This window comes from Lagenorhynchus albirostris, chromosome 15 (assembly GCF_949774975.1).
Source record: "Lagenorhynchus albirostris chromosome 15, mLagAlb1.1, whole genome shotgun sequence".
Taxonomy (NCBI): domain Eukaryota; kingdom Metazoa; phylum Chordata; class Mammalia; order Artiodactyla; family Delphinidae; genus Lagenorhynchus; species Lagenorhynchus albirostris.
This window is the reverse complement of record NC_083109.1, coordinates 72302811-72439434: the sequence shown is the minus strand read 5'-3', so window position 1 is coordinate 72439434 and position 136624 is coordinate 72302811. Positions and strand designations below refer to the sequence as shown.

The following is a 136624-nucleotide window of genomic DNA, read 5'->3' as shown; positions in this document are numbered from 1 at the left end:
CCCCAGAAGGACCGTCTGCCCCTCTGCACAAGGCCAGTCTGAGGAAGGGGTCTGGCTGGAGGCTCTGTCCTGCCCACCCCCAGCTGCTGGGAGAGAAGGTAGACCCGGGGTCCCTGGTGCTCTTAGTGCCTGCAAGGGAAGGAGTGCAGAAGAGGGTCTGAGGGGAGGAGGAAAGGCTGGGGTCAGGGATGGGGCAGGCCAGGGGGAAGGCCCACAGTATCTCACCGAGAATATGCAGCGCTATCAAACCAATGTGGAGACGCTAATGATGACCACCAGAACGAGGACAGTGACGGACAAACAGATGGCAATAAAGACTTTCTTCTGTGGGAGAGGAGTGGGGTCAGGGAAACTCAGGAGGGGAAGGAGGGCCACCCGGGGGGTGGGGTGGGGGGAGGCTGACCTTCCGCGCCTTCTTCTGGCTCTCCAGGGCCATCTTGACATGTTCCTGCCCACGTTCCACATAGTCTGCTGAGCTCAGAATGTTCTTCTCAATTCTGTTGATCGTCTCCCCCTGTTCGGAAGAGGGGGCGGTTCAGGCAGGTAGGAATGACTGGGGGTGGAGGGCCCAGCAGCTCCTCAGTCTGCCCAGCCCAACCACAAATGACTGAAGGACATTCCTGGCAGAGAACACTGCACTAACAAAGATGTGGAGGCAGGACCACATCTGACCAAAGTCCGCTCTCCTGCAGGTGGCTTCGAGGCTCCCTTCCACCATGTGGTCCCTTCTGTCCTGCTCCCTCTCCCCATACAACCTCTACTCGCAGTGCTGGCTGGGAGCTGAGTGCCTTACATGGCTCCTATATTTTCACACAGGGTGAACTTTTGTCGCCTCACAAGTCTGTCTGAAGTCGTGTTCTTTAGGCCTGTCTCCCTGCTGCTGTGAAGCTCTCCCTATCCTGGTACTCCTACCGAGTGAAAGCTCTTCCCCATGACTCCCAGCTGCGAAAGAGCATTGGGTCAGCTCCTCCAGGACAGGGCTGGAAGCTCCCCTTATCCTGAGATAAGGGCCAGGGGAAGAATACCACCTTGCACTCCATCCTTGTACAGATTTTAGGAGGCAGGCCCTCTAGGGGGCAGCTGTGGAGCTCTCAGAAGTATGAGGGTAGATTCCGTTGGTGAAGGAGAAGCCAGGGTTGGGGCCATACCTGGGGTGGGCTCAAGTTTGAGGGATGGGGTACAATGTATAGAGGAGTGGCCATCCAGGTAGCTGTTCAGGAGGACGCAATTTGGGGGCACAGCTAAGGATGGAAATAAAGGCCAGCCTGGGGGCTTGGCCCAGTCTGGAGGGGAACAAAAGCCCCGGGGAGAGAGGCTAAGGGTGGAGGTGGGCTGACAGGCACAACACAGTCTCACGTCTGGGGGCTGAATCAAGCCTGGCCAGCTGCCTGGGGTGCCCACCTGCATCTCCACTTCAGTAGCCAGAAAAGTGAAAATCTCATGAAGTTCACGGATACTGCGCTCAAGCTGCTGGATCTCACTGTGCCGGGCCGAGATCTCATTTAGGGCCTGTCGAGTCACCTGTGTGTCCTTCAGTATCTGGAGAGTGGACAGGAGTGAAGGGACAAGTCACAGGGAAACCAGCAGCAGGTTCAGAATTTTCTGTTCAGCTTTGGAGCGGCCCTCAGGCCTAGAACTGGGGCCAGGCCCCTGATGAGTGGTTCCAGGCAGGCTAATTCGTGCCCTTCCGGGCCTCAGGATTCCCTCCATGAAAAACGGCCAGGACTCAGAGAGGACGGGGGGCCCGGAAGAGGGAGGCTGGCTGTGGCCACTCACATTGGACACAAACACCTCGCTCTGCCCGCTGTCCAGCATCTGCTCCAGCTCCTCGTCAGACACCATTCCAGCATTTGCTGTGAAGGAAAAGGCCAGGCTCAGAGCTGGTCAGGTCACCTGACCCTGTGGGCCGGACGCCGCAACTCACTGATCTTCAGCTGCCTCCGAATCCGCTCCACGTTCTTCTCCCGGTATTCGGACTGCATTGAGTTGCACTTGTTGATGAGCTCCACAAATTGTTGGGACAGGACCCCGTGCTAAGGATGGAGAATAGAAGCTGGGTACTCCTGGGAGGATCCCTGCCCGGTCTGGGCTTCAGCATCCCCGTGGGTACAGTGAGCAAAGAGCGTGAGCTCATAGGTGCCTGCTGCCTTGACCACCTTGAAAGGCTCCCCCAGTCTCTCAGAGTAAAAGCCGAAGCCCTTACCAGGACCTGCAAGGCCCTATATGACCCGCCCCTTCCCCCGTTGCCCCTCTGACCTTACCTCCCAACACTGCGCCCTCACCCCTTCCCTCCAACCACAATGGGCTCTTTACTCCTCCCTGAGCAGAGCACAGCCCCACCTCAGGCCTTTACACTTGAGCGCCTTCGGCCTGGAATGCTCAGGCCCCACAAAGGCCTTTAGTCTTTGTTACAATGTCACCTTCTAAGTGAAGTTTTCTCCACCTTATTGCAACCTGCCTTCTCCCGATGTTCTCATTCCCTCTCCTCCTGCTCTTTTCCCTTAATACTTCCTACATTCTAAAATAATTTACTGATTTATTATGGTGATTGTCTCTCCGCACTGGAATGTAAGCTCTGTGAGGATAGGGATCTTTGGTTCACGGCTGTATCCCAAACAGCTGAAAAAGGGTCCGGCACACAGTAGACCCTCAACAACTATTTTTGGAATGCTTGTTGAACACCAGCCTCACTGCTTAGACTAGAGGTGTGCTGGGATGCCCGGGGGTCATAGCGATTGCCCAGATTTTTACAGGCCCACCTGGGCCGTCAGCCTCTCACACCAGTGACTACCACAAGCCCCCCCTCTCCCCCGAAACGCTCTCTCTCCTTGTCGATTTTGCTGATGTCTAAAATCTGCTCATTCCTTGGAGTTCCTTCCTCAAAGACACATCTGCTCTCTTGGCTTCAGCTGTACCCTTTCAAGATGCCCAAACTGTTCCATCTTCAATCTGGGGTCTTTGCTGAGCTCTGGGCCCACCTACTTCAACTCTGATCTCCAAGAACTCCAAACCATGCCTCACTGCGCACCCAGAGGAGGCTGCTCAGACCACCTCAAATCTCCTTACAAAGCTGTTGATTCAGGGACCTTCCCCCCCAGGGAAGTTCCTCTTCCTGACTTCTCGAATTCTGTCCCTGGGGCAGAGGATGTCCCTGTCACATAGGCAGGGAACCTCCCAGCCATTTGACTACACCCTCTTCTTCCCTGGGCAGAGCCATTAGCTACCAAGTCCTACCTGAGTAATGTCTTTGTCATCTATTCAAGCTTAACTCCCCATCTTGGCTTCTAGAAAGTATCTCCTACAGCCGAGCCCAGATCATGTCTAGGGACTCAGCAACTTCTCACTGAATGGAGGAGAAGAGGGCAGTGATATAATGGACTGGAAGTCATGAGACCTGGGTTCTTGACCTTGGGTGAATCCTATTCCTCTCTGAGCCTCAGTTTCCCCATTTGGAAAATCATCTGGTTGGACTTGATGATCTCTAAGGGCCCTTCCTTCTCACATCTGCCATCTAATGATTTATAAAACACTAGCTGAAATTTCCTAGTTCTGGGAATAATGAACCCACCTGGGTTTTTCTCATTCTTGTGTTGACCGAGTTATAGTTCTCATCAGCTTCCTCCTTCTGGGGCTCTATGGCTGTGGAAAGACACAAGAGTATTGGTAGAGCAGGGGAGTTTGACCTGTGGCTTCTGAAATTCGGTTTGGGGACTAGGACCCCAGCCACCCAGCCATACAATAGAGAGGTGCTTATGACCATAGGATGTTTTTTTGGAAATAAAATTTATCATAAAATGACTAATTCTGAGTCTCTGACAGGCAAAAGTATATTTTTCTTTGCAATAAATACGTCAGAGAATTCCCACAGGCATGCAGAGGCCTCCTAACAAAACCCCCATCGGCCTGCCCAAAGAACGCACACTGGTCAGCAAGAATTGTAGAAGTACAGCTGATCCTTGCACAACTGCATGGGTCCACTTATACTTGGATATTTAGAAAACAAATGCATGCTACAGAACTACATGATCCACGGTTAGTTGAATCCACCCATGCAGGACCTGGGATATGGAGGGTGGACCATACAGTTATATGCATATTATGACTTGGGGGGTGGGGTGGCAACACTAACCTCTGCCTCGGTCAAGGGTCAAATGTAAATGGTTTCATTATAAATAAGTGAACCTAAGAGGCAGGCATATGCTGTGGAAAGAACTTTGGACTGGAAGCCAGGAGACGGAGATTCTAGACGTAGGCCTGCTGTGTGACCTGGATATATGTCACTGGCCTCTCTGGGCCACACACTCCCCAGATATACCAGGAGCTGGGCAGGATCAGAGGAAAGTATCTGTCTGAGGTCCTAGAAGCTCACCCTTCAGCTGCGCGCGGATGTCCCTCCCCAGCTGTTTGATCTCGTCGCGCAGGTTCTGCAGGTCCTGCTTCATGCCTGAACAAGAGAAAGCCATGATGCCCAAACAGCAGCCCCTACCTCAACAAATCTCCCTGCCCACCACCTGCGTGGAACTACAATCCCCACAATCCCTCGGGCTCAGCATGCGTTCTACACCCAGGGTTTGACTCACTCTCCTCGGGAAGGGGCGTGGCCAGAATGGTAACCTGCTGCTTCTCCAACTCTCGGACTTTATTCTCCAGCTTGACAATAGTTTGCCGAATTGTCCGAACCTGGGGAGGATGACCGAGAGGGCTGAAGGAGATATGGGGGTACTCCAGGCCGCTATGCTCCTCGGGTCCTCCAGCCCCCTCGTGAATCCAGGCCGAGACCCCAGCCTCTTACCTTCTGGAAGAATTCATCGTCCGGGCTCCCCAGCCGTGCAGTGCCCGGGTGTACCACCAGCGCGACTCTCTCCTTGTCTTCATCGTCCGAGCTGTCATCCCCCTGCCAGGGCCGGGGTCACTGGCATCACTTCCTTAATATTGCTCTCACCCAGCAGGACTCACAGACTTCCGGGTCTTTCCTTCCTAGCCCACAGCCACCCCTCCCTGCCCCGAAGACCAGGAGTCCTGCATTCCAGCCAGACCCCACCCCGTCCGCCTGTCCCCAACCCTGCTGTTCCGACTTCTCACCTGCCTCAGCTCGTGGGTCCTGTCCCGCATGGCGGCCCGAGCTCCCTCTCCCCGGCGCCGGGGACCGGCGGGCCTCAAGATTCTAAGTTTGGAACTCCCGTATCCCACTCACACTCTGACACTCCCCTCCGCCCTCACCCTGCGGACCCCAAAACTGCCCCCTCCACGAGTCGCCAGAGGCTCTTTCCCTGGCACCATCCACAGTCAAGGGGAAGGAGCCGATCTCGGGGACCCCCACGTTTCCACAGGTTGGAATTCCCTTTTCTTCCCCCCCTCCCGCTCCAGTAGCCTCGGCCCCGCCCCCTCTGGGATGACTGGAGCATGCGCACGGGAGCTCGTCCCTTCCCCACCCGAGGGAAAGGCGGAGGTCGGAAGCAGCAGGGCTCCGAACGGAAGCAAAATTGCCAGGACGTGAGAACCCGCCCACTTCGCCGGAACTATCGCATCTTCAAACGGAAATCTACTTGCCAAAAGGGGTGAGAATGCGTCATTGGTATGTAATCTGAGAGGCCCCTCATCTCACATCACCCCACGGTGCACCCCTCCTCGCGTCACGTGACCGGCCCGGTCCCAGCCTCTCGGACCACAGAACGTGACGCTTGGACTGTCACATGTCTCGGCTCTGTCAACTCCGTCTCTGGAACACCTATCTCCCCACGACGTCCTCGGCACCCCGGTGCCCGAGTTACCTCCCTTCAGCCCCCACGCGGCGGGGAGGGGGCGCTGACTATCCCCAGAGGCAGTGGGTGGTAGGACCCTGGCTGAATTCGGCTTTATTTCTTTTGGGTCCGGGCGTGTTGGGCAGACGACTTAGAATTTGGAGCTGTCAACATGATGAGACCTTGAAATTCAGAAAAGAAAAAGATCCAGCATCAGAGAGTTGCAGGGTTTTGTAGGCAGAGCATCTGGGGGTGGGAAGTGACCTCACCCGAGGCAGAAATCTCTTCTCCCGCATACTCCTGGCACAGCTTCTGACAGGTGGGCGGCTGGCGCCCGGCTTGAACGCTGCAGTCCCGCTGCACTCACCACCTTCTGAGCAGCGACACCATTTCAGGGCAGCTCAGGCTGAGAAAAGAGTCTATTATATTGAGCAGCATGTCACTTAGACCGCCGACCCCCCAGACCCCCACCTTGCACCGGAGTCTACCCTCTGGAGCCCACAAAACAATTCCACATTATAGTGGCCTGTGAGCTCTTGAGGTGAGGGCATGACTGTAGGGTTCTCACCAGAATTCCAGCACCTAGTTCAATACCCAGCACATAGTGGACCCTCAGTAGATATTTGGGGTTTTGTTTTGGGTTTTTTTTGAGGTACACGGGCCTCTCACTGTTGTGGCCTCTCCCATTGCGGAGCACAGGCTCCAGACACGCAGGCCCAGCGGCCATGGCTCATGGGACAAGCCGCTCCGCGGCATGTGGGATCTTCCCGGACCGGGGCACGAACCCGTGTCCCCTGCATCGGCAGGCGGACTCTCAACCACTGTGCCACCAGGGAAGCCCAGTAGATATTTGTGGACAGAATCTTAGCCTTTCATATAACTGAAGATGAAGCTTATGGTTCCCTAGTCTTCTCTTTTAGGCTTCAGGCTGTCACGGTGACACTTCCCTAACCCTAGCCCTGTAGACATTCATTCATTCAGTGGATAGTTATTGGGAATTTACTATGGGCCAGACACTGTTCTAGGGCTGGAGATACATGAGGGCGTAACAGACAAGAATGCCTTGCACTTTTGGAACCTACATTCTATAGGAGGAGGCCCCAAGGCCACTGAGTGAGTCTCAGCATAGCCAGGATGAATATTAGTTCTCCTGGATCCCAGGGTTCTTTCCAGGGAGCTTATATGAAGGCCAAGCAAGGGAAGGAAGGGCCCCTTTCTATTATGCCCTACTAAGGAAATCTAGATTTTTTTTTTTTTTTGGCCACGCCGTGCAGCATGCAGGATCTTAGTTCCCAGGGATCGAACCCATGCCTTCTGCAATGGAAGCCAGGGAAGTCCCAAGGAAACCTAGATTTCTGTGACTGAGTTGCTGTGGACTTCTGGAAAGTCACTTCTTATCTCAGGGCCTTGATCTCCCATCTCTACAATGGGTGGCAATAGGGGGATGGGGGGATACTCTTTATGGGTATACCCTGCTCTAAAGCTCAATGATAGTGAAACTGTCAAGTGCTGTATCACTCTATGTGAGGGGCTTTGATCCTTCTCCTCTTCCCTTTAGAATTTGGCTCGTCTGGGTTTGGGAATGAAGGAGTGAAGATGGTGCTGCTCTGATCAACCCACAGGGCGAATGAAGGGTTAGAGGCTTAAATGAAGGGTTCAGGAGGCCAAGCCCTGCCCACGGAGTTCCCTGGAAATCAGGAGGAAGAATTGCTCTGCTCTTGGGTCTTTCCTATTGGCCTCTGCCTCCCTGCCCCCCTCCTTTCTTTCCCTCTGTCTCTGTCCCTAGTCTCTCTCTGTCTCTCTGAGTGGTACGGTGGAAGGGCTTTTGGACATCTGACCTTTAGTCCTGTCTTAAATAATTCATTGCTCCTCCGTGGGCCCTAATTTCTTCATTTGACAACTTGGTCTGGTCATTTCTGTTTTGCCTAAGGTAAGAATTGAGCAGTATCAGGTGAGGTAAGGAAGGATATGAAAGGGTCTTGCAAAAGCCCCCCTCTGTGGGCTTTTACTACTGTGGATTCCAGGTCTCTCTGGGCCCACCAGTCCCACCTGTCTCTCTCTGTTTCTCAGCCTTTGGATGACTTGCCTTCTTGGTTCCAGCTATGATCTGGATTTGTTGGTGCCTTTGTTAAACAATTTCCCAGGATTATGATAGTCATCATTTTATTTGTGGTCTCTGGATGGGATCACAGGGCTATGGGATGGTGACTTAAGGGCATACATAGGAGGCTGGGCTCAAAGCCCCATGGAGTGGTGTGTGGAGGAGCTGGGGAGCAGAGGCCATCTAGAGGGAATAGCTCTGGGGATGGAGCTTTCCAGAGCTGAGCCCATATCTCTGTTTCATGGTCCTTTTTGACTCCTCTCAGGCCCTCTGAGCAGCCTTGAAGGGTGCATTACCTATATTGGGCCTCAAATGTGTGGGTGTTTGGGGGTATTTTCCTTTCAGTCTGTGGGAAGGTCAAACCCTACTTGATTTTCTTTCAATTTTGTTTTGGCTGTGCGGGCTCTTCGTTGTGGTGCACAGGCTTCTCTAGTTGTGGCGCTTGGGCTCTAGAGCGCGTGGGGTCAGTAGTTGCAGCGTGCAGGCTTCTCTCTACTTGCAGCACACAGGCTTAGTTGCCCCACAGCATGTGGGATCTTAGTTCCCCCACCAGGGATTGAACCTGCGTCCCCTGCATCGGAAGGCGGATCCTTAACTGCTGGACCACCAGGGAAGTCCCAAACCCTACTTGATCTTGATGCTTGGCAGCTTGTCCTGTTCCCTCCATCTGCAGGTCCATCTACCAACAGTGGAACCAGATGACCTGGGTTGGAATCCCAGCTCATTCACTTGCTGTATAACTCTGTAAGGCAAGTTACTTAACCTCTCTATGTTAACTCAGTTTCCTCATTTGAAAAAGGGAACCATAACAGTACCAATCTCATAGGGTTGCCGTAAGGATTCAATGAAATGATATATGTGTAAGGAGAAAGAACAGTATCTGGTATTAGGTGCTAAGTGTTTGCTGCTATTATATGAGGGTGATGATCACCATTGTCACTCTGATGATGTCAGCAGCCCCAGTGTCTCTGCCAGGGTTTCCACGCTGCTGCTCGTCTTCTTTCCCCTTTCCATCTCCTGAGCCCCACTGTGCGCCAGATCATAGGCTAGCTGTCTTGCCAACTCCTGCCCATCTCTCCTGTCTCCACTTGGATCTGACACACCATATATTTTGCTAATTTATTTTATATATTGTCTGCCTCCACCCCTCCTCTCCACTACTAAAATGTAAGCTCCATGAGGACAGGGATTTTCACCTGCATTATTCACTGCCATGTCCCCAGTGCCTACAACAGTGCCTGGCACATAGTAGCTAGTCAATAAGTATTCACAAAGGAATGAAATTATTTCTTTTTAATTTAATAGTTACCTAGCATTCACTATGTGCCAGGTACCAGTACTAGTACTTTATAAATATTTACTCATTTCATTCTCATATCAATTATATGAGAAAGTACTATTATTGTCCTCATTTTACAGAGGAGGAAACTGAGGCACAGGGATGTTAAGTAATTTGCCCAAAGTTACACACTAGTAAATGCAAGGGCCAGGATTTGGAACCAGAAAGGAAGCTCCAGACTCTATGCTCTTTTTTTTTTAAATTATTTTATTACTTTATTTATTTATTTTTGGCTGCTTTGGGTCTTCATTGCTGCGCGGGCTTCTCAGTGCAGTGGCTTCTCTTGTTGCGGAGCATGGGCTCTAGGCATGGGGGCTTCAGTAGTTGCGACACACAGGCCCAGTAGTTGTGGTGCATGGGCTTAGTTGCTCCGCGGCATGTGGGATCTTCCCAGACCAGGGCTCAAACCCGTGTCCCCTGCATTGGCAGGCAGATTCTTAACCACTGTGCCACCAGGGAAGCCCCAGACTCTATGCTCTTAGCCAGTTCACTAGGATCCAAGGAAAATGCCAGCCAGGGATGGCTCCCTGTGTTCCACCCACCTTTGGGGAGTTGTTGCTACCTATTGATGCACTGCTTTGGATCATCTGTGGGGGGAGGAGGGGGCCGACTGCAAGACTGAGCCTTTTTCCTTCCCCCATCACAGGGTCTCTCTTCCACACCTGTTGGGTTGGGGCGGACTGCCGGGGAGGTTGTTGGTCCTCCTCCCATTCCGTTTGCCGTCTCCCCAGGAACTAAAGATGTCCATGCGTGTATTACATAAAGGGCTTCTCTTCACCCTACAGATGTCTCTGAGGCTGGTTTTGTGCCCAAGCCCCAGGTGTTACAGAGATGACGCCCACACAGCTCTCTCCTCATGATATGTCTTGAGCCTGACCTTGGTCACTCCCTAGAGCGCCATCTGAGAACCTCCCTTCTTTAAACTCTACACACATTCTCGTGGCTTTAACTGACATCGTATTTGGCTCCCAAGCCCACGTCTTCAGCCCCCAATTTTCTCATAAGCTCTAGACCCCTGAATCCACTTGCCTCCTGGACATCCCCATCTCCCCTCTTGGAGGTCCCATGAATGTCTTAAACTCACCATGTCCCAAACACCATGCATCATCTCCCCCTGAGAATGTCCTAAACCAGCTTCTGTTCCTCCTGTTTCCTCTCCATGTGGATGACAGGGGGTCACCCATGCCATAACCTTGGCCTTGAACTTCATTCTAAAGGTGATGCTTCACACAACTTGTCAGGATAACCTCCATAAAAATACTAGAAGAGGGCTTCTCTGGTGGTGCAGTGGTTAAAGAATCCACCTGCCAATGCAGGGGACACAGGTTCGAGCCCTGGTCCGGGAAGATCCCACATGCTGCGGAGCAACTAAGCCCGTGCGCCACAGCACTGAGCCTGCACTCTAGAGCCCGCGAGCCGCAACTACTGAGCCCACGTGCCACAACTACTGAAGCCCGTGCACCTAGGAACCGTGCTCCGCAGCAAGAGAAGCCACCACAATGAGAAGCCCGCGCACCGCAGTGAAGAGTATCCCCCGCTCGCCGCAACTAGAGAAAACCCGTACACAGCAACAAAGACCCAACACAGCCAAAATTTTAAAAATTAAAAAAATAAAATAAAATACTAGAAGAAAATTTGGGCAAAATTCTTTATAATTCTTAGAGTGAGGAAGGCCTTTCCAGCTACAACTCAAAATTCAGAAACTAAATATTTTGTAATAACCTATAAGGGAAAAAAATCTGAAAAAAAAGATATATATATATGTATAACTGAATCGCTTTGCTGTTCATCTGAAACTAACACAACTTTGTAAATCAACCAAACTTCAGTAAAAAAAATAAAAACACATTACCAATGGATATGAAAAATTCAGAAACTATAAAATAAAAGATTAATATATTGTCTACGTGAAAAAATTCTGCATGGCAAAAAAAGTCAAAGCAAAATCAAAGGACAATAAACTGGGAAAAATATTTGCAGTCCTTATCATATACAAAGGGCTAATCGCCCTACTATTTAAAGAGCTCCCATATATCGATAAGAAAGACCAACAGTTCAATAAAAAAAATGGGCAAAGAACATGACAGATCACAAAAAGACAATAAAGACAAACAAATATGCAGATGTTCATCTTTGTGCATAATAAAAGGTGAAAATTAAGATAATACTGAGATATTATTTTTTAATTTATTGCACTAGCAAAATTCATATGGTTTTTTTTCTTCTTTTTTTTTTTGGGGGGGGCCACACTGCGCAGCTTGTGGGATCCCAGTTCCCCGACCAGTGATAGAACCCGTGCCCCCTGCAGTGGAAGTGCGGAGTCTTAACCACTGGACCGCCAGGGAAGTCCAGCAAAATCCATATGTTTGACAACATAGTCTTTTGGCAAAACTGTGGGGAAACACGGACTTTCACTCATTGGTGGGGCTGCAAAATGATACAACCCAGACCACAGTTATCAAGATTCTGAATGTATATATTGTTTCTGAATTCTGAATGCATGTATTGTGTCTCCAGATTCTAAGAATGGCTGGGTGGTTTTTCTGCCCATCTTACCTTAGATTACTCAGCAGCGGTCAGCTTGCCCCTTGGCTGGAGTTGGATGGCCCACGATGACCTCTCTCACACTTACATGTCTGGGACCTAAGCTCTGATGGTCCAGTTGACCAGGATGGCTGAGCCACTCTCTCTCTATGGTATTTCATCCTGGGTTTCTTCATAGCATAGTGGCCTCAGAGTTCCAAGAGGGTGAGAGTAGAAGCTGCAAGGTCTCTTGAGGCCCTCCGACACAACATTACTTGCACCATATTCTATTAGTTAGAGCAAGTCACAAGTCCATGCAGGCTGCTGTCCATTAGCGGGTATGCAGCCATCAAAAAGAGTGAAGATATTCATTATGTATAAATATGAAAACATTTCAAAATATATTGTTAGTTAAATGTTAGAATGAGTGTATCATGCTACCGTTGTATAAGAGAGAAAGTGTGCGTGTGAGTGTGTGTGTGTGTGCGCAGGCATATGTACGTGTTTTTCCTGGAACCTCATAAAGAAATCCTGGAAAGTTGTGCATAAACAAATAGAAGTGGTTCCTGTGGGTGGTTTGTGAGACTAAGGTAGTGAGTACAATTGTTAGAGTAAGAATTTTCACTGGAAACCTTTTGTATAATTTAGATTTTTGGACCATGTGAAAGTATTATTTTTTATTTTTTTTTTGCGGTACGCGGGCCTCTCACCGCTGTGGCCTCTCCCGTTGCGGAGCACAGGCTCTGGACGCGCAGGCTCAGCGGCCATGGCTCACGGGACCAGCCGCTCCGCGGCATGTGGGATCTTCCCGGACTGGGGCACGAACCCGTGTCCCCTGCATCGGCAGGCGGACTCTCAACCACTGCACCACGAGGGAAGCCCTTATTTATTTGTTTTATTTATTTATTTTTGGCTGCGTTGGGTCTTCGTTGCTGCACGCGGGCTTTCTCTAGTTGCGGTGAGTGGGGGCTACTCTTCGTTGCAGTGCTTCTCACTGCAGTGGCTTCTCTTGCTGCAGAGCACATGCTCTTGGCGCACGGGCTTCAGTAGTTGTGGCGGACGGGCCCAGTAGTTGTGGCTTGTGGGCTCTAGAGCGCAGGCTCAGTAGTTGTGGCGCATGGGGTTAGTTGCACCGCGGCATGTGGGATCTTCCCAGACCAGGGCTCGAACCTGTGTCCCCTGCATTGGCAGGCGGATTCTTAACCACTGAGACACCAGGGAAGCCCAGTATTATTTATTTTAAATAATTATATCAAAGAAAGAATGGTAAAGACATACCTTTGAATAATTTTAAGCAAAGACATATGTCTTAGCTTGGGCTGCTCTAGCAAAAAGCCATATACTTGGTGGCTTAAACAACAGACATTTATTTCTCACAGTTCTGGAGGCTGGAAAGTCCAAGGTCAAGGTGCCAACAGAGGGAGTTCCCTGGTGGTCCAGTGGTTAGGACTCTGCGCTCTCACTGCCCAGGGCCAGGGTTCGATCCCTGGTTGGGGAACTGAGATCCCACAAGCAGCGTGGTGCGGCCAAAAAAAAAAGTGCCAACAGATTTAGTTCTTGGTAAGGGCTCTCTTCCTAGCTTGTACTCACTGTGTCTTCACATGGCAGAAAGAGAAAGTTCTGCTGTCTCTTCCTTTTCTTATAAGGGCACTAATCCCATCAGGGGCTCCACCCTCATGACCTGATCTAAACCTGATTACCTCCCAAAGGCCTCATCTTCTGCTACCATTACATTGGGAATTAGGGCTTCAAAATATGAATTTTGGGGGGACACAGACAGCCAGCCCCTGATAGAACACCATGATCAAACTTTCATTTTACAGAGATACCCTCTGGTGGCCACGTGCAAGGCCACCACAGATGACTGTGCCAGTGTGCACTACACAAGGCACCACACAAAAGGGCCACCAAGTACATGTAGACACCATGTATTTGAACATTTATTACAACAGTTATCTGACAGATGGAGGTAGAGTGTCCTGGGAAAGGACACCTTTCTCTATTTGCACAAGGGTGCAGTAAGTATTGACTATAGTGAAGGTTGGTTGGGAGATCAGTTAGGAATCAGGCCAAAAATAATGAGGCCTGAAGTTAGGGATGCAACATTCACTAAAGAGACAGATCTATCAGACACGGTTGCAGATTGGAAGGGATGGTGAGGGAGGAGGAGGGTCCACTCCTCAGTCTCTGGCCCTTGCTGTATGTGGAGGCAAGTTTGCGGGAATAAGAGAAATACCTTAAAATAAATTGCCATTATAAATCATAGCAACAAACTATTAGGAAATGTAAAAACACCATTTACAGAAATATATGATGCCTGGGACTTCCCTGGTGGTCCAGTGGCTAAGACTCCACGCTCCCAATGTAGGGAACCCAGGTTCAATCCCTGGTCAGGGAACTAGATCCTGCGCACCACAACTAAAAAGATCCCACATGCCACGAAGAAAATCCTGCATGCGGCAATGAAAATCCCACATGCCACAATGAAGACCCAGCACAGCCAAATAAATAAATATTTTAAAAAAAGAAATATATGGTGCCTAAATAAATCTTTTAAGAATATGTCAATGGCCTTTATGAGAGAACATTTTTAAATTTTATTGAAAGACTCTAAAGAAGTCCTAAACTAATGGCTAGATATACCACGTGCATGGATAGGAAGACTCAATATTATAATGCCATCGGTTCTCCCAAAACACATCTACAAAGTCAGTGCCATGATCTAGTCTCTGCTGCATGATGTTGACTCTGGTTTTGATGGAGAGAAGGGCTAGAATGAGCCCACTGGGAGGCAGATGCCCGTCGATCAGGAGAATGTTTCAGTAGTCCAGGATTTCTGCCTGGTTTGAATCCTAGCTCCTGTCTCGAGTAAGTTACTTAAACTCTTTTACTTCAGTTTCCTTATCTGTAAATGGAGATCATAATAACAGTAATCCCAGATGGTTTTTGTGAAGATTAAATGAATTAACACTTAAACAGGGACTTAGAAGTTAGGTAAGTGGCTCCATGGGGACAGGTTGATGTTTGTTTTGCCCTCTTCTGTGTCTGTAGCCACAGGGCATAGTCCTGGCACAAAGAGCAGGGCCTCAATGAATACTGGTTAATGGATAAATAGGTCAAATGGGTATTCCTTCTTTTGTTCCGGAGCAAGCAGGTGTGATAGGTCCTGTGCCAGGTACCACGGGGAGGCAGAGATTAATCAGATGGGGTCCTTGAATATGAGGCACTCGGAGTCCAATGGGTTGTTAAGCTGCATTTAAATTTTGCCACCTGAAGCACTGAGTCTTCCTTGAAGGACAGATGCTCTGGGAAGTAACCCAAGCCCACTACAAAAATAAACCTTTGTTGTGTTAAATCACTGAGATTTGGGAGGTATTTGTTATGTAGCATAACCTAGCCTTAGCCTTGCCTATCTGATATACTGTGGTTCCCAAACTTGACTGAAAATAAGAATTGCCAGAGGTAATTGCTATAAACCCAGATCTACTGACTCAGAATTTCCAAAGAAGAGACCTGGTCATCTGTATATGTAACAGGCTTGCCCTTCAGCTTCGGGAGGGTCAAGAAAGACTCCTGCAGCTCACCTTGAAAGGAAGAGTAGGAGTTGGACTTGGCGATGGAAGAGGGAAAGGTATTCCAAGGGTCAGGAACAACGTGAAGAAAGGCATGGAGATGGGGAGACGCAGGAACTACCTTGGGACCAGAATCAGGTACATGGGGAATGGTGGTACGTGCTAAAGTGGGAAGTCAGGTGAGAAAGTCTGAGCTTTATCTCATCAGTGACGGGGAACTGGAGAGGTTTTCTGAGCAGGGGCTGGCCTGGTGATATTGATGCTCTAGAAAGGCCACTCAGTCAGGGAGACTGCATAGGAGGCTGGTGTGTGGTCCAGGCAACCCACCTCACATTGTTATTGAGTGGACTTTAAGTGAGCATGGATGTATTGAGCTCAAAATCACTGACCCGTGAGATGGATTACCATTGTCGTCACATCGTGTGTGCTTATATGTGTCCTTAGAGCCGCAGCCAGATTTGAATTGTGCATCTTTCACACATTCACTCATTTAATGAATATTTACTTTTTTGTTCTGTTTTTTTTTATTTAACTAATATTTATTGAGCACCTACTATGTGCCAGGTGCCATAGTGCCACTGGAGAACCAGCAATGGACAAAACAAGCAAAAACCCCTGCCTTGAAGACCTGAATAAACACTTCTCCAAACAGGATATACAGATTGCCAACAGGCACATAAAAAGATGTTCAACATCACTATCATCAGGGAAATGCAAATCAAAACCATCATGAGATATCACCTCACACCTGTCAGAATGGCTATCATCAAAAAGAACACCGATAGCAAATATTGGCGAGGATGTGGAGAAAAGGGAACCCTCGTACATTGTTGGTGAGAATGTAAATTGCTGCAGCCACTACAGAAAACGGTATGGAGGTTTCTCAAAAAACTAAAAATAGAACTACCATATGACCCAGCAATTCCACTCCTTGGTATATGTCCAAACAACAACAATTAAAAAAAACTAATTCAAAAAGATAATTGCACCCCAATGTTCACAGCAGCATTGCTTATAATTACCAAGATATGGAAGCAACCTAAGTGTCCATCAACAAATGAGTGGATAAAGAATATGTGGTGTACACACACACACACACACACACACACAACGGAATACTACTCAGCCATAAAAAATAATGAAATTTTGTCATTTGCAACAAATGGATGGACTTGGAGGGTATTATGCTAAGTGAAATAAGTCGGGCAGAGGAAGACAAATACTGTATATATCACTTATATGTAGAATCTGGAAAATACAACAAACTAGTGAATGTAACAAAAAAGAAGCAGACTCACAGTTATAGAGAACAAACTAGTGGTTACCAGTGGGGAGAGGGAGGGGGAGGGACAATATAGGGGTAGGGGATTAAGAGGTACAAACTATTATGTATAAAATGACTAAGCTATGAGGATATATTGTACAACATAGAGAATATGGCCAATATTATATAATGACTACAAATGGAGTATAATCTTTAAAAATTGTGAATCTCTATAGTGTACACCTGTAACTTATACTGTACATCAATTATATTTCAATTTTTAGAAAATCCCTGCTTTCATGGAACTTATTTTCTTTGTCTTTTTTTTTTGTGGTATGCGGGCCTCTCACTGTTGTGGCCTCTCCCGTTGTGGAGGGAGGCCTCTCCCAGGCTGCACAGGCCGGATGCACAGGCTCAGCCGGATGTACAGGCTCAGCGGCCATGGATCACAGGCCCAGCCACTCCGCGGCATGTAGGATCTTCCCGGACCGGGGCACGAACCCGTGTCCCTTGCATCGGCAGGCGGACTCTCAACCACTGCGCCACCAGGGAAGCCCCTTTCTTTGTCTTTATGCTGGGATAAAGGTGTGAGGGAATATGCCATTCAGTCATTCATCTCTTCATTCAGATTTTTAGTGAATGTCTACTTTGTGCCTCACCTCATGTTAGTTGCTGGGGAGAAGCAGAAATGAGTCAGCCCCTTGGGACTCCCATGGGAGTCCAGTGGTTAGGACTCCGTGCCTCCACTGTAGGGGGCACGGGTTCCATCCCTGGTGGGGGAAGTAAGATCCTACAAGTTGCGGGGTGGCCAAAAAAAAAAAAAGAAATGAGTCTAGTGTGGAAGCAGACTCAGCCCACGGCTCATGAGGCTGTCAGCCTGGACTGCCGGGAGAGGCTTTAACTGGGTCTTGAAGGATGAGAAGGCTGACTATCAATGAAGGGACGAAACAGCGTACTGGGTGGAGGAAAAGACACAGCAAAAGACTCCAGGGTGTTTGGGGTCCATGATTCCTTGGTGTCGTTAAGGCCTGGGGTCCATGGAACAGGGAGGGAAGTGGTAGGAGAGATGAGGTGGTGGGGACCAAATGCCAGAGCAGCGATTGAGTGTAATCCGGGAAGTTGTGGGGCATTGACTTTGTTGATGTAGGGGACTGATTTTATCTCATTTCTTTCGGGGGTAATCACACTAGCACCTGGGTAGAAAACTGGATGTGAAGGAAAAGGACTGCAGGCGGGAAGACCAGAAAGGAGGCTGTTCTTTCTTTCTTTCTTTCTTTCTCTCTCTCTCTCTCCTTCCTTCCTTCCTTCCTTCCTTCCTTCCTTCCTTCCTTCCTTCCTTCCTTCCTTCCTTCCTTTCTTTTCTTTCTTTCCTTTCCTTTCTTTCTTTGCCATGCCGCACGGCTTGCAGAATCTTAGTTCCCCAGTCAGGGATTGAACCCCGGGCCATGGCAGTGAAAGTGCCAAGTCCTAACCAACCACTGGATGGCCAGGGAATTCCCCAAAAGGAGGCTGTTCTGATGGCCCAGGTCAGTCACCCCTAGACTGACCAGGGGTGGTGGGGATGGAGGGGACCCAGGAGACAGCTCTGGATTTGGCAGTTGAGGGAGGGGCTAGAACCTTGTGGTCTTATGAGAATGAGCTTTGTAATCAAAAAATGCAGGCAAGAGCCCCAGCCCTGTCCTTTACTAACTGTTATTTAACCATTCCAAGCCTGTTTCCTGATCTGGGCACTTGGGATAATAGGAGTAGCTGTCCTGAGGTTGGAAGGATTATGGGGGCTACTCGGTGGAGCACCAGGGACTTGGTGGATGCTCGGAACATGGTAGCATTCTTTGGATGGGGGAGGGAGCCAAGGACAGCTTTCTGTGTGCTTTGAGTGACTGGGTGGACGGAGATGCCCTCTTTGATGGAGAGCACTTTGGGGGAAGGTGAGGCCACCACAGTCTTTGTGGTCAGCGTCAAAGCCCTGGCCTCGCTCACGATAGTTATGGATCCACATGTGTCCGAGTGCATCTTTGGTCTCTGTTCTTGGTGCTCAGCTCAGTGCTCAGGCATACAGCAGGTACTGCCCTTGAGGAGCAGGACCTGGCTTGCAGGTATAGATGTGGATATTGCAGGCATGTAGGCGTGGCTGAACCTGGGGAGGTGACAGGGTATAAAAAGAAGAGAGGGCTTCCCTGGTGGCGCAGTGGTTGAGAGTCCATCTGCCGATGCAGGGTACGCGGGTTTGTGCCCCAGTCCGGGAAGATCCCACATGCCGCGGAGCGGCTGGGCCCGTGAGCCATGGCCGCTGAGCCTACGCGTCCGGAGCCTGTGCTCCGCAACGGGAGAGGCCACAACAGTGAGAGGCCCGTGTACCGCAAAAAAAAAAAAAAGAAAAGAAACTGGGAGGGGGGCCCGGAAACCCTGCTGCTGCGGGGATGTGGAAGAAAGGGGGGTGGGCGGTCTGGAATGAGGCTGGGAAACAACATCCAGAGTTTGGAGGGGGAGGCGTGGGAGGCAGGAGGCAGGTGGGAGCTAAGATGGGAAGGATTTCAAGAAGAGAGGGGTCATCAGTGTCGTATATCCTCCGATCACGATCACTGAGGATAAGGCCTGGGAAGTGGTCCATGGATTCAGCATAGAGGAGGTCACTGGGTAACTTGGCAGAAGCACGTTCAAGGCCTGTTAGAGGCCAAAGCCCCATTGCAGGGGTAGAGGACTTGATGTGACATTAAGACGTGGAGATGGGAAGAGGTGAGGCAGGCATTAAGGAGAGGGATGCAGGGTACTTGGACCCTCGGGTGGACCAGAACTCCTCTCCCAATAAGGACAAGTTTTGTTTTGACAGTCAGAGCCATCTAAAGATAGGCCAGGAGGTCCCCGGAGGTGGTGAGCACCCTGTCCCTGGAGGTAGACAAGCAGAGCTCTGTGACCCGCACTTTCCGGGGACTCTCACACTTAGAGTGGGGAAGGCTGTGCAAAAAAACAAGCCCCATGTCCTTCTCAGCTAGGCTTGGCCGATTCCTTGCATCACAGAAGCCACCTAGAGGGTCACTCTTGCTATTTCTAGTGTCCAGAGAGCCTCCCGCAGGGACACACACACAGAGGTGGTCGTGCACAGATTCACACAGATGCTCCCAAACACAAACTATAAAATCTATCTCTATCTCCTGGTGTAAAGGGATCCACAGCTCCTCTCCCCAGGCTATTCCCTTAATTCATTCCCTTACCCCTTCTTTCTGCCATTCCACCGTCACCCCCGTCCCACAGCAGCATCCCTGTGCCTCCTGCCACATCTCCTCCGTCTCTCCGCATCTCTCCCTCCTTCTGTGGCTCTGCCCTTCCCCACCCCCCTCTAGGCCTCTCCAGTCTCCCTCCCTCCTGGGTCCCCCTCCCCGGACTACAACCCCCAGGCGCCCCCAGCCCCGGGCGCTGCGCATGCCCCCTGCTCCCCGCCCCCTCCCGGTTCCCCCCTCCCTCCCTTCCTCCTTACCTCCCTCCTCCTCCCTCCCCCGCGCTTCAGCTCCCGCATCCCTCCATCCAAGCCTGTGCCGCAGCCGCATCGCCACCGCATACCCGGCAGAGCCGAGCCAGGCCCAGGCCCCTGCCCCTGCCCGGCCCTCAGCCCGCCCCCCCTCAGCCCGCCCCCGCCCGCGGGCCCCCCTACAGCGGCCTCGGCGCCCCCCCGCCGGCGCCCCCAGACTCAGGACTCCAGCACCGAGGCAGGAGGCAGGGAGCAGAAGCAGAGGCAGGAGAACGAGGAGGAGGAGGAGGAGGAGGAGCCGTCGCAGGATGAAGGATCGGACTCAGGAGCTGCGGAGTGTGAGCTTGGGGGTGGGGAAAATGGGGGGGCGGGACCCCAGTATTTGGGGAGCGCGTGGGGGTGGAGTGGGGGAGGTGCTGGGACGTGGGGGCAGATGATGAGACTGGAGGTTGGTGGCAGGGGCACCCCAGTATGTGAAGGCACCTGATGTCTCCAATGAACCTGCATTTTAGGGACAGTGGCTAGAAGGGGTTGGAGGCCATTAAGACACAAGGGGGCAGGAGAGGTCTCAGGGGCCCTGGACACCCTACATTCCCAGGAGGACCCTGGGGTCTAATCTGGGGATGGAAAAGAGTGAGTGTGGGAGAGAATTGGAGGGTGCTGTCATCCGCTGGGCAGATTTGCTGAATTAGAAGGATGTGGGCAGTTCCTGGGCCAGGCTGAGCCCAGCGAGACCCAGATTTGGGGGCTGCTGTGGGGAAGGACACACGTTGGGACTGACTGAGATGCCAGCACCTGGCAGTGAATGAAGCGTGTGTGTGTGTGTGTGTGTGTGTGTGTGTGTGTGTGTGTTGCTCTCCGTGGGGAGGGGGCACCTCTCAGAGACAAGGAGGGAAGGAGTGGCCTCAGGAGATAGCCAGAGGACCGGGGCCTGAGATAGGGTGACCCCAGAGGTGGGAGAGGGGGTTGCAGGGGAGACCGGGAGGAGGTTCCATGCACAGGGCCATGGAATTGGGCTGTATGACGGGGATCAGGCTCCACTGGGGAGAACTGGGGCATCCTAAGCTGACAGGGGCGGGCTGGCGTGGGCCTCTGGTCTGCAGGCCTGAAGAGGCCCAGCTCCAGGAGTCGGGCCAGGCAATTAGCTGTGTTTGGGTGATGGGGGAGGAGGGTGGCACTGGTGTCTGCAGTGAAGGCTGCCATTTGGAGGGGCTGGGGAGTGGGGGCTTGTTAAGAGTGGCTTCTGGGACTGGGGGGATGCGGTGGGGTGGAGGGTTGTAGAAATGACCTGGGGCCCCGAGGAGGCAGAGCTGACAGCCTGCTGTGGGGTTATGTTAATAAAGTACTAGACCCAACTGATGTAGCCTGACACACTTCACCAGGAGCCTATTGGTTATTACCCTGGGGTTGTTATCCCATTTGACAGATGAGGAGATTGAGGTTCAGCAATGGGCAGGAACTTGCCCAAGGTCACCAGGCAAGTGGCTGGGAACATCAGACAGGAATCTGGGTTTCCCGTCTGCAAAGTTGATATGCGTCTCTGCTTTTTTAGCCTTTGAAAGAGAAGTCTCAATACTGGGGGTAAAAAGCTCTGTCTTTGGAGAGCCCCCTGGATTTGGGGGTGGGGAACCTGCTCACAGAAAGACAAGAGGAAGGGGCTTAGAGGCAAGTGACTTGTCTCTGGGAGAGGTGGGTTGGCAGGTGGGAAGGAAGGAGGAACTGGTGGTTGGGGGAGGGAATTTTGAAGGTTTATTTTTTTAAATTAAACTTTGAGTGAATATACGCTTAGGCATCAGGAAAATGACGGTGATAAAAATAACCAGCACTCATGTGCCAGACAGTTCTAAGTGTTTTATACATACTCATTTCGATCCTCACAGCAATCATAGGAGGCTGGTACTAGTATTATCCCATTTTATAGATAAGAAAACCGAGGCCCAGAGAGGTTAAGTAACTTGACCAAAGTCACACAGCTAATTAAAGGCAAGCAGGCAGGCTGACTCCAGTGCTGGTGCTCTTAATTCCCTTTCTGTCCCCGTTTTCATCCAAAGCAGGTTGCCATCCATAATCTCATTAGATCCTCACCTGGTAAGGTAGGGAGACTGGGCAACTACTTCATTTTATAGTGAAGGAAACTGAGGCCCAGTGGTTGAAACTTGCCCAAGGTCACACAGCTAGCAAGTGAGTAGTCCGGATTTGAACCCAGATCCACTGCAGCCAAGACTATGCCATGACTCCAAAATCCCAAGAAATGGAAAATGGGTCAGGGTGAGGTGGTGGTGGAATTGTGGTGTGATTAGAGAGAGGGGGAGGGAAAAGGCGAAGACAGGGGTGCAGGGAAGGCAGGGGATGGGAGTTCTCATCTGAGTGGATCAGGGACCCCCTGCCCAGAGGGGAGGAATCCTGTCTGCTGGGGCTGCTGGGGGCAGCAGATGGGGGAGGTGGGAGGTGGGGTGGAGGGGCAGAGGGGGCTGAGTGAATGCTGATGGCTCTGGTGTTAGTCATGGCTTAGGGAAACTGGAGATTTGGGAGGGCATGTGTGGGGCGGAAAAAAAGCTTCCAGATACAGGGAGTACGGGGGTCTCCCTGCCAGAGTTGAGAATGAGGAGGCTGGGAGGCAGGAGAGACTAGGCAGGGTGTGGGAGGCCTGGGAAAGGGGTCTCTGAGAAGCTGAGAGGGATGGAAAGGCAGTGATGGGCGGGGATGTCAGCCCAGGGGGCCTGATTGTCTTTTTTCAACAGTACTTTGAGTTCCCGAGGGGTTCTCACATCTGTTCATCACATAGCTGTCAAGGGCACAGATTTGGGAGTCAGACTGTCTGGGTTCAAATCCTAGCTTTGCTACTTCCTGTGTGACCTTGGGTAAGTTGCTTAACCTCTCTGGTCCTCACTTTCTTCATGTGTGAATTGGGAGTAATAACGGGACCTGCTTCAGACGGCTGTCCTGAGGATTGAAATTATGCTGGAAGCACCTAGAAGGAGGCCTCGTGCTCAGCATTGCTCCATGAGTGTTTGTTATTCCACAGCTGACTCATTTATTTCTCTTGAGTCTCACATCAGCCCCCTGAGATGGGCAAGATGGGACCCCTAATTTATTGGAGTAAATTGAGGGCCACAACGGTAACCTGACTTGCCCAAGGTCATACAGCTGTTAATGGTGGAGCCAGTGTTGAGCCAGGGTTTTCTGTTTCCAGTTCACCAGGCACCTTTGGTCAGCAACTGGGAGGCACTGGGCTGGAGTGGAGGCTGCGACGGGGAGTCAGTTGGCTGGATGGGTGTCCCAGGGTCCAAGAAATGGGTCCAGGGATGGGGCTGAAGAGGAGAGCAAGGGAGCAAGTGAAGTGGAGAGGAAGGTTGCAGGGAGAGAGAAGCCACAAGGGGACGCGTTGTGGGCCGGAGCCTGAGAGGCAGCTGTGGAGTGGGAAGGCGGGGGTGGGGGTGGATGGGAGACTGGGAAGTGGGTGGGGGGAGACCTGAGGTGAGGGAGGCTGGAATTTGAGGGTGGCTGTTCTAGGACAAGTCATGCACCCTGAGGGCAGGGACTGGGTCCCAGGTGTAGCCCTCAGGTATGGGATAGGCACAATAGGCGCTTTAGAAATGCAGACCTGAAGCAGAAGGAAAGGGTGGCCTCATGTTTGAGGAGAGCGGCAGGGACCAGGAGAACCCTGGGTGATGGGTTGGTATCCCCCAGCTGCGTGGGGCTTGTTTCTGCCATTCAGACACATCACGTTCCCCCTGCTTGAGGGCCTTTGCACTTGCTGGTGCCTCTGAATGCTGTTCTCTCTGCCTGGACACTGTTCCCTCTGCCTTGAATTCTGTGTGCTCCAGATTGTGGTGCAGTTAACTCCTCAGGCCTTAGCTCAGATGTCAAGGCCCTCCCGAAAGGCCCTCCCTGATGCCCATTTCTCTCTATCACACCTCCTGCTTTATCTCCCTCTTGCTAAGTAGCACCATCTGAAATTGTCTTGTTCATTTTCCATTGTCTGTCTCCCTCCGCTGGAATGTCAGCTCCTTGGAGGCAGGACCCCTTCCTGTCTTGTTCACCATTGTATTCTCCGCAGCACCCAGAAGAGAACTGGACACTGATCAGAGATATTTGTCAGATGACTGAAGGGCTCAGTGGGGCAGAGGGAGGGTGAGGAAGGGAGTCGGTCGGGGAAGGCAGGGAGGGCGGAGGAGAGAGGTTGGGATGGGAGGACTGGGCTGGATGCTGGGAGTGCGCAGAGGCCTGGGTCAGGGAGACAGATGGACAGAAGCAGGGGGTGCGGTGGAGAGAGGCTGCTGCCTCTAGATCAAAGGATGCTCATGCCCCTGAGAAGCAGGTGTCAGCACGTGTGTGTTGTATGCGTGGGCATGCATATGTATTTACACACACACACACACACACACACACACACACACACACACACACACACATACTCTGTGACTTTTTTTTTTTTTTGGCCACACCACGCGGCATGCTGGGATCTTAGTTCCCCTACCAGGGATCAAACCCGCAGACCCTGCATTGGAAGCATGGATTCCCAACCACTGGACTGCCAGGGAAGTCCCCACTCTGACTTTTCTATCACCCAATTCCAGTCTCTTTCCACCTCTGTTTTAGTCACCCTCTCGTTTGTCTCTGTTGACTTCCTGGCCCACGTTGTCCCACTCCCTCCATCCACGCATCTGTCTATGTTGTCTCCCCGCCACTGACACTCCTATGAAGACCTCCAGTGTCTCTGATGGGGAAGGACTGAAGCTAGAGGCTTGGATCTGATGCCCCCTGTCCTCAAGGCGGTTCCAGAAGGTGCCCAGGGCCTCCACGGTCTCCCATTTCATCCTCCTGAGCGCTTGAGGAGCTGGCAATCCGTAAAGAGCGGCGTGCCTGGGTTCCAATCCAGCGCCATTGTGTCAGCACCCCATCAGCTGTATGATCAGAGGCAAATTACTTAATCTCTTTCTGCCTCATCCATCAGATGGGAATAAGAAGAGTGTCTACTTCATGGAGTGAGTGGCTGTAAGGATTAAACGAGAAATGCAAAGCACTTGTAACAGAGCCCGACGCATGGTAATTGCTACCTACTTGTTGGGTATATATGATTCTTACTTTCTTCATTTCGCACAGGAGGAAACTGAGGCTTGAATTGTCCATATAGTGGATGGGAGCACATTTGGTCATCTTTTCTGAGGTAGTCTCATTTGCCCTCAGCCTGTTTTCTTTTAGTCTGGCCAGCTTCTTCCAGAAATGGAGGCCGTACTCATTATGAAACACACACCTCAGAGCAGGGAGGGCCCACGCATTTCACAGATAAGCCGGGGCCCAGAGAGGGTCTGAGAGTCACACAGCAAGTCAAATGGAGGCTACAACAGCTGGCTTCCTGTCTGGGCTCTTCCTTGCAGCCTGGCACGTCTTACTGGTTTTCTGTCCCAGCCACAGGAGTTCAGTGGTACTGAGGACGGAGCAGAGCAGACTCTTCAGGGGCCAGGAAGTAATAGAGAGACAGAAGGGAAAGAGCCTGAGCTTTAGCACCAGGACAATTCAGGTCCCACCTCTGGCCTTATTTCCTGTGAAGCCTTAGGCAGGGTCAGACAACCTCTCTGAGGCGGTTTCCTCATCTGTAACATGGGGGAGGCAGTGGGTAACAGCCAAGCCTCCCTGAGCACTTATTCTCTCAGGCAGCATCAGGCATTTTTACTGCCTCGTCTCACTGGCTCCTTCTGCCCACCATTTAGGGAGGACTTTCTCGCCATTCAGCAAATGCAGAGACTGAAACTCAGAGGGAAGAAGGCATGTGGCCTTCCAGCTGCTGACCTGGGCAAGTTCGTTAGCCTCTCTGTGACTCAGTTTCCCTATCTATAAAAGGCAGCTATTGTAAGAATGAAATGGATAAATAAACGCAGTATGCTTTAGAACGGTGCCCAGCATGTTATCAAATGCTGTGTAAATGTTTTCCACAATTATAGTTATGTTGACCAATGGTCCTTACAGAGTTTTAATGAAGATTAAATGAGATAACAAGAATGCAAGACCTAGGCCAAAGGTGCTATCACACGCTAGTATTTTGCTAGGTTTTCGGGGCGCAGAGCCTCGCCCAGATTGTGCCTTGTCAGGAGGGGACCTGAGAAGGGAAATCTCTGGTGGCAGAGTGGCCAGTAGGAGGCAGCCTGGTCTCAAGCCTCAGGAGGGACTATGGGAGGGACTTCCCTGGTGGTCCAGTGGTTAAGACTCCACGCTCCCAATGCAGGGGACACAGGTTTGTCCCTGGTCAGGGAACTAAGATCCCGCATGCTGCACAGTGACGCCAAAGGGGGAAAAAAAAAAAAAAAAAAGAAAGAAAGAAAGGAGGGGCTATGGGAGGAGGCATGTCTTAGATGTCTCTGGTTTCCTGGCCCCTTTCAGCCTGGGTGCCCTTGAGCAAGTCCATTTCCTCTTCCCCCTCAGACCTCCTGTTCCCCTCATCTTGAAATGGGGACAGCTTTTCTCGAGGGCTATGGTAGTGAGGATCGGAAGAGATTATAGATGTAAAAGTGTCTGTCAACTGGAGAGGACTTTAGCTGTCAGCTGTCTGTAATTATTACACCGACTAAGTCATCCTTGGGCACTCTACCTTTCCTCCTCTCTCAAGGGCAAGTAAACAGGCAACCAGGGACACCCCAGGGCAGAATCAGGGATCTGGCCCTGGGAACCAAAAGAGAGAGGGAGAGAAATGAGACTTGAGGAAGTCTAAAGTCAGCCTGGGGAGGGGAAAGGGAGAACAGGAAAGTTCCCAGATACCTGGGCCAGCGAGAGGCCTCATGACCTGTGGGCAGCCAAGCTGAGGGCCCAGTGCTTGAAGGCAGAGAAGGGACAGAGGCGGCGGTGGCGGTGTGGGTGGGTAAATCCCTTGTGTGTCTCTGAGCCCTGGGGGGTGGAGGGCTGAGCAGCTGCAGCTTGGCTCTAGGGGAAGGGGAATCTCGTGAGGCAACTGGCTTTTTGAGGCTAGAACGTCATGGGAGGCCGGTGGGTCCTCAGAGATGAGCCGAGCATCCCAGAGCCTCATGGAGCCAAGGTCTATTGGTGTGGTTCCAGGTCAGGTGGAAGCTTGAGAAGCCAGAAGTCCCATCAGGGTCGCCAAGCCCCACCTGGTACCACCCCTCCTTCTGGGGGCAGCTCAAATGGAGGCTAGAACAGCTGGCTTCCTGTCTGGGCTCTTCCTTGCAGCCTGGCATGTCTTACTGGTGGGCAGAGAAAGAAGAGCCTCCCTTTCCTGGGAGATATTTGGAGCTTAAATGGAAGTGCTGAAGGTATTCCCCAACATGGCAAGGGGAGGATCCCTGGGGACCATCTGAGCCGGACTTGGGTGGGAAGCTGGGGTACCTTCGAGAGGGTCCAGCTGGACGTCTCTGTGCTCACGCTTCCTCGGGGTGCTGTCGGGCCTCTCTGATTCCAAGTTCACTTGGCTGTCTAGATCACATCTAGGTCCCATCTGACCCAGTCTAGGTTCGATCTGAGCTGTCTGCCATCAGTCTGTGCGGAGTCTGGTTCGGTCTGAGCTGTCTGGTTTCTGTCAGGTCCTGTCTGCGATCTGCCCGGACCCTGTCGAGGCCCTGTGCAAGCTCTTCTCTTTAGATCCCAAATGGCAATACCCCGCGCTAGACGCTGTGTGGATCCCATCTTGATTTCATTCAGACTCTGGTCATGAGATTCTGTCTGAGTTTTGGCTCGGTTTTTTCTGGAAATCAGGGTGAACTGTTTTGTTTGTTTGTTTGCGGTATGCTGGCCTCTCACTGTTGTGGCCTCTCCCGTTGTGGAGCACAGGCTCCGGACGCGCAGGCTCAGCGGCCATGGCTCATGGGCACAGCCGCTCCGCGGCATGCGGGATCCTCCCGGACCAGGGCACGAACCCGTGTCCCCTGCATCGGCAGGCGGACTCTCAACCACTGCGCCACCAGGGAAGCCCAGGGTGAACTGTTTTAAGTTTCCGTGGAGGCTGATTAGGGCCCCAGATGTAATTAAGCTTGATGGGCTCAGCTTTTGCCCTCAGACTTCTGTCCCGAGCAGAGTCTCGAGACTGGAGTTTGGAGCACTGGGGAGCCCTTCCTAACCCCCTTTCCTCCTTCCCAGCTCTGAGTGAGTGTGCAGACCGGATGCTCAGAGAGGCTGGGAGAAGAGCCCCAGAGGGCCCTCCCGAATGTCCCTGGGGGCAGAGGGACCGCTGCACGTCTGTGTGTCCACATGTGTCGGCAGGCAGCTTTGCTGTGGGTCTGTGTGGGTGTCAGTGGGCCTATTTCTGTGTGCCTTGTGTGTCAGCCCTTCTGTCTATGTCACTGGCCTGTCTGGTGGCGGCAGTGGCAGTGTGGGTGGGTAAATCCCTTGTGTCTCTGAGCCCTGGGGGTGGAGGGCTGAGCAGCTGCAGGTTGCAACTGGGAAATCCAAGCAAGTGAGAGTAGGTGGGTGTGAAGTTGGAAGAGGCTGGATGAAAGCAAGTGAATACACGGAGGAGAGTGGGGGGAGGGGAAGAGAGTGGGTGGGAGGAGGGAGGTCGGGGTGCTGACTGTGTCTCTCATCCAGCCCTCCCCTGGCCGACTGCTTGCTTAACTCGGCGCCTGCCGCTGGCAGTGAAGTGACCTTGCATAGGGGACTAGGGGACGTGGCTGGTCGCGTTGGAGGCTGGAGGGGAAGAGAAGGGAGCAAATTGAAGCCTGGCAGGAGCGGCTGGGGGGATGGTGGGGGGGGGTCAGGCTCCTGGGACGCTATTCCAGACCCCTTCTCGCAGCCCAGAGCCAATTACCGCAAGGCTGACATTTAGCTGGTTGTTACAATATCGAAATACTTCCATACTGGTTGGTTAAAGCATCTGTCCAGAGCGCCACCCGCCTCCAGGGTGACTGCGCTCACAGGACCACGCATACCCTCGAAACGGTGCCTTTGGCTAATTCCCTCCAAGGTGTCCTTTGGGCTGTCAGGTACCCGGCCTCCGGGACTCTGTGCCACAAGACACCCAGGATTCGTTGTGACGGCTTGGTGCCCCGGCCCCCTGCATGTGACCCTTCCCAGGACCCCCGCTCTGAGCCCAGAGCTGGGAGCATCGGGATTGCGCACAGACTGCCTTTCTTTGCCTCCCAGGCGAAAGACAGCGATGATGAGGAGGAGGTGGTCCATGTGGACCGGGACCACTTCATGGATGAGTTCTTTGAACAGGTAACAGAACCTGGCCCCCAGCCAACAGCTTCCTTCTCCCCGGCCCCCGGCCCCCACCCTGCTCTCTACTCCTCCATCCCCTTGGCCTTTTACCAACCCCTCTGGGTCTGGCCCGTTTCCCTGAACCCTGACTGAGCCCCCTGAATCCCTTTGTCTGGCCCGACGACTTGGCTGGGTATAGCCGATTTGCTGCCCCAGGTGGAAGAGATCCGGGGCTGCATTGAGAAGCTGTCAGAGGATGTGGAACAAGTGAAAAAACAGCATAGTGCCATCCTGGCCGCCCCCAACCCGGATGAGAGTAAGTGCTGCTGCCGGGTGGCTGGGGGCTGCGGGCAGGAGTCTGGGGTCCCAGCCAGACATCTCACCCACCCCTCCCCTCCCCTCAGAGACCAAACAGGAGCTGGAGGACCTCACTGCAGACATCAAGAAGACGGCCAACAAGGTTCGATCCAAGTTGAAAGGTGAGGAATGCCATCCCCTGCCTAAGGAGGAAAAAAACTCTGCCCTCCATTGGACTAAACAGGCCTCTCTGTGAGGAGTGTCTACAGACTTCCAGGAGCCAGATTCTTAAACACTGAGAAAGCATAAACCCGAGATTTCCCAACTTGCTCCAGATGCCTTGGAGAAAGATATAGGCATGACAGGGAAATGACAGAGAGGAGGCTTTCTGTCCAAATTGCATCTGAGCTCTGCTGGTTCCATCAGCAGGAAGGTCCACCAGGAAAATACAGTCTTCCAGGTGGGTTTAATTTCATGAAGGCCTCATTTCTCCAGAACAGTTGCCGGACATAGCGCTAAGCACCCAGTAGGTGGGCTCAGCAAATGCTTCTGAATTGGTATCCTTAGCGCAGGACAGATTGGACTGTGTGGCTGACATCAGGGGCTGGCAAACTTTCAGGAGGGACTTGCCAAATGCTCATGTATTCACTCTAATTTAAGGACTTGGGTGCTGGTAATAACCACCTTCCCCCAAATCACTGTGGGTTGGGAACCTCCTTGTCTGCTGGTGCCAGGGGAATAGCAGTGTTACCATGATGCTAATTGGTATGCTCATGGTAATTCAGCATCAGAAAACATTTGCCGAGCACCTTGAGGCACATTGCTGGGCTTTGGGGGAAAGGGGTCATGTCAGATGCCTGGCCCTGAGCACAATGACCTTGGTCCAGAGAGATGAGGACAGGGACTCCGTGCCCTCCTGGACTCAACAGGAGGCCTTATGTGAGCCTCCAGTGCTGATCTGTAAGCACTTTGCACTCAGCAGAGCGTGCTAGAAAGCAAAATGATCCAAACTGGGAGCACACTGATTGCAAATCCAGACAGAGGGAGCCCACTTCCATCACCAGCTCATTCTGGACAAGTACCCTACCCTCAGTTCCTCATCAGTACAGTAAGAGCTACTAAAGCAATTTCAAAGCTAGATGTTTTTGTTGTTGTTGTTTGTTTTTGTTTTTTGGTAGCAAAATCTTTTTTTCCCAGGTGAAATCTTACCCCAAATTCCAATACATACAACACATAAAAGTCAAGCTGTTCTGGCTGACCTGGGGTTGGGAGACCCAGAGCCCTACCTGCCTAGCCTCCTCATCACTCCCAGGAACAGACCCCTCTGAGGTTCCTTCTCAGAATCAGGGTTCCGTGGGACACAAGTTTAAAAATCCCTGGGCTCAGCAATTTCTTTGAGCCCATTGAGCTCTGACATTAACACTCTTTATAAGACCATGAGGAGGGCTGTATGGTTTAGGAGTTCAGGAATAGACCAAGAAAGAAGCTAGGAAAAGTGGCAGTGGCTCAGAGGAGCTGACCCTCCAGAGCTCCAGAAAAAGAGAGATCATCTTCTCCATCTTTCTCCAGCTCTGTGGTGGCATGAGCTCCGGCATTGCGTTTGACCTTGAATGAGTTGTTTTCTCTATTTCAACCTCAGTTTCTAGTCTGAAACCTGGACTGAACTCCCAGGATTACTGTAAGAAGTCAATAAGACCCTGTAAAGGATCCCTTCCTCCTGGGCTTGGCCCCAGCCCCAAGTCTGACAACAGGGTCCCAGTCTGAGCCAGAGATTCCAACATTCCTGGGTGTGTGTTTCTGGACTTTTCCCATAACAGCTGGGCCAGAGCTGTCACTCAGTCCCTGTCCCGCCATCGCTGGTGGGGGAGCGTTGGGGTGCCACCCAGCACCGTACCTCCACCGCTGCCAGGAACGGAGAAGCAATGTTCTCGGGAGTGGCCCGGAGGCTCTTCCAGGTCTGAGAGGGCCTGGTGATTCATCCCTGCTGCATTTTCCGAGCACAGTAGATCTTACCCTCAAGCTCTTTTTTAGAAACTCTAAATAAGTGTGGGGAGTGCATGATCTAGAAGCAGTAATCCCAGTTAATCTGTGTGCTTTTCCAGAACATCCTTTAGAAGTGGGGATTCCTGGGACAGGGATCACTTTGTAAGGCGGGGGGAGCTATTTTCTCTGTTGGAACATCCATCCACTTACCCTAGAATTTTCCAAGGAAAGGGCAGCCACTGGAACCTGACCCACTTGAAAGTGCTTGCCCTCCACCAGATAAATCCCAGGGTGAGTTCCTGACCCTTTTCTGAGGCTGCAAAAAGCAGAGAGTTCTCCCGCCCCCCATACAGGGGATGTGGACTGGGGGGCTGGGCAGGAGTTACAGCTGTGGGACTTTCCAAGACGCAATCCTTCCACCAGAACAAATAGCCCCCTTCTGTCTGGTGACCGACTGACCCTCGATATCCCCTCCTACCTGGTTTCCAGGCCCCCTCAAACATTGGTCCCTTTATCCGCTGGCCGCCTGCCTCCCCACCCTAGACTCTTTACTGTCTGCCCTCGCCTGAGTATGACATCCGTTCACGGGCCTGGGGGGCCTGCCTCGGGGTGTCCACCCTTCATATGTCCCAGACCCCCGCCCCACATGCGCCGGGGTCTCTCGCCCTCCCGTCACTGCGTCCTCTCTCCCGCAGCGATCGAGCAAAGCATTGAACAGGAGGAGGGGCTGAATCGTTCCTCTGCGGACCTGCGCATCCGCAAGACCCAGGTAGGAGGCAGCGGCCAGGCACGGTCAGGGTCGGGGCCGGGACCAAACCGCACAGGACCGGACAGGGGAGGGGCCCAGGCTGGAGCCCTGCCTGTTGGGCGTGGGCGGGCCAGAGCAGGCACTAGCGTGGGGCGTGGCCAAGGGGGAGCCTGGGCAGGGGCGGGGCTTGGGGCGGGACTACAGCGGAGGTCGGAACCCGGCTACATCTCAGTGCCCTAGCCCGGCCTTGGCTGGCTTGGGCGTAGGATGGGGGTGCTGGGGTATGGGACTGCACACTTGCGAGGGCTTGGGGTCGTGGCATGAGCTGAAGAAGGGGCCGTAGGCTAACTCAGCCCCTCCCGCCCACTCCATCCCTCCACGGTCTCTGCTCCCTGCCTCCTGATGTGTCTGTACCCCCCACCACAGCACTCCACACTCTCCCGGAAGTTCGTGGAGGTAATGACTGAATATAACGCGACCCAGTCCAAGTACCGCGACCGCTGCAAGGACCGGATCCAGAGGCAGCTGGAGATCAGTGCGTGTGACATCTCCCCCCCGCAAACTCCCCAGACCTGTCCCATACTCCTTCCAGGCCCTTCCCCTCCGTGGAGGGGACTCGTGGCCTGAGGCCGGATGGGAGGGTTGGCTCCCGGGTCCCTACCACATCCCACCACCTCAGGTGTCCAGGCTGGCCCAGTCGCTGAGCAGCGAGTCGTTTCTCCCCACAGCTGGAAGGACCACGACCAACGAAGAACTGGAAGACATGCTGGAGAGTGGGAAGTTGGCCATCTTCACTGACGATGTGAGCCCCGCGTGGGGGTGGGGTCTGTTTTTGGAAAGCATTCGCCTTTCCTTTCCAAGCGTAGGCTGAACTCAAGGTCCTAAGTCCGCCGTGAAATAACAAGCATCGGGAAGTCTGAACCTGGAACTGGGGAATTCCATGGGGGCAGAGCAGGAAGTACCCTCATAAAAATGGCAATCAGTAAGGTGCCAGGCACCGTTCTAAGCACTGAATGTATTTACATTTACCTACTAAATTCATTTAATCCTCACCACAAGCCTCTGAGGGAGTCGTGTTTCACAGATGAGGTAATCTGATCCAGAAAGGTTAAATGACTTGCCGAGGTCACACAGCTACAGGCAGAGCAAGGATCTGAATCCGCAGTCAGGACTCTTCAGTGCTCAGATACACTTCTCCCTAGTGATGCGGGTCATTTCACCAAGTGACTAATTTGCCTACATTTTGAAGGTTTTCTAAAACATCAGTTTCAGTTTTGCTGAAGTTTGGCACACTGCCCTGCGCTTGTCATCTTATATGTGAAAGAGATGGGCTTTCCCCAACTGTAGTTCTTCTTTCTCTTTCTTGACTTTCGCCCTGGCTGACAGGTTTTATCTCCCTTTCAGCTTCTGGTGGCAGAATGACTCTGGTTTAGGTTTCTAGACCAGCGTTAAAGTACATTCAATGACTGTCTAGCAGTTTTCAGCAAATTGCTATTTAGAGAATTGATCTTTGTTAAATTAGCTTTGAGCAAATTGATAATGGGCCAGTTAGCCCGGAGCCCTCCCAAACAGCTCTGCCCAGGCTGTCAGTCTGTCTGAGAGTGGAGGGAAACCTGGTGAGGGGTTCTAAGGGGATAGAGCTGATCCCTGCCGGTTAACCCACCATCATTACGATGCAGGGTGGTCGGTACCTTGCCTGAGGGCTGAACAAGATGCAGACAGGCCCTAAGGTAGTAGTTAACTTCTAGGGTCGGGAAAGGCTTCCTGGGGGAGGTGGCATTGAGTTGTGTGCCTTAAGAGACAGGGAGCATTTGGACACGGGGAGATGGGCAAAGGACATTCCAGAAAAAGGGGACAGACTGAACAAAAACAGAGAGAGTGGACCACTTGCCAAAGAGCCATTGGATGATTTGGGCTCTTAGGATTTGGGGAGATGAGGACGGAAAGGGAGACGGGGCCTCGACTGCTAAGGAGATGAGGACGGAAAGGGAGATGGGGCCTCGACTGCTAAGGAGATGAGGACGGAAAGGGAGATGGGGCCTCGACTGCTAAGGAGATGAGGACGGAAAGGGAGATGGGGCCTCGACTGCTGAGGAGATGAGGACGGAAAGGGAGATGGGGCCTCGACTGCTGAGGTAAAGGTGTGGAGCCTGTGGGTGGTGGGGAGCCTCGGAGGGCTTTAGAGCAGAAGAGTGTCTGGATGTGGTCTAAACAGTGAGTGGTTTGGAAAGTGAGTGGTCTGGCTTCCGTGGGGAGGAGATATATCTGACTGTGGGTTAGAGTCTCTCCCACTGACTCTTGAGGGCTGCAGAGCATTTCCTTATTATTTCTACCCCGGCCCATATCATGGGGGCTCCAGGGCACACTGCCTTCTCATCTGGGCCTCCTTTTGCGCTTCCACTCTCTGCTGTGTCCCCTTCCATTATCCTGTCTGCCTTTGACCAGATGGTGGCCCCCAATCCTGACAGGGGTCCAGGACCCCTGTCTCCCTTCCCAGGGCCTCCCTGGTGTGTGTGATAGAGACAGCCCTGGGCTGAGATGGCGGGCTCAGGGCAGGTTTTCCTTCTTGTAATTTAACAGATGTCTCTTTAGTGCTTCCTGTGTGTCAGGTACTATTCTAATTGATACACACATAGTCATTCACTTAATCTTCGCACAACCTTGTGAGGTGTGAAGTATCTGCATTTTCTAGGTGGGGAAACTGAGGCCTGAAGAGGTTAAACAATTTGCCCATGGTTACAGCTAGTAAACGCCAGCCAGGTTCGAACCCAGATGCTCTGGCTGCAGAATCCAAGCTCTTCCGGGAGTGAAGGGTGGTCTGCAGCTCTCCTCCCTCTTCCTCCCTGCCCCTCCCCTTTCACCCTAGATCAAAATGGACTCACAGATGACAAAGCAGGCGCTGAATGAAATCGAGACAAGGCACAACGAGATCATCAAACTGGAAACCAGCATCCGTGAGCTGCACGACATGTTTGTGGACATGGCCATGCTTGTGGAGAGCCAGGTACTGCCTCTGCCACAGCCCTCGGGGAACCTCACCGGGTCCCCGGGATCCCCTCTTCCAGCCCAGCTCCCACCCCATCCTATGCATGTATCCTCTGCAGGGCGAAATGATTGACCGCATTGAGTACAACGTGGAACATTCCGTGGACTACGTGGAGCGAGCCGTGTCTGACACCAAGAAAGCTGTGAAATATCAGAGCAAGGCCCGGAGGGTGAGCCGGGGCAGGCGGGCCTGTGGAGCAGGTGGGCTGGAGCCGAGCGGGCGGGGCTGGGCTCAGGCCAGGGCTGAGGTGAGTGATGAAATCCCGCGAGAGGCCTTATCTCTGGTTCTGACCTCTTCCTTTTTCTGTTTTCTCTCCCCTCTTCTTTTTCCTCACACCCTCCTCCCCATCTGTCTGTCGGTTTGTGTGTCTCTTTACCTCTCTGTCTCTCTGTCTCCTCCCTCCCTCTCGCCCTTCCTGCCTGCAGAAGAAAATCATGATCATCATTTGCTGTGTGGTGCTGGGGGTGGTCTTGGCGTCATCCATTGGGGGGACGCTGGGCTTGTAGGCCCCCCACCCCTGTCCCTCCCAGACCCTTCCCCACCACATCGGGAGCAATACCCCCACCACTCCTTCACTCCATCCCCTGCTCCAGGCTCACCCTCAAGACAGACCCGGGCAGCACCCGCAACCTTTACCGCCTGTCAGACCCTGGAGTCCCTGGACCTCCCCCCCGCCATGGACCACCCCCCGCCCCCGCACGTAGATAGCAGCAGGCGTGATTACACGTGCACACCAACATGCATGCCGCCGGCACATGCTCGAGACGTGTGGACTCCCCAGCGTGTGTGTGTGGACGTGTGTAGACGTGTGTAGAAGCACCGAATCGCCCTCTCTGCCCCCACCTCAAGTCTGTGTGTCGTCTGAGCTTTCCCCCTTCCCCCGGGTTGTTGTGTAGACTGTGGCTGGGTGTGACACAGCAGCCATCAAGCCCCACTCTTCTGTCTTCTGTGAATAGGGGTGTGTGTGTGTGTCCGTGTGTGTGTGTGTCTGTGTGTGTGTGGCGCCACAGATCCGTGGACACACAGTTTGCCTACATGGAATTTTGTGTTTGAGTGTTTAAATCCAATGTAACAGCACCTCCTCCACTGACACCCCCCCTCCCCCATGTCTGCTACAGATGGGGCAGGTTGTGAGTGTGCAGAGGCTCACACTAACATTCCCAGAGGATCCAGGCACAATACACACACAGGCCATGGCAGACACCCCAGCGTGATGTTGAGCAAACCCTCCTGGCTTAGTCACCCCGGGACTGACATGTCCTGGGGAACATGTGTGTGTGTGTGTGGAGTTCAGTCGAGGCGAGTGGAAGAATACACCTGTCAATAACCTAGCTTGGCCTGTATATCCATGTGCATTTCCCCCAATAGGTGATGTGAGGGACGTGTGTGTGTGTGTGTGTGTGTGTGTGTGTCTAGGATGTGCCTGAAGTGTCAGTAGGTCTTCTCCTGAGACAGAGCCCTCCACATTTTGCACTGGACATCTGTTTTGGGTGGGCACAGAAATCTATATTTCTACGCTATCTAGAGTACGCCTGTGCGAGTGTGTGTGTGTGTGTGTGTGTGTGTGTGTAGAGGATTTCTACGTAGTGTGTTTCTATCCCCCTGTGTATTATACACACACGTTTACCTTCAAGGACCTGTGCCCCATCCAGGTTTGTCTATCCAGATTATTTGCCCCCTCCCTTTCTCCCCAGAGCTGCTGGCCGCTATCTGGTGTGGCCACACACTGCTACATCAACATTGTGCAACTGCAGCTTCCTGCCCTGCGTGGTTGGATCCCCTGTGCATACATGCCCACGTGCTTATCTTTCTCGGTCAGATAGGCCTGTACATGTGGAAGCTGGGACACCTCAGTGTGCTCCCACCCGCCCCGGCAGATGAGGCCACACCCAGGCACACACATGCACACAGGAGCCGGCGTATGCTGGCGCTGGCGCGGTGCCTGTGCAGGCGGGCGCTCGTTTGCACATGAATGCCTCCCTCCCTATTGATGGGAAGGGCTATTGATGGGAAACATTACTGATCACGGGAATGTCAAGGGCTATTGATGGAAGGGCTATTGATGGGAAACATTACTGATCACGGGAATGTCAAGGGCTGCCCCAGGCTCTCAGAAATAACCTTCTTGAGCACTAACCTCAGAACTGAGAGGCCAGCGATGGTCCCCACCGCCCCATCTGATGCTCTGGCCTTTGCCTCAGGAACCTTGGATTTAGGGAACTGTTTATTTCCGACGTACTGGAGTGGTCTAAGTCCTGGGGCCCATGCCCTGGACACATGTCCTGCTGAAATGTCACCAATATCTGTTCCCCTGCAGGCTGAGACTGAGGGTGGGACACGGGCCTGAGTTTCTGACGGTGAGGAAGAGGCCAGCTCCTCCCTTGCTGCGTAGACAACATATGCATCAGTGGGTTTGTGCGATGGGTGGCAGGTGGGAGGTATGTGGGCAAAGGACAGTGTTAGAAGCCTCCCACTCCACTGGCCCAGGAACACAGACCCACATATACAGGATTGAACACACAAGTACAGAAATGCGCCCTGCCTTGGGGTCCGACATCCGTGTGCACAGGGTGGACTTTGGTGTGTGTGCAGATCGTTTCCTGGAGTCCCTCTTCATGTGAAGCGTGTATGTGTGAGAGAGAGACAGTGCAGATGTGACCTTCTGGAACATAGTACCCCACTCCCACCTCAGCTCAGATAGCCAACCTCTTTCCTACCTGGCTGGGCCCTGCCTGTGTGTGGCCAATATATATATATACATATATATACATATATATATATATATATATATGTATGTAAACCCCAAGGTGGGCTGTCCGTTCCCACAGTGCCCTTTGTCAGGACGGGAAGTTTGCCCCCGTATCTGACTGCAGCCCTCCTGCTCCCACTCAGGCTTCTTTGGGGACATCAGAGCAGGCCCCAGCACCCCCCACCCCAGCCTTTTTCCTTCCTGTGGTCCAGCCAGGATACCCTTTCATACCAGGCGTTTCTGGAATTCCCACAGCCTTGGGGCCACAAGGAGAAGGGTGGAGCCATGGCTGGAGTGATGCAACCGCCTCATTGACTGGTATTAGGCCCGTAGCTGCCCATCTCTGGGCCTCAGATGGACCAGAGCATCCCTGAGGGTCTGTTCTGCCCCAGCTTCTCTAAGTCCCACACATCACATGATGTGTTTGCTTGTTGGCTGCTGTGTCTGTATGTGTCCTGGAATGTTGTCTGGGGGCTGGTGTCTTTTGCATGTTCTCAGACAAGTGTGTGCTGCCCGCCCGCCAAGCACCTACAACCATCAAGCCCCTGTGTGCCCCGTGGGTGGTCCCGGACCTGGCCAGGGCTCGCTGCTTCCCCTCCCCCTTTCTCCCTCCCCCTGCCTCTCACGAAGCACACTGCGTGTCCGTCCCATGTGCCTGTGGGTTGATGTGCGCTCTTGCCACGCCTCGAGCGTGCGTACATGATGTGTTCTATGCATTCACCCTGCCCCATTCCCAGCCTGCCCCGCAGAGGACAAGATGGGTGGCCCCCGGCTCCCTCCTCCCCCACCCCGCCTGCTGTGCAGCCGTGTGCGTTGGCGTTTCTGTGTCGCTGGCGTGTCACGTGATATAGCCGTGTTTGCTGACATGAGCCCCTGACCCTTCTGTTTCTCCGTTGGTTTCTAGAGCTCTTTCCCTCTCCTCCCCAGAGGGAACAGGACTCCTGGGACCTGGCTGGGGGCCCAGAGCCAGGCCACCCTCTCCTGTTAGCCCTCAGAGTCCCATTTCTCTCTATTGGTGACCAAGTTGCAAATGGATAAAACACAGGAAAATTCTGCCCCCCTCCCAGCCCTGCATGTCCTGTCCCCAGAGCCCCTCACCCCCACCCCGGGCCGGGTCGGGCCCCGTGGGACGGGAGAAATAGCAACCAATCCAACAGCGGGCGTGCTGTGTGCTCACTTCCTTCTGTCCCCACACGGGACGGGCGCCGTGGGGAGTGGGAGACATGGTGGGAGGCGGGTGTGGGAGCTGGACAGGTGGATGGACACAGGCTCGGAGAAGGAGCTTTAATCCAGGGCTTGGACTGGTACAGCATTGCTGGGGCATCCTCAGGCAGAGATCAAACAGTGCTGCAGGAACTGATTTGGGTAGAGGGGTGGCAAGAGGTGAAAATACACAGATTTCCTCAGCCTTCGTTGAAGAGGATAAAAAAAGATAAATGTCCAAGGGTAATAAATGTTTTAAAATAATGGGACTATGAACCCCAAGGAGGGACAAAGGTGGTGGGAGGAGCCAGAAAGCATCTTCACTCTGAACCCGGGTCTGAGGATCACACCTGGATATCCGAGGTCCAGCACGAGGCCCTGTGGAACTTCTACCCACTTCCTGCTTGAAAAGCCAGAAATGGGATGGGACCGTGGAGAACGTCAGGGGAGTCAGACCCTCGCCAACCAGCTGTCAGGCCTGGGTTGAGAGTGAAGACACACTTGCTCCAAAACCCTGCCCTAGAACTGAGGGGTATTAGGACACAGGCTCAAGGCTCATGAATTACAATGTGGAGAGCTCTAGGACAGCCAGTCTGGCACCAGACCCCTCCTCCTCCGGCTCTAGAATGTAGCCCTCCCTCCCCACCAGGGTCTGAGGGCTCTGGACCTGGATGGCTGTGCCATGCTGGCCTCCAGGCCCAGCTCCACCATCACTGGGCTGAGCCCTCCACGGCCTGCACCCAGCGGATGGTGCGGGTCCTGCTCTCCTCCCAGGAGAACAGGGGCTCATAGCCAAAATGGCGCCGAGCCTTGTCGGTGCTGACGGTGAAGGTGGTGTTGGCCATAGCCAGCGTGTAGGGGTTGAGCAGGGGCGCATAGAGCAGCAGCGGCCGCAGCAGCCACTGCAGCAGGACATTGAGGGCAGCCAGAAACAGCAGCAGCCAGTAGGGCAAGAGTGGGCGGGTGCCCACCAGCCGGAGTCCACAGGGGCCCAGGAACTCCATGTTGAAGTCCTCATAGCTCTTGTAGGGTGAGTTGTCATAGCAGAAGTACACCTGGCCACCCATGAGTGCAGCTCGGTGCTGGAGCTCCCGGGCCACCAGCACGTGCATCCAGGCCACGTTACCTGTGGGTAGCGGGGGAGAGGGGGTGCCGAGGAGAGAACCAGGGGTGGATATGTCCTTGAATGCCCTTGCAACCATGTAGATACTGCTCTATTCTGGGCCAGGGCATGGACAAGCCACCCCGTCCTTGGGCCCACGTAGATGCTGCCCACATAACTATGGCCCTGCTGAAGGCTGCTTCTTCCAGGCCCCTGTAGCAATTTACTCTCCCAGGCCAGCCTATATGGTTGCTACTCCTTCTTCTGTTAGTCCTGGGTAGATGCTCCCCCTCTCCTCTCCCGGGAAGATGCTGCTCACAAAACTGCAACCCCTTCCTCAGCCTATGACATGGTATCGATCTCAGCCTTCCCAACTGGCATGGACACTGTTTTGTCTGTGGCCCCTGCAGACGATGCCCACATATCATAGTCTGCTCTGGCCCATGTATAGACCATCCTTTTTTAGCCAGAGTATAGAACACCCCCTTGCCCCAGTACCATGTGGGTCCTGCCCTGTTTTTTTAGCCTCCCCCAACGCCTAGCCCGGGCCTCACCCACGTAGACCCGGCCATGCTCCACAGAGGCTGGAATGGCCCGGAAGAGCCGACCCCCCAGGCGCAGGCCCTGGTGGTAGAAGTCCCTCATGATCTGGTGGCCTTCGCCGTAGATACCGGTGGGACGCAGGGCACATGTCACGAGGGGCAACCCCCCGAGGACCTGGGGGCAAAAGGCAGGCACTGCTAAGACCTAGGACCCGGTGGTTTGCCCTCTGCCCTGATCTCCTCAAGCTGGAGATGGAAGGAATCCAGGGCAGGATGCAAAGGAGCCCACAGTAAGAAATGAACAAACAAAAAACCAGGGGCTGCCCTGGTGGTCCAGTGGTTAAGACTCTGCCCTTCCACCGCAGGGGGCTGGGGTTCGATTCCCTGGTGGGGGAACTAAGATCCCGCATGCCGTGCAGTGCGGCCAAAAGAGGAAAAAAAAAAGAGGAGCCCACAGGCCCTGGCTCTGCCTCTGCCTGGCAGCCCTTTCCGCCCCCGTCTCCTACATCTCATCTTCTCCAGTCTCACCTTCCTCCCATTGGCTTCCAGGACGAGCTGCTCAGCTAGGGCCTTGCTGCAAGGATAGGGGTGTCTGTGTACCGCTTCGTATGGGGTATTCTCATTGCCCCTAGTCGGGGGAGAGGGAAGATTCTTAATGCTGAGGGGAGATGGGGCCCTTGAAGTATTGGGGGAAGCTCAGCTCACCTGTAAAAGGGCTGGCCTTTGATGTTGGGACCCACAACTTCCATGCTGCTTGTGTAGACCAGGAAGCGTGTTCCAGTCTGCACACACGCCTCAATCACATTCCGCGTGCCTGGGGGAAGGCAGGAGTGTATCCAAGCTGAAGCTTCCTCCCCCTCTGCGTCTTTCCCCTCCCCATCCCAAAGCTGGATGAGGACACGTGCCTTCTTTCCCCAGGCCCAGGGAGAACCGCCGCAGGCCAGTGAGGGCCGGCCTGCCATGACAGGGGCAGAAGTGTCCACAGGACAGATTGTCACAGGAGAATCACAGAGGTCAAGGTCAAAGAGGGGGGCAGGAAACAAGCAACCAAGATCAGGCCATGTGCCAGGGGGTATTGAGGACATTGTCAGAACAGGTAGGGAGCATCTCACCCTGCACGTTGACCTCATGGATGGTCTCAGGACTGGTTTTCCCAAACACGTCCACCAGCCCAGCTGTGTGGATGACCACGTGGGCTCCGGCCACAGCTGCTGCCACCTCGTGGGCCTGGGTCACGTCCCCCTGGATGGCAGTCACCTGCACGGGCCCTGAGAGTGGGTAGGGGCAGCCAGAGGCAATGTCAGAGCTGAGGCCGTCAGCCAGATGCTGGGTTCGGCCCACACCCTTGGGCACCACACTTTCCCAGTGTGACTCATTCATCCTATCCATTCACACTGGAGAACATAACAGGCATCATCTTTTCCACAAGGAAGGGCGTCCACACCCTCCTCCGCCCCCACCCCCACCCCGTCCCCACCAGTCACCTGTCTTCAGCTCCTCCAGCCAGGGACCCAGGTGTAGGTCAAAGATGCGCAGCTCACGGAGCTGGGGTTCCTGCTGCAGCAGCATGCGGACCACATGTTCCCCCAAGAAGCCACAGCCACCTGTGACCAGGTACACCAGCTTCTGGGCTTGTGCAGAGTCTGCCATGCCTGGCTGGGGAAAGAGACACTGGCGCGCCTGGGTTGAGACACTGCCCCAGCACCAGCAGCCCCGTGACTCCTAGGAGGGGCCCCTGGCTGAGTGGCCTGGAGCAGTGACCCAGAGGCCAGAGCTGTTTCTGGAGGCTGTAGCTGTCGGTGCAGTGGCCAGGCTACCTGCCCTCTGACCCTGCCGGCTGCAGTTACTGAGATAAGGGGGAGGGCTTGGCCTGCAGGAAGGGGTCAGGGTTTGAGGTGGAGGGAGAGGTTCTGGGACAGAAAACGAAGGGTGGTTGGCAGGGAGCTGGGGAGGCAGAGTAGAGGAAGGCGAAGAGAGCTGGGATTGGGGGAAGGGACCCCCGGGCCCTGGCATCACCACTGCCTACCTGCAGCCACAGTCCCAGGCCGCCCAAACCGGCCACCGGAGGCCGTCTTCTACAGGCTCCTGGGCCAGCGACACACCGTCCCCTTCCGCTTGCTCCTCCTCCCTCCCGGCCCATTCCAGCAACAGAGACCAGCCCAGCCTCCACCTCTCCGCCCCCGACACTCTTGCCACAGGGCACCCTCTGGTGGCCGCTCCGGGCTGCACTGGCATCTGGTTCCAGCAAAACTTGGGCAAGAGGGGTGGGGGAGCCAGAGCCTGCCGGGTGGGTGCCGAGTAGGGTTTTCAGCCACAGAATGGAGCAGGCAGGGTGACCTCACTCCCGGTGCATGATATCAGCCTTTCCCTCTTGCTGGATTTCCCAGGCCAGAAGCCCAGCAGCAGCTGTGGTTCTGGGAAGGGAAGGGAGGCCTGACCTTGGCCCCACTCTGGCTGGCCTTGGCGGGGGATTTCTGGATGGCTCTTGCAGCCTGTCTGCTGGCCCAGAGTGATGGTGGCTGAGTCTGCAGGTCTGGGATCTTGCCCAAAAGCCCCTCTACCCACCCCAAACGTCAGGCCACCTATTTCCCTGTCTTCACCTGCCCCACCCTCTGTCCTCAACCCCCATCCCACCCTGCTGTTCCCCAAAGATACTGACAAAGCCCTTTTGTAACAATAAAGTTTAATCACAATTATAAAAATGTGGCGTTGGGTTCGCGCTATTAACATATGTACAGTCCAGCCCAACAGGAAGGGCCCGCCCCCCACCATCCGGGCCTGGCGAAGCCGGAGCTTCCAGACACCAGGGTGGGAGGGTGACCCACAGGGTCTGGCAGGAACAAAAGACGAGGCAGAGTTCCAGGCACAGAGTCCCCAGGACTGGGGGCGCAGGGCCCCCCTCCAGGGGGAGAACATGGCCACTGCCCCTAGAGACCCCTAAACTGGGGAGGGGTGCACGCAGGGCACAGAGGGGAAGTCCCCATTAACACAGAGCAAGGGGGCTATGCAGCCCCCCCAAGAACAGGATCTGTACAGGCCGGCACCCCAGGTTTCCACAGGAAACAGCTGCTGGCAGCTACAAAACATTTACAGCTTCTTCTCCGCAAAGAAAAAAAATCGGGGTGGGTGGGCAGGGGCAAGAAGGGAAGCGGAAGTTGCCTCAAGGGACTGAGGCTCCCTCGCTAGGCTCGGGGCCCCCCAACCCCACATCTGGAGATGGGGCATGTGGGCCCTGCTGAGCCCACTAAGGCTGGGTGGGCTGGGAGCTCAGGGCACCAAGGGGAATAAATAGGGGTGAGGGCACCAGTCCTGCCCCACCTCAGTTGAGGGAGCCGCGGCAGCTCTCGGTGCCACACAGACAAGGGATCTTGTTGTCCTCCAGCGGGAACTTGTAGTCATAGGTGATTTCCTCATCCACGCCGATGGGCTGCTTGGAGTAGATCACGATCTTCTTCTGGGACTCGATGGTGATCACCTTGGCATAGCAGTTGGGCTACAGGAAGAGGTCAGCGTGAGTCACGCCGCCCCCTCGGCCCCTGCCCCGTCCGCTCCCCCCAGTCCGGCCCCCTGCGCACCGTGCAGCAGTGGTTGATGAACCTCGCCAGGTTGCCACACTTGGTGGCGTCGATGATGGTGTCGTGGTCCACCCGGAACAGGTAGCTGCTGCCAATGCCCTCTTGCACGTAGCGCTTCTCCCGCATGTCGGCCACCATCTAATAGAGGACAGGGTGCGATGGTCAGGGGGCTTCCCCTCAGCTTCCTGCCGGGCTAGGCCTGACCCCACCAGACCCTGTGATGGGGGGTCTGGACAGTCTCCCAGCTGCCACCCTGGGAGCCTCACTGGCCTGTCCTGGATCCACAGCTCTCCCTCTGGTACCTGCTACCCCAAGGTGCTGACTCCTGACTTTGCTTCCAGGACCCCCACCTCCCAATACCTTTGTCTGCCGTTATGACAAAGTCACCCACAGGACCCCAGGGAAGTCTGCACTGGCCATTGGGCAGGAGAAGTGGTCACTGTCTCCTCCTGGAGTGTCTGCCTGGCCCACGGGACAGCCCGTGGGGACTGGGTCGGTTCCTGAGATGACAGTGGCCGTTTCACGGACTGAATCCTACTCATCCCTTCTCCCAGGACCCTCTCTCCAAAACAGGCGCCCACGGCTGCTGCTGTCCACGCCAGGGCCCACATTCTTGGGTAGAGGGAGGACCTCGTTTCCCAGAAAACAGGACGATAAACCCTCTGCACACTCTCCTTGGGTGAACTCACTCTCTTCCAGGGCTTCAACTGCCAGCTAAGTGGCGGGAACTCCTCCCAAACTTCCATCTCCAGCCAAATCCACCTCAGTGGAACTGCTGGGCGACACCCGGTAGATGTCCCCCGGTCACTGCAACTTCACATGTCCTGACAAGAGCTCATCTTGACCACACATCCGCTCCTCCTTGCTCCCTATCTCACTGGCAGCCCTACCTACTCCCAGCTGCTAAAGGCAGCACCGAGAAACCATCTCGCCTTGGCCCTCGCCCTCATTCCCCAGAACCAACTCGTTGCCTGGTCCTGCCAGCTACCTTGGACCCACAGACTCCTGCTACCTTGGACCCACTGCCTAGTCCAAGCCACCCCCGCCTTCGGCTGGGATCTCTGCAACAGCCCCACCCCGCCATCTCAGCCTCCAGTTCTCTCTGCACGCTGCAGTCAGATGGAACTTACTAACTTCCAAAGTCCTCTCCTGCTTAACACTTCGCAGCAACTTTTCTCCTCTCGCCATTGGTCCAAACTCATTAACGTGGCTCCCAAACTCTGCAGCATCCGGCCTCCACCGGCCCCCTCCAGCCTCACGTTGCTGCCACTGGCCCTAGTTTTTCCAAGTGGCCATACTGACCTCCTTGACCTAAGACCATCCTGCATCCAGGCCTTTGCATGTGCCGTCCTACAGTGGAGAGCACCCTCCCCCTCACCCGGGCCTGGGAGTTGCTCAGCATCCTTCAGCCCCTGGTTTAAACATCACTGTGCTCCCACCTCCCCTGCCTCCCTGAACACCGCCTTTCGTATCAACCCAACACCATCCTTATGTTTCTTGCTGGATCATTTACATCTAGTTTACTAGTACCCATTACTAGTTGTTGAAGGAAGGAAGGGAAAAAAAGAAAAGCAGGTTTCACTGGCTAAGTCTCAGAGCCAGGAGGGACCCCGAGGGCCGGGTGGTTCTCATGTTGGCATCCCAGGCTGCCGTCAGGTCAGGCAGGGGCTGGGCGTGGGGCCTCACCTGGCGGATGTTCTGACCCACGTATTCGATGACCATCTCGTCAGCTGCGATGGGTTCCATGGCAAAGAGCCCCCACTCATGGATCCGGCTCCGGCCGAATCGGAGCTTCTTCTTCCGGAACTAGAGGGCGGAAGGCAGACTGTGCTGCTGGACGTCCCCCTCAACCTAGCTGCTGCTTGCCTCTCCTCAGACCTCCGGGGCAGGAGGGTGTTCCGGCCACTCGCCGCCGGCCCACCCCTAGGGGGCTCCACAACGCTGTCTTCCAGTGGCGCCCCTTCCCTCCTCAGTCCCTACTCCTCACCTTGAGCTGGTTTAACTTCAGCAGGTCACTGTCCATGATGGCAGAGGTGCCGATGGCGCTCAGGAGCCGCCGCTGCTCAGAACGGCGCTCCGAAAGCACACGGTTAGTCCCCTGTGAGGTGCAGGGCAGGGAGGAGGTAAGTGACAGGAGAACTAATGGGAAGAAGATGCCGCCAGTGGGCAGGTACCAGGGCAGAGCCTCACCTGAGTGTCCGCTCCTTCCAGTTGCCGGGCCGAGACGGGGCACACGTCCAGGTACCTGTCCTTCTCCTTCTTGCTGATGGGGTAGTAGCCCTCGCTGCGGGCCGAGCCTGTCTGGTGCTCGCGGGGCCCGTCCTGGGGCCGCCGCTTGCGTTTCGGAGTGCTCAGGTTGGTGAGTGCAGGGTGTTAAGGAAGAGAACGGGGTCCTCACCAGCCAGATCCCTGGGGCTCCGCTCCTCTCTCCCCCGCAGTCCCAGCCCAAGGAAAGGGCGACTGACCTTAGCTGGAGGTCCTGAGCATACTCAGTGTGAGGACAGAGAGATGGAGAGAAATAAGTCTTAGACCCCACCTTTCCTGCCACAAAATCTCTGGGAGGCAGAAAAGAGGCACGAAACAGAGAGCAATGGTGGCTTGGTAGCCAGGGGAGAAATAAATACCCAAGCTGAACATGGCAGAGAACTGGCCAGGGAAGGAGGCCAATGCAGACCCTAGGAACGATCTCAGCAGGACAGTGCCTGGCTGAGCGACCGCAGGGAAGCCCTCCCGCCCCCCCGGGCCTGCCTCCCTGTCCTGAGAAGGCCAGCCTCCGGGGCTCAGGATATTGGTGTGATGGACCCAGTGGGTGTCGTTAAGCCAATCAGCCCCACTAGTCTGCTGCAGCAGCCGCTCGTATGTGAGCCGCAGGTAGCCCATGTCCTCCAAGTCCAGGCCCGAGTTCCAAATGTCATACAGGATGGTCATCTGCTCAAACTCGCTGCGGGGCTCGTAGGTGGGGGGGGGCGGGGGCGGGGGCGGCGGGGGCGGCCGCCGGCGCCGGGTGTGGGAGCGGAGGCTGCGCCGCCGGGTGGCCCCCTCGCCGTCGCTGCTGCTGCTGCTGCTGCTCTCCGATGACTCCGACTCCTCTTCCTCCTCCTCCTCCCCATCCTCTTGCTGCTGCTGCTGCTGCTTTGGCTCCTCTGCCTCAGCCACCACCACCTCAGGGGCCTCCAGGACCTCGTCTGCCGGGGAGCTGAAGAGGGCTGCAGGGGCGGGAACTGGCTCCAGGGGCCGAGGGGCCGGCGTGGAGGGTGGCGGCTTGACAGCCAGGGCGTAGTTGTGCTCCAGGAGGATGTGGCTGAGCAGGGGGCCCGGGCGGTCCACCTCGTCCAATGTCTCTGTGGCCTCTGAGTCGTCGCCAGTGGGCAGGGCAGGCAGCCCGCGTCGGGCTGGGGTCAGAGCCAGGTCGGCCAGCACGGCCAGGTCCACTTCTGTCCCTGGCTCAGCCTCCTCTTCCTCGGTGGAGCGGCATCGGCCTCCAGCCCGGCTCCGGCCTCCTCGGGACACCTCCTCGGGCCAGCTCTTGACCAGAGACGCGTGGTCCAGGGGCAGGTTGCGAATGGTCCGCTCCACGGCCCGGGGGACTTTGCGGGAGGCGGGGCCGGGAGACTTGACCTGCGGTGGGGCAGCGGGGGGAGGCTCTGGGGCCGGCACCTCCTCCACCGCAGAGAAGGAGACGGTTTTCCGGCGTTTCTTAGGTGGGGGCAGGAGGGGGATGGGAGAGGAGGGGCGCTCGTCGGGGCGGGGGGCAGGGGCCGGGGGTCCAGCCGGTGGCTCTGGGGTTGGCTGGGGCACACTGGGGGGCGGTTCCTCCGTGAAACCTGGGGAGGGAAGCACACGGGGAAAAGGAGAGGGTCAGCTTCTCGGCCGAACGTCATCACAGATTCGCTACCGGCAAGAACCTGGCCAGCCTCCCTGGGGAGTCCACACCCCAGCTGCCCTCACTCCTCAGCTCCCTACAGACACTCCTGCCCTCACAGAACTTCTAGTCCGATGGAGACAATCACATGAAACACATGTGCAGCCGATCTCTGAAGGGCGCGAGTAGGGGCTCAAAGGAAACACACACTTGGACTCTAGTCTTTTTACCAAGCCTGGCGGTGACAGAACCACATCCAACAACTGGACACAGAGATCAGACAACCTTTTGTCAGCTGCATTTTATAACCAGGATGCAGTTGTCCAGATCTGAATTAAAGCATCCATTATTTTGACTACAAACAATATTCTTTGTTCAGTGAGGTGAAAAAGATACAACGTAAGAAACTGAATCTTTTCATTAAACTATTTTATAAAATTGCACTGTGGACCTGCCCAAGTGAGAAAGGGGTCAGGAAGTCTCCCCTCAAGAAGCTGAGGGTGGGACTTCCCTGGTGACGCAGTGGATAAGAATCCGCCTGCCAATGCAGGGGTCATGGGTTCAATCCCTGGTCCAGCAAGATCTCACATGCTGCGGAGCAACTAAGCCCGTGTGCCACAAAGACTGAGCCTGCACTCTAGAGCTCATGAGCCACAACTACTGAGCCTGCGAGCCACAACTACTGAGCCCGCGTGACGCAAGTAGTGAAGCCTGCACACCTAGAGCCCGTGCTCTGCAATAAGAGAAGCCACCGCAATGAGAAGCCCTCGCACCACAACGAAGAGTAGCCTCTGCTCAGCGCAACTAGAGAAAGCCTGCGAGCAGCAACGAAGACCCAACACAGCCATAGATAAATAAATAAATAAAAAGAAGCTGAGGGTGAAGCTGAGGTCCCAAGGATGAGGAGCAGGCAGTGCTGTCTCTCCCCAGCTAACAGGGACGGGGAGCAAATCCTCCCTCTGTGGACACCCCCAGGCCTGCTGCTGAGTGCTGGGGTCTGAACATTGCTCAAGGCATGCATAGCCCTTTCCCCAGGGCCCAGCCCTGTCCTGCAGACCTGACCCATCCCCATGACCGGTCCACAGCCTTGCCCTCTCATCCTAGGTTTTAGCCAGTCAAGCAGGCATGGCCTTTCAGGCCCCCGGCCCTTTGCTCACATGGTTCCCTTTGTTCGGAATGCCTCTCTCCTTTCGCCCACCCAGAAAGTCCACACGCAGATTTTGGACCCAGCTCAATGACACCACCTTTGTAAAGCCTTCCCCAGTTTCCTCAGACATTGGTAACATCTTCCTCTCAGAACCAGAAGGCTGGTGGTTCTCAACTGCCATCTTCAAATTGGCTGCAGCAGATTAACAGCTAGAATTTTGTGCCAAGCACCAATCCAAGCCTTTCACATACAGTAAGTACTCACTTAATTCTCATAACGATGCTATGAGGTAAGTACTATTATTAATGCCTTCTTACAGATACGGAAGTCAAGACAGAGAGAGGCTGATAACCTGCCCAAAGTCACCCAGCTAGCAAGTGACAGAACAAGACCTGCATCCCAGGGCAGCCTGGGTTGAGTTCGGGGTCTTACCCACTGCCCCTCGCTGCTTTGGACCTCCTAGCCTGGGACTCAGCGGCTACAGGTCTGGCCCTACCACCCACAGAGCTAAGGGCAGCCAGCACCAGGCCTGGCCTGAGTAGGCAGTGATCAACATGTGTCCACTGCCTCAACCGACACACCCTCAGCCTCCTGTCTCCCGAGGGTCTGGACACCCCTGGGCTCTCAGCCAGGAGAAACCCACGCTCTGAAGCTAGTGAGGTCCCAGGTGCTGGTCCCCGGTCCCCCAGGTCCTAGGAGTCCTCTCACATCCTCTCCTCTCCAGCGCTTTGGGGCAGACCTCTCCTCTGATCCATCCTCCCAACCTAGCGCACTGGGCCCTCTGGAAGCCTGGGCCTTGAGAACAAATTCCACCCGCCACCCCCGACTCAGCTTCTTCCCACAGACTTCCCTTTTGCTCCCCGTCCTGAAGGAAAGCTGGCAGGGCCTTTCATCATTCAGGGAGGCAACTTTCAGGTTACCTGCCCAGTCTACACAACTCCCAGAAGCCACTGTTTCTACGGCATGACCTACCCCACTCCCTCCCTGTGCCCCGGCCATCATTAACTGATGGCTAAATGACCCAAGCCAGCCCAACCAGAAACTTCCCTAAGGATAAGGTTCTAAGATAGAAGGGGGTGGGACTTCCTGGTGGTCCAGTGGGTAAGACTCCACACTCCCAATGCAGGGGGCCCGGGTTCGAACCCTGGTCGGGGAACTAGATCCCACACGCATGCTGCAACTAAGAGTCCACATGCTGCAACTAAGAAGCCCTCATGCCACAACTAAGACCGCATGCCACAAGTAAAAGATCCCGCATGCTGCAGTGAAGATCCCAAGTGCCACAACTAAGACCCGGTGCAGCCAAAATAAATAAATAAATAGAAATAAATCTTAAAAAAAAAAAAGACAGGAGGGAGTCTGTCTGTGGGGGCAGATATCCTCTGATGGAATGGAGAAGGAAGACCATTTGCAGGAGAGAGGGATGAATCAGAGGGGAAGACAGAAGAGCAAGTCCTAAAGGTGTCCAGGCCCCTGTCCCTGGGATCTACCAGACAAGCCCTCTCCTAGGCTCCTGCCATTGGGCCACACAGGCCTCTATCCAGTTGTGTCCTTGGTAGCTCGGTTTTCCCTACCACTCTCTAAAAGCCAAGGGACCGGCCTTAATTTTCCTCTCCTCTCCCACCTCTGCCATCTACCTAAGGGACTCTGATAGTCCACCTGTTTGCCAGATTCTCACATTCACTCATCCTCAGCTACCCTCCACCAGTCACACACCCGACCTTGTCACCCCCTCCACGTTGGACGGTGACACTCTGACCACAGTTCCCCAGGTCCTTTCAGTTCACCCCACTGTACCTGTTCAATTTCCCATCCTCTATCGCCCCGCCCTCTAGTCCACCACCCTCCCCCTAAATTAACTTCATTCTGGGTCGTGCCCAGACCACAGCGGCCCTTGCTTCGTCCTCTCCTTTCAAGCTACTTTCTGCAGCCTTCCACCACTTCCACCCTGTAGACCCCTAACCCGGAATCCACCCAACCACCTGCCTTCTCTCCTCCTTCACCCCAACCCCCAGCCTCAGCAGGGCTTCTGAGTTGCTGGCGATCCTAGTCAGCTTTCATCCTCACTCCCCACCCTCCTCATACTCCAGGCTTCTACTCCACTCATGCCCCCTCATGCTCAGAAATGTCCTGCCTTCCTACTGAAGAGAGGAAAAGGAGGCCTTCGGCTGAAACCCCACAACTCCCTGCTTCCCCATTCACGGAGAGATCTGCATCTGACCTAGAGGGTCCATCCCCCCCAGGTGCGCTGCTCCAGCAAGGATTCCTCTCTCTCCTGACCCATCCACCAGCTCCCTCGTCCCTTCAGTGTATGAACACACTCCAGTCTCACGTACTTTGAAAAGGTAACCCTCCACCAACCCTGCATTTTCTTGCTGTCTCTCCAATTCCAGTTGGGTAACCTTGAACAACTCACTAAGCCTCAAATTCCTCATCTGTAAAATGGGAGTAGCAGAGATGTTGTGAGGAGTAAATGAGAAAGTGAAATTTGCAACTTTGCAACATGCTAGGGCTGGCACATGGGATCCCGCACGTGGGATCTACTCAATTAACGTTAACTAATACCATTAAGTACCACCCCTCAACTGTCTTCTTTCGCAAGAGTAGCTTACCCTTCCAAAAGACTGGTTATCTATCACCTGCCCTCACTCCTTAACACCCCCTAACTTGAGCCATGCTACTGAAATTGATAAGGTCACCAGTGACCTCTTAACTAACAAATCCAACAGATGCTTTTCCTTTTGTGGCCTTCCAATACAGGCCACTCCCTCCTTTTGAAAACCCGAGCTCCCTGGTTTCCTTCCACCTCTCTGATCACTCCTTTCCAGCCTCCTCTGGCTCCACTCCGCCCCCCTATCTCTTATAAGACAATTAAGCCTCTGGCCCCCTTCTCTCATTCCATACATCCTTCCAAGGTATACACAAGTGTACTCACACCCATACTTTCAAATACCTATCGCATTTCCAGCCTACTGTTTTCTAGAGCTTCAATCTTTTTTTTTTAACTTTTTATATTGGAATATAGTTGATTAACAGTGTTGTGGTAGTTTCAGGTGTAGAGCTTCAGATCTATTGATCCAACAGCCCACTGACTGTTTCTACTTGGAGGTCCCAGAGGGACACGAAACTCAACCCCAATTAAATGCATCAGCCTTCTTCCAAATTCTGGTTCTCGAAGTAGTTTAACCAAGTGGTTCTATGTCCTAAATTTCTCTGAAACCCTCATCCCCACTTCCACTCCCCGCACCTCACTGTAACCACCCTGGCTTTGGTTCAGGCCCTTCGCTTACCTGCATCCTTTCAAACCGTCTCATTAGCTGCCCCACCTCCCTCCTTACCTCTTCCACATCCCTCCCCCTCCTGTGAGAATGATCTTTCTGAAATGCAAATCTGATCACATCCCACTTTTTCTTCCTACCCTGAAAATGAAAGAGTACTGAGATTGCTGTCCCCTCTTCTGCCACCGATTGACTTCGAAGAGACTGAGAGGCGTCTTAGGATTAATCAGAACCTCGACTCCTTCTCTCATGGGTTCTGGGCCAGAAGAGAACGCCTCAGTGCTAGGAGGTCCTCCTGTGCTCACTGCCTATCTCAGACCATGGATTCTCAATAATGTTCGAGAGAGATCTCTGGAAGGCCACATGCATCTTTGAAGGATAACTTGAAAACTGAGTTAATTCACCATAAGAGCAACCTACTCCAAGTTACCACCATTGCTTGCCTTACTTCCTGCAAGAGCCTCTTAATCTCCCTGCACAAACTCTGGCCCCTCTCCAAGTTTTCTCTGCACTGCATCTTTTCAAAACACAAATACAACCACGTCAGTCCTCTGATGGCATTCCACTGCCCTCAAGATAAAGCCCAAATTCCTAGTGTGGCCTGCTCATTTTGCATGATCCAGCCCTTGCTAATCTCTCCAGTTTAGGCCACCCCAGCTCCCCCTCACTCTCAGCTCTCCAGAAGATGAGCTTTCTTTTTTGTCTCCCAACATGCCACTTACTCTGCCTTGGGGCCTTTGCACATGCTAATCACACCCTCCCGCCTGCTTTGGCTTGATTTCAGCCCAATGATGCTTCCGCGGAGAAGACTTCCTCACAGACATGCTCAGGTTCTCAGAGTACCCTGTACTTTTCTTTCATGGCTCTTACAGTTTGTAGTCACAGATTTTCTTAAGTAAAGATTAAACTGTCTCTCCCTATAGACCGTAAGCATCATGACAGTCAAAACAGTGCCTATTGTGCATACCATCACATCCCTTGCACCCACTGTAAGGATTCAATAAATAAGTATCTATTGCCTGAAGGAACAGTTCACTCAGCAAGATACATTACACGTGTGATATAAAATAACAATTGAATGTACAAATCCACAAAGGAAAGCAAAGACAGAATTAAGTTCTGAGTTTATGTTGTTAATAGTTATTATCTATCCAATTTGACCATTTAATCAGGTATATACTACACATTAAGGAATAGGCTTAAGAAAAACTGGTAGGAGAAATTTACTAAGTTGGGAATTCTCTCTTTAACTTATTTGGGAAAAGATCATTCCGTTTTACTTTAGTAGCCAAACACCCTGGTCTAACTCTGAAAACTGTTTATGGCAGTGCAGTTTGAGTGTGTTAGGACATAAATGTCTCCAAGGGAGGAGTGACAGGAGATAGTGACTTCCATCCAATTTTGTATGTTTTCCAACAAAGTCACACACTTGCATACAATTAATAAACGTCAACCACACTGTTCCCATGAAGACAGACACACACATACACAAAGACTACAACAACAGTTCCATACCACCTACCTGCAGGTCTTGCTGGAGACTTCTGTTCGGGGAGAGGTGTGACTGGGGAGTCTGCAACTCTTTCTGGCTCAGGCTCCTCCGCAGGTGCTGGCAGGGGCACGGGGACATCTCTGGGGGGTGATGATGCTGAGGGTATGACTGCTGGCTGCTCCTCTTCCTCTTCTTCTTCAGAGGAGGACTCAGATGATGAGGAGGACGATGAGGAAGAAGATGAAGATGAAGAAGATGAGGAGCTGGATGAGCTGCTGCTCTCAGAGTCCGATGTGCTATCATTCTCACCATCTGAGTCAGCATACAGAGAACATTTGGAGGACGAATCGCTTTCGTCGTCCTCGCCTGGAAATCCAGAAGGGGGAATCAGGCGAGGTGAGAAGACCCCTCACTTGGTCAAGCCGTGGGTTCATTCACTGACTCACTACTAGGGATGTGTTAGGCTCTGTGCTAGGTGCTGGGGATTCCTACTCTCAAGGAGTTGGAGAAGCACCCAATCTGTCCACAGTGTGATAAACTTCAGTATGAAGGGCTAGTGGAACAGGCAAAGGGAAGCCCTGGATTCTGCCTGGTTGATCAAGTCAGGGAAGGCATCCCTGTGAAGGAGATGCTGAAGTCAAGAAGAACAAGGAGTCCGCCCAGCAGACGCGGGGGCTGAGTGGGGATGTCAAAGGTAAGAGAAGATGGTGCCCTTGGAGACTGGCAAGCAGCCTGCCCTAACCACCAAAGCTTTTCCCAAAGTGGGTCTTATAGACACTGCCTGGACAACAGACTCTGAAAAAGGATTCCAGGGTAAAATAAGCTTAGAAAACGTTATATGGTCTATGCCTCTGGGAGTGGTAATACATTGGAAGGGCTCTAAGAAATTAAGAATTTCAGAGTCTTGGAGGAACATAATCGAATAGGGGTCTGGAGAATGGCAGGATGAAGCTGAACAGATAAACAGGAGCTAGATCACAAATGGCCTAAAGCATCAGGCTGAGAAGTCACCTGTGGAAGACACGGAGCCAGGAAGAGACTTAATGGGGGAGAGTAAAGGGTCAGGTGTGCATTTTAGGAAAGATTCCATCAGCAGGCTAGAAAATGGATTGAAATGAGAGGGATGGAAACAGAAATGGGGAAAACAGTCAAAACTGCTGCAGAGGCTTCCCAGGTGGTACAGTGGTTGAGAATCCGCCTGCCAATGCAGGGGGCACCAGTTCGAGCCCTGGTCCAGGAAGATCCCACATGCCATGGAGCAACTAAGCCCGTGCGCCACAACTACTAAGCCTGTGTTCTAGAGCCCACAAGCCACAACTACTGGAGCCCACGTGCCACAACTACTGGAGCCCACGTGCCACAACTACTGGAGCCCACGTGCCACAACTACTAAAGCCCGCACGCCTAGAGCCCATGCTCTGCAACAAGAGAAGCCACCACATGAGAAGCCCGCTCACCACAACCAGAGAAAGCCCGTGCACAGCAACAAAGACCCAACACAGACAAAAATAAATAAATTAATTAATTAAACAAACAAACAAAAAAAACTGCTGCAGACTCTGAGTGAGAAAGGCAAGAGAGCAGGAACAAGGGAGGTGACAAATTCAAGAAACATTGAAGCGGTAAAACGGACAGGAATTGGTGACCAAGTGGATGTGTAGGGTCTGCACCCCTCACTCTCAGCAGATGACCTCGCCCTCTGCTTTCCTGAGCAAGAGGCTCTCAGATCACCGTTCTCATAATTCTGGCCTCTGCTGAAATGGCACCTCTCGGAGGCATCCCTTCACCATCAGATGTAAAACAGTCCACCTTTCCCCTGTTCCCTGACCCTGTCACTCCCTACCGCGTTACGCTAGTTCATCTTCTTCAAGCAAGTATCTCTACTTGAGGTGCTACTATTTGTCCACTTGTATGTCAAGTCCCCGCCTCCCCCCCTTAACCAATCACAAGCTCCAATAAGGCAGGGACCACATGTGTCTTGGTCGTTGATATTTCCCTAAAACCTAGAACGGTGCCTGGCACACGGGAGGGGCTCGATATCTATTTCCGAGCAAAGGAATAAAAGAGAGACTGAACCATGTACTCAAGCCTCAATAAATGTGGAGGAACAGACAGGTGTTCCACTGAAGAACAGAGCTGTGTCTGGTGCCAGCAGCTGCAGCAAGGGGAAGGAGGAGGCACAGGTCGGTGGCCGGGCCTTAACGGAAGAGCAGTGCCCAAAGGGGGAAAGGCACAGTGGGGCAGCAGGAGAATGCAGCCCCCTTATCTTGAGAAAATAAATGGGCTGTACTGGGTTGTCTTCAGGGGACAGCATGTTTCAGAGGTAAGCAGGAGGGAGTGTTCTGGGTATTGTTTACAGTGGGCCAAAGGTTCCAAAGGATGGGGCTAAAAGGCAGTTGTTTTGGGGGAAGGCAAAGATGGCCAATCAATCCAGCAGGCAGGTTACATGGGCTCAGAAAGGGCTGGACAGGTGGCTGAGTCCCTCCTTCCCCAAAATTTGACTGTACTCTGTGCGTGCTTACCGTCTGATGCCTCTGTCTCCTTCTTTGCAGCATCCATGGCTTCTTCACGCTCTTCATCATCCTCATCTTCCTCCTCGTCCTCCTCATCCTTAAGGAAAGGGACAAAGGGGAATTAACAGAAGAAGGACAACTGGTCCTCCAGGAAGCACAGCTACCAGGGCTCCAGCCCAGAGAGAAGCTGGCTATGGCAGCAGGAACTCAGGACGTAGGCTCCTGGCAGGGACCGGGTGCCTCAGCTCCTCACCTTCTCTGAGGAGGACTCCTGGGATGCCTCCTCCCCCTCGCTGTCCAGAGCAAAGGACTTGCGGTGCTTGCCCTGGGTCTTGCTTCGCTCTTCATCTCGTTTTGGGGGCTTGGTCCCCGGACGTCCTGGCTCTCCAACCTCCTTCTCTCGCTCAGCGTCTAGGCCCAAATGAGTAGTGCAGTTTACCATCAGCAAGAGTTGCCCTATCCTGTGAAAGGAGCTCTGCACACACCATCACTGACCTTTCTCACAGTCCCACAACACAGACCTCATTTTACAGACAAGAAGTTGAAGCTCAGCAGAGAAACATAAAAACTGCACATTTTACTTCACATTTTATACAGTTTTAAACACATTGCACCCATTTTATCTTTCATCTTGTTCTGCGATGGGTGGAAGAGGGAGGTGATTTTGTTATGTCTGGTCCAAGAAAATAGTACTAAGGCCAACGGGTCTCCAGGGAAGCAGATCACACTCAATAAGGAAGTTTTCCGCCACAGAAGCTGTCAACCTATAGCTCAAACTTAAACAAACTGGTAGGAAGGGTGTAAGAGTGCTTAAGCATTAGATAGTAACCTTGGGTAGAAAACCTGTTTTAACCTCATGATTATTCCTCTCTTATGGGGAAAAAGTGAAACACAGAAAACTTACGTCAGCATACCAGAAATAAAAACCACAGCTAAAATCCAGGGATAACCCTACCTGAAGCTTCTCACATCTCAAAGAACTGCTTTACTCTAACCTGTTCCAAATCTTCACTTGGCTCCTTGCCCTCAAGACACCTTCACCCCTTCATCCCTGCCTCCTCCCTTCCTATCAGAATCGAAGCAGCCTTTTTCCTCCTTTCTGCTTCACCTGACCTCCCACTCACCATCTTCATCTTCCTCGGCTGGAGTAGAAGGCCGGGGCCTCTTTTCCTCACTGGCCTCTGAAATTTCCGAAGGCTCTTTTCGCTTTACCTGGGAGATGAAAAGAGATGGTGCCCTTTAAAACCCAAACACTCACGGTTCCCAAGCACCCTTACTCCAAGGAAAGGAAGCCCCCCTTAACCCCCTCTCCCCACGCAACTAGGCAAGATCACAATCCTGGGTACCTTGAAAGAAGGCAGCCGCAGGGCTCCTCGCAGTCCTGACCCAAAGGCGAAGGCTTCGATGCCGGTGGTACCCCCACTCTTGGCCCAGTCTACCAGGGACAGCAGGCCTGGCTCTTTGAGCTTTGTCTTCTCTTTATCCTCCTCCTTGGCTTGCTGTTTAGCTGCATTCTGGAATGGCTGCAGGCAGTAGGGGGACCAAGCTCCAGAACCCAGGCGCTCCCTCCTGCCTCAGAACTACTCCCAGGCCCCGGGAATACAGAAATGCATCTACTCACTTCTCCATCTGACACACATCTATGCCACACCTCCCTCACACCAGCCCCTGTACAGGCATTTTCTCGAAAGTCCGCTCATTCAGTCCATCAATCCTATGAAGCTGCTACTATTATTCCCACGCTACAAATGGAGACCCTGCAGATTGATGCCCAGAGAGATTTAAGAGCTTCGTCCACCACAAGGAAGCAGTGGATCCAAGAGAAAGCTCTTCTGACTCTCAGACTCCTGCTTCTTCTACTGTTCTGTGTGCCCCCCAACTCCCCTGGGCCCAGCTGTGCATGCCACCGAGTGCCCACAGTCTCTCTCTCCACTTGCCCCAATCACCTCTCTTCCCTATTCTGAGCTGTATAGCCTGAAGAAGCCGGAGGTCTATTCCCTCCAGTGGAGCCCCAGGTCTCCCCAGTCCCAGGCACTGGCCCTCACCTTGGCCTTCTCTTCCTTGCTCTCCCACCACTGGTCAAAGGCTCCAAAGGCCACATTCTCCACCATCTTGCGGTTGAGGTCTCGCTGCATGATGCTCTTCATCTCTTGGACTAGGGTGGCCAGCACACGGCCCACGGTGCCTGCCGATGGCAGGGCCTTGCCCTCTGCCAGCTCTGCGTCCTCCCTGGGAGGCAGCCGGGCCTCTTCTCCTGAGACTGAGGAGGAGGGCAGGGGCTCGGCTGCCATGGGCAAAGGCAGCTGGTAGGCCTCCCGGGAGTATGCCCCTCGGCCTTCTTGCCCTTGTGTGTACAGAGCATATGGTAGGCCATAGGCTGCCTCTTGTGGGGGCGGGAATGGGAGGAAGGCCTCCCCAAAAGCCCCACCAGGGGGACCAGCTGAGGCAGTGGTCAATCCTTTGCCTTGCCGCAGTTGGTGGAGCCGAGTTAACATCTGGGTCTGCATCTGGAAGGACATGGGCATCCCTCCCCACTGAGCCCCAAGTCGATCCATGAGCTCTAAAGAGTTCACAAAGTCATAGATGTGGGGGGGTGGCGGAGGAGGTGGGGGGTACTCGGGGGGCGGTGGCCCATCAGGTCGGGGTGGGAGGAGATAGGCAGGCTGGTGGGGAGGGTAAGCAAGTGGAAGGGAAGCCATGTACGGAGGGGGAGGGGGAGGAGGAGGGGGAGGAGGGGGAGGTTGCTGGGGGGGTGTTGGGGCCGGAGGGGGTGAGCCGCCCCTGTCATCGTCGGAGATTTCCATGTCCTCTCCAGAAGAGCATGGAGAAGCCTGTAGGAGTGCAGAGGACGGTCACAGAAAGCTACTGCCTGTTCCTTGGGCTTTTCCTCAAATCTCTGTTCTCTTGCCTAGTTCCCTTCCTTCTCCCAACTCTGCCTCCTGGATCCCAGGGACTTCCCCTGGCTGACCCCAACCCAACCTCACCTGGTTCTGTCCGTTGGCTTTGGGTGACTCCCGGGTAGCTCCTGGTTCCCCACTCCCTGTAGGTGCCACATCCTCAAAATTCGCCGGGGCTGGAGGGGGCGTGCAGGGCCCGTGACCTGACCCAGAAGGAACCTCGCTCCCTGTGTCCCTAGCCCCAGGGCCCGTGGTGCTGTTCTCTTCCTCTTCCTCGGTGTCAGAAGCCAGGAAAGAAAACTTGGAACGCTGCTCCTTCAACAACATCTCAATGCGGGAATCCAGGCTGCTGTGCTGAGCGAAGGGCACACTCTCATTGGTGGTCTCTGGGGCTGGAGAGCCGGAACGGGCAGGTGAGGCTGGGCGGGGGGAGGTCCGAGCTTCTTCCCTCTCAGGGCTGGGCCCCCCACCACCCCCGCCTCCACCAGGTTCTGGAGGCTCTGGGGGTGGAGCTTCTGAGGCAGGGGGCCGGTAGTCCTGGTCAGCAGGCCGGTTGGGCTCAGGGGGCAAGTAGGAGGTGTAGGAAGGTGGGAAGCGCTCAGCTGTATTTTCAGCAAAAGGTGCCCCAGGGGGCTCCTCCCGAGTTGCCCGGCGGGGTGGGTAGGAAGCATGGCGTTGGTAGCGATTCCAGCTTTCATAATATGCTGGGTAGTTTGAGTCAGAACCACGAAAATGAGAGGATGAGGAAGAAGAAGATGATGAAGAGGACGAGGCCAACGAGGAGGAAGAGGAGGAGGATGCGGCGGTGGCCGCAGTGGTGGCGGAGACGGCTGCAGAGGTGGTCGTGGGGGCTGAAGACGCAGAGAAATGGCGGCGGGAGAAGGAATCTTGGTAGCTGTTCTCTGACCGCCGGGGCTTGAAAGAGGCTGAAGTGGTGCTGGAGAAAGCGTGCAGAGGGGTTAGCTGGGTTCAGCTCCGCATGCCCCAACCCCGCTGCCCCGCTGTCAGTACCCAAAACCCCTCTACGCTGCCCCCAAAGGAAGATCTACACGCTACTAAGTTCCTAGCTAGAGAGTAAATTCCCTGAGGACAGGGATTTGTTGGCTGGATCCAGAGAAACTAAGACAAATTACTCCCAACCCCCTCTTAGAGACTCTAGGTTTCTTCTTCCCAGTGGCAGCTCCCAGAATCTGGGGGTCCCAGAGGGTGTTTCCGCTGTACCTGCTGGAGTAGGCAGAATCCTGAGAGTAGGGGGTGCTGCCCCGAGACGTGTAGGGGGTTCCTTGGGAGGACTGTGGGGTGAACTGGCCGAAGGAAGATGGGGTGTCTTGTCGGCTGCTGGAGAAGCTCGTGTCCTGGGAGCAGGGGGTGCCATTGCCAGGAGTGCCCACCACAGCAGTGCCTGCTGGGAAGGCAGCTGTGTCGGAGGAGGAGCGGCGGCGGGATTCAGTCTGGAGGGAGAGAGTGGAGCAGGGAGAAAGGAAAAGAGATCAAGCACCATTTGACCATATGCCCTTCACCAAACCAAGAACCCCAATTCCCTGCTTTTTGAAAAAAGCTAGGCCTCTTTTCCTTGGCTCTTCCTATACTTAACAGTGAAGTCCAGAACCTCCCAAAGGCTGCTTCTGGCATCTAAGCACCGGGCCCATGTGGCTAGGGCTAAAGCAACCACAAGCTTCTCACCGTCTCAGTGGCTGCACCAGAGCCTTGGAACTTCTCACTGAGGGCCTTGCCCCCAGTAGGCACCGTCTGAGGGGTGTAGGAGCCATTGACTATCAGTTCATAGTACTTCATTCGTTGTTGTCCTGGAGGGAGGAAAATGGGAACCAAGAGAGTCAGATCGAGGAAACAACTCCTTTCTGATTTCACGTCCCCACACTTCTTTCTCGGGCCTCAAGCTTCCTAAGATTTCTTGGAGTCTTGGGTTTGGGGCTTTCAGTTCTTCTACCTCATCTCTACGTAATAACTACTACAGACAACGTATTGGGTGACATTTCACAGTTTACAAAAATACTTCTAATGTGCGTTACTATGTTGGATGATCACCAGGAGAGAGAAGCATCCGAACCCCTATTTTAATTTATAGGCTTAAAGAAAACTAACCTGCACAAAGTGGTAAAACTAGAATTCAAACCCAGTCGTCTGATGCTACATCCCACCATCCTCTTCATCTTATAAACTGAAGCTGCAAAATGGCAGCCTGAAGGCAGCCCACCGTTGTGTTTTATTTGCCCCACACAATCACTGAAAACTATTGGCAAGGGCAAGGGAGGAATGCAACGTTTAAAACCCAGGAGATTTCACACAAGAACCTAGATTTCTGGCTTTAAGAAAAACTATCTATGTTAGTCCTCATTCCCACTTACAAACTGGCTAATGCCAACTAACAGCTGCCTCCTTCCGATGCCACTAGACAGTATGCCACAGTCCCCACCCCTCCCTACTGCTCCTTAGCACAGAAGCCAAGACTGCTTCACTCACCTATACAGGTCCCTAATTCTCAATCCAAAATTTCAATACCTCGTGTTTTTAGAATTTGGCGTCAAAACCTGGTATCAGGCTATTTACTATAGTTCTTATTCATCCTACCTAGTGTGACTCTTCATAAGTTTTCTTGTAAATACAGTCATACACTAGACTAAAGGGTGCTGCTCCAACCCTGCCAAAGACAATACACAAAAAACCGTATCTGGGGACTTCTTTGGTGGTCCAGTGGTTAAGACTCCACGCTCCCAGTGCAGGGGGCCCGGGTTCGATCCGTGGTCAGGGAACTAGATCCCGCATGCTGCAACTAAGAGCCCGCCATGCCGCAACTAAAGATCCCGCATGCTGCAAGGAAGATCCCACGTGCTGTAACTAAGACCCGGCAGCAGCCAAAATAAATAAGTAAATAAGTAAATAAATGTTAAAAGAACAAAACAGAACAAAACCCATATCTGTACCATAAACTCTCTGTAAAATTCTGATATCAGAAACACACCTGGCCCAAAGGTTTCAGATGAGAAATCATGAACCTGATCACCTGCCTGGCCCCAATAGGCATTTGCGTGTACCATCTCTGCCAGAGCCCAACCGTGGGCAGCAGGCGATGGAGAACTCACCTTTGATGTCGAGCTGGGCATGGATGATGTTGCCCATGACGGAGGTAAGGTGGAGGTTTTTGACTGTTTCCTTGGCTCCCCGAGTGCTGGTGAAGAGCACACGGGCTAGGCCCAGGTGCTTGCGAGTACGGGGGTGAAGAAGGATCTCTACCTCTTCCACCTCACCATACTTTCGGCACATGTCCTTCAGGAAGGTCTCCCGCACGTTGTCATTCAGTCTTGCAAAAGTCACTTCTTTCAGTGGGATCTGTCCGATGTAGAATTCATCCAGCTGCGGAAAGGACAGTAGTTACGTCCAGGGTCTCAATACTGACCACTGCTCCTTTGCCCTTTGGGAAATTTTAGCGAGATCCATGAGGCCAAGAGAGATAAAACTGGGAAACTACGAGGCAAGGGAATGCGGAAGGGGGTCCCAACAAGGGATACATCAGTCTTGACCCCTCTCTTCCCTGAATTCTTCTCACCACAGAATAATGACAAGAACCAGGAAAAGAAACGCACAAACTGAAAACTAAATCTCCATGGAAAGAACTAGTTATATGGAAATAATTCACCAGTTCAGCTCTTACTAAGTCATTACCAACGACTGGTCACTAGGAATACAAAAATGTGAAAAAAAGAGATTCCTATTCAGAAGAGTAGACAAGACAGACACACACAATCGCAACATGACAAAACAAGTGTCAGCAAAGGTGGAGACAGGGTGTTTGGGAGCCCAGAGAAGGAAACCTTTGTTCAGATTGGAGGCAGGAAAGAATTCATAAAGATGGTGTCATTCAAACTGGGCTTTTCAGATAAACCAGAGTTCACCAAAACGACAGGACCTATAGAGCAGAAAACTATAAAATAACATGGCATTGCCTAGAAACTGCAAAGTGCGTGGCAGGACAGAACACAGGCATGCAGGAGATGAGGCTTGGTCAGATGAATGATCATACACACCAATGCACAAAAAACGTGGACTTGGCAGCAAAAGTAAAATAAAAGAACAGGTCTTCCCTGGTGGCGCAGTGGTTGAGAGTCCGCCTGCCGATGCAGGGGACACGGGTTCGTGCCCCGGTCCGGGAAGACCCCACATGCCGCACAGCGGCTGGGCCCGTGAGCCGTGGCCGCTGAGCCTGCGCGTCCGGAGCCTGTGCTCCACAACGGGAGAGGCCACAACAGTGAGAGGCCCGCATACCGCAAAATACATAAATAAATAAATAAAAATAAAAGAACAGTAAAACCAGAGACAAATGACAGCAATAAAATGGAGAGGAGAACGGAGGCGAGGAAGCCAGGGGAAATAAATACAAGTCTGTATTAAAGGAGTGGCAACAGAGATAGAAAAATTAAGGTAAAAAGAGACGTGTTTAGAAAAAAGAGTCAGCACAACTTGGTGACACATTAAGGACAGAAGAATCATAGGACGACTCCCAGGTTTCTAGCTTGGGCAGCTGAGTAGATAGTGTTGCCATTCATCAATAAAAAGAAAATATAAAGAAGAGTAGGACTAAAGGGGTGAAGATAATTGTTTTACATCTCTTGAGCTTGAGGTTTCTATGGGGCCTCCAGATGGAGCTGTCCCTCCAGCAAGCGTATAAGTGTGGGGTTCAAGAGACTGATCTTGGCTCAGATCAGAGGTTTGGAAGTCATCAACATTTCAGTAATAGTCAAAGTTGTGGGTGGAAAAGAGATTGTCCAGGACAAGTGTACAAAGTGAAAAAAGAAGGATGAGAGAATCCCACAAGTGACTTATTTAAAAAAGAAGAAGAAAGAATTAGCGAAGGAGAATAAGAACCACCAGTTTCCTAGGACCAGTGCTCCAAGTCCTGATGACTCTCCTGCCTGGACAGGGACGTGGGAATCCTCTGAGGAAACGAGACGGAGGAGGGGCGAGGAACAGAGGACTCCAGGGGTGGAGTCCCTGGTGTTGTCACTCCGCTTAACTGAGAAACTGGGGCGACACACAGGGCACTGTTTTGCTATGTGCTGTCTAGAAGTACACAGTGATAGGTGCAGCAGCTAGACCTGTCTTCATCCTTCAAAAAGTTAACACCCCTGCTTGAGACACCTCACCTATATCTTTCTAGAAAATAAACACACCTCCTGTCCAGAACAACTCAATCTCACAGTCTCAGAGATTATTAGATCTGGCTGTGATCCTTTCATTGGAAAACCCCCTTTTATTACACTACACTAAGACTGGACTACCAGAATGGATCCTCCACACCTCCAAGGGCCACCACACCAGGGGACTAGCAGACACGTACCTTAAACTTAGGGACTGGGAGGGAAAAGTCTCTGTTTTTGGACCTAACGTGGCAACGGGGGTCTTGGAGGTCTTCCACTGGTATATACTTTGAGTCCTAGGAAGAAAAGCAGAAACAGAAAGACAACTCAAGGTGAAATCAGTGTTGAGCTCTAGAGCCCATTTGGAGACCCATATGCAAAAGAGCTGGGTGTTGGCTGCCCACTTTAAAGAAGGCAAGCTATGGGTATGGGAGTTCTAGGTGCTGAACAGAGGTAACAGAGAATGGGGCTTGAGTTCCCTAGATGGTAAGGAAAAGCCTGGGGCACTCACGTTGACACTGAAGTGGATTCCATCGTATCGGTACACCTTTTGAGAAGGCCTGCGCAGGGCAGGGTCCAAGGCAGGATCGACGATGAGCTTGTAGTTCCTCCACTGGAAGCTCGGGGCCTTCTGCCCATCTCCCCCACCTTCCTGATCCATCTTTGCTCATTTACACTGTCAGGAAAGAGGAATACGCAAGGGGGCTCAGGACTTAGGCCTGCCTCCCTTGCTGCCCCTCACAGACTAGCCCCGACTCCAGGTATCCCCATCACCCCAGTTTCCACACCTCACCATGACCCGAGGCTCCCCTAGATTTTCTCCCAAGTACCTTCTTTCACCACAACACCCCATTCTCTCTCCACCTCCCAACTCTCTCCTCAAGGCCCCAGGCCCATCTCGCGCCCCCTTACCTTCCCGCTCTCCCTAGCGCGCGCCCCACTTGGCCTCGGCACAAGACCCCTCCCCCGCCCCCTGGCAGGCCCCGCCCCCTCCCGCCTCCTCACCGGCCAGCGGCCCAGGCCAAGCCCGGCTCCGGCTCCCACACACCGGCTCGCGTCCCCGCGCCCCGATCCTCTGGCCAAGAGGTGGCACCTTTTCGGGGCGTTGGAAACACCGCGAGACCGAGCTCGAGACCCGGCTTCGGCCCCGAATCTGGGCGGGGGGTGGGGGGAACGCGCGCCGCTGCTCTCTCCTCCCGCCCCGGCGCGTTCTGCCCCCCCACCTCCGCGCACGCGCGGCGCGGCCCCACTCACCCGCTCGTGGCGAGCGGCTCCCCCTCCCCCCACCCCGCGCGGCACCTCAGCGGCGCGAGGCGGTGGCGGCGGCGGCGACAGCGCGAGACCCGGCCCCGCAGCGGTGGCGGTGGCGGCGCCCCCCCACCACCACCTCCCCGGCGCGCGCACCAAACACCACCGCCACCTGCGCGAGGCCCAGCGGGCACAGCTTCTGTATTCGCACTTTCGCCACGGGCGCCGCCGGGAGACCCACGGGGCCGAAGATAGCGGCTTCGCCTCGGCCGGCGCGCTGTAAGGCTCAAGAGTTGCGGCCCAGGGAGCCTGGAGATTGGCCGCATCCCCCGGAGAGTGGGCTTCACCACGGCTATCCAGCTGCTCTGGCCTGGGGTCCTTGACGAATCGGCGGCGACGAAAGCAGCGACTAATCCCTGAGGATAAGGGGGCGGGGCGGAGGGGAGGAGGCCAGCCAGAGCTGGGGAGATTTGAGTGGCGAGTTGAACAGGCGCAGATTCGTCAGGCGGGCGGGGCGAATCAGTAGACAGGATGCGCGCTCCTTTGCTCCTCTAACCCGCCGCTTCCTCACGCGGCCAAAGGTCTGAGAGGCTGCAGATTTGCCACAAGTCCTGGCCTCAGCTGTTGCCTCCCTTTAACCGCCTTGGTGGAGTCAAGAAAATAATGCCGGGTTAGCCAAGCCCTGTTGGCAGAGTGGGCCACTTTTCCTGGATCTTCCTTACTAGCACAACTCAGAGGACTGCTCAGTTCTGACCTGGGAGAAATGGCTACAGAGTCCGATGAGGATTTTCAGCCGAGTAGAGAGAGGCCCGAATAATTCTGAGGAGGAGCCGGCCTAGCGAATCTGCGAATTCCTTCGTGGGCGGGGCCAAGGCGCCGCGCGCAGAGGGCGTGGTCAGCGTGTGGAGCCGGGCGTCGCGGGGGCGCTTCCTGTAGGACCCTCCGAAACCGGGGTGGGCTGGGAGCGGCGCCCGGGAGGTGGAAAAATACTACCAACAACGGTGACTCAGGCTGTTTGGCGCCGCACGTAATGCAGGGAGCGTTTAACTCCCGTTATCCTCCTTGGGCCTCTAGCTGTTTAAGATGCCCATTTGACAGATGGGGATACTGAGGCCTTCAGAAGGTGCCGCATTTTGCCCGTACTGGCCTGCCATTAGTGATTACATCTTAGTCTGTCTCAAAGTTATGTAATAAGGCCGGTGGGCCCTAAAGGACCTTGAACCGGTCCTGTAAGAAACGATAAACTAGGTCGCACTTGAACTTGGGTGGGTTGGTCGATTCCCCGGGCGTCATGGTCCCAGTGCCCGCAGTTTTCAGCTGTGCAACCCCCTGCCCCCCGCCCCCCGCCCCCCTTCGCTTACGCAGTCCCGCCGCTCGAGGGCAGCACCAGCCCGGGCTTAAACTTCGGACCCTGGGGCTGAGGTCGCCCTGATTCTGGGCACCGTTTTTCTTAGGCTTGTTTGCAGGCATCTAGGTCTCAGGGTAATGGCACTCCCAGGCACTGCCTGTGCTGAGGATGCCCTAGGTTCCAGACTTCTCTCAGTACTGTCAGCCCCCTCGATGTATATGACCTTGGGCGAGTCATTAACCACCTCTTAAAGCGTCAGATTCTTTCTCTGAAAATGGATGTTAAATACTGTCATGCGGAACTACTGTAGGCATTAAAACAATGTAGGAAAGGCCCTTGAGACCTCGTTCATGCAAATTCACAATTTTAAGGAACAGAGAAAGATTTGTCCAAAGTCTCACATCAAAAGAATCAATCCTTCTGGGAGAGGATTAGGACCCTTTACAAATTTGAGGAAAATGAGGCTGAAAAAATAAATTTATAATGGAAACATGGGTGATGAGATCAGATTCCTTTCTCTTGTCCCAGTTGAAAGATGTTGGTTCCTTTTCTCAAATAAAACCATTCCCCATGTGATGGTAAAAGTAGTCTAAGTTTTCACTGACTAGCTGGGTGGCTTTGGGCAAGATCCTCAGCCTTCTTAGGCTGAAGTTCCCTTATCTCTGAAAACGCTAATGATAAAGTCTTGCCTCTTGAGGTGATTTTTAAATAAGTTAAGTAGGCTAAATAAGATTACCTATGAGAAGCCCCTAGTATGTAGTAGTCACTCAAGAAAGAAACTTACACTAAAAGAAACTTATACTAAATCCTCAATGGATGAGGTAGAGACCCTGGGCTCAGTAACAAGAGTGCAAAAGCCTTTAGCCTTAGAATAACTCAGTCTCCACATTCAGAAGCTACTGGCCCCTGTCAGCACCACAAGGGGGTCATACCTGGAACCTCCTCTCCTCCACCCCTGCCCTGCCCCCAGGGACACTTGCCTCCACTTGATTCTTAAGAACAAGTCAGCTGTTCCCGACAAGGCCTCCCCTTCACCCCATTCACAGCCACAGGGACATGTGTGAAACAGTTTATTATACAAAACTAGGTGCATCAAAAATTCAGTGTCAGAATAGCTCTGTATTCCAAGGGCTATGGACTGGACCTCCTCCCTTAAAACCTCACCCCAACCCTTGCTAGGGATCAGGCTGGGCACACTGACCCCAGCTCTGAACCAGGAGTAGGAACCAGATACAGAAGCATAAGTGTGGGTCTAGGGCAGTGGGGCAGGCATTTGAACTTCCTCCAAATAGGGTGGCTCCTCCTTGGAAAGGCTGGACATATGCCTAGGGTAGAAACACCCAAATCCCTCTACCCAAACACCAAAGCAAGAGGGTGGAACCCATCAAAATCTGAGGATGAGGAAGAAAAAAAAAGCCAACCATAAAATAGATTCTACAAAAGTATAGCAAGGATTGGCTGCCTTCTGGGGCAGCTGGGTGGGTGTGTAAGCTTCTGGCCTCCACATTCTATAAGGGGGCAAGTGGCTAAGAGTCAGCACCAAAGGTCTGACAGGGTCTCCCTGCCTCCCCTCTACCTACTGCATGAGCCTTGGACTGAGGACCTTCCGCTTCCTCCCTTGCTCCTCCCAGCCCAGGTGTAGAGTAGACTTTCCAAAACCCATAGGACAGACTGACAGGGAGAATCCCTGGGAATGTGGGAGCTGCCCAAGGCCCAGCCCAAAGGACCCTGAGGGCAGGAATCTGTTCTCTACCTGAGAGTGGCCACAGGAAGTGGCTCCAGGCAGGGCGGGGAATGGGGTCCGTAGACCTGGGGCCTCTGGCTGACCCCTGAGGGAGGCGGTGCTCGCAGCTGTGGCTAACACCGGCCTCACACAGCCTGCAGCTCCCCCTGCAGGCGACTCAGCTCCTCTAGCTCTTGCTTGTGGCGGTCGGTCTTGTGAGCCACCAAGGAGCGGTAGAAATGCAGGGCAAAGGCCATGAACACAAGCCCAACAGGTACCATGATTGCCGTGGAGGCCATGGCTGCTTGCCAGCCTGGTCCATGGGCCCCACCACCGCCACATGCTTGCCGAGGTGGGCAGGCCTCAGGTGGCTCAGCCTGTGACGGGGCTACAGAAGCAGAGGATGGCTTGGAAGCTGGACTAAGGGAGGCGACCACTGGTGGCAGAGTCTCAGGCACCTGGGAGGCAGGTACCACAGAGCCTGGTGTGCCCAAGGGGGCCCCGATGGGCACAAACTTGACCCAGCCAACCAGGACAACTTCAGCGAGGAAGAGGAAGGTGCCCAAGGCAGTGGAGAAGCCCCAGGCCAGCTCCACGTAGCGGTGGAGTCGCTGGTGTGGAGACTGGTGGACAGAGTTGAGGTTGTGGATGTTGCTGACGGCTTCAATGTGAGGCAGCAGACAGGTGGAGACCATGAGTGCAAAGAGGTGCACAGCCACCAGCACGGTGGTGCAGGCACTGAAGGCCACCAGCAGGCCCGGCGGGTATTCGTGGTTGCTCTCCAGCTGTACCTCTACCATGGCCACCTGTGGGGACAAGAAGGGATGGGTTGAGTGCCCATAACCTCAACAGTAGAGGGGTTTTCTGCCTCTTGGTGTACATCACTGATGTATCCCTAAGACCTAGAACAGTGCTTGGCAGAGAGACGGCACCCAGTCTTTGTTGAGTGAATGAATGGGCAGCCTTGGCAAGGCTCTGTCCTGTTCCAGACCTCAGTTTCCCCTCCTGGCTATCTAGAGGGCTGGATGGCATGTTTCTGACAATCTTATCTTGTTATAACATAGGGGTTAAAAAGCACAGATTCTGGAGTGGGGCGGCCTGGGTTCATTTTCAGCTCCATAAGCTGTGCAACCTTGAGCAAGTGGTTTGGTTCTCTCTGTGCCTCAGTCTCCTCACCTGGAAAATAGGGATTGATAACAGCACCCACCTGTCTTATACGGTTGTTTTAAAAATTTAATGAGATAATATATATCAAGTGATAAGAATAGTGTGAGGTACACAGTATGCTCAGGTAAGTGTTTGCTGTTATTATTAGAGTTAACGCTGAAGTCCAAGGCCAGAGTTTGCAAATTGGCACACCATAAACCCAGGCCAGCTTGCAAACATGTTTTGCTTGGCTCAGACAGTGTGTTTTTTTAAAGAATTACGTTGCCAACTTCTAAAACTCAAGAGATGTCATGTAAATATTCCTATTTCCAGATCCTCTTGGAAACTTGGAAGGTCTGGTTACACCAGGCCCACATTCCTGCACGGCACTGATCAGCTAGGGCTGAGTCATGGCTGCTCCCTTTGGATGGGTGAGGAGTGTCTCTTGATAGCCACAGTCCCCACCCAGCCAACTTGGCATCCATATTGCCAAAGGCCTTTGCAAACATTTGAGTTGATGATTCTGTTCTAGGCTTGTATACATCTGGACTCTAGAGCTGGACTGCCTAAATTCAATCCTGCCACTTACTTGCTGTGGAACCCTGGGCAGGTGTCTTAACATCTCTGATCCTCAGTTTTCTCATCTGTAAATTGGTCACAGTAGTGGTACCTACTTCATAGGATAATAGAAGGATGATGCACATAAGAGCCTTAAGCATAGTGTCTGGTACTTAGTGATGGTTCAACACAATTTATATAATGTTATTCTAACCCAGGCCATCTGAATTCCAGAATCGGGATCTTTCCCCATGCCTGGTTCTTGCAAGATCCATTAGGTTGCTCTGGGGCTGGGGGAAGGAGGAAGGTGCAGAGCCAGGAGGGTGGTGGTAGGAAGGCAAGGCTGAATATTTTGGGAAATTGGGCCATGGCAGGTGTTAGCAGGTGTTTTCCACAGACAGAGATCTGGGCCAGGCCTGGTCCTGGTTTCTCCCACAGCCTGACTCAGCCTTGACCTCCCCTGGCAGGACTGGGGCCAGTCTGGCCCCCAGAACCTACTCATCTGGCCTCTTGATCCTGCAGAGAAGGTCCTGGCCCTTAAGCTGTCACCCCAGCAACGTGCAAGTCCAGCAGCTGGCCGGATTGTCCCCTTGGGAACAGGCTGGACCATGGGGGATATGGGGGTGGGGCAACTCCCTCAGCTAGGTCCACGCGGCTGCTCCCTTCCCTCTGCGGTCTGTACAGGTGAAGGGGAGCCAGCTCCCTGTCCTGAGATGACCCCACATCAGGAAGGGTGAGCTGACCTGCAGATCCGGACCCTCACGTAGAAAACCATAGACCTAGGATGACCCTTAGGGGTAGAAACTTTCCCTCTCATCATTCTAATACAGAGGTGGTGGCACAGAGAGGAGCAGAGACTAACGCAATCACCTAGAGCTATGACCCCTTTTTATCCTCATGTTGATATCCCCCTCATGTTCCTATGACGACCCCCCTCCAGCCCATTTTCTCCTTCTTCCTGTCATGATGGTGGGAAACCCTGGACTAACAGTCTAGCGACCCTGGGTCCTAGTTCATCCTATATCCTTCAGCTGCTGAGTGCTCTTGGCAGGCAAAGCCACTGCCCCATTCTGGGCCGTGGTTTCCGTTAACAGGTAGTCTGAGGCATTCTGATGTGTGTCTTGCTCTGACATGCTTGGATCTAGGGTTTGATGACAAGAATGAGCTCACCTTGGGGCAGCTACTTGGCAAACTACAGAGGGTGCACCCTCCATGATCTCACAATTTCCCACTGGCCTGCGAGGAGGCGGAGGCCTGTCCAGGGTTACATAGCTGGCCACAAGCAAGAAAGAACCAGGACTCGTGTCTGCTAACTGCTCCTCACCCTGGGACCTCCCTCAGTCCCACTTCCTGTGAGGCCTCTGCCCGGGACCGTCAGCGGATATCACCTGCACTTGGAGTTTATCATCTCCAGAATCATGCATCAGCTTCCTAAGCAGCTTTTTTCGCTAGGGGCTCCCTCACAGGCATCCTCTCTTCTCAGAGCTTTCCTGGGCTACACTAAGCACGCTCTGTGCCTGCTGGGGCCTGGCCGCCCTCCTTTTGGGTGTGACCACTCCATCCAGTTTGTTCTCTCAACCACCCCACCTCCCAGCCCCCACCCAGCTCTGATTTGCTGCTGAACCTCCGGTGGGGATCTAGTAACCACTAATGCTGGACCATGCTCCTTTTGGAGCACTTCGCTCTATCCTTGCATATGTATCCCCCTTGGTGATTGTCTACCCCCATGACATGACGTGTCCCCTGTGACACCTTTAGGACTTGCTTATCCTCCCCACGGCCCAGTTTATGCTAGGGACCTGTTTATACACATACATACATACATACGCACACACACACACACACACACACACACACCCATAAAAATGGACTTGCGGAGTCCCTTGGTACCTTGTTTGCTACCCCTCTTGTACCTCTTAAAAACCGGTCCTTCCCTTTCCTCTACCCTGTCTCCCTTGGGTACCCGTTCACTTCGCCCCCAACCCGGTGCCCCCCCTGCGCTTCACCCCCACCCTGTACGACCCTTCCCTTCCCTCACCATGGCGAAGCCCGAGAGCAGGGCAGACGTGCGGCTGGAAGCTTTCAGCTTGGCCCGACTGAGGTAGAGGCGGCGCCAGCTGAGTGCCCGCAGCGAGTGCTGACTGGCCCCCATCAGGTCCAAGTAGCCGCGGTGCACGAACTCCCGGTAGGTGGCCGAGCCCGCGGGGCTCTCGGCCTCCGGGTTCAGCGGGGCCTGTTCGCCCGGGTCCCCCTCGCCGCCCTTCATCCTGGGGCCGCAGCACCAGGCGGGCCAGTCCATCAAGGCGGGGCCGAGTCACCTTGGGGACCCCAGCAGGGCCGGCCCAGGCCGGGGGAAGGCCCCATCCCCCGGCGGGACGAGCGGGGATGCGGACTGTGAGCGCCCAGGAAGACGTGGCCCGGGCGGAGAAGGAAGAGCAGGCGTCTGCGTGGAGCCCTAGGGGCTGAAGCAGGACTGCCGAGGCCGAAACAGGAACTGGGGCGGAGGCGGAGTCGGGGCGGCCACATGATGGGGTGGAGCCGGGGGACCGTCCGCAGAGATCCCGAGACCCCAGTCCACTTAGAATATCCTCTAGGTGCCTGAGCCCCGCTGAGTTGAACGCCCAGCCCCAGCCAGTGACTGGGAGTTCCGGGCTCTGGACCACTGCAGGTACACCTGGACACCTCCAACGTCCAGACTCCAAAACCCTACCTAAACAGTGAACTCCGGGAAAGTGAGCTCATCTAACTGTAGGGACGGCAGGAGACCCTGAATCCTCAATTTCCGGAAGCCCAGTAGGACCTAGGTCCCCCAGATCCATCCAAACAGCCCCCTCCTCCCAGGGCCTCAAAGAACACTCGGGTCATCCCCGCCCTAGCCCCACATCCCCAACGCCGCAGACACACACACGAACTCGGCGGCCCCGGCTGGAAGATTTTGACTTTTATAGCAAACCATATTGTACAGACCCGGGGCCCAGGGGCCCAGCCCGGCTGGGTTCCCCACTTGCCCCCGGCCGGGCTGCCTCCTCCCCCTCCCCCAAGCGGCCCCATCCTCAAGCCTTTTGCGATTCCCAGGACCCCCTCCCCTCCGGCCTTTGGTCCGCCCAGTCCCTCCCCCCACCCGCGCACCTCCCTGTTACCTGAGGTATGTGGATAGATTCCCCCCTCCCCTACATGGTACAACCTGGCTCCCCAGGGAGGCCTAGGCTGAGGGGGGGGGACCTGGCCCCGACCCCTCCCCCTGGCTCCCCAAACCCCGCCCTCGCAGTGAAAGAAGGGGCAGGGGAGGGCCGAGAGTCTGTTACTAAGTTCCCACGGCAACTAAGAGGGGCCCTTTCCAGCCTTAGCACTGGCTTTGGGAGGTGTCCATTGGCTGCTAATTCCATGGCAACCAGGAGTGGCAGTTCCCTGGGCAAATGGGATACAAGTTTCCATGACGATGAAAGAGTGGGAAGAGCCAAGCTGGAGGAGTCCCATCTTCCCCATCACTGGGCTGGCACCCCACCCCCACCCCCACCCCAGGTCAGGAGGGGTGGAGCTGCTCAATACAGTAAAGCAAGAGAGAGCCTGGGGGTAGTCCAGTCCAAACTGGGTGCCCACCAGTCCAGTCTCAGTCCAAGCTGGTCCTGTCCCCTCAAGCTCCGGCTCCCCCAGGTCCGAGGTTCCCCCGGTTCAAGTAACACTTCAGTACAGATGAATGTTCAAGTATAGTGCGGGGAGGCAGGTAGGGGGCTGGGGTACCCCTCACCGCTCCCCAGGGCCGCGCCGAACAGCGGGTAGGCCCGCAGCCCCCACTCCTCACAATAGCTGCCATTGTCAGTGACGTTCAAGGAGTCAGGGCTGGGGGGAAGGAACTGAAATCTGGGGAGGGAGGAAGGAGAGGGGTGACCCCGAGGGGGTGCTCCTGCCCCCACCCCTCACTCAGCCCTGCCTTTCCCCTGGCTCCCCGAATCCCCTCATCTCCGACGTCTGGATCCCCAATTGCTCCTCTGGCTTCCCTTTTCGGGCCCCCCCCCACCCCCCAACTCCAAGTATCTGGTCTTTGTTCCCTGAACCCTTGGTGGTCTGCTTTCTGCCCGCCCCCCACCCCCCCGCCCATCCTCCACCTCCCCCAGCCCCCTGGCTCCCAGTATCCTGTGTGCAGATACCCTTTCCCCATTCTCCCTCCCTCAGACTTGCACCTCTGCCCCCCTCCCACCATCCCTTTGGCTCAGCACCCCCCAGTACCTCTGACCCACTCCCCCCAGGGAATGGACAATGAAGCAGGTGGAAGGGGGAGGGGATGGGAAAGAGAGACCCCCAGAGATATCAGTGCAGGGGGTAGAGCGGGGGAGGCTGGCTCAAGTCCCTGGGCAGGAATCCCTAGTCATGAGGTGGGGAACCTGGCCTCCTGGCAGGGGTGAAATGAAGGCCTGAGGTCCAGGCTCCTGATGAGTCCTGGGGGAGGGTGGGGGGCACCCAACTAGCTGTCCTTGAGAAGCAGCTTCTCCTCTGGGCAGCGGAAGGGGCCAGGGGGCCCGGCGGCTGCCAGCCGGGCACAAGCTTCAGGGGAGAGCTGGCGGCAGGAGCGCAGGTCTAGGCGGCGTAGGCGCGGGCAGCGGCGGAACAGCGGGAGGCAGTGGTCCGTGAGGCGGTGGCAACCTGGGGATGGGGCAATGGCAGCTGAGACCAGGAAGGTGAGTAGCGGGTGGGCATGGACCACAGGGACCAAGAGGTTAGCAGGATGGACAGACAAGGGACCACGCTTACCGGCGAGGTTGAGGTGCACCAGGGTCTCTCGGAGCGGGGAGGTGGGGGCCGTGAGGAGGTGGACGCTGGGATCCCCAACGTGGGCGCAGTGGCTCAGGTCCAGGGCGCTCAGCTGGGGTGCGTGGCGCAGCAGAAGCCGCAAGGAGGCATCCGTCAGCTCCAGGCCGGCCAGGCGCAGCTCAGCTACCCCCTGCAGCCGCCCACGGCTCTCCGTTTGCCCTGGGCACGCAGAGAAGAGGTCAGCCTCCTGGCTGCTGCCATCCCTGCACCAGCTGTGTCTCCACACTCATCCCTCACCACCCCCTAAACCTGCTCCCACTATAAGAGAACCTCGACTTGCATTCTCTATGTGGCTTGCTCTTCTCCCCCAAACACACACAACTCGACATCATTTCATCTGTCCAGTGCTCACACTGCCTCCTCAAGGAGGCCTTCCATGATTACTCCACCTGAAACTGCAACATTCCACATACTCAAACCCCTTCCCTGCACTTTTCCCTCTTTTTCTCACCATCTGACGTATTATATATTTTTCCTCTTGTCCCACTAGAATGTCACTTCCATGAAGGCAAGAATTTCTGTCTGTCTTGTTCTTGCTCTGTGCCCAGGAATTGGGGCATAGGTGCTCAATATGTAGCCACTCATCCAACAAATGACATCCCCGATGGAACTGCCATCCCAGCAGGCTCCTCTGGCACATCTCTCTCCTTCCACGATCAGTGGAGTCCCCATCTGGATCCCTTCACCACTGGGGCGACACCACTCCTGCCTGAACTCCTGCCCCAGCCTCCTCACTCACTCATCCAAAGAGAGCCGTTCTCAAATGCAAATGAGACCACATCCCTCCTCTGCTAAAAACTTTCCAAGGGCACCTCAGAGAAGTCCAATCTCCTTGGTAGAACATTCCAGTTCCTACAAGATCTCACCCGTCTCAGCTCCAAACTCCTCTCTCTCCCCGCCAAATACTTGGGCCAAACTCCACAGGGGACCCTACCCCAAGAGATTCTGCCTGGGGCCACCTGTGCTCAATCCCCTGCCTGGCCAGGGTCCCTGGCTTTCTGGTCTGAGCTCAGAGGTCTCCTCTTCCTCTATCTCCAGGGTAGAAGAGCACCCACCCCTTATCTCTGCACCCAAAGCTTTCCATTTATTGTATCTACCACAATCCTGCATTTCCGTTTTTGGTTTTTGTAACTTAACTCCCTTGGTGCACCAGCAGCCATTGCTTGAGCATGCACCGTGGGCCAGGCACCAACTAAGTGGCTGCCTGCTCCTAGGCCAGTGGCTCTCCAACTGGAGAGGCTTCTGCATCTCCCTGGCAGCTGGCCCCGCCCCCAGAGTTCAGGTAGTCTAAGGTGGGGCCTCAGAGTTTATTTTCCTAATACGTTCTCCAGGGAATTCCCTGGCAGTCCAGTGTTTACAACTGTGTGCTTCCACTGCAGGGTTCGATCCCTGATTGGGGAACTAAGATCCCGCATGCCGCCTGGTGTGGCCAAAAAAAAACAACCAAACAAAAAAAAACAAGTTCTCCAGCAATGTTGAGCTGCTGGTCCAGAGACCACACTTTAAGAACCACAGCCTTGGGAAACAAGTTCTCTGATCATCATTCCTGTTTACAGATGAGAAAACTGAGGCTTCAAATCACTAAACAATCTATCCAAGATCTGAATTAACAGAGCCAGGACACGAGGCCTTGTGACTCTTAAGTCCAAACTCTTCCCACAGCGCTCTCTGCTTCCCAGACACCAGCCTAGCCCCTAAATAAACTAGATCAGATGTCACAAAGTCAGGAAGCTAGCCTACACAAGTGTTCTATGGTGTCTGCATAGTGCTAAAAATTTTCTCTGGGACTGATGCTACATAAAAGGACTTTTTTTTCTTTTTTTTTGCCACTCCACGTGGCTTGCAGGATCTTAGTTCACCGACCAAGGATTGAACCTGGGCCCTCAGCAGTGAAAGCTTGGAGTCTTAACCACTGGTCTGCCATGGAATTCCCAAAATGACATTTTTATAAAGAAATTTTTGATGTGGAGCTTTTCCTTGAAAAATTGTCAGCTCTGTCATCACTGGGCTACCCCTTTCACCTGATGATGAAAGCTGCATGGTGTACTCCCTAACGTCCTGCACCAAGCCCACCACTTCTGCAACCTGCCAGGCCACCAAGTCTGTGGGCACCTGACTTGGCAATCTCTGAATTCTACGTCTTTTTTTTTTTTCTTTGCGGAGCTGAGAGCCTGGAAAGGGGATATATCTGCAGATGCCCTCAATCTCGGGCCACAGCTAAGAGCCAATAGAGGGAAGCAGAGGAAAGAGAGGTCACATGTGGCTGGGGCGGGAGAAGTGGGCGTCAGGGAGGATTTCACTGAGGTGGGCCTTTAAGCATTTGAACATGTGGAGAGGGAACATGGGAGGGAAGCGTAGCTAGGCAGAGAACAGCAGGGGCAAAAGCAAGGAAGTAGGAAAACTTTGTTTTGCTCCAGGAATGCTGCACGAAGCCAGGGAGCCAAGATGATAAAGGTGGGTGTAAAGTCCCAACGAGAATTTAGGCCTTGGAGGCCTGGACAGCTCACCTTTGCAAGCTCCTGAGAAAGGGGCTTAGACTGAAGTGAATTGAAGCAGGAGGAGATGGAGTCAGTCTGCCAGATAACCGGCACTTTCTCACCTCCTGGAACGCACTGTTCCCAATGCTCGGTCCAACTCCAGTAAGAGTGGGCAGTGGGTGGGTGCTCAGGTCTGGCTCTCAACCCCTCTGGGCCCCTGGGGCCTCATCCAGAAAATGGGAAAAATCCTAGTTCTTCCTCTACTCCCCTTCCAAGACTGCTGTGGAGGAGTATGGGGTGGGAAGAAGGGAGCCATGAAAGAGAGCTGTGAAAGCAAGGTGCTGGGGTGAGCGGATGGTCCTCACCCTCACAGAGCTTAAGAATCTTGTGGGAGGAAACTAATTTTAACCAAATCATTTCACAACTGTACAGTGATATGCTGGGAGGGGACTGTTCTCTAAAAGAGGGACTGTAATCTCAATGGGGGATAAGATCATGGAGGGCTTCTAGGAGGAAGTGACATTTACGCTGAGACCTGAAAGACAATTAGGTGTTCATCAGGTGAAGGAGGATAGAGCATTCTAAGCAAAGAGGAGTGGGCAAAGGCCCTGGGGCTGGAGGACACTTGGCAAGGAGGCTGAAGTGTAAGGACACCATAGGTCAGTGGGAGCCAGACCAGGCTTTATCGACTGTGGTAAAATACTGATCTTCATCCAAAGACCACCAGGGAGCAATGAGAACGAGTGTAGAACATGGGATGACGTGGACAGATCTGACCTTCTGGATAGTTCACCGGCTTCATTATGGAGAACAGACTGGTGGGGGCCAGAGAAGATGCCGTGAGTATCCCATCTCCTGGCTAGAGCTAGACAAAGAGCCCCAGGCCTCAGCATCCCCACCTCACGCCTCCATATGACCCCCAAAGTGACCAGGCCTGTGCTCACCTGACCAGCCTCAGTTCCCAACATCCCCCTTTGCCAATATGGTTCTCACATCCCGTAAAACTGTTTATTCCTGCCTCACACTCCCTGGGAAAACGCTGTCCCTTTCAGGACTCAGTTCAAATAGCACCCCCTCAGGGAGGGCTTCTCTCACTGCCTTCCTGCCCACCACTTGCCCCCCGCCCCCCGACCACAGCTCCCACCATGTCACGCCATAACCTTCTACTTCTGAGTCTCTCTCTTCCGCATGACTGGGGTTCCACCCGGGCGGGGAATGGGTCTGACTCAGTTTGAGGTCTCCAGGGCCCTACATAGGGCCGGACCCAGAACTATGTGTGCCATAAAGCTGACTTTACCTGGCGGGGGACTTGGGCCTGACCAGGTGAAGAGGTCTGGGCCTGACCAGGTGACTTGGGCCTGACCAGGTGAAGAGGTGGCTGGTCTGACTTGGGAAATGAAACTACCACCGCCACACAACCTCCCAAGTCAACTGGCTCTCTCTTTCTGCTCTGTTCCCTCAGCAAAATCCTTACCCTTTCACTGTAGGACAAGAGGATCTAGGGGCCAAATCTGTTGCTCAGTCATGGTTTTGCTGGGTCCACACATGAATTTTAAAAGAATCTGAATTAATTGCCATCATTTAAAAACCAGGATATTTCACAGAAAATCCTTATTTCTGGCTCCTCTTGACACATGGAACTGACCAGCCACATTGGGCCTGCATTCTTCCACAGCGGTCACCGCTGCTCCCTCTAGCGAAGGCTCTCCAGTAGTGCCCGCCACACCCAGAGACTTCACCCACAATCCCCTGGCTTCTCCCAGAATTGTGTCATCCTCCTGTCCTGTATGTGTTTCATCCCATAATCATCTTCCCCCTAGAAGACAGGGGCTACATCCTCCTCATCCTGTTCCCTCAGCTCTGACCACAGGGCCCAGCACACAGCAGGAGAGTGAATGAATGAACAATGGCCAAGCAGGGCCTGTCTACTCAAACTCATGTATCCTGTCCTTTCTTCAAATCCTTTAATACCTAGCAGGAGTCAGAAGAGACCTTGGAAGCCTCATACCCCCACCTTGTCTGACCCCTTCTACAAAGGAGTGAACAGAGGCTGCACCTGGTTTGGTGTCTGGCGGAGGCAGCAGCAGCTCTCGGAGCTGGGAGTCTTTAACATCCTCGATCCAGCGGAGGTCCAGGAGCCGCAGGGCCGGCAGTGGGGCTGAACCCAGGGCAGAGACGGAGAGCCAGGAGCAGCCAGAGAGCACCAGCTCCTGCAGGCCTGGGGGCGACGGGAAACTGGTGCTAGGAGGACTCCGTCCTAGGCCTGTCCCCCTCCTCCCCCCAGTCCCACCTCACCACCTGGCACTACCTTGCAGTCGGTTCAGAAGCCACATGAGCTGCTTCTTGGAGACACCTGTCCAGCTGAGGTCCAGAGCTCGAGGCTGGCGACGAACCACACCACTAAGCATGGGCGGGGTCAGTGACTTCCGCCGGCTCAGGTCCATTCGAGGCCACAGACGCTTGTCGTAGCACCTGTCGGCCACAAGGGGAAGACAGAGACCTCAGTCCTCAGCTCTCAGGGAGCCCACAATTCCCCACCCCCATGCTAACCGGTTCACCCCAGCTCTCTCCTGGTCCATATAAGATAGCGGGGAGGACAGGAAGCCCCAGGACCCAGGCCAAGAGCATTGGGCTCAGGGGTCAATTCCATCACTAACTGGATGTGAGACCTCGGGCAAGTTCACTCCTCTCTCTCAGCCTCAGAGGCCTTGTAGAGATGACAGTCCAGACTCAGCCTGCCCACAAGGTTGTTGTAAGCTCAAATGGGGTTACTATAGTTAGTGGGACTTAACAGCTGCTAAAGCGTTCTGCCGTTCTGCCAAAGACACCCCCACACACACACCGTATTTGATGGAGCCCCAAAGAGATCTTTCAGCAGCGCCCCATCCCTACCCTGGGCTTCTTATGGTGGCTGTGGGCACTTCTCATCCTCTATTAATTTCTGCCCTTGATTCGCGTCTGCCCATCCTGAGGACCAGCTGCCCAAGGCTTGACTTACAGCCCTAGTCTCTCTTTGATTACTGTATCCCTCCAACTAGAATGGAGGCTCCACGAGGGCAGCCCTGGCTTCTTCCCCTCAGCAGCCCCAGTGCCCAGCACTGGGCCAGGTGCATAGGACATTACCTGTTGCACATCTGTTGCATGAATGGATGATGCCAAGCCACTGTGAACCACTCAAAGCTCCCACAGAGCACCCCCTACAACACACCTCATTTATGGCTTCCCATTTATACACTCAGTCAGTGTTTATGGAAGGCCTAGTAGGTCCCAGGTATTGAAACTACAAAGACGAATGAGGCCTCAACAAAGTGAAACAGGTTTGTTTGATCCTGACCCCAGCATTTCTGAGAGCCTTGACTAGGCCAACATGCAGAGACCTGGAAAAGGGCTTCCCAAACTTATTTTACCAGGGAACCCTTCCCCATCTCTCCCAAGGTCATCTACTAATACTTTGTAGTACACTGAAGTTCCTCAAGACTCAGTTTGAAAAGTTTCTTCTAGTACAGTAGTTCAAAGCCATGTCAGGAAATTCCCACTGGGCTAGATGAACTGTGTCAGAAGCAGCAGGGGTGAGCAGGGATGCGGGAAGCTGTCTCTTATCTCTCTCCCAGCCCCCATTCTGGAGGCTTTCCCTTCAAGAAGCCCTGGGCTGGGGCAGTGATGCTCAAACTCTAGTCATTCGCTATCCACTCATCTGCAGAACATGAATTTATGTTTAAATTGATTCCCCTCTTTGAACTTAAAACCAGTATTGTTTCACATAAATATGTTACCCTTAGAAATAAACACCATAATAACAGGCCAGGGTTACTAAATTCTAGCTAGGTGTTTCTGTGGCTCTTGGCTACTATCTAAAGACTATTTTTATTAAACAGGGAGATAAGTATTAGAAAGGTGTTAAAGATGTAATAGCACCCAATGGAGAGATTTCCTTTTCAAAACTATCAATAATGGAAGGATTAAGCCATGTTTTTGTGCCACTTACAACTGCCAGGCACACTCCAGAGTCCCGGGTGACATTTCTGGGAAAGTTGGAAGCACAGACACTAAGCCTTCAGTCTGAACAACTCCACCCCTCTGTCCCACCTGTCACCTCCTACCATTTCCCCCCTCTTCTAGCATTCTAGCCTCTCCCTCTCCTGGTTCCGTCCACTCAACCAATAAACATTTGCAAATCTCTCCAATTCTAAAAAGGAAAAGGAAAAAAACAAACCCCAAAGTAACCCACCTTCAACCCAGCTTCTGCCCCTAGGTCCTTTTCTCCATCCTACTCCATCCAAAATCTCTCTGCTCACTCCGAACCCAGTCCTGAGTTCCAGTTCAACTGCCGCCACCACCTTGAAGCCCTCCTGTATCTTCCACGGCTAGAAGGGAACCCTTCCCCCTGGGGGCACACATAGGCCACCAACTGTTTCTATATCGTACTCCACAAGAGCCAGGCCAAACCACCTGCCCGCCTATAGACACACACTGTTTGGTGCCAACGCATTTTGACACATGTGTGACTGACAGAAATGCCATCCACCCCAGATCACTCAGGGCTCAGCTCCAGTGCTTCCTCTTCCAGGAAGTCTCTCCTGACTTTTCCTGGCTGTAGCTAATTTGTCCCTTTGCCCTTAGATGACCAGAACACTGGGTTTAAACCTCAGAGTGGCAGCCAACAGTCACTGAGGGCCCTACTGATACTAAGTGTCCAGGCATGGAACAGTGAGAAAACAGGGGAGTATCAGCTAAGTCCACAGTAAGTAAGGCAACAAGGAACATGATAAGAGTCAATGAGAAACTGGGAGGGGGAGCTTCCCAGGGAGACAATGCCTGATCTGAGACTTTAAGGAAGGCAGTAGTTAGGACTTCCCTGGCGGTTCAGTGGTTAGGACTCTGAGCTTCCACTGCAGGGGGCACGGGTTTGATCCCTGGTCGGGGAACTAAGATCCTGCCTGCCATGCAGCACGGCAAAAAAAAAAAAAAGGAAGGCAGTAGTTATTCCGGTGAGGGGAGGAAGATGATGTGAGTTCCAGATGAGGAAGAACCAGTATCCAGGCCCAGTGCACAGAGAGAAAACGGAGAGCTCTGAGAACCTGAGGCAGCAGGAACAAAGGGCAATTCATCATCTCCCCTTAACGATGAGGATGACGATGACAGTCACTCTAGCACTAACATCTGGTGTTCACTGAGGGTTTACTGCATTCTGTGCACTAAGCATTTAACCTCACAACAGCCCTAGGAGGTAAATACTAGTCTCCTTTTTAGAGGTAAGGAAAATGAGGCCCAGGGAGGTTAAGAGACTTATTCAACGTCCCACAGCTATTAGTGGTAACAGAGCCAGGTTGTAAACCAGGCTAGTCTGGGTCGAGAGCCTGAATTCTGAAGTGGAGAAGAGGCAGGGGTGAGGCTAGAGGAGGCCCAGGGTAGGGGTGCCGTGGCAAGGAGGGCTGGAATGCCAGGCTGGACGGCTGTGGCCATAGAGCTCAGAGGTGAGGAGTGTGAGCCATGGGGATCTAAATCCCAGCTCTGCCACCTCTGTGCTTTGAGTGACCTTAGGCAAGTCACTTGCTCTCTCTGGGCCTCCGCTTTCCATACCATAAAATGGGGTAAAGGCAGCACTTATTTCAAAGGTTTGCTGCATAAATGAAGGGAGAGGAAATTAACTATACTTCCATTTTTTTAAAACAATGATTGAAAAAAATTAAATGAAAGACGTTAAAAAAAAGAAGAAGGGAGATAGTGCAGGACCCTTCTGAAGGGCTTCTCTAAAAAGAAAAAGTGTTTAGTGTAGTCACTGTGGGTGTCCAGATGTCCAACGGGACGGTGGAAGTTCGTTGTGAAAGTGACAGGGAGCCATGGCCAAGTTCCTTCTAGACTAGAGAATGACACTTAGGCAAGAGGTCAGAAGAAGTCTGAGGCCAAAGCATACATCAAGCCAGGGGAGGTAGAACTTTATGTTCAAATGCCTTACCCCATTCCCTTTCCCCCTGACTCAACACCCCTGACCAAGTCAGCACCCTACTAAGCCCACCTCCAAATCCCCAAATTCGAGTACAAAACCTCCCTCTTGCAGAGGCCCTCTGGGGCCACAGAGCCAGACCAGCCCAAACTGCCACCTGTAAGGAATGCACAGCCTCCTGGCTCCAACCGAAGACAGTTCTTCCTTCTCAGCTCTCTGGACTCCCTGCTGCCACCGCTGTCCTCCAATCTGTCCACCTCTAAGTCTTTACTCCTAACCCTAACTGCCTTGAACCTGGGGTCTAGTTCCTTCCTTGCTCATTTCCTCCAAAGTCCCAACCCTCTTCCCTGCGACTCAGCAGCTCCCCCAGGCCTTGTCCACCCGCCCTCCCTCCGCTCACCTGGGCAGATCACTCTGCCGCCCGTTTCCAAGAGAAGATGAAAGGCACCAGACAGGAAAGCCTGCAACCTCCTGCTCTCCCACCTACAAATTTCTCTCCCACTCCACCTTCACTACCTCTTTCCACATTCTATCCTGATTTCCTCACTTTCATTCATTCACTCATTCAACAAGTGTTTTTTCAGTACCTACTGTATGCCACGTACCTTAGAAACTAGGGACACAGCAGAGAACAAACAGATCAAGTCCAACCTCAACTCCAGGCGAATTGGCTCCAGTGCCCTCACCCCCACGTAGCACAGCCAAAGATATCAACGCCTCCTTGTAGCGAAATCCAACTGCCACTTCTAGTCCTTGGCCTCTCATGACCTCTCGTCAACACCCGACCCTGCTCGTCACTCACTCCTTCCTCAACCTCTCTCCTTCAGGACACACTTGTGCCCTCGATCTCTCTCTGCCTGTTCTTTCTCTAACTCACAAATGCTGACATTCTGATTTCTGCCCTCTTCCTTGAAGTCGCTACCTATAGGTTACAAACTCCCGAACTTGGATATTTCTTTTAAGCATCAGACCTGTACATCCAGCTGCTCTCTCTCCTGTTTGTTCCTGACTGGCTCAAAGGCCTTTCAGACCAAACACGGCAAATCTGAGCTCTTGGCTTTATCCCGGAACCTGCCCCTCCTCAGTACTCCCAAGCCTGGGCCATGGCATTGCTGCCCACCCAGGCTCATGGACCAGAAACTCAGTTGAGAGTCACCCTGCTGCCCCCACAGCCATTTAGTCACCAAATCCAAGCCATTCTGCTTCTTAAAAAGTTCCCAACTCCAGTCCCTCCTCTCCATCCTCACTGCCCCTGCTTCTGTGCCTACGCTGGCAGAGCCTCCTGACTGGTCCCACTGTGCCCCACACAGGCCCTTGCTCCGCCTTCCCCTCATCCTTCTCATCAAAAGCCACTACTTTATCGAGTGTTTAGCACCCTTCAGGTACTGTGCTGAGTGTTTTGCTAGAACCACCTCATTTTATCCCTACAAGGTATTGATATGAACCCGGACTACAGACAGGAAAAGGGAGTCCTTGATAGGTATAGTTATCCAACCATGGCCATTTCATCCAGGAAGTGCAGGAATCACAGCTGATGACACCCATGGGTGCCAGACTCCAGGGCCCAAGCTGGAAACCACCGTCCAGTCCAGCTTCTCTGCTTCGTCCGCCTCCAGTCACAAGTCTCCCCTTGAGGTAGAAATCAGGTCCTCTTAAAGCTCTGGATCCCACGTGCCAAACACAGGGCTGGCCCTGATGAAGAGGCCTCAGCAAACATTTCCGCAATTATTACTTGAGGCAAGGGTGGTGATCCCCAGCAACTGCTGTAACTATTTGCTTCTATGTTGCAGTTTGACTGGGAGCTCTTCAAGGGCACAGATCTGTGTTCTGAGGATGTAAAAGTCTATGCTTTCAGTAAATATTTGTAGCTGAGTGAGTAATAACGATTGCTGTTAAGGCACTGAGAAGTTTCTCTTTCCTAAGTACTGTCCTCAATTTTTTTATGTATATTAGCTTACAAAAACACTAGGAAGTAAATGCCTTGGTTCCCCTGTTTTAACAGATGATGAAATTGAGGCATAGAGAAGTTAAGGGAACTAGCCCGATAGCATACAGCTCATCAGAGAAAGAGTAATTCACCTACAGGTAATTTACCTCCAGAGCCTACCTTCCTCTCTTCTTAGCTATATAGCTTCCACAGAGACCAGAAAGTATGAACAAGCACCCCAAAATCCTTAGGAAAAGGACTGGGGTTTGAGGTCAGCCACTAACTGCACTGTGCTTTCAGGTGTCCCTCATTCCCCCACCTCGCAGGGCTGTTATTATGAGGAACACATCAGCTAATGTTTACAAGGTGCCCAACAGGATGCCTGGCCCACAGTAAGGGCCTGGGAAAGAGTCTGGATTTACTCATTTAATAAAATGTTTTTTGAGCACCTACACTACCCTTTGTCCTGTGCTGAGAACATGAAGCTGAAACAGATACAGTATCTGCCCTAAACAGTTTCATGGGAACATGAAAGTGAACGAAGGTTTGTCAACATGCAGCAAGCCTCTATGTGCTCTTTTTTTTGGGGGGGGGGTATGGAGGGAGGAGTGTTGTAGGAGTTTGATGGAGAGGTGGGGGGGTTGCCAAGGGCAGGACCAAAGAGGAAGACCAGGGGTTTGGGAAGATGACCACCATTTCTGTAGAAACAAGACTCAGAAAGCAGTGAGGGGCTTCCCTGGTGGCGCGGTGGTTGAGAGTGCGCCTGCCGATGCAGGGGACACGGGTTCGTGCCCCGGTCCAGGAAGATCCCACATGCCGTGGAGCGGCTGGGCCCGTGAGCCATGGCATCTGAGCCTGAGCGTCCGGAGCCTGTGCTCCGCAACGGGAGAGGCTGCAGCAGTGAGAGGCCCGTGTACCACAAAAAAAAAAAAAAAAGAAAAGAAAGCAGTGGGGAGATGGGAGGAGGGTAGGCAGAGGGTGCTGGTGGTGGCTCCAGGCCACAGAGAAGTTCCAAGCAGTATCAGGAGGCCCAAATATGGCTGCCTCTGGGAGGACAGAGGCCACTCGGCAAAGGGCTTTCTTATGGGTAAGTGGGACCAATAATAAGACTGTCCTCAGCAGAGGGAGGTGAAAAGCAAGTGAGATGAGGCAGGCACAGCAGTCAGCACTATGCTTGGCACGTACTAAGCACTCATAAATGACAGTTATTAAGAGGAAGGGTTCTGGAGCCAGAAGGACTGGGCTCAAATTCCTGGTTCTACTGCTTCCTCTCCACATGACCTTGACCTCAGCTTCATCTGAAGAATGGGATAACAGTACCCACCTCACAAAGTTGTGAGGGTTCAGTGACCTCATATATAAAAAGCAACCTGTACATAGTCAACACGGAAGTACCACACCGCAGTATGTACATCCTGCAGAAACATTATCATTACAAAAACAAGGCCCAGGGAGGCTCTGGGATCTGTTACAGGTCACACAGCAAGCGAGGAGCGTGTGGGCAATGGAATCCAGGCCTGTCCAGGCCACTCACCAGCGGCTCCAAGTCCGGCAGACTCGCATGCAAATGCATAGCTCTCGGGGCCCGAGGTGCTGGAAGACTCGAAGCCAGGCGGCTCGGGGCAGGGGGTGGTCGGATCCGGCAGCCAGAGGCAGCGTGTCGGGCTCGGGGCTTCGAGGTGGGGGCCGCACCACGTGCCGCTCCAGCTGTGGGGGCCGGGGCGGGGGGGCGGGGCCCAGGGGCCAGCTGAGGAGGGGTCCCCCACTGCCAGGGCGCACAGCCCGCCGCCCCCCGCGGTTCTCCTTCTCGCCTGAGCTGCCCCGGGCTGGCCGTCGCCCATTCCGGGCCTCCCCAGGAGCCTCATCCTCACTCAGGGATGTGCCTGACGAGTCGGAGTCCGAGTCGGAGTCTGACGAGGACGAGGAGGTGTCAGGCACCCGCTCCAGCAGCTGGCACATCCGCTTGAAACGCTCTAGCTTCTCCCTCTGGGGTGATGGGGACGGCACCGCCGGGCCCTCCGCAGAGGCCAAAGGCGGCTTTGGTTTCTGCGGGGAGAGAGGAAGGCTGTTCTAGGGCCTGACACATACCTCCCCACCCCCTATCCCTGAGGAGTCACCAAGGGATGAACGGCCCGAGGGACAGTCCTGAGTTCCAGCCCTGGCTCTGCTCCTGAGTGACATGAGGCCTCAGGCAAGCCATGGCCCTCTCTGGACTTTTCACTTTCCTTATCTGTCACATGAAGGCACTGATCCAAAGAATTAAGTCTTATGGGTCTCACTAGCTTATGAGTTTCCAAAAGCAGTGAGGTGTGGAGAACACATACAGGTCTAGTTTTGAGTACTGGCTGGGCTATCCATTCTGTGTGACATTGGGAAGCCCCTTTCTCATCATCTACAACATGGAACGCTGGACCAGACAATTTCAAGTGTCTCTTCAATGATGTAAGAGTAACAATGACTGTCTGGCCCTGGGTGGAGCCTCCCAACCTGACACATGACATCCTCACAGTGCTGGGATGGAGTGGGCAACTTGGGCCACTCTTTTTAGACATGAGGAAACTTAGGCTCAGAGACTATGGGACTTGCCCAAGGTTACAAACTGATAAATGGCAGAGGCAGAATTTGAACACAATCAGGCAGACCCTGGCATTCAATGTGTCAGTGCAAAGTGGCATCTGAATTCTAGCTTTGCTGTGTGACGTTGGACAAGTCTTTAAACCTCTCTGGGCCTTATTTCCCTAGAATCTAGTACATTTTCAGTTTACAAAGCTCGTTTACTTTAATGTCATTAAACAGCTCGGTGGCATAGATGGGGTAAGGGAGGTAGTATCATCTCCATTTCACAGATGAGGAAACTGAGGCTCAGAGCAGCTGACAAGTTGCCAAGACCAATCAGGGAGTCAGTGGCTGAACAGGGATTTGAACTCAGTTCTTTCCCCTTTAAGGTCTGGAAAGACAAGGCAAATGGGTCAGATGATACCCCAAGGGTTCTTGGGAAATCCGGGGCTCTTGTGGCCTGGCCCCAACCCACTCTCCCCCTCCACTCTTCCCAGAGGCCCAAATGCCCATCATGGCCAAGTGGGGCTGGGGCAGGACAACGTAGGCAGGAAGGGACAGATTTCTGTCTTCAGGGTGGAGGGTGGGGCAAGGAAAGGTGGGAAGGGGAGGGAGGAGGTCCCCGGCACACCTCCCAGTTCTCGGGAGGGAGCCCAGGGTGGCAGGACGAGAAAGCCTGGCTTGGATTCAGAACCCTGGGGGGCAGAAGGCCGGGGCCGCCTGGGTCCGATCCTCGGAGGAGGCAGGCATCTCCACCCACCTTCTTCAGGTGCCTCTCTCGGCCTCCTTTCACCTACCAAGGCAAGAAGGAGATAGGGGGAAAGGGACAGATGCCATTAGCCCCACACTGTCCACAAAACTAAGATCTATGCTCTCCTCTTAGACTACAAATCCCAGAAGCCCCCATCTCAGGGAGAACTCTGAGCATGCTCACCTTGTAACCAGTATCTTGGCTCACTGAGCATGCTCTCATCTCCTCTTTCTTCCCCCTCAGGCCCTTTCCAGCCCCTCCTTCCTCCTCTGCAGTAGCTAATTTGAGCATGCTCTCTGCCTCTTCCCTAAAGCACCCAAAGCTTTCCTGTCCAGTGCCATTTGCCTCTCACCTGTACCTCTCCACCATACTGAGCACGCACCATCCTCCCACCAACAACTCCTGAACTACATCTCCCTACAATCCCTGGGGGAAACCCATGAAGCACTATCTCCCAGGGCCCACTCCCCTCTAAAAGGAACAGGACTACAGCTCCCAGAATCCCTTAGGCTGGACCTAGTGAGCATGCTCCCTGGCTCACCTTTTTCCTTGGGGTAGGGGGCTCATTCCCTGCCTCCCTTTCCTTTCTTTTGGGGGGCCCAGGCACGTCCTCTGGGGGGGGCCCAGCAGGTAGGGGACCCTTGCGCCTGGGTGGGGGTGGTGGAAGTGGCGGCTCCTCCGTCAGCTTCCATCCACTCCCCAGGCTGGCGCCCTCCTCGCCGTTGTCAGCCCTGCGACGGCCTGGTCCCTCACCTGAATCCTGGGGAGATGGAAGCTGGGGGTGAGGTTCTGCACAGATCCCCAACCTCCCGCCTACCCAGAGCCTAGCACCCAGACAAGCCCCAGCCCCTACCTTGCTAGTCCGGCCTTCCTGGGTGCAGCGAGGGCACTCCCAGCAGTTGGGGATCTCTGCATTGATGACACCCTCAGCCTTCCCCATCTGCAGGCAGAGGGCAGGGAGTGGATGTCAGGTGCCAGCAAACTCAGAGGCAGCCTAGCCCACCTCCTTGCTCCCCGACCATCTGCCCTACCCCAGCCTCCAGGGTCCCCAGGGCCATCACCTTCAGGCAGCCAGGGTGGACGATCTCATTGCAGATTGTACACTCCATGAGACTCAAACCAAATTTCTCTTCCTCTCCCTCCACTGTGTCCTCCTTCCCAGCCTCCCCACACAAGAGGCATACAGCTGTGTGTGGGAGCACAGGCTGTCGGGGGAGAGAGGACGTCAGGGACCCCAAAAGCAAGCAGCAGGAGAAAGACCCTTCTTTCTGGGGATCCTGGCCAGCTGCTGGATGAGGTTCAGAACCTGTGGGCCACATTGGGTCAAATCCTGAATTTGCTCCTTTTTGGCAGTATGACCTTGAGCAACTGATTTAACCTCCTTACATCTCTGTCTCTCCATCTGTAAAATGGGACTAGGAATTTTTTTCTTGCAAGACTGTCATGAAAATGAGATAATGCAAGAAATGTAGTTGATACATAGTTGTTATTACTGCTGTGATCGTTGCATCTGGATCCAGGGCCTTTGTGACCCTGAAATTGTAGCTGGCTTTGGGAAAGGAAGAAGACTGTAGGCAAACGTGACAATAATACCCAGAGAGGGCTGGAGGGAACACAGCAGCAGCTCGGGGTGATTCTGAGTTTGCTCAGTGAGCAGCACAAGGATTGCCCTGGACCCCACAATAAACCCGGTTTTGGCAAGACCCCTGGGAACACTAAAGGCAGCTGGCTGGTCCTAGAAAAAGGAGAGTGGCCTTCAGACAACATGAGTTTGGGAAAATCAGTGGTAATATTGAATCACATCGAGAAGGTTGTGAGGCAGGTTCAAGGAAGCAGCAGGTGGGGAAGAAGGAAGGAAAGTGAGGCAAGGGTTGGGGGAGAAAGGAGGAAAAGGGAGGGGCTGTGGGGTAAAGAGACCAACAAGGAAAGAGTGGCTGCAGGAAAAAAGGGAGGTGGCGGCATGAGGGGGACATAGGATGCAGCTGGCTCCTCATGGCTGCTGGGGAAGGACCACTCTCTGGAGCCCTGGGAAGCTCAAAGGATGAGGAAGCTGGGAGGAAACCCATGTTTCGTGGATACCTACTGTGTGCTGGGCCTTGTAGCAGCTACATTCATATCCATGCTGTTTAACCTTTACAACTCAGCAAAGGAAACATTTCACAGAGAAGGTACCTTGAGGTTCAAAGTGATTTGCTCAAGGTCACACAGCGGGTAAGACTGGCCTCAAATCCAAGACCACTCTAACAGGTGAAAGGACGCTAAAGAAAGCAAAGACCTATTCACAGGGCCAGCTCTGGGAAGGGGTACGAGAGGGTCTGAGCCTTCTATGGGCCTGTACCTCTGAAAGTTGGGAAATAGGTGAAGGTACAGCGTGGGATGGATTCTTCTGTACACCCTAACACTGGCCCCAGCTTGAAGCTAAGGACAAAAACAGGCCTGGCGAATATTTGAACAAGCCAGTGAATGAATGAGTGAACAAACAGCAACTTTACATTACACTCTAAGGAGTCACCACCAGCCACCCAGAAAGGTGCTGGGGCTGGCTGGGGAAAGGTGCCCGGAGCCCCAGGCGTGCCCGATACGGCGGGGGCAGAACTCACGGCAGTGCACTGCCGGAGCAGGCACGACTGCTTCATGCGCCCGGGCCCCCCAAACTTCTTCATGTCTCGGCAGAAGTGGCAGTCCCCGCACTCAGTTCGCACACAGGCCCGGCAGCGGCGGCAGCGGGTTCGGCGTCGGCGCGCTCCGGCCCCCGGCCCCCGGCTGCTCGACGACATTGGGGGCGTCAGCAACGCCGAGGGCTGTGGGTGGAGGGTGGCAAGGTCAGGGGCCCACTGGGGCCCTGGCCGGGGAGACTCCTGGCAGCTTCCCCCACTCCTAGGCAGCCAGAGCTTGGCTTCCTACCCAGGGAGACAAGGAACAAGGTGTCCCTCCTGCAGGGGGTGAGGGGAACCACTCCGTCTAGGCAAGGCTGCTCTCTCCCTGAAGCAGCTCACCCGGGCCCTCTGGGAGCCCCGAGAACTGGCTTCCTGAGCTCACTCCTGCTCTGACACTTCATCGTGCCCCCCTGCCTAGGCCAGGGAGGACAAAAGGACACTGAGAGGGACATGGGCCCTCTCCACTGACATCCCCACAGCAAAGCTCCTTGGAAAGCCAGGGGCTCCTTGTCTGTGGAGTTACCTTAGACAGGTCCCAACTCTTCCCGTTACCCAAATGTGCTCCAGCCCATGCGCTCCCCAATCTAAAATGCCCCAGATTTAGCTCCCAAATACCCACAGATTCCTGGGTGGAAGCTCCAGACCTTTCCTACTCTCTCTCTTCTCTCTTTCATAAGCTACTAACACCCAATCTCTCTTCCCCTAAAATCTAGATTTCCTCACCGGATTCAATGGTATCCTTCTTCCCTAACCCAGTCCCTAAAGAGTCACTGTTGCCCAACTTCCCAGTGCTCGGAAACCCTCCCTGAGATGCTGCTTCAGAGCCCCTCCTCAGCCAAAAATCTCAACTCCTCTGCTCCCCACAGAGCTCCGTCTGCTCTAAGACAGCCTCCTCATGGGTCTCTCAGGTCAACCTGGGCAATCTCCCAGATTCCCTGGGATTCTCGAATCCAGCCTGACATCTCCACAGAACTCACGATGGGCTCAGTCCTACATGTGCACCCCACCCCAGCTTCCCAAGCTGCTTTCCACCCCTAATTGTCTAGAATCCCTTGGGCTCCCCTTCCCAGGGAAACCAGATCCTCCAAGATCCCATACAGACTCAGCAGGCCTGGAGGATCTCTTTATGGCCAGAGTCTTACCCCAGCTTCCCCCTTTCCAGGGACTTCCAGACCCATCCATGGGGGGAAGGGGCCCTCCAGCGCTCCAGGGGAGGGGCCTTGGAGGGCGGCGACTGCAGGCGGGGATGGGGGTCTGCAAGGGGAAGCAGGGTCTAGGAAGGAAGGCCAGTTCCCCAAGGTTGAGAGATAACAGGAAGGAGGATTAGAGATGAGGAGTTTGGAGCAAAGAGAGGGTGAGGCTGGGGGCGGGTAAGGTAGAGAGAGGCCGGGCGGAGGATGAATGGGACTGGGAGCTGCCCAGGTCTGGGGGTGAGGAGGAGCCGCATGAACCCACCTCACACGTGTCCCGGGAGCCATCTCTCCCTTCTCGGCAGCTCCCGGCGGGTCGGCGGCCATCGGCGGCGGGGGGGCCGGGCGGCACGGGGCGCGAAACGCTCAGAACGCCGGGGTCCACGGCCCCCCGAGGGCGCTCGGCCCCTCCCTCCGGCGGAGGCCGGGACGGCGGCGAGTGGAGATGGGGGGCGCCGGGGGCGAGGCCCTCCCACGGGCTGCGGCGCGGCCCTTCCAGGGGGAGGTCCTGCTCTGGGGGGCTTAGTCCCTCAGCCCCCCCAGGCCAACGGGGGCTCCTCGGGCGCAGGGTGCACAGCTTCTGCCCGGGCCCCACTCAGTCCGGGGGTCCGAGTCCCAGCTCCCCTCCCCCCACCCCGCCCCGCCTCTCCCCGGCGCCCCTGGCCCTTTAACTGGCCCCTTCCCGGCCCCCGCGGCCCAGGGGTCCTGGGCCAGGCCTGGGCCCCCGCACCGTTTCCGGGGTTCAAGCCCCGCCCACCGCCGGTTCCCGGGGAGGGGGGGGTCCCTGTAACCTGCCCCCCTCCCCTGGGCCCGCCCCTGGCCTGCGGCCCCCTGCCCGACTGCTACGGGGCGAGCAAAGGGGGGTGAAGGAAGCTGCTCGGCCCCGCCCCCCCAGCCTGCGCGCGCCCCCTCCCTCTCCCCTTCCCCCCAGCGCGCGACCCTCCGGAGATAGGGATTTAAATAAAATTTGAATAAATCCCCTTCCTCAAGCAGGAGGCTGGAAGGAAAGGATGGAAGGGGGCAGGAAAAGGGGGAGGGGGCAATTGGGGTGTCTCAGCCCCCCTGGTCCCCCGGCCCCGCGCTGCTCCGGCCCGGGGCCCTGGCCGCCTCTCTCATCCCTCCTGAGCTCCTTCCTCCTTCCTCCTCTCTTCCCCCTCCCCTCTCTCCTCCTTCCCTCCTCCTCCTCCTCTTTACTCCCTCCTTCTCCCAGAAGAACCCCGCCCCCTGCCCCCTCCTTCCCCCACCACCTCCACTTTCCAGGACTAACACGCGCAGGGCACGACGGGACTCGTGGTCCTGCGGACGCTGGTGCCACCGTGGGAACAATGGGATGTTGGAGCCAGCGGGGACTACAAACAAGATGGTGGAGGACGTGCCAAACCGGGAGCCGAGGGTGCCGGGAGTTATAGTCCGGTTGCCCCGAGGCTCCCCGTTGCAGAGCATAGGGCAGCGGGAACGATGACTACAAACAACATGGCCTTCTTCCCCGGCCCGACCTCCTTCCCAGGCACTCACACGCCCTCCTGTCCACAACCCTCCGCGTCTGTGGTACCTGACGGGAGTCGCAGTCCATCTGCTGCCTTCCCGTTGCCATTTCTACTCGTCAGGAACAATGGAAAGGTGAAAAGGAACGAGGACTACAAGCAAGATGGCGGAAGAGGGGCGGACACCTGACTAGTAGTCGATCTTATGAGGTGCGATGGGAATAGTAGTTTCTTGGCCTTCTAGCGTTCCTTAAGAATGGCGGATCCAGGAGGATAAGGAGACTACCATAAAGATGGCAGGCTACCTATCCTCTCCCCATCGCCTCATTCTACCACCTTGGCCATCTCGCCCGCCTGTAATACCGAAATCCCCATCCCGTTGGCGCAGAGCCTGACGGGAGTTGCAGTCTTCCCTGCTCCCCTCTATTATCTTCGGTCGAGACAATGGAAGGGGAAAGGGGCGGGGGCTACCAGCGAAGATGGCGGCCGAAGGAAAGGGGAGACGGCCACCTGGGATTTGTAGTCCATGCGCTAAGACTACTCCCTACGGAAACGGGGGAAAGGACTACAATAAGATGGCGGCCTCTGCGCCAGTGCCTGCTGGGGGGCGTAGTCCTTTCCTTAGCTCTACAGAGAAAGGACGTGGGCTGTTGAAATATGCATCACGGCCGACACGCTAAATTGAGAGCGGACGGAAACAGAGGGTCTCTTTCCTTCTATCCCCGCCACCCCCTTCTGAACGACCTGCCGGGAAATGTAGTCTCATGCCTTCACTCGCTAGTAGCGGGGGAGAATTTATGTCACCAGTGGGGATCAATGCGGGTGAGGGAGAAAGACGTCCGGGCGATCCAGGAATATATAATATCCGCCTCCCCGTGTGGCGAGGACTTCATCTTTCGGGGGAAGGCTCTTAAAGGAAAGCAACAGAAATCAGTGTTGTCGGGGCAAGGGGGGGCGTGGTTCTGGCCGAAAGTACCATTACGCTGTTGTCCCTTGGAAAGCTTCGGCGCCTCACACCCGTTGCTTGTTCCCCCAAACCTCAGAGAGTCGGTAGCTTCCAAGTCGTGAGAGCTCCATGGGAAAGGCTCTGGAGTCATACAAAATCCCCGCCCCTTCTTGGGAAGTCACCAAACCTCGATTTTTCTCATCTGAAAAATGGGGATAACGATACCTACCTCGAAGCAGAGCTAGGAGTGTTAAGATAATGTTCACGAAAATGCCCAGCTCAGGGCCTGACACGGGGCACATGTTGGTAGTTCCTTTTTCGAGGTCCCTTCCAGCCCACCTGTTCTGGGATCCCAGGAATCCCTCATGCCGGAAGGGGTTAGCTCCTGTGAGAAGAAAACTGTGGCAGGCAGTCTACCCCATCTTGAGCCGCACCCCCTCCTACCCCACCGCTCATCTGGGTCCTCCTGTGTCCAGTACCGAGTACTGCTCCCAGGGGGCGCCCATTCTCCATTTGACTGAGGTCTTACAAACTGACCAGATTCCGCAACCTGAAGTTGTGGGCGCTGCAAATCGCCCAGCCAGTCTTGGAGGCACCTGCCCTCACCCAAACACCTCAGCTGACAAAGCAAAGGGAACTGCTTCCTACATCTGTGCCTTCTTACCTGCCTTCTTGATATTCCTCCTCTGCCTGGAAAACAACTCACTTTTGATCCCTGTGCTTCCCCCTCTCTTCTGTGTTTCAGAGAAGAGGGTTAGAGGGCCCTGCGGAAGACTTGGTAGGTGTGGTTTTTCTGTCAGGAAAGTTAACACAGGCCAGTGTGAGTGAAATCCTAAATTTTCAGGGACTGGCCTCAGGCTGAACTGAGACTCCTTCTAGCTCACACTTTATCAGTTAGGAAGTCCTTGGCTCCTAGAAGATTATCTCCTCTGCGTCCTCACTGCTCTAGTTTGGGTTTGCATGATTGCCTCAGGGCTTTCTCTGGAGGTGGTCCCTCTGCCTGTTAGGCCCTTCCCCTCCACCCTTCCCACTGCTGCACCCAGTTAACTGTTCATCCTTCTGGTCTCTGTCCCAGTGAAACCTTCATGTGTGGAATTCCCAGATGAGGTTCATTTGACTCTTCCCCTAGATTATAAGCTTTATGAAGAGCCCATGTCATATGTGCTTTCAGCATCTCATTTGATCCTCATAAGAATCCTATGAGGTAGAATCCCATTTTATAGATGAGGAAACTGGGAATGGATGTGTGATAGATAGAGCTAGGATTCAAACCCAAGACTCCAGAGCCCATCGTCAGAGCAACTGCAGCATCCGCCAGCTGATCAAATGCAGCCCCTTTGTGTGTTAAGTTTGGCAGAGCAACCACAAATTTCTCCTTTCACTTGAAATCCAGCAGCACTGAGTCTGCATTCCTTGAACAAGAATCAGCTGGAGGGGCTTCCCTGGTGGCGCAGTGGTTAAGAATCCACCTGCCAATGTAGGGCACACGGGTTCGAGCCCTGGTCCAGGAAGATCCCACATGCCGCGGAGCAACTAAGCCCAAGAGCCACAACTACTGAGCCTGCACTCTAGAGCCCGCGAGCCACAACTACTGAAGCCCGCGTACCTAGAGCCCGTGCTCTGCAACAAAAGAAGCCACCGCTTCAATGAAATGAAGAGTAGCTCCAGCTCGCCGCAAGTAGAGAAAGCCCGCACACAGCAACGAAGACCCAGTGCAGCCAAAAATAAATAAATTAATTAATGTATTTTAAAAATAAAGAATCAGCTGGAGCTGAACAGTTGGCTGCCCATTTTGGATAAGACCTGTACTCACAAGATCAACACAGTCCCCATCCAGCTTGCTTCCGTCCTAACGTAAGCACTATTGGCCCCACTTCCTTAACTGAGACACGAACATAAGCGTACTGAAGGTCAAGACCATTTTTTACACTGTGTAGAGCACCTCAGTGCCAGGCCCTGGGCCTACACCCCCAGCTGGCTGGGTAGGGAGATGGCTGAGTGAGACTGCATACAGAGATAGAGGAAAACTTTTACTTTTCACTTTATAATTTACTCTGCAGTTTGACATTTTTACCATGAGCAGATATTATTTATATATACTTAAAACATGAGTTGAAAATACTCTAATCCAGCCATGTTGACATTAAAATATAATGACTTCAGACCTTCTCAGACATAAACAAACTCAAGGTATTAGCACCCAAGAGCCCCTTTTCATTTGTACAAAAATAAGGTTTGTCTTCTTTTTTTTTTAAACTAATTAATTAATTTATCTATTTTTGGCTGTGTTGGGTCTTCGTTGCTGCGTGTGGGCTTTCTCTAGTTGCGGCAAGTGGGAGCTACTCTTCATTTCATTGAAGCGGTGGCTTCCCTTGTTGTGGAGCACTGGCTCCAGGCTTCTGGGCTTCAGTAGTTGTGGCACGCGGGCTCAGTAGTTGTGGCTCACGGGCTCTAGAGCGCAGGCTCAGTAGTTGTGGCGTATGGGCTTAGTAGCTCCGCGGCATGTAGGATCTTCCTGGACCAGGGATCGAACCCGTGTCCCCTGCATTGTCAGGCAGATTCTTAACCACTGCGCCACCAGGGAAGTCCCAGCATCTACTTTTAAAATATGTGATTAATAGATGAGTCCATCTTTCATGTTTTTCAAAATCATTTTTTCTTAACCTTAGAGAAATATTATATGAAAAAAAATGTCATTTGTGCTGCACACCAGAATCTAACACGGTATTGTAAACCAACTATACTTCACTTTAAACTTTTTAATAAGAAAATTTAAAATGTTTAAAAATAAATGTTATTTGTAGTGAGGAAACATTTCTCTGAAGTTCCATCATCCTTTCAGTTCCGTTTCCATTTCCTTTTTTTCTGTTAAATTCAAATAAAGTTAAATACAATGTTTTTGTTTTGAAATAGGACATATTGTATGAATTGTTATAAATTTTTTCTTTATTTACTTATGAAATATCTAGAGTCATGTTCTCCAAATGTTAATGCAGTAATGACTATTTCTGGATGGTGAACTAGGGTAGTTTGTTGGTTCCTTCTTTGTTCTTTTCTGGTTTGCTTCAATTTTTATAATGAACAGGTATCATTTTAACAAAAATGATAAAGTCATTAGTCTTTTAAATGTATATATTTTTAATTAATTTATTTATTTTTGGCTGCGTTGGGTCTTCGTTGCTGTGCGCGGGCTTCTTATTGTGGTGGCTTCTTTTGTTGCGGAGCACAGTCTCTAGGTGCATGGGCTCAGTAGTTGTGGCCCACGGGCTCTAGAGTGCAGGCTCAGTAGTTGTGGCACATGGGCTTAGTTGCTCTGTGGCATGTGGGATCTTCCCAGACCAGGGCTCGAACCTGTGTCCCCTGCACTGGTAGGCGGATGCTTAACCACTGCACCACCAGGGAAGCCCTAAATATATACTTTAAAGAAGGTAAGTGGCAGACTTGACATTTCTCCAAAAAGATATACAAATGGCCAGTAGCACATGGCAAGATGTTCAACATCATTAGTCATTTGGGAAATGCAGATCAAAACCACAATGAGATACCACTTCACACCCCTTAGGATGGCTATTACTTAAAAACAAACAGGGACTTCCCTGACAGTCCAGTGGTTAAGACTGGGGCACAGTTCAATCCCTGGTCAGGGAACTAAGATCCCTCATGCCACGCGGCATAGCCGAAAAAAATAATAATAAAAAGAAAAACAAACAGAAAATAAGTGTTGACAAAGATGGGGAGAAATTAGAATCCTGTGCATTGCTGATGGAAATGTAAAATAGTCCAGCCACTGTGGATGACAGTATGGTGGGCCCTCAAAAAATTAAACATTAATTTAATGTGTAGTTAATGTTTAATTAATTAATTAATCAAACGTAGAATTACTAGGGACTTCCCCGGTGGTCTAGTGGTTAAGACTCTGGGTTCCCAATACAGGGGGCATGGGTTTGATTCCCTGGTCGGGGAACTAAGATCCCACATGCCAAAAAAAATGGCAGAGCCAAAAAAAAAAAAAAATAGAATTACTATATGGTCTAGCAATTCCAATTCTGGGAATTGAAAGCAGAGACTTAAACAGATATTTGTACACCCAGGTTCATAGCAGCATATTCACGATAGCTAAAAGGTAGAAGCAAGCTTAAGTGTCCATTGATGAATGAATGGATAAATAAAATGTGGCATACATGAATATCACAAGGGGATATCATTCAACCTTAATAAGGAATAAACTCTAATACATGCTACAACATGGATGAATCTTGAAAACAGTATGCTAAGTGAAGCAAACCAGACACTAAAGGACAAATACTGTATGATTCCACTGATATGAGGTCCCTAGAATAGCCAAATTCATAGAGACAGAAAGTGGAATGATGTTTACCAGGGCCCAGGGGAGGGGGAATGGGGACTTAGTGTTTAATCGGTACAGAGTTTCAATTTGGGAAGTTGAAAAAGTTCTGGAGATTGATAGTGGTGATGATTGCATAACATTGTGAATGTACTTAATGCCACTTAACTGTGCACTTAAAAATTGTTCAAATGGTAAATTTTGTGTTATGTATATTTACCACAACAAACCACTATACTGTAAGGGGCGGGGAGAAGAATGTAACGGCAACAGGTTTTCTAGTTTAGAATGGATATAGAAGATACGGGTTTTATTTATGCAATGAACTCAAAATATAACCTAGAAATTTTTAAAATTTATATTCCAGTAACTTTCCACTTTCTTTTTTTAATTTTTTTAAAGCAAAGTTGAAGGAGAAGGGAGCCCATGTGCATTAACGCCCGCATCTGAGAACTGAAACCGGCTAGTAGTTCAATGTCTCAGTCAGTAATTTCTCTCTTTTTTTACATTAAATTTATTTGCTTATTTTGGCAGTGTTGGGTCTTTGTTGCTGCGCACGGGCTTTCTCTAGTTGTGGCAAGCGGGGTCTACTCTTCGTTGCGATGCGCAGGCTTCTCATCGTGGTGGTTTCTCTTCTTGCAGAGCACGGGCTGTAGGCACTCGGGCTTCAGTAATGGCTCACGGGCTCTAGAGCGCAGGCTCAGTAGCTGTGGCTCCCCCACTTAGTTGCTTGGGGGCATGTGGCATCTTCCCCGACCAGGGCTCTGGCGTGTCTCCTGCATTAGCAGGCGGATTCTTAACCACTGCTCCACCAAGGAAGACCTCCACTTTCTTATAAAGATAGACTATATAGATATAATTGTGGTTTAAAAACAAACAACTGGTATGGAATGATTATGAGCAACACTGTGAAATTTGAAAAGCAAGATGCAGAACAGTGTGTGTGGTTTGCTACTGTTTGTTTTAAAAAGGCAAACGCCAAACATACATATTTCATGACATATACATAAAATGTCCTGAAAGTATTCAGAAGAAGCAAGTATCCATGGTTCCCTCCAGGGAGGGGAACTGGGAGGCTGGGGAAGAGAGGTGGGAGGAAAGCCTTTCAATGAACAGATGCCTTTTTGGCCCTTTTGAATGTTGAACCAGACAAATGACTGCACTACCTTGGCAAAAAATTGCACACAATTATTAAAAAATGATGTTAAAAGCTTTCTGGAAAATTCTGATATGCACATCTGCTTGGTTGAGGACCACTACCACTAAATGGAATAAATGGGTATTAAGCACCTCTGGTGTGCCATGCCCCATGCTAGGCATCTATGATGCAAAATTCCTGACCTAATCCAGAATGAGGAGGGAGCCTCAGGCCTTTGTTCATTTAGAGATGAGGGTTTGAGATTTAGTCTCCTCATAATCTAGGATCTGTAAGTCTGTGGCCTCCTGCACAATACTGCATTCTTCCAAAGCTCCGTGGAGAGACCTGAATCCTCGTGTAATACTTCCACCAGCTGCTACTAGGCCTCCTGCCTTCATTCCCTTTCTGAAATGGGCCCAGCTTCACCACCCCTCTAGGCGCAGGCCAAGCCCTAAATTCCAGACAGTCCTACACAGATATTAGGAAACCCTGAGGGCTTAGATTTCTGCTGCCCAAAGCTCTCTCTTCCACTAGATTGACCTGAATTCCACTTGCTTTGGTTAAGCAAGGGTCAGGGGTCAGCTGCCTCCCATGCTTGATTCTATCCTTCCTCCCTCCTTCCCTTCCCCTCCTTCCTTCTTCCCTTCCTCCCTCCCTCCCTCCCTTCCTTCCTTTTCTTTCTTTTTCATATTTATGGTTCTCTTTCCCCATTTGAAATGTTTTTTTCCCTCTTGTTATTGTCTTTTTTAACCATTAAAATACAGTCAATCTGCAACAACTTTAGAATTTGTTAAAATATTTATTTATTTATTTAGGCTGAACCAGGTCTTAGTTGCGGCACGTGGACTTCTTAGGTGCGGCATGCATGGGGGATCTAATTCCCCCACCAGGGATCGAACCCAGGTCCCCTGCGTTGGGAGAATGGAGTCTTACCCACTGGACCACCAAGCAAGTCCCTCAACTATCAATGTACGATTTTTTAGCTTCAATTTGCTCTTTTAACTATTATGGAAAATTTCAAACACATATAAAAGTAGAAAAGTATAATGAACCCTCGCATCCTTCTAAACATAACACACTTCCAACATTTGTTACATGTGACAAATCTAGTTTCACCTATACCTCCATTCCTCCCATCTTCCCCTCCCCCATTATATTATTTTAAAGCAAATCCCAGACATCATAACATTTCATTTTTTTAAATTAATTAATTTTTTATTTATTTATTTTTGGCCGTTTGGGTCTTTGTTGCTGCGCGCCGGCTTTCTCTAGTTGCAACGAGCGGGAGCTACTCTTTGTTGCAGTGCGCAGGCTTCTCATTGCGGTGGCTTCTCTTGTTGTGGAGCACAAGCTCTAGGCGCGCAGACTTCAGTAGTTGTGGCACGTGGGCTCAGTAGTTGTGGCTCGTGGGCTCTAGAGCGCAGGCTCAGTAGTTGTGGCATTCGGGCTTAGTTGCTCCGCGGCACGTGGGATCTTCCTGGACCAGGGCTCAAATCCGTGTCCCGTGCATTGGCAGGCAGATTCTTTTTTTTTTTTAACATCTTTATTGGCGTATAATTGCTTTACAATGGTGTGTTAGTTTCTGCTTTATAACACAGTGAATCAGCTATACATAAACATATATCCCCATATCTCTTCCCTCTTGCAACTCCCTCCCTACCATCCTCTCTATCCCACCCCTCTAGGTGGACACAAAGCACCGAGCTGATCTCCCTGTGCTATGTGGCTGCTTCCCACTAGCTATTTTACATTTGGTAGTTTATGTATGTCCATGCCACTCTCTCACTTTGTTCCAGCTTACCCTTCCCCCTCCCCGTGTCCTCAAGTCCATTCTCTACGTCTGCATCTTTATTCCTGTCCTGTCCCTAGGCTCTACAGAACCTTTTTTTTTTTTTTAGATTCCATACGTATGTGTTAGCATACAGTATTTGTTTTTGGCAGGCGGATTCTTAACCACTGTGCCACCAAAGAAGTCCATAACATTTCATTTGTAATATTCTTTAGGCTTTATCTAAGATATAAGGAATTTTTAAAAAACATAACCACAGGTATTTGTCACATCTAAATAAATAATGGTAATTCCTTAGTATCATCCAATACATAGTCCATGTTCAAATTTCCTGGATTATCTCATAAATGTCTCTACAGTTGGTTTATTGAAATCAGAACCCAATGCAGGTCCACACATCACATTTGGTTGTTGAAGTAGGCAGCTTCTGACATGGCTTCAAATGATCCCTGCCTCCTAGTATTCCCCTCCCCTTGGTGTAGTCTGGACCTAGTGACTTGCTTCTATAATGAACAGAATCAGTAAAAGTGATGGGATGTCATTTTCAAGATAGGCTATGAAAGACTGTCACTTCCATCTTCTGAGCCCTCTCTCTGGATCTTCTTGGCTTCGTTAATAAAGCAAGACGCCACGTTGTGAACTGCCCCATGGAGAGATCCACATGGTCAGGAACTGGGAATTCCCTGCTGGGGCCTGTGTTCCATCCCTGGCCGGGGAACTAAGATCCCACAAGCCACGGGGCCAAAAAAAAAAACCACGGCAAGGACCTGAGGGCAGCCTCCAGCTAACAGCCCGGGGAGGGAAGGATGAGGCCCTGAGACCAACAATCCTCAGGGAACTGAATTCTGCCAAAGCCACGTGAGTGAACTTGGAAGCAGATTCTCCTGCCCCTCGAGGTGACCGTAGCCCTGACCTTGATTGCAGCCTGTGAGAGCCTCTCAGCCCAGACCCCTGACCCAGAGAAACTGAAATCATAAATGTTGTTGTTTTAAACTGCTCGTTTTGGGGATAAGTTGTTACACAGCAATGATAACGAATCCTGCTGTTATGGCTCCAGGATCTTTTAATCCACAACGGTCCCCTGACCTCTTGTGTATCTCTCTCACCAGGGCTGGTTCTGTATAGAAGACAGAGGTGTGTGTGTTATTCAGTGTCCCTCAAAGCAGGACCCAGAGTCCCCTTGGAGATGGGGTGCGGTGGCCCCCATACTAAAAATGCAAATGCCCGGGCTCCTTGGGGTCAATTGAATGTCTGGGTGGGGACCAGGAATCTGTATTTGTAAGAGTATCCCGGGGATTCTTTTTTCCACTGAAGTCTAGAAACACATAGACTCAGTTGGGAGACCTGGCCTTACCTCTAGCTGTGGGGCAGTGTGTGACCTCACCTCTCTGAACCACAGTTTTCTCATCTGTAAGGTATGATTCTCATAGCATTTACTTTGTAGGATGTTGTGCCTAGCTGCTCCCTTTCTCACTCTCTTTTTTGTTTTTTAAATATTTATTTATTTAGGCTGCCCCAGGTCTTTTTTTTTTAATACATAAACTTCTTTAAAATTTTTTTTTATTTTATTTATTTACTTTTGGCCGTGTTGGGTCTTCATTGCTGCATGTGGGCTTTCTCTAGTTGCGGCGAGCAGGGGTTACTCTTCGTTGCAGTGCGCGGGTTTCTCATTGTAGCAGTTTCTCTTGTTGCAGAGTATGAGCTCGGACTTCAGTAGTTGTGGCACACGGGCTCAGTAGTTGTGGCGCAGAGGCTTAGTTGCTCCGCGGCATGTGGGATCTGCCCGGACCAGGGCTCAAACCCATGTCCTCTGCATTGGCAGGCGGATTATTAACAACTGCTCCACCAGGGAAGCCCTGCGCTGGTCTTAGTTGCAGTCTGTGGGATCTTCGTTGTGGCCTGTGGGATTTTTTTTTTTCTTAGTTGTGTCATTGGAACTCTTAGTTGCAGCATGCATGCAGGATCTAGTTCCCCAACCAGGGATCAAACCCGGGCCCCCTGCACTGAGAGCGTGGAGTCTTACCCACTGGACCACCAGGGAAGTCCCTCCCACTCTCTTGATTCATGGATTCTCTCTCTCTTTTGTGAGAGAGAAAGGGAATGAGTAGGCTGTAGGTGGAGTGAGAGGGAATTGGGCCTAGGGATGGACCCACATGTACCCTCACACACATTCAATGTTACTGGGAAGCACGTACACCTCAAGTCCTTGCATGGGAGCACCAACTTGGTTTTTCAGTTTGCCAAACAGAAGTTTCTTCTGCATGACAATTTTCATATATCTAAGACAACAAACTATGTTTATGGGACAGTCAGCTCAACTGCATATGAAATGTTGAAGATTTAAGAAATTCTAAGGAGTCTGAAATGTTAAACACACTTTTATCTCACTCTGTGCTGTGAACTGTCTGGATTCTTTCTGCAAATTGTTACTGAGTCTATGTAATTCAATTGCTCTTCATTTTTGTGCCATATATTTCACATGGCCCCTGTGTTAGTTTACCTATTGCTTCCTAAATTTAGTGGCTTAAAACAATAACAGTCATTTATGATCTCTCATGGTTTCTGTGTATCAGGAATTCAGTCAGGCATCAGTAGGGATGGCTTGTCTCTGCTCTACCATGTTTGGGGGTGTCAACTATAAGACTTGAAAGCTGGAGCCGGGTTTGGGGGGACTTGGAATCATCTGAAGGCTCATTCACTCATATGTGTGAGTATGGATGAGGGCGGAGCTTGGGGCTCACAGCCAGAACACCTACCACACGGCCTCTTATGTCGCCTGGGCTTCCTCACAACATGGCACCTAGGTTCCAAGGGCAAGTGTCCAGAGCGACACTTCTTATGCCCTAGCCTCAGAAGTCGCACAAGATCACTTCTGTCACATTCTAGTTGTTGCTAGCAAGTCACTAGAACCAGCCTGCATTCAAGGGAAGGGGAATCAGCCTGCTCCCTTTGAAGGGAGGCACGTCAAAAAATGTGGGCACATATTTTAAAATCATCATGATGCTAATGAAAATATCAGGGAAAGCATGACATATTCGTGGTCTGTATTGTGAGAGAGTGCACGTGAGTAATCAAGAGCAATATTTGGGTACACTTACGGTAAAAAAAAACAAAACTAGAGCTGTACTTATATTTATCAACATTTTACTTTTCACTTAATGTATGTTTTGTTTTGTGACTTTCTTTAGAAGAAAGAAAGATATTTTTGCTTAGTAAGCTTAGAGATCTCTTTCACATTAGTAAGTTTAGAGATCTCTTTCACATTTGTCTTTAATCTATAATTTATTTATTTTTTATTGAAATATAGTTGATTTACAATATTGTGTTAGTTTCAGTTGCACAGCAAAGTGATTCCGTTATACATATATTTTTTTCAGATTCTTTTCCATTATAGTTATTATAAGATATTGAATATAGTTCCCTGTGCTATATAGTTAAAATTTATTTTTTTTAATGGTGTTAGAAAGGGATCGGCCTTGGGTCAGTTTCCTGAGAAACAGAGCCCAAGATGGGGATTCTTTTTTTTTTTTAACTCAATAAATTTGACGTGTAACATTGTATAAGTTTAATGTATACTTACTTTGACACGTTTGTATATTGTAATATGATTGTCAATGTAGTGATATCTATCACATTATATAATTATAGTAAAGTATTATTGTCTATATTCATTATACTGTGCATTAGATCTCTGTGACTTATTTACTACTCATTACAAGTTTGTACCTTTAAACACTGTCACTCTTATCCCCTCCGCCCCATCCTCTGGTAAAGACCATTTTATTCTCTGGTTTTTTACAGGTTTAACTTTCTTAAATTACACATATAAGAGACATCATACAGTACTTGTCTTTCTCTGTCTGACTTATCTCACTTAGCATAATGTGCTCAAGGTTCATCCACATCCTCCTTTCTCACAACTGAATAATATTTGATTCTGTATATGTGCTACATCTATTGATGGGCTCTTGGGTTGTTTCCATATCTTGGCTATTGTGAATAATGTTGTGATAAACATGGAAACGCATATATCTCGTTGAAATCCTATATTTATTTCCTTTGGGTACACACCCAGAAGTGGAGTTGCTGGATGGTAAGGTAGATCTACTTTTAATTTTTTGAGGAACCTCTTTATTGTTTTCCATAGTAGTTGGACTTATTTACACTCCCACGAACAATGTATAAGGGTTTACTTTTCACCACATTCTTGCCAGAACCTGTTGTCTCTTGTCTTCTTCAGGATAGACTTTCTAACAGGTGTGGGACGGTAGCTCATTGTGGTTTTGATTTGCATTTCCCTGATGATTAGTGATGTTAAGCATCTTTTCATGTGCCTGTTGGCCATTTTGATGTCCTGATGTCCTCTTTGGAATAATGTCTGTTCAGTTCTTCTGCCATTTTTTAATTGGAATTTTTGGGGTTTTTTCCTTTTTTGTTACCTTTTTTTCTTTATTTTCGTGGCTGTTTGTTTGGTTCTTGTCTTTTAGTTTGTTTGTTATTAAGCTGACAGCTCTTTACATATTTTGGATATTAACCCCTTATTGAGGGACTTCCCTGGTGGTTTAGTGGGTAAGACTCTGCACTCCCAATGCAGGGGGCCCAGGTTTGATCCCTGGTTGGGATACTAGATCCCGCATGCATGCCACAACTAAGAAGTCCACATGCCACAACTAAAGATCCCATGTGCCACAACTAGACCTTGTGCAGCCGAAAAAAACCCACCAACACTTACTGATATATGGTTTGCAAAATTTTTCTCCCATTCTATAGGTTGTCTTTTAATTTTGTTAATTGGTTTTTTTTTTGCTGTGTAGAAGCTTTTGAGTTTAATATAGTCCAAGATGGAAATTCTTGACCAAATGACTGGGGAAGTATTCTCAGGAGAATGGGGTCATCAGAATAGGGCAGTGACAAAAAGCTGAACAAGAATGTGGTCTCACCTGGTGACTAGCTTTGGCTAGAGAAAGTTCTGGAGCCCAAATTGTATCACCAAGTTAGTTTCACCTGGAGGCAAGGGATCTACCTTTTTATCAATCTGGTGCTAGTCTGTCACTGGCCAAATTTTTCCAGGAGGAGAGGTGCTGGGCAATTCTCTGGAGGTGGGGCAGGTGGGGGATGGGTGTACAGTTGGTAAAGGGACCTGGCTGGGGCACCAACAGTGTGCACTACAGTTCACCTTTGCACTGTTCAAATCCACTTGCTTCTCCCATTAAGTTCTCCCCATCCAGGTGCAGCTTCCCCAGGATTCTGACTGATCATAATTTCTGGGTAAACGTAGAAAAGGAGGATTAGCTCCTGAGACTTAACTGATACTTATCGCCTCTTTCCTCTGCCATCCACTCATTCTAGCCCTCCCCTTCCCTTCTGCTTCTGGCTTCAGCTAGTATTTCTGCTGGTCTCGACACTTTGTCTGGTGGGTTGACCCTGGCCCTCACCCCTGAAGGGTCTGAGTCCCTAGTTAGCATGCCCTATGAGCCCATGGTGATGGTACTTGCCCACTTACAAACAAAACTCAGCATGGGGATCTGGAGATGTCTCAATGGATCACCTGAATGCTAAGCGTATTCCTGTCACCCCCATTACACAGAGGTGGTCCTACTTCCTGGTGATGACCTTGGTCTCTTACCCCTGCCCATATGGCATGTTCTTTCTTTGCCTGCTGGTCTATTGGCAGAAGGAGACCAAAGTGACCAGGGGTTGGGTGTAGCTCAGAGTTTAATGGGACTCTTGCCATGCCCCCTGGTAGAAATGTCCATCCCCAATCTGGAAATTAGGATCTCTAGACCCACAGGGCCTAAAGTTAGGGGGTTGCAAGCACAAATTCCCCAAGGAGGTCACTGGGAGCAATACTCAGCGGGGCCACGCTTGCTTCTACCCCTGAATTCCCAGGCTCATGTACCTATGTTCTGGGTCACAGCACCATAAAATAGCCATTGTTTTAAGGTGTACACCTTATTCCGAAGGATGGTACTATATCCTCTCCACACTGGCATCTCAGCTGGGCCTTCCAGAAGTGGTTCCATCATCCTAGGGGGCCATCAGCTTCTGGGTAGTGCAGCAAATGGCAGTGTGTCCACCACTGTGCTTCCATTGTTGTCAGGTGGGCCTCCATCCCAGGGAGAAGGATGCAGCTGTGAGTCATTGGCAGCCAACACTCACACCAGCTTGAGACGGGTACGCTGCCAGTAAAGGGGATTTGGGTGGAGCACCAGCTGCGTTCACTACATGATCTAATTTAAACTTTTCCATATAATTTTCCAATGGTTCCAATATCTTTTATTATTATTATTATTGGCTGTGCCACATAACTTGCCGGATCTTAGTTCCCCGACCAGGGATGGAACCTGGGCACAGCAGTGAAAGCACCGAGTCCTAACCACTGGACCACCAGGGAATTCCCTCTTTTACCTTAATAGTTTATCCTTATCCTCCCTCATATGAAGTGTCCCTTTTATCACATCCTTAATTCCTGTGTATACATGGGTCTGCTCCTGGTCTTTCTATTCTTTGTCACTGACCTACTTGCCCAGTCCTGCATCTCTGGCATGCAGTGTTTAGTACAGTGTTAGGGTCGTTTTTGCTATTTGGTAGGGTCTACTCATCTGATTAGAGTCTGTTCATATGTCACTTCTTTGGGAAGCTTGGGTTACACAGTGGGAATTCAGTATGTAACTGTGAATGGAGGGCAGCCGTGCTGGCTCTTTTTCACTTTCATTTCATGCTGTGCCGAAGGGCTTGAGGGATCTCAGTTCCCTGACCAGGGACAGGGATTGAACCAGGTCACAGTAATGAAAGCCCAGAATCCCAACCGCTAGGCCACCAGGGGACTCCCACTTCCTCCCAATTTTAAAGCCAACACCTCAATCTCCCATCTGTGCTCTTCCTCTTCCTCTGGGCCTCCTCATCAAACCCAGGGGTGCTCAGGAAGCAGAGGCAAAGCTTGGGTGAATTCCAGAAGGTACCAAGGACCAAGATGAGACTAGGTTAAGACATAGACACAAAGCACTGCTGACTCTGTGCCTCCCATTTGGTCACCATGGTGTCCAACCATGTGTCCTCTGAATGCAGACAGATGGTGGTGCAGATACTGGGCTATGGGATAACAGGAACCAGCCCAGACATTGGGGCCAGTCTCCTCAGGTCTTAGCTGTGGTACACAGGCTCTAGAGTGCGAGTGCTCAGTAGTTGCAGCGTACGGACTTAGTTGCCCCGGCATGTGGGATCTTAGTTCCCTGACCAGGGATCGAACCTGAGTCACCTGCATTGGAAGGTGGATTCTTAACCACTGGACCACCAGGGAAGTCCCCGTTCTGTGTGATCTTGACAAGAACCTCATCTGTAAAAGTGGGAATAATAACCATAAAACTTACTTCCCAGGGTCATTACAAGGATTAAATGAGATAATGTCTATGTATAAAGTGACTGGTAACATAATAGAGGCTAAAAAATATGATTCTTGTCTTTTCCCTGAATTTCATCTGCAAAATGGGGATGACAGCACCTCGTCAGTTTCCTGAAGGGAACCCAGGGGGACAAAGGCTGTAGAAAGGGTTCATAGACTGGGCTCTGGAGCCTGTGTTCAAACTCTAGCCATGCCTCCTACTAGCTGTGTGACCCCGAACTAATCACTTAACCTTGCTGTGCCTTAATTTCCTCATCTGTGAAATGGGGAAACAGTACTATCCATTCCATGGGGTTTTGTAAAGGAAAGAATTATTATACAGAAAGAGCTTACAACATCACCAGGCCCTTAGTCAGTGCTCAAGAAATGTTAGTGATGATGATGAAGACAACTGAGCTGCAACGTTGTACCTTCCAGTAGGGCAGGATGCCCCTCGGTCCTGTTCACTCCCATCCCAGTCTCTGGAATAGTACCGCAAAGGCTCATGGAATCAATGAATGGAGTAGGCTGTGCTGCTCGTCCTGATGGTCCCTGCGTTGGGACCATGTGCCCTCACTGCCCAGTTGGCCCGCCACCCCATCAAGACAAGGCACTGACATGGCATTCCCAGAGATCAGGTGCAGATCAGACTGCTTGGCCTGGCTTTGCAGAGCCCCCAGCTGGAACCAGTATGCTCCTGCCTTCCTTCACCCATCACTCACGGAGGTGTCTTCCTTGTGGGTGGCCTGGTGCTGGGGCTGTGGAGATGACCCCGCCTCCTGTCATGTAGATAGAGAAACGAGGAGACTGAGAATGACAATGCAGGGTGGTCAGTAAGTGGACAGGGGGTGGAGCTTGGGGGCAGTGGGAGCTCTGAAGGGGCAGAGGAGACAGCAAAAGCTTGCCAGAGGAGGTGAAACCCAAGTTGAAGGTTGAAATATGAGAAGGATTGTGTCAGGTGAAGGAGGAGTACTTGCTACACAGGGGGAATGACAGGAGGGGCTTGTGCTGAGCAGGCGTGAGAAGCAGGATACGCGGCTGGCATAGAAAGTGGGAAAAAGCAGGAAGTGAGGTGCAAGGCTGCACAGGGACTGGGGGATTAACGGCCTTGAAGGCCAGGCCACAGAGCTGGGACTATATCCTGAGAGCACTGGAGAGTCAAGGAAAGGTATGGGGGTGGCAAGGCGGGACAAGGCGACCCTTGCTCTTCCCCATTGTTTCATGTCTCAACAACAACCAATCTCTTTGCTCTGTCTACTAGCCATGTTTGTTTCTGAAACCTGCCAAGCATGTTCCCAACCTCAGGGCCTTTGCACTTGCTTCTCTCTTTGCCTGGAGATATAGGGGGTGAAGATTTGCAGTTAGGGGTGGGAATGGGGTTGGGCCTAATATTGGGGTCTGGGTGAGGATCTGGCTTGGAGTTCATGTTCGTGTGTTCTGAATGGACCTCACTATGGGACCTGCTGGATGACTTTGGGGTCATGCTTGAGTGTCCTGACAGATGGAAGGGACAGATCTCTTGGGAGCATTAGTGTGGCTGGTGGGGACTGGGCTCTAAGCATGGGATGGTGGGGCATTGAGGCTTTTGTCATTGGTTGGAGGCATTAGGTACCATTGGGGCAACCCTTGAGGGGACTGGGAGGGGCCTCATAGCAGGGGTCAAGGCACTTGAGTCAGTGAGAGCCTGGGAGGTGGGAATGATTTTTCCAGTTTCCAGATGAGGAAACAAACTGAAGCTCAGTGAGTTTAAGTAACTTGCCCAAGCTAGTGATGGACAAAGGGAGGATTTGCACCCAAGTCTGCTGACTCTTAATTTGCTAGGATTTCCCAGGCATCAGCTTCTGGTGAGACCAAAACAGAGATGGAGACACGTGGGCTGGGAGGTGGGGCAGGACAGGGTGGCAGAGCTAATGACATCTACCAAGACAAATGCCTTGGACAAATGGAGCTGGGCCTGGGATGGGGGCCAATTCCTCCAGCTGTGAAGGGCACCTGGGTGCCCTGGGTGTCCAGAGAGAGAGAAAGTGAAGTCCCCAAGAGGAATGGGGGGGGGTTGGGTGAGGGTGAGCCTGCCCTCTGGGGTGAGATTCGGCCCCACGTACACTGCCCACCTGTGCATAGCACCAGATCGGGTGTCTGCCTCCCTCTTCCCCTCCTCCCTCCTCCACTACCTGGCCTGGCCCATGCCTCACTGCACCCACTCAGTGGGCCTAGTCTAATCCCTTGACATCACCGCCTGCCCAGCACAGGCCCTGCCTGGCGGCCTTGGCAGCCCCCAGGCTCAGAGACACAATTTAGGATCCCCCACCTCAGAACCCATCTTTCCCTCAACCTCTTCCCTCCTTCAGCTCACAGTTCCGATTGGGGATACCCCAGATCCAGTCCCTGGGGGTACCTTTTCACAAATTTTCACAAAGTCAAGCCAGCTGGGGGGCAGGTGTCTAGAATCTGTCCTGGCCTTGCTGTGTGACTCCAGGTAAGTAGCTGCCCCTCTCTGGGCCTCAGTCTCCTTATCTAAGTCTCCTCTACCCCCAGCTAATCACGTCAACCAGTTTTGGCTTCCTCTCAGCACCTTGTAGCTTTAGGAAATTTTGTTTGTTTATGAGTTCACATGTTTGTTGTCAGGGGACCACTGGACTGTGCGCCCCTTATTATTCACCCCGGTGCCAGCACATAGCAGGGGCTCCCTCGGTAACTGCTGACTGAATGTGTACATGGGTGAGTGAATGAACAGTTGTAGCTCCAGCCTTAGCAGCAAGCGTATGGACCTTCTCCCTCCACACCAGCCCCAATGGGGGAGAAAGGTAGAGCAGTATTTCAGCCCTGAAACTGGGTGGAAGCAGGGTGGGCGTCTGACCCACCATTTTCTGACTCGGCGGGTAGACAGAGGCTGAGAAGTGAATCTCCTTTATGGAGAGACTGGGAAAGCTCTGGAGAAGGACCAGAACCCCGGACCTGTCTCTCTGCCCTCCCTCTCTGCCACAAGGCTTCCCCGGGGCGGGGGTGGGGTGGGGGAGGGGAGGGCCTCAGGTATATGTCTGTGTGTCCCTGTGCGCTTTACCTGGGCAGAGGGCAGCCACTGACCCAAGATCTCCCAGGATAGCAGAGGCTGAGACACGGCTAAATCTCAGGACTCCTGACCTCCAGCTGCACACGTGTGTGTGTGTGCATACGCGTGGCCATGGTGTGTGTACACGTCATATGTATATGTGTCTGCTCCGAGCATGCGCCTCTGGTGGGGTGTCTGGGTACGGTTGTGTGTTCATAGGCGTCTGTGTGGACACGTGCGCAGTCCTGTGTCTGGCTCTCCCTGGCAGGGTATGTGGTCTAACACGGGTGTAGGCATGTCCACTAGAGTGTCAGCTCCAGAGGGAAGGGATTTGTGTCTGGCTTGCTCCCTGCTCTATCCCAGCATCTGGAACAGGGACAAGCACACAGTTGCGGTCAATACATCCTTGACTGAATAAACGTATGAAGGTGTGTGCACGTGTCTGGTATGTGCCCACTTGCTAACCCGTGTGTAGACGTGCACATGCTCCTGTGTCTAAAGGTACACCTGGGTGTGGGTGATGTTGCTGACATGTCAACCTCCTGTCCCTTTTCCAAACTCCTCAGCAGCCAGGGCCCAATGCCTGGGTCCCCGTGGGGCGGAACAGGGGCCTCCTCCTCACAGGAAACTGGATCCCTGGACGTGCAAAGCAGCAGGGAGCAGGGCAGCCCCTTTGTCCCCCGATAATCCCTTCCCCGCCTGGCCCCCTTTCTCCCAGCAACTGGGGTTTAAGGTCGAGTTTGGGGGCTGTGGGGGACGAGGGTGTCACCTCAGTGTCCCCTTCCCTACATATTCCCTGTGCCCAGGGCTTCTGACTCCTTCCCTCCCTCGTGGGCGGCCCTAGGGCTCAACCCCAGGTATAAAGCCACCTGAAGGGCGGGAGGAAAGATGCCCCAGAACCACCCGGAGACTGCAGAGACGAAGGAGCCAAGGAGAGAACATGAGCTGTCATCCGCCGCGTGAGTGAGGGAGGGCGCCAAGGTCCCGAGGCCAGGACGGGAGCGGGTACCGCCTGGCCCTCTGGCCCATCTGACTCAGGTGCCTGGCTATTTTACATCTGTTGCAAACCTCCAAATCCTTAAACACAGAGGACTTCATTCATCATTCATTCATTCAAGAAATATTTACCAAGTGCCTGTTAGGCACTAGGTAGTATTCTAAGCATTTGGGGACACAGCAGTAAAGAAACAGGCAAAAAGTTTGTTGAATGAATGAATGGGCCTTCACCTTCAGGCCTTCCCTTAAGTTCTGAATTTCTGGGAATTCAGGAATGTAGACAGGGAAGCCAAGGAGGCCACCCTGGTTTGTCTCTCGTCTCCATCATAGCTGGTGACCTTAGGGAATTGCCCTCCTCTCTGATCCTCACACTGTTGGTGGGGACAACTGGGCCCAACCCTTGAGAAGCCAATTTGGCAGGATTTACTCAAATTTAAAATAAATACACCCTCCAATCCAGATATTTCCACTTTCAGCAGTTCCCCAAGAGGCTGGGATAAGGATGTTCACGGCAGCATTCATTCATTCAAAAAATATTTATGGGGGCTTCCTTGGTGGTGCAGTGGTTGAGAGTCCGCCTGCCAATGCAGGGGACACAGGTTCGAGCCCTGGTCCGGGAAGATCCCACATGCCGCGGAGCAACTGAGCCCGTGTGCCACAACTACTGAGCCTGCGCTCTAGAGCCCGCGAGCCACAACTACTGAGTCCGCGTGCCACAACTACTGAAGCCCACATGCCTAGAGCCCGTGCTCCCCAACAAGAGAAGCCACCTCAAGGAGAAACCTGCACACTGCAAAGAAGAGTAGCCCCCCACTCGCCGCAGCTAGAGAAAAAGCCCACGCGTAGCAATGAAGATCCAACACAGCCAAAGATAAATAAATACAATGAATAAATTTATTTTTAAAAAAATATATATTTATCAAGCTCTGCACTAGGTGCTGGGGAACCAGCAGTGAATGAAGCAGGTGAGGTTTCTTCTTTCCTGGAGCCAACATTCCAGGGGGAGAGACAGCAACAAGCAAGTAGACAAATAAATCAATGAGAGATCTGTAAACAGTAGAAGTCTCTGAAGACTACACATCAGGGAGACAGAGGGGCTTTTGAGTTGAGGCCTGAAGGACGAGAAGGAGCAGCCTTGGGTAGGGTTGTGGGGTGCTCACGGCAGGACCCAGCAAGGCAAAGCCTGCATGGGGCACTACAGAAAAGAGGGGCCAGGCCTGTAGCCCACACGGAGGCTTTCACTGTGTTAGGTGGGAGCCACGGGAAGGTTTGGGCAAAGGAGGGATCTAGCTGGAGTTGGAGAGTTGCGGGGTGGCGGAGGGAGGCAAGGGTGGAGACAGAGACACTAGCAGAGAGAGAGGTAGCTCGCTTCTAGATACTTCTTTTCATCTTTTAAAATTTTTTATTGAAAATAACGAATACGTACAGGGAAGTGTGCACAAGTCCTAAGTATACAGCTCAATGAATTTTCACAAAGTCAAGGTATCCTTGTCATAAGTGCTCAGATCAAGAAACACAGACAGACCGAGGGAGTTCCCTGGTGGCCTAGTGGTTAGGATTTCAGGCTTTCACTCCGTAGCTCAGTTTCGATCCCTGGTTGGGAAACTGAGATCCCGCAGGCTGCACAGTGTGGCCGGAATAAAAAAACAACAACAGACCTCTTGGCCACCTTTTAAGGACAGAGCCAACAGGATTTACTGTGGGTTGAACATAAGAGAAGGAGAGAATGAGGCGTCTAAAAGGACCCCATGGTTTTGACCTGAGCACCTGGGAGAATGGATGTGCTCTTCCCTGCGTGGGGAAGGCTGGGAGAGGAAGGGGAAGAGGGCATCTTGAGCTGAGCATTGGATTTTTTCTTTTGAGCATTGGATATTTTGACTTTGAGAAGCTTATTAATATCCAAGGGAAAATGTCAAGCGGGAAGTTGAATACATGAGTCTGGAGTTCAGGGGGATGTTCTGGGCTGGAAATAATGGGCTTAAAGGATGGTTCTGCCCTGACTTGGATACACAAGATCATTGTAGGCCACAAGGGCTGTACCCACTTGAGGAGCTGTTATGATGAATGAATGAATTGGCAGGCGAGGTGCTGACCTCTGATTTCTCCTACCAGCCGCCCTCTGCCTGCTGACCCTGCTGCTGCCACCCCTCAGTCTGGGGGCCCCCATCTCCCCAGCTGAGCCCATCAGTCAAGCCTACAGCCTGGCACTCTACATGCAGAAGAATACTTCAGCACTGCTGCAGACTTATGTGAGTGATACGGCACGAGCAGGGAATGAGGGGAGAAGGGCGCCACCCTCCTGGCCCAGCTCTGGGTAGGGGAAGCAGAGCAAGGCCAGAGGAAGGCTCCTCCGCGGGTCCAAGGGTATAGGGACTCTGCCATCTAGAGACATACTCCCAGGAACGTTGTCACTGATGGCTGGCTGACCTTGGGCAAGTCATTCCTTCTCTCCCAGTCTTAGCTTCCTCATCCGCCAAATGGGCTGGTGATCCTGCCTTGGCTGACCTCTCAGGACTGTTAGAAGATTCAAAGGAAGCACATAGAGGGAAAGGCTTTAGGGGAATCATGATTCTTTCCACAACTACCTCATGCCCCGTGCTTTCTCTTTTTCTTTTTTTTTGATAAATTTATTTATTTATTTTTGGCTGCGTTGGGTCTTCGTTGCTGTGCACGGGCTTTCTCTAGTTGTGGCAGTTGGGGGCTGCTCTTTGTTGCGGTGCGCGGGCTTCTCATTGCGGTGGCTTCTCTTGTTGCAGAGCACAGGCTCTAGAGCTCAGGTTCAGTAGTTGTGGCTCACGGGATTAGTTGCTCCACAGCATGTGAGATCTTCCTGGACCAGGGCTCGAGCCCGTGTCCCCTGCATTGGCAGGTGGATTCTTAACCACTACATCACCAGGGAAGCCTGCCCCGTGCTTGCTTGAGCCTAAGCCATGCTGGGAAGTCTAGCCTTATTATCTTTTTAAAATATTTATTTATTTATTTATTTTTGGCTGCGTTGGGTCTTTGTTGCTGCACGCGGGCTTTCTCTAGTTGCAGCGAGCGGGGGCTACTCTTCGTTGCAGTGCATAGGCTTCTCATCGCGGTGGCTCCTCTTGCTGCGGAGCATGGGTTCTAGACGCGTGGGCTTCAGTAGTTGTGGCACATGGGCTTAGTTGCTCCACGGCATGTGGGGTCTTCCCGGACCAGGGCTTGAACCCATGTTCCCAGCACTGGCAGGCGGATTCTCAACCACTGCACCACTGGGGAAGTCCTTAGCCTCATTATCTTATTGACTCCTCAAATAGTTCTGAGAGGTGGACTTATAACCCATTTTACAGATAAGGAATACTGAGTTTTAGAGAAGGGGAATAATTTGCCTGAGGTCACAAAACCTCAGGTCTAGAAGTTCAAACTGGCAGCCTCCTGATTGGGTCTGACCCACAGATGTTTTGTTTAGGCCATGCAATGCTTGTTCAGATTCTGTGTATGAGTACCTGTCAAAAACAGGCACAGGGATCCTATTGGCCTCCTGCCACCCCCACCCCCCTCTTAGTCCTGCCCTCTTCCCCAAGTGACATGATCTGCCTGGTCCCTGGAGGCCCTGGGGTTTGTGACTCTTCTGCTGTGTTATATTCTAGGTCCACGTGAAGTTACTTAATCTAGTTTCTAGTCTCATATCCACCAAACCCTGGGTAGCTTTGGGTACCCTGAGCCTCAGTTTCCCCACTTGTAAGATGGGGACGTAGGACCAGATGATCTCTCAATTAGGGGATTTATCAGTGTGCATTAACATTCTGTGGGCCTAGGTTTGTGGAGGCAAGAACTTTAATGGAGAAGTCACTCAGCTAAATTTAATAATATTAATAATTATTTATTAATGATTATAATAAAATGAACAAACATAAACCACTAAATGCTGTGAATAAAAAGGAAATAAGGCTGTAACTATTATACGTTGTCAATAATATATTTATATTGAAAATATTGCAATAAGTAACATAGTCATAGTGTTCATGATTCTAATATAAATATGTAGTTCGTGAACAATATTAATGCCCTTATTGTATGCCAGATGCTGTGCTAAGTGCTTTATACGTTGCGTTGGCCAACTAGTTCGTTCAGGTTTTTTTTTTTTTTTTTTTTTGCGGTACGCGGGCCTCTCACTGTTGTGGCCTTTCCCGTTGCGGAGCACAGGCTCCGGACGCACAGGCTCAACGGCCATGGCTCACGGGCCCAGCCGCTCCGCGGCATGTGGGATCTTCCCGGACCGGAGCACGAACCCGTGTTCCCTGCATCGGCAGGCGGACTCTCAACCACTGCGCCACCAGGGAAGCCCCGTAGTTCGTTCAGTTTTGAGTAAAAATAAAAGACACATCTTTTGGGCCACAACAGGGAGAGGCCCGCGTACCACAAAAAAAAAAAAAAAGAAAAGACACATCTTTCATTTTCACCAAGAACTTTATTGAACAATGTATTCATTAACCGAACTAACTTTCTGGCCAGCCCAATATATTACTTATCTTCACCATAATAGTGACACATGGGAATTACTTAAGCTGTGATTCAAAGTTGTACAACTTGTACGTGAAGGAGGCCAAACTGGAACCTAACAGAGCCCGGGCTCTGTGCTAGAACATTTCACCAACTCCCTGAGAGGCAGGGAATGTCAACTCCCCCTGGGAAGATGCCAGTCTCATGGAAGGCAGATGTGAAGTCAGGGGAGACCCAGGGCAGCCTTTTGGCCTCCTCACTCCCGTCTCTGTCCCTCATGCAGCTCCAGTGCCAAGGCAGCCCCTTTAGTGATTCTGGCTTCTCAGCGCCAGAGCTCCAGCTCAGCAGCCTGCCTCCTGCCGCCGTCTCCTTCAAGACCTGGCATGTGCTGAATGATAGGGAGCGTCTGAGCTGTGCCCAGGGGGCCTTCCTGGCCTTGACCCAGCACCTCCAGCTCGTGGGGGATGACCAGAGTGACCTGAACCCTGGCAGTCCCATCCTTCTGGCTCAGCTAGGGGCTGCAACACTCAGGGCCCAAGGCCTGCTGGGCAACATGGCTGCCATCATGACTGCCCTGGGCCTGCCTATCCCCCCAGAAGAGGACACTCTCGGGCTTGTCCCCTTAGGGGCCTCGGCCTTCGAGAGGAAATGTCGAAGTTATGTAGTAACCCAGGAATATGGCCATTGGACTGACCGAGCTGTGAGGGACTTGGCTCTGCTCAAGGCCAAATACCCTGGGTAGAGGAGGTGGAACTTCCCATCAGAGGCTGCAACACTTCCCCTTTCACAACGGACTATTTTCTGCCTTGCTTCTTGGCCAGAAAGGAGACACATCTTGTCTAGGAGACAGGGCTTGTGTACCATGTATTTGGGAAAATTTCGTGGTAACCAGGCCTCAAGTCGCCACTGCCTGGGCCTTCCTGCCTAGGTCCTATGGCCTGCCTTCCAGATCTGGGTGGGACTCTATGGATATCATTTTATGGATTACCAGTCCAGTGGTACTGGTTGCTCACCTCCTGGGTGGAAAAAAGTATCTCTTTGAAGTGGCTTCACTTCCCACTCCACGAGGCAGTACAGTTGGTCTCCTTCCTGGGCTCTCCCTGAGACCTTCTCCCTCCTGTAATTTCGGGGAGGTCCAGGGGCTGCCTTCTTGTCTCTGTCTACCTCACTTCCTGTATGAAGATATGGACTTTCTGAGCAACTAGGCCTCCCTTCTTGCTGGAGCTCATTTCCTCCCCTAGTCTACCTCTCCGACTACGGCCACTGTTCCAACTTCCCATCTTAAGGGGCTTCACTTCTTATTCAATGGACGTCCGATTCTTGAAAAACTAAGGGTTTGTGACACATCTGTTTCCTGCTCAGGACACATCCACTTCCTGTGCTGGGCTGAGAGATGGCATCCCTGGCCTGGGGCTCTCATGAATCTCCTATTTATACTGTGGCTTTTGCGGATGTCTGGGGGAACCAGTGTGTAACCCAAGGACCTTATTCTCCTTAAAGGTGTCTCCCCATTTTCAACAACTATATATACTGGTAACTTTAGTGTTCTTTTTATTTTTAAACATTTTATTTACAAAAAATTAATTTATTCTCGTAAATAAAACTCTTTTTAAGGGGTGATTTTTTCTCTCCAGTAGACCTAACTTGGGGGGAAGGGAAGGTACAGGGAGGGATAGGGCAGAGGGAGGGGAAGAAGGGAAAGGACATCAAAGGCAGAGGAGGCAGGGCCGCAAAGGGTGGGATGTGGGAGGGGGAGAGCAGCAGGTGGAGTGACCCTGGGGGAAGGTGGCTGAAATTTGTCTGGAGGAGCCCACCCACCACAGGGTCAGCAGACATGTCCCTGGCCAGGAAAGGACAGAGAGAAGGACAGAGGGAAACAGAGTGCCAGGTGTCCCCTTGAGATGAGGCGCAGATGTACACATGCTCACATGGGGCCAAGAGGAGGCAAGAGATGGGGAGAAGGGGAGACAGAGATCCTCAGCGAGGCAGGCCCAAGCGATGGAGAAGAAGAGGGGGAAAGCAAGGAAGTGATAGACATGGGAAGTCACAGACGGAGACAAGGAGGCCCCAGGGAGAAAAAGAGATCGAGAGTGTACAAAGCAAATAGAGAGATGGAGACGGTCGGAGAACACAGAGACGCTGCTGGAGATGGAGAGGGATGGAGAGGGGGAGACGGCCCAGGAGGGGACCGCGAGCTGCGGCGCGTGCCCCGCTCTTAGGCCGGGCCCCCGGGCGCCAGCTGGCCTAGGTCGGCCTCGGTGCGGCTCACCCACTCGCGGTAGAGGCCGCACACGCGGAGCCCCAGCACCTTGGCCGGGAAGACGCCCGCAGTGACAGTGGCCGCGGCAATGGCGGCGGCGGCGGGCTCCGGTCGGGGCCCGCGGGTCTCGGCGCCCAGAGCGGCCAGCACGGCCTCCACGGCGGCGCCCAGGGCCCGCGCCTGGCGCGCCGCGTCCTCCAGGCGCCGCAGCAGGCGCAGCGCGCGCGGGTTCAGCTCGGCCTGGCGGCGGCGCACGACGTCCAGCAGCGGTGGCAGCGCGGCTAGCGCCGCCTCGTCCAGCCGCAGGCGCTCGGGCACCGGCAGGCCCGCGTGGCCCGGGGCCGGGGCGCTCAGATCGGCCACCGGCAGCCGCGGGGGCGAGAAGCCAGGCAGCCCGAAGGGGTCTCCCTGGTGCTGCACCTGCGGAGACGCGGCAGTCAGGGCGGCTCCTCCGCCCGGAACTCAGCCCTCCACCCCTCTCCTGGGTCCTCAGTGTCCCCATCTCGTAAATGACACACTCCGGCCAACAGAGAGGCTGTGTTTGAGATAATACAAAACAACAAAAACCACCGTGCGCTTTACACCACTGCTTTGTTTCCTCATCTCCTCAATGGAGATAATAACCATATCAACTTCATAAGGTAGTTATGAGTCTGTTAAAATGCTTAAGGCAAAAAAAAAAAATGCTTAAGGCAGGTCCTGACTCATTGGAAGGGCACAAAAAACGTTAGCTCTTTTATTAATGCTATCTGACAGACCCAGCTTCAAATCCTGTCTCCACCACTTACTAGCTGTGCCATTCAGTGCAAAACCGTTTCCTTCTCTGAGCCTCAGTGGTCTCCTCTGTAAGATGGGGGAACAGTTCCCTGTCCTGCCTGCCTACCACGGACCTCTTGAGAATCACAGAAGATAGTGCAGGGACCGAGTTTGTTTCACTCCCTCCCCCCATTCTTCCCCACTTCTGCACCTGCTTGACACACAGCCAGGGGCTCAATGAATAACTGTCATGTGAATTGAATGAACAAATGAAAAGATAAAGGTGATTTGTAATTTGTAAAGATGCTATAACAATACCATTTATCCTTTCCTAACATTTTGCTTCTGGTTCAGGCACTGTGCTGCTTTAAACACACTATTCCTAATCTTCCCAATAATAGGTGTGATGATGATGATCATGGTCTTGTAAATGAGGATATTGGGACTGACTTATCCTAGGTCATCCATCTAGGAAGGGGCAGAAGCTGGAATTTGAACCAAAGTTGGTAGGACTACAAAGCTAGCTTTATTATCTTACTATTGCTGTCATAATTATTAAATTATTATGTTTAATGTTATTAGTACTGCCCATGGTCACAACAAGTTGGCAGGGCTACAGTCTATCTGATTCAAAACTATACCCTCCCTCCACTACATCAGAGTATTTTGGGGAACTATCTAGTTTCCTTTGTCAGTGTCCTCTGGCCAACCAAAGATTTTGGCAGATCCTTCTCCTCTGTAAAAGTGTCCTCTTGGGATGGCATTTTTACCCCTAGATTGAAACCCTTTCTTAGCTTCTCTGCATAACACAGGTAGAAGAGTTCACAGCTCATCTTATTCAACTGCCTCCTTTTTAATTTTTTTTGGTCCTGCCGGGATCTTAGTTCCCCGACCAGGGATTGAACGCAGGCTCTGGCAGTGAAAGCGCCCAAATCCTAATCACTGGACCTCCAGGGAATTCCCTTAACTGCCTCCTTTTACAACTGGGGAGTCCCAAGCTCATGGAGGTGAGATGACAAGATCACACAGAGCCTAAGAACATAGGTTTCCTGACTCCCAGACCAGAGTTCTCTTCATTCTCTCAGGTTCCTTCTGTCTTAAAGTACCAAGGAGGGAGCCTCCATGCTGAGGCTAATGGAGGGGCATTTGGGGCACAGACAGGGTCCTCCTCCAATTTGCTGTGTGGCCAGGGGCCAGTTACTAACCCCTCTTGGGAGCCCCAATTTCTGCAGCTGTGAAGTGAGATTGAGAAAATGGGTGGTCAAGGACCCCTTGATCTGTATGTACTTCCCCATTCCCCAGGCCCCTGGTACCCACACCCCGAACCCCACTCACATATTCCTGGAGCAGCTGCTCAGCATATTTGGTGAGGAGGCGGGCAAGGCTGTGTGTCTGTTGGATCTTGGACTCCAAGTGGGGAAGGGGTGAGATTGAGGAGTCAGCCTGGGGGTCCTCTGGTGGGAAAAGGGGGGGAGGAATGAGGGCACCCCAACCCCTTGCTTCTTGACCACTTCTTCCAGGCTGGCTCTTCCTGAACCCGGAAGCTCCACTCTGAATTCTCCACCTTTTAAGCCAGGCAGGTTCTGTCCCATTCCAACTGAGGGAAAATAGGGCACCAGACATTTGCCAAACGGTTGTTCTCCTGAAATGTGTTCCCTGTCCCCAAATCATGGTTAAAATCCTATTAAAGCCAAATTCAAATACTGCCTCCTCAGTGCAGCCTCCAGATTCACTCCTCCTTTAAATTAACTTCTTCCTTCTACTTAAGGCCATTTGTTCATACTTCCAAGGCGGTTCTTTTAATATCTCTTTTATCTGTGAGAATCTGCCTCAGCATGGGAGCCCTTTGAGGGCAGGGCTCACGTATCTCTGTACCTCAGTGATTGTTGGTGGAATTCAGCATCATCGAAGCACAGAACTTAAAACTGAAACAAGCCTTTAAGCCCATTTTACAGATTGGGATACTGAAGTGCCATTTCTTCCCTGATGGTCCTTCTATGCAAAACCGTGGGCTGGGCACCGTACAGTTTCAATGAATCAGCAACCGGCCTTAACCAGCACAAGTTAGAGGGTGGCGCCCCGGGAAGAAGAGTACATTTCCCGAGACGCCTAGCGCGCGTGCCCAGGGCATGCTGGGGACTGTAGTCCTAGCCCGGCAACTCCCGACCCGCCCCTCGCTAGAGTTTGCCCCGCGGGTCCCTATCCTTAACAGCCTCGACTTTCGTCTCCTGTTGTCACTTACCAGCCCCTGTGGCCCAAAGACTTCCGCCCCTAACTTTACCCCTCCTTCTGGCTCCCAGCTCTGCTTCTTTCCCGGTACTCAGATAGGGTCCCGGCGTCCTGCCCCAGCCACGACCCCAATTCTCCCCCAGGGTGTACTCGAACCGGTAATCTACCTCCTGAGCCCAAGTCCCTGAAGTCACAGCCCCAGGCCTCCTCTAAACTCTGGCGCTTGCCCCTTCCCACAGCTGACGCACAACTCACCCGCTCGTTACCTGACACCGGGGCCCTGCTCTCCCCCGCCCAGGCCGCTCCCTTCCCGGACCTAGGGGTGGCGGGGAACCAGACCCCAGCTTCCAGCCCTTCTGACCCCTGCTCCCCTCGGCGCTCGAGGTCCGGCCCTTCAGCCCCTTACCCAGATTTCCCTCCCTCCGGCTCATGCTGGCCCCAGGCTGATCCCGGTTGCCTCCACGCCCCCCTACCGAGGAGGGGAGAAGGGGGAAAAGGGTGGGGGCGTGGCCCGGCCGTAGCCAATCAGGGCTCAGACCCCAACAATCTACACCCCCTCCCACCCCACCTCCGCCGCCCCAGGCAGGATTCCTTGGCCCTGAGCTCAGCTCCCTGCATGCACGGCCTAGTCGGGAAGGGGGCGGCAGGTTGTCTGCAGAGTGGACTCGGGACCTGCAGGCTTGGGTTGCCGGGGCCTGGGAGACAGCCCTGAGTCAGATGGGAGGAGAAGGCTCAGGCTCCGACCTGAGGGACGGCTTGGCGCCCGGGCTGCTTTTCGGAGAAAGCTGGGGAGGGGTGGGAGGTGGAGAGGGAGCAGCTGGCAGGACAGGAATGTGCTGCCCTTCCTCTTGGCTGGGGGAGGGGAGAGCGGGGTGCGTGAGAGGCCAAGGTGGGGGCCCTCAGGCTTAGGCCACACCTGCCCGGACATACACCTCCCGGCCTATCTCAGATGTCTCCTGCCCTTGCTTTCACAGTCACTCCTACTAGGCGGCCACCTCACCTCACCTTACCAGACCCAGTAAGAGAATTCTTCTGACACACCCGCATCTACTGAAGGGTTTTCACACAGGAACAAACTTAAGAGACAGGTACAGGGAGTCATACCCACACGTCAAACCACTAACCTGATGCAGACAAATGCTGAACGGTCTGTACACACTTACTTATCCCCACAAATGGTTCCCAGGCACCCACACTCTCCTGAGCTCTGGGACCCAGAGATGATCCGTTCTTGGTCTCTAGCCCCCTGAGGAGCTCACAGTCTGATGGGGAAACCATAGACAACAGCTTGTTATGGGGTTTGTGAATGAAGAAACTGGGAAGGAGACCTGTGTGTCTGTGAGTACATTGCCATGTGCAGACAACTGTCAGAATAAAGGAAGAAAGAGATGAACTGGCAGAGGGCACAGCAGGTGGGGGGCATCACACACTGTGCGCGGGCTTTCTCTAGTTGCAGTGAGCAGGGGCTACTCGTCGTTGCGGTGCGCGGGCTTCTCATTGCGGTGGCGTCTCTTGCTGCGGAGCACAGGCTCTAGGCGCACGGGCTTCAGTAGTTGCAGCACGTGGGCTCTAGAACGCAGGCTCAATAGTTGTGGCGCATGGTATTAGTTGCTCTGCTGCATGTGGGAGCTTCCCAGACCAGGGCTCGAACCCGTGTCCCCTGCATTGGCAGGCAGATTCTTAACCACTCCGCCACCAGGGAAGTCACCATCACACATTTTTTTAACAGAAACTGTTGTTGGGTATTTACTATGTGCAAGGCACTGTTCTAAGTTATACAGGTATTAACTCACTCCCATGTTATAGCTGAGGAATTAGAAATAAGTGACTTGTCTAAGGTCACTGGACAAGAACAGCTGGGATTTTACCTCAGCAGTTTGGATCCAGAAATGCTGTCATAACCACCTTCCTATACCTTAACCCCTCTGAACATAGTAACACCAAAACACACAGACACAATAGCCACACCCTTGAAACACATGCACACGTAACAGCAGAAATTTAGAAGGTGGCATCTGCTGACAAACAGCCTCAAACAAAATCAACCAAGACACACTCATTTTAAGTAAACTTTCCATTGAAGTAAAATATACACAGGGAAAAGTACACACATCATAAGGGTACAGCCTGACGAATTTTCCAAGAGTAAATATGCCCTGGGAACCAGCACCAGATTAAGAAACAGAACATGACCAGTTCCCAGAGCCCCCTCTTAGCCCCTCCCAGTCCCAAGGCTGACCACTGTTCTGATTTCTCACAACATTAATCGGTTTTGTCTGTTTTTTTTAAATTTTTTAATTTATTTTTTTATTTTTGGCTGCGTTTGGTCTTCATTGCTGCGCCGCGGGCTTTCTTTAGTTGCGATGAGCGGGGGCTACTCTTTGTTGCGGTGTGCAGGCTTCTCATTGCTGTGGCCTCTCCCGTTTCGAAGCACCGGCTCCAGGGGCACAGGCTTGAGTAGTTGTGTCTCTTGGGCTCTATAGCGCAGGCTCAGCAGTTGTGGCACACAGGCTCAGTTGCTCCGCAGCATGTGGGACCTTCCCCGACCAGGGCTCGAACCCGTGTCCCCTGAATTGACAGGCGGATTCTTAACCACTGCGCCACCAGGGAAGCCCGGTTTTGCCTGCTTTGAACTTTATATAAATGGAATCATACAGTGTGTAGTGCTGTATCTGATTTCTTTCATGAGACTTGTCCCAGTTGTTGGGGGTAGCAGGACATCACTCTCCTTGCTGTGTCCTCCATGGTTTGAACAGACTACAATCATTTTGCACTCCCCTGTCGATGGGTTGTTTCCAGTCTGAGGCTATTATGAATAGAGCTATGAACATTCCAGTACAGGCCCCTTGGTTCTGATACCCACGCATTTCTGTTGGGTGTTAACGACCTAGGAGTGGAACTGCTGGATCATAGAGTTTCACTCGAAAACCGCCAGCTTTTCAAAGTGCCTCTACCAATTCACACTCCCCCAGAAATATGAGGGATCCAGTTGCTCTACTTCTTCGCCTCCACTTGGTAAGGTCCGTCATTCTCACTTTAGCCATTCTGGTGGGTGGAGAGTCAGTCATATTTGCAGTGTCTGGCACGTAACTGGCACTCAGTAGACTGTTGAATGAATGGGTAGTTGAACACTGTAGAACCAGAGAGCCTGGCGAGGGGGACACACACCCACGCACACGCACACGCGCACACACACACACCCCGTTCCAGGGACGCCCCCACGCGCAGCGGTAGCACACAGGACACACACCCTCTCGCGCCCCCTGGCGCCCACGTGGTCTGAATGCAAGGCCGCAGCCCCACCGCGCGCGTCCAGTCGCCCAGCGGCCCCCAACCTGCCTCTCGGCGGCGGGCAGGAGACGCTGCTCGTCCGGGTGCCCCGAGGGGGCGGGCCCGCTCGGGGCGGGGTCGGCCGGCTTCCAGGCCTGGGCTCTGGCCTCCCGCGCCGCCCGGCCGCTCCGGGGACGGGCCGGGGCGGGGCGCGGCGGCAGGAAGCGGGGCGGGGACTCGCGGAAGCCTTGGGGAGCGAGGGAGGGCGCGGCCAACTCCCGGAGAGAAGACAGGCCGAGAGAGCGGCGCCCCGGCCTGGCGCCGAGCCTGAGCCAGCCGGACGGGAGGCGGCCCAGCCGCGGGCTCGGCCTCGGCCCCAGCCCCGCCAGCATGGCCGGCCGGACCGTGCGGGCCGAGACCCGGAGCCGGGCCAAGGATGACATCAAGAAGGTGATGGCGACCATCGAGAAGGTCCGGAGATGGTGAGCGCTGCCCCGGGGCCAGGGACGGGACACGATGGGCCACTCCTCCCCCAGATACGTCTACCCCCCTTCGCCAGCTGTGGCCCCCAGGTGTTAGGTGTGCCTCCCAGCTGCGCCCTGGATCTGCAGGGCTCTATCTTCCTTCTCCTGGCTACACCCTGGGGTCTACAAAGCGTGTTCCCCAGCCCTGCCCTCCCGAGGCTGGAGCCCCCATTTATGCCCCGCCCCCTGAAGCTTTGACACTCCTTTCGCAAGTATGCAGAGTGATCTTCATTGCTTTGGTCCCCAGCCCGGCCCATAGTCGCGCTCTCCACGTATATACCCCAGGGGTCTGCAGAGCCATGACCCCAAGTCACACTCTCTCTCTAGAGGCACCCCCCATCTATACCCTCGGGTCTGCAGGGTTTCTCCCTCTAACTATGTCCCATTAGCAAAACTGCCCCTTCCCTCCGGCACCACCACCACCTCTACAGGTATCCCCAGATGTGTCCAGCTCCTGGGGTGGCTCTCTCCTCAGGCCTCTCTGACCCAGTCCCCCCACCGTCCCACAGGGAGAAGCGCTGGGTGACTGTGGGCGACACTTCCCTTCGTATCTTCAAGTGGGTGCCAGTGGTGGACCCCCAGGAGGAGGTGAGCAAGTTCTCCCACACCAGGCCCTTCCTCTGTGCAGCCTCAGGCAAGCCCCTCCCCACCCTGGCCTCCACCTCCAGTCCCCACTCAGACCTCAAATGCAGGAGCCCGGACAGATGTTAACAATTAGTAGCAACTCCGCCTCTTCCCCCTCCCCCCACACCAGACCCCGCTCACCTCACCCCAGCTCAAGACCTAACCCAGTGTGCACAACTTGTCCCCTCATGCAGGGCCTTCTGCTTCTCTGTGCCTCAGTTTCCTTATTTGTACAGTGGGGGCTTTGCAAGTGCTAACTAGAAAGCTGACTCTGACCCTTAGCCCTCTAACCCCCAGGAGCGACGGAGGGCAGGTGGCGGGGCAGAGAGATCCCGAGGCCGGGAGCGGAGGGGCAGGGGCGCCAGTCCCCGAGCGGGTGGCCCTCTCATCCTGCTCGATCTCAATGGTATGTAGGGATGCTGAGATGTGGGGGGCTGTGGGGATTGAGGGAGGGGGCTGGAGGCCTCAGGCCCAACCCTTTTGGCTTTTGCTCCCACAGATGAGAACAGTAACCAGAGTTTCCATTCGGAAGGCTCCCTGCAAAAGGGCACCGATCCCAGCCCTGGGGGCACCCCCCAGCCCAGCCGCCCTGTGTCACCTGCTGGACCACCAGAAGGGGTCCCGGAGGATGCTCAGCCCCCACAGCTGGGCCAGGAGAGAGGTAGGACCAGGTGCCTCCCAGGAGCCCTCTCTTCTGAATCTTGTTCTCTCCAAGGTCGAAGCCACCAGCTTACCCCTCGACCTGCTCCCCCTCCTGTGTTGCCTCCTTGGGAGGCCTTCCCTGAGTCCTGTGGAAAGTCACCGCCCTTCCTCTAGCGACTATCTGTCTCCTTCCCCTGGCTTCTTGGCATCTGTGGATAACTTAGCACTGTCTGAGGTTTTCATGTAAATTTAGCATTTTACTAGTTAAGTATCTTTCTCTGCCACTCCCACCTCATGTCACTTCCTGAATGTTGGGCCCATATCAATCTTGTTCACTGCTGTATCCTCAGAACACCATGGAACACATAGTAGGTGCTTAATAAATATTTGCTAAGGAATAAGTAATCGTGATAATCGTAAGAGTGATTAATAATAAGAGATAATAACAGCTAATACTTATTGAGCTCTTACTGTGTGCCAGGCACCCTTCTAAGCACTTTCCATGTTTTATCTCATTTAATCCTTACAACAACCCTGTGAGGGTTATGATCTCCATTTATAGATGAGAAACCGAAACCCAGAGAGGTTCAGTAAGTTGCCCAAGCTCACACAGCCAGTGAGCCAGGATCTGGGGTATGAGTCCTCCTCAGCTCCTCTTTCTTCCCATAGAGTCAATCCCCTATCTGGTCAGATTCACCTCCCCAATGTGTCTGCCTTCCCAGGCTCCGTCATCTCTCTCACCCGCACCCAGCTCCAGCCTCCTGGGTCTCCTGTCTTCCAGTTGGACCCACACAGCTACCAGAGCACAAGGTTGATGAGGTCATTTTCCTGCTTCAAAGCCTTCAATGGCTGCCTGTGACCTTTGACTTCTCAGCCTGGCACTCCGGGCCCTTCGTGAACTGTCCCCTGCTGACCTCATTGTTCCCTTCCAAGAACACCATGGCTTGGGCCTGTGTTCCGTGTTGTCTAGATCATACCACACGCTTGTGTACCTTTACTAATATAAAAACAATAATTGGCATTTATCGAACACTTCCTGTGTGCAGGGCACTGTACTTTTCCTGTGTTATCTCATTTAATTCTTACAACAGTCTCATGTGGTAATTACTGTAATCATCTCCATTTTACAGGTGGGGAAAACAGGCTTAGAGCAATTAAGTCACTTGCCCAGGGTCAGGATTCGAACCCAGGCAGTCCAACCCCAGAATCTGGGCTTGCCAAGCTTCTGTTCCCTCTGCCTGAAATGTACTCCAGCTCCCCATTTGTCTATCTGATCAAATCTACTCACCCGTCAAGATCCCACCTAAATGTCCTTCCTGTGTTTTCTTCCTGGGTTCCAGCCAGGTGACTGGCTCCCCACTCAGTGCTCCCACAGCCCGCGGGCTTATGTGATTGGTGTGTTTCCCTCTTGGTCTGTGCTGTGGTACAGAGCAGCTGTTCAGGGAACACCTGTTAATTTCATGTTCCAGATCCTGGGGGCATAACTGCGGGCAGCACCGATGAACCTCCAATGCTGACCAAGGAGGAGCCTGTTCCGGAATTGCTGGAGGCTGAGGTGAGAGTGTCCAGGAGGCTGGACTCCCAGGTCTTGGAGGGAATGGGGGCTCTGGGGTAGCCAAAGCCTTGGGGGCTGCACTCTTGAGGTCCAGGTGGGAAATGTAGACCTTGGACACAGCTAAAGGCTATAAGGCTGGGTTCTTGGGACTGAAAAGAAAAGGGTGTTTTAGAAACAAAATCCTGCGGGCTGGATTGGGGCTGATTTGAGACCATTAAAAGCCTGAAAAGATCATGGTGCACCTCCAAGTATTTTTTTTTTTAATCCTAAGAATGTAATTAGCTTAAGAAAGTCCCCCACAAACTTCTGACTTTTCCCACAAGGACTACCGTGATACGTTTTCGAGAAATATCAAATATCAACTTCTTTCCCCCAAATGGTGGTGTTGTTGTTTCCGGCGCCCTACTTAATCTGCGTCCTGGGGCCCTGGCCCTGGGCTAGACTCCCGGGTCCGGGAGGGGAGCGGAGTGGAGGCTTTCGAGAAGGCATAGGCTAGGAGGCTGCACTCCTGGGTTTGGGTGGAGCTCATGCCTGTCCACCCTTCCTCTCCAGGCCCCTGAAGCTTACCCCGTCTTTGAGCCAGTGCCACCTGTCCCCGAGGCAGCCCAGGGTGATACAGAGGACTCGGAGGGCGCCCCCCCACTCAAGCGCATCTGCCCAAATGCCCCTGACCCCTGAGAAGCCGGCCTGCCTGTCCTGTCGCCCCAGGGGTCCCTTTGGCTTTTTACAAATAAAGACCCTTTTGTAATTTTGTGTCATGTCATTTCCCCGTCAGGGCTGGGGAGGGTCTTTGGAGACAGTTTTGTCTCATGCTCCATTTCTCAGATGGGGTCACTGAGGCTCTGAGAGGACCTACCTGTAGTCACACCCTGAGTCAGACATGGAAGAGGGGTTTGAGCCAGGACCCTGCCTCCCCAGCACTCCCTCCACCCTGTCCTGTCCCCCTTACCTTTGACCCTTCCTTCAGCCCTCCTGCTCTGGGAATCCCAGGACCCCTTTTCTTCCTGCTCAGCCCTCCCCTGGGCCCAGCAATTACCAAAGCTCTGGGCAGCTAGGCCCGTGATTCCCATTCACACACAGGAACACAGAAGCCCAGAGGGACTTTGGGGCCTGGGATGACCCAACCCATTCCCTGCCCTCAGGAAGCTACAGCATCGTTCCTCCCTGCCTCTGCTTAGCCATTCCTCCACTGGAGCCCCTGCCCACACTTCTGGTTGAATCTTGCTTGTCTTCGGCTCAGTCACTACCTTCTCCAGGAAGCCTTCCCCAGGCTCAGTGAGTTTCTCCCCTTCGGGCTCCTACAACCCCGTGTGCTCCTTTCCCTTTGTCTCAGCATTTATCAGGCTGTTTGGGGATGGTTGGTTTGTGTGTCTATCTCATCCACTAGGCTGTGGGCTCCTGAGAGCAGAGCTTGGTCCCAGCCTTGCCTAGCAGCACACTAGGCATAGAGCAGTCATAGCAATTGTTTGGTGAATGAATGAATTAATGAATGGGCTGAGGCTCTCCAGGAAGGCTTCTCTGACTAGGTGGCACACAAGCATGACTCTGAGACATGTACCTCAGTGTGGTAGATCTGAAGTCAGAAGTCCTGGTTAAAGTCCTGGCTCTGTTACTCACTAGCTGTGTGGCTCTGTGCTGGCTGTTTCCCCTCTCTGAGCCTTAGTTTGTTCATCTGAGCAATGGGGACAATAACTAGGCCTGATCTGCTGCAGTGGGTTGTGGGAAACTTCAAATAATATAAGGGTACCTTCACTCTGTGCCTGCAAGAGAGTCAGAGTCAGGTGTATTAGCCCTATTTTTATTTTTTATTTTTTTCCTATTTTTATTTTTAACAAAGGAAGAGACTGAGGTTCAGAGAAGACCAAATTGAAGCTTTAAAGAACTTTTTAAAATATTCAGGGTGTTTCCAGCAGCTTCAGTAGTAATATTTGAGCCAGGCTGGCCAGGGGAGCCAGGTGTGCAGTGATGTGGTACATTCATTTCTTGTTGCTGCCTAACAAATTACCACAATTTTAGTGGCTTAAAACAATGCAAATGTATTATCTTAGCATTCTGGAGGTTAGAAGTCCAAAATTACTCTCAGTCGGTTAAAGTAAAAATGTCGACAGGGCTGGTTCCTTCCAGAGACTGTAGGGAAGCATCTGTTTGCCTGCTTTTTCCAGCTTCTGCAGACCAGCTGCATCCCTTATGGCCCCTCCCTCCATCTTCAGATCCAGCAGCATAGCATCGTCCAAACTCCCTTTCTGTCTCTGCTTCCATTGTCACATCTGCTTCTCTGACTCTCCTGCCTCCCTCTATTAAAGACTCTTGTGATTACATTGGACCCACCTGCATAATCTAGGCTAATCTTCCCAGCTCAAGATTGTTAATTTCATCACATCGGCAGAATCTTATTTGCCATGTAAAGTAACATATTCACAGGGATAAGGCCTGGACATCTTTGGAGGGCCATTATTCAGCCTCAGCACATGTGGTAAAAATCTCAGCCATTTCTAGGGTGTGTGGGTCATCTCGTTATTCCCCTGAATCACCTCATGTGGTGATGAGAGTGCTCTGTAAAATGTAAAGTGCTTTGTATGGATTAGTAGTACAGTGTTAAGGCCCAGAATTCAGGCTCTGGGTTAGAATCTCAGCGTCACCATTCATTCACTGTGTGACCTTGAGCAAGTGACTTAACCTCTCTGTGCCTCAGTTTTCTCATCTGTACAATGGGGATAATAGTAACATCAGCCTGGTGAGATTATTGTGAGGATTAAATGAGGCAATACATGGAGAGAGAGTCCTTGGCTTGGTACATAGTAAGTGCTCAACAAATGGCAGCCGTTTTTCCTATTACCCCATTTTACAGATGAGGATATTAGGGGGTAGGGGTAGAGGCCAGAGACTCACCTGCCAGTGAGACTGGGGAGGAAGAGTCATTTCTGAGTAGGCTTGAAAGGCTGAAGTATGAGTCTTCCCCATTCCTATCCCTCTCCTAGCCCAAGGCCCCAGTCCCCAGGCAGCTGTCCCTTAGCCCAAGCCTGCCCTCACCTTTTCTGTAGCCTACTCTGTAACCTGGTTTAAAAGCCACCTCTTCCATAGCCATAGCCCTGACCATCACCTTGCCATGCCATCCCCTTCCGCTCCCCACATCCACACTCTCTTTTTGGAAATTCTTCACCCTTGGCTCTCAGGCCCTAGCCTCCAGTGCTCTCTTCCCCTATGTCACTCTCTCCTTTTCCCGATCCCTTAAATATCTCTCGCTCTGGCCTAGCTCTTTTCATGAACACTTTCCCTGCTAGGTCCCACCTACTCCTTGAATTAATGGTTCCCAAGTCTCTGCCTCCCAGTTCTGCCCCCTACCTCCAGGCTCAGAGAGCCAAATGCCTCACGACATCTCCACCGAGACGTCCCACATATCCTCAGCCTAGCCCTTCTCCCCACCTGTTCCCAGCATCCCCTCTGGGATTCCCCAGAAATGGCCCACAATCCCAGGAGTTGGCTAAGATGGGAGCACCCAGAAGTCAGAGTCAACATCCCATGAGTCACCCTGTCCCGTTAAGTCCTTGTCCTAAATAACCCTCCCACTTGCCCCTTTCTTTAGGGCCCCACTGTTTTGCTGGTAGGCACCAGTGAGTTTCCCTGCTTCGCTCTGGCCCATCAGCAATGCATTGTCCACCCAGCAGCTGGGCGGTCTCGGAAGCCCAAATCTGCCCATGATGCTGCCCGGGGTTAGAACCCTCCAGTCCCGTCATTACCTGCAGGATGGTACCACACTCCGCCTCTTCCTCCCATCCCTGCACAGCTACCCTTGGAACTGCCTATAATCACCCCCAGACACTTTGCTTTTTTCCTCACCTCTGCGGCTTTGCTCATGCTGTTTGCTTGGCCAGGAGTGCCCTTCTCGTCCCTCTTCATCTGGGAGATGGCTTCTTGTGTTTCAAACCTCAGCTTCCTGGTGTGGTCTTCTCTCCTCTCCTCGTGCCCCCTGTCCCCTCTTCTGCCGTTTCCAGAGCATCAGGAATTCTCTTGTGATGGTCGATGTTGCCTTCGGTCTCCAGCACCAGACTGCAAGCTCCATGAAGGCAGGAGAATTCCTTTATTCATAGCAACGTGTATTTATTGTGCACTTACTGTTTGCCGGGTACTGTTCTAGGCCCTGGGGGTACAGCATAGACAAGATGGAAAAATATCCTTGCCTTCACGGAACTTAGCTTCAGTAAATCAGATTATATGTAGAAAGTTATAAGTACTGTGGAAAAAATAGAGTAAGGGAAGTGGGGAAAAAGCAGATTGCAATTTTAAGTAGGGAGGTCAGGGGAGGCCTGACTGAGGAGACATTTGAGGAAAAGGTTGAAGGAAGTGAGGGAGAAAGCCTTGCACATATCTGGGGGAACTGCATTCCAGGAAGAGGGAACAGCCAGTGCAAAGGCCCTGAGGGGGCACATGCCTGGAAATGAGATCAGTGCCTCTGGAGCAGAGGGAGGAGGGAGAGAGTGGTGGGAAGTGAGGTCAGGTCAGCAAGGGCCTCAGTGGCAGGACAGGCACATAACCTGTCATTCAAACCTTGAGGATAAAAGAGGATGTATTAGTAATTATCCCCAGATAACAGGTGAAACGGGATAACCAGGATGTAAGGTTATCCTGCTTGGAGGCCATTGTCAGGACTTTGGCTTTTGTTCTGGGTGAGATGAAGAGCTATTGAAGGGGTCTGAGCAGCGGAGTAACATGATCAGACTTAGAGGGCTTTTTCCCTTAATATTTTATTATAGTTTTAAAGTTTACAGCAAAATTGGAAGAATTATACAGGTAACACTGATGTACCTACCACCTATATTCTATATAACATTTTACTGTTTGCTTTATCACATAGCCCTATCCATCCATCTAACAACCTTTCTTATTTTCTTGATACACTTCAAAATAAGTTGCAGACAGTGGTATACTTCCCTCTCTACACTTCGGCATGCACATTTTTCACTAGAGTCCAGTATTTATTTATAGGTTTTTCTTTTCCTGTAAAAAGAAAAACTATTCATCTAGTATTCATATAGCAAAACTATTCATATAGCAAAATGCACAGGTGTTAACTGTGATCCAGTGAGTTTCAACAAATATATAATTTGCATGATGCAAGCCCTTATCAACTATATCACTGTCCCCCCCCCCGGAAAGTCTCCTGTTGCCCCGTCCCTGTCCCCAGCTCCCTAGAGACAGCGCTGTTCTGATTTTGGTTTTGATTAGGTTAACCTGTTGTTGAACTTCGCATGCATGGAACGTATGTGCTCCTTTGCATCCATGTCCTTTCACTCAGCATGTTTCTGAGAGTCACCCACACTGTTGCTTGGATCAGTAGTTTGTTCCTTTCTATCGCTGGGTTAGATGCCATAGACTTGTCTTTGACTAGGATTGCTCTGCTGGGTGGAGAGCAGATGGGTCCAAGTTCTCTGCCTGTTTCTGTTTCCCCGCACAAACCTGTCAGGCCTAGGGCTCAGAGCCCTGGATGAGTACATCCCAGGGAGATGGATAGCCTTTTCTCAGGGACCTTTCAAACCTCAGCTTCCTGTTGTGGTCTTCTCTCCTCTCCTCGCATCAGTCCCCCAGAAATCTGGGGAGACAGAACGATATCAGAGGTAGGATCTAGGGTGACCAAGCATTCTGGTTTGCCCAGGACTTTCCCCATGATAGCCCTTCAAGTTCCATTCCCGGGAATCCCTCAGTTCTCGGCAAACTGGGATCCCACCACTGCCCCTAGGCTCCCAGGCCCTTTCTCACTCCAGACTACACTTCCTTCCTTCTAAGAATTGATTTTCCTTAAACTCCAAACTGGTCTGCTGCTCCCTTGCTCTAAAACTTCCCATGGCTCCCCATGGCTTTGCCTGGCAACCCAAAGGATATACTCAGCCTATGGCAGTGGTTCTCAAACTTTGCTGCATATTGGAACCACTTGGGAAATTTTGATGTCTGGCTTCTACCCCCAGACATTTTCAGTGGTATAGGATGCGACTGGGGCATTGGCTCCACAGGTGACGCTCATATCCTGCAAAGTTTGGGACTCACTGGCCTATGGGTATGATTTGATTGGCTTACCTGGTGTTGAATGTGTTGCCAATACT

General features: G+C 52.7%; 9 protein-coding genes across 30 annotated transcripts in view; 3 read left to right on the top strand and 6 right to left on the bottom strand.

Moving 5' to 3' along the window:
* The window catches only part of STX4 (syntaxin 4), an 8607-nt gene extending 3233 nt beyond the window's left edge, over positions 1 to 5374 (bottom strand). For 3 of the 11 annotated variants that reach the window (XR_009535342.1, XM_060123272.1, XM_060123274.1), the window contains exons 1-10: positions 5087 to 5363; positions 4793 to 4894; positions 4581 to 4702; positions 4370 to 4444; positions 3569 to 3639; positions 1925 to 2033; positions 1777 to 1853; positions 1402 to 1539; positions 404 to 514; positions 226 to 324 (exon numbers count right to left, since the gene is read on the bottom strand). Coding sequence is in view for 10 of the 11 variants with exons in the window: in XM_060123272.1 (XP_059979255.1) it covers positions 244 to 324; positions 404 to 514; positions 1402 to 1539; positions 1777 to 1853; positions 1925 to 2033; positions 3569 to 3639; positions 4370 to 4444; positions 4581 to 4702; positions 4793 to 4894; positions 5087 to 5112 (912 nt within the window). In the remaining variant the exon portion in view is untranslated. Of the gene's footprint in view, positions 130 to 225; positions 325 to 403; positions 515 to 1401; positions 1540 to 1776; positions 1854 to 1924; positions 2034 to 3568; positions 3640 to 4369; positions 4445 to 4580; positions 4703 to 4792; positions 4895 to 5082 lie in introns of all 11 variants that reach the window. The other 8 variants (XM_060123273.1, XM_060123268.1, XM_060123270.1 and 5 more) reach the window with 8 other exon arrangements.
* Positions 5375 to 20314: 14940 nt separating this feature from the next.
* Positions 20315 to 35918, top strand: STX1B (syntaxin 1B). The gene is made up of 10 exons (XM_060123403.1): positions 20315 to 20344; positions 29094 to 29168; positions 29367 to 29466; positions 29555 to 29629; positions 32126 to 32199; positions 32605 to 32713; positions 32907 to 32980; positions 35045 to 35182; positions 35283 to 35393; positions 35650 to 35918. Exons 1-10 carry the CDS (start codon positions 20315 to 20317, stop codon positions 35728 to 35730), a joined length of 867 nt encoding a protein of 288 aa, XP_059979386.1. The 3' UTR covers positions 35731 to 35918.
* A 3325-nt stretch (positions 35919 to 39243) lies between these two features.
* Positions 39244 to 43008, bottom strand: HSD3B7 (hydroxy-delta-5-steroid dehydrogenase, 3 beta- and steroid delta-isomerase 7). 7 transcript variants are annotated; one of them, XM_060123390.1, is made up of 7 exons: positions 42847 to 43008; positions 42305 to 42491; positions 41933 to 42088; positions 41526 to 41634; positions 41349 to 41394; positions 40833 to 40995; positions 39740 to 40302 (listed from the first exon to the last, which is right to left on the bottom strand). In XM_060123390.1, the coding sequence occupies exons 1-7, from the start codon at positions 42958 to 42960 to the stop codon at positions 39887 to 39889; spliced, it is 1191 nt and encodes a 396-aa protein (XP_059979373.1). In that variant the 5' UTR covers positions 42961 to 43008; the 3' UTR covers positions 39740 to 39886. The 7 variants fall into 7 exon arrangements, with proteins under 7 accessions (XP_059979374.1, XP_059979372.1, XP_059979373.1 ...); XM_060123386.1 differs by having other exon boundaries at positions 41349 to 41448; positions 42847 to 42946; XM_060123388.1 differs by having other exon boundaries at positions 41349 to 41448; positions 42305 to 42476; positions 42847 to 42945.
* Positions 43009 to 43486: 478 nt separating this feature from the next.
* SETD1A (SET domain containing 1A, histone lysine methyltransferase) lies at positions 43487 to 66755 on the bottom strand. Of its 3 annotated transcripts, XM_060123378.1 has the most exons (20): positions 66740 to 66755; positions 66197 to 66627; positions 65249 to 65413; positions 64938 to 65033; positions 62686 to 62956; positions 61268 to 61389; positions 60806 to 61035; positions 59672 to 60521; positions 58733 to 59518; positions 58034 to 58210; positions 57812 to 57899; positions 56941 to 57098; positions 56697 to 56784; positions 54205 to 54540; positions 47185 to 48219; positions 46586 to 46758; positions 46383 to 46493; positions 46082 to 46201; positions 44396 to 44533; positions 43487 to 44313 (listed from the first exon to the last, which is right to left on the bottom strand). In XM_060123378.1, exons 3-20 carry the CDS (start codon positions 65396 to 65398, stop codon positions 44140 to 44142), a joined length of 5103 nt encoding a protein of 1700 aa, XP_059979361.1. In that variant the 5' UTR covers positions 65399 to 65413; positions 66197 to 66627; positions 66740 to 66755; the 3' UTR covers positions 43487 to 44139. The 3 variants fall into 3 exon arrangements, with proteins under 3 accessions (XP_059979361.1, XP_059979360.1, XP_059979359.1); XM_060123377.1 differs by lacking the exons at positions 66197 to 66627; positions 66740 to 66755 and adding an exon at positions 65992 to 66086; XM_060123376.1 differs by lacking the exons at positions 66197 to 66627; positions 66740 to 66755 and adding an exon at positions 65743 to 65915.
* Positions 66756 to 68390: 1635 nt separating this feature from the next.
* ORAI3 (ORAI calcium release-activated calcium modulator 3) lies at positions 68391 to 73578 on the bottom strand. Its single transcript, XM_060123402.1, has 2 exons — positions 72799 to 73578; positions 68391 to 69862 (listed from the first exon to the last, which is right to left on the bottom strand). Exons 1-2 carry the CDS (start codon positions 73057 to 73059, stop codon positions 69203 to 69205), a joined length of 921 nt encoding a protein of 306 aa, XP_059979385.1. The 5' UTR covers positions 73060 to 73578; the 3' UTR covers positions 68391 to 69202.
* A 1376-nt stretch (positions 73579 to 74954) lies between these two features.
* FBXL19 (F-box and leucine rich repeat protein 19) lies at positions 74955 to 93940 on the bottom strand. 3 transcript variants are annotated; one of them, XM_060123383.1, is made up of 11 exons: positions 93337 to 93940; positions 91825 to 92025; positions 90286 to 90429; positions 90078 to 90164; positions 89766 to 89984; positions 89105 to 89266; positions 87452 to 87963; positions 80355 to 80518; positions 80103 to 80264; positions 75510 to 75728; positions 74955 to 75401 (listed from the first exon to the last, which is right to left on the bottom strand). In XM_060123383.1, exons 2-11 carry the CDS (start codon positions 91999 to 92001, stop codon positions 75223 to 75225), a joined length of 2025 nt encoding a protein of 674 aa, XP_059979366.1. In that variant the 5' UTR covers positions 92002 to 92025; positions 93337 to 93940; the 3' UTR covers positions 74955 to 75222. The 3 variants fall into 3 exon arrangements, with proteins under 3 accessions (XP_059979366.1, XP_059979367.1, XP_059979368.1); XM_060123384.1 differs by having other exon boundaries at positions 89234 to 89266; XM_060123385.1 differs by lacking the exons at positions 89105 to 89266; positions 89766 to 89984; positions 90078 to 90164; ... (1 more) ...; positions 91825 to 92025; positions 93337 to 93940 and adding an exon at positions 88696 to 89036.
* Positions 93941 to 116298: 22358 nt separating this feature from the next.
* Positions 116299 to 119411, top strand: LOC132506284 (cardiotrophin-2-like; the record flags this gene model as incomplete). The annotated part of the gene is made up of 2 exons (XM_060124812.1): positions 116299 to 116448; positions 118953 to 119411. Coding segments are annotated over 2 exons (609 nt in total), but the record flags the coding sequence as incomplete, so codon positions are not given.
* Positions 119412 to 120203: 792 nt separating this feature from the next.
* CTF1 (cardiotrophin 1) lies at positions 120204 to 124423 on the bottom strand. 2 transcript variants are annotated; one of them, XM_060123405.1, is made up of 3 exons: positions 124321 to 124423; positions 123021 to 123139; positions 120204 to 121349 (listed from the first exon to the last, which is right to left on the bottom strand). In XM_060123405.1, the coding sequence occupies exons 1-3, from the start codon at positions 124343 to 124345 to the stop codon at positions 120885 to 120887; spliced, it is 609 nt and encodes a 202-aa protein (XP_059979388.1). In that variant the 5' UTR covers positions 124346 to 124423; the 3' UTR covers positions 120204 to 120884. The 2 variants fall into 2 exon arrangements, with proteins under 2 accessions (XP_059979388.1, XP_059979387.1); XM_060123404.1 differs by lacking the exon at positions 124321 to 124423 and having other exon boundaries at positions 123021 to 123356.
* Positions 124424 to 127398: 2975 nt separating this feature from the next.
* On the top strand, positions 127399 to 131277 carry BCL7C (BAF chromatin remodeling complex subunit BCL7C). Its single transcript, XM_060123406.1, has 6 exons — positions 127399 to 127666; positions 128218 to 128296; positions 128630 to 128738; positions 128832 to 128993; positions 130444 to 130529; positions 131082 to 131277. The coding sequence occupies exons 1-6, from the start codon at positions 127575 to 127577 to the stop codon at positions 131205 to 131207; spliced, it is 654 nt and encodes a 217-aa protein (XP_059979389.1). The 5' UTR covers positions 127399 to 127574; the 3' UTR covers positions 131208 to 131277.
* Positions 131278 to 136624: the final 5347 nt, after the last annotated feature.

Excerpts from the sequence above, each read along its gene's own strand:
- ORAI3 (XM_060123402.1), bottom strand. The coding sequence starts at position 73,059 with ATGGACTGGCCCGCCTGGTGCTGCGGCCCCAGGATGAAGGGCGGCGAG. Across the intron at positions 69,863-72,798 it reads TGCTCTCGGGCTTCGCCATG|GTGGCCATGGTAGAGGTACA; the intron begins GTGAGGGAAGGG and ends TTGTCCCCACAG.
- STX1B (XM_060123403.1), top strand. The coding sequence starts at position 20,315 with ATGAAGGATCGGACTCAGGAGCTGCGGAGT. Across the intron at positions 29,169-29,366 it reads TGGATGAGTTCTTTGAACAG|GTGGAAGAGATCCGGGGCTG; the intron begins GTAACAGAACCT and ends TTGCTGCCCCAG. Across the intron at positions 32,981-35,044 it reads TGGCCATCTTCACTGACGAT|ATCAAAATGGACTCACAGAT; the intron begins GTGAGCCCCGCG and ends CTTTCACCCTAG.
- BCL7C (XM_060123406.1), top strand. The coding sequence starts at position 127,575 with ATGGCCGGCCGGACCGTGCGGGCCGAGACCCGGAGCCGGGCCAAGGAT. Across the intron at positions 128,739-128,831 it reads CATCCTGCTCGATCTCAATG|ATGAGAACAGTAACCAGAGT; the intron begins GTATGTAGGGAT and ends TTGCTCCCACAG. Across the intron at positions 128,994-130,443 it reads ACAGCTGGGCCAGGAGAGAG|ATCCTGGGGGCATAACTGCG; the intron begins GTAGGACCAGGT and ends TTCATGTTCCAG.
- HSD3B7 (XM_060123390.1), bottom strand. The coding sequence starts at position 42,960 with ATGGGCCGGGAGGGAGGAGGAGCAAGCGGAAGGGGACGGTGTGTCGCT. Across the intron at positions 41,395-41,525 it reads AAAGGCCAGCCCTTTTACAG|CAAGGCCCTAGCTGAGCAGC; the intron begins GTGAGCTGAGCT and ends CTATCCTTGCAG. Across the intron at positions 40,996-41,348 it reads TGGAAGCCAATGGGAGGAAG|GTCCTCGGGGGGTTGCCCCT; the intron begins GTGAGACTGGAG and ends TTTTGCCCCCAG.
- CTF1 (XM_060123404.1), bottom strand. The coding sequence starts at position 123,356 with ATGATTTGGGGACAGGGAACACATTTCAGGAGAACAACCGTTTGGCAA. Across the intron at positions 121,350-123,020 it reads AGCAGCTGCTCCAGGAATAT|GTGCAGCACCAGGGAGACCC; the intron begins GTGAGTGGGGTT and ends GCGTCTCCGCAG.
- SETD1A (XM_060123378.1), bottom strand. The coding sequence starts at position 65,398 with ATGGATCAGGAAGGTGGGGGAGATGGGCAGAAGGCCCCGAGCTTCCAG. Across the intron at positions 54,541-56,696 it reads GGAGACAGAGGCATCAGACG|GCGAGGACGACGAAAGCGAT; the intron begins GTAAGCACGCAC and ends CTGGATTTCCAG. Across the intron at positions 44,534-46,081 it reads TGGGTCAGAACATCCGCCAG|ATGGTGGCCGACATGCGGGA; the intron begins GTGAGGCCCCAC and ends GTCCTCTATTAG.
- FBXL19 (XM_060123383.1), bottom strand. The coding sequence starts at position 92,001 with ATGTCGTCGAGCAGCCGGGGGCCGGGGGCCGGAGCGCGCCGACGCCGA. Across the intron at positions 90,165-90,285 it reads TCCACCCTGGCTGCCTGAAG|ATGGGGAAGGCTGAGGGTGT; the intron begins GTGATGGCCCTG and ends CTCTGCCTGCAG. Across the intron at positions 80,519-87,451 it reads TGCCGGACTTGGAGCCGCTG|GTGCTACGACAAGCGTCTGT; the intron begins GTGAGTGGCCTG and ends TGTGGCCGACAG.